General features: G+C 42.9%; 3 protein-coding genes across 9 annotated transcripts; 2 read left to right on the forward strand and 1 right to left on the reverse strand.

The window, feature by feature from the left end:
* Positions 1–24,848: 24,848 nt before the first annotated feature.
* Positions 24,849–93,084, forward strand: LOC107396901 (gastrula zinc finger protein XlCGF57.1). 7 transcript variants are annotated; one of them, XR_011519130.1, is made up of 5 exons: positions 24,856–26,515; positions 26,647–26,749; positions 42,213–42,315; positions 57,839–57,941; positions 67,648–68,418. XR_011519130.1 is itself a non-coding variant. In XM_070548253.1 (5 exons), exons 4-5 carry the CDS (start codon positions 81,891–81,893, stop codon positions 90,163–90,165), a joined length of 1,659 nt encoding a protein of 552 aa, XP_070404354.1. In that variant the 5' UTR covers positions 66,993–67,257; positions 67,354–67,516; positions 67,648–67,750; positions 81,798–81,890; the 3' UTR covers positions 90,166–93,084. The 7 variants fall into 7 exon arrangements, 6 of the variants coding, with proteins under 6 accessions (XP_070404353.1, XP_054604633.2, XP_070404356.1 ...); XM_070548253.1 differs by lacking the exons at positions 24,856–26,515; positions 26,647–26,749; positions 42,213–42,315; positions 57,839–57,941 and adding exons at positions 66,993–67,257; positions 67,354–67,516; positions 81,798–81,900; positions 88,517–93,084 and having other exon boundaries at positions 67,648–67,750; XM_070548252.1 differs by lacking the exons at positions 42,213–42,315; positions 57,839–57,941; positions 67,648–68,418 and adding an exon at positions 28,421–36,977 and having other exon boundaries at positions 24,849–26,256; positions 26,353–26,515.
* Positions 57,688–63,369, forward strand: LOC107396899 (gastrula zinc finger protein XlCGF57.1). The gene is made up of 3 exons (XM_054748662.2): positions 57,688–57,707; positions 57,839–57,941; positions 61,053–63,369. Exons 2-3 carry the CDS (start codon positions 57,932–57,934, stop codon positions 62,729–62,731), a joined length of 1,689 nt encoding a protein of 562 aa, XP_054604637.2. The 5' UTR covers positions 57,688–57,707; positions 57,839–57,931; the 3' UTR covers positions 62,732–63,369.
* LOC129152204 (piggyBac transposable element-derived protein 4-like) lies at positions 84,342–87,055 on the reverse strand. The gene is made up of 2 exons (XM_070548308.1): positions 86,248–87,055; positions 84,342–86,041 (listed from the first exon to the last, which is right to left on the reverse strand). Exon 2 carries the CDS (start codon positions 85,971–85,973, stop codon positions 84,717–84,719), a length of 1,257 nt encoding a protein of 418 aa, XP_070404409.1. The 5' UTR covers positions 85,974–86,041; positions 86,248–87,055; the 3' UTR covers positions 84,342–84,716.
* Positions 93,085–115,601: the final 22,517 nt, after the last annotated feature.

Here is a 115,601-nt window from a genome sequence, read left to right on the forward strand (position 1 = left end):
TACTTGATGTTAGTCATTATTAGTATATTACTTGTCATGATGACAGATGAGGCAGTGCCTCCCCCCATCCTTGTTTTCCAACCTTTATTTTACCAGGTAAAATGTTTAAGAACATGTTCTCATTTACAAACATGACCTGGCCAAGAGGTCTTGGAAGGAAGTGCAAAAAAAAAAAGCATATTATTAATAATAATAATAATAATAAGGTTCACTTTTTATTTAGTGTGAGGAATGCAGCAGCCAGGCTCCTGCATCAGACTTTGGGTGAGAGTGTTTATGTCTGCTTTGAGGAACAATAAGTGAGCAAAGGGTTGTTTTGGGACTCCAGATGGTGTTGCCATGAAAGGTGCATGAAAGGTTATGTTGTGTCAATTAGATGGTGAAAAATAGACCTTTTTGTACGTTACACTGTTCTTTACTGCCTGTTTTATTTTATATACTTCTGTTATTTTCACTGCAGTTCCTATAAAAAGTGAAGATGAAGAGAAGCCTCTGTTCTCACAACTTCATCAGCAGCAAATAGAAGACAGAGATGTTCCATCCAGCCGCTCAGCTGACCAGATTAAAGCAGAAACTGGTGGAGGAGCAGAAACTAGCAGGAACCCAGATCTGAACCCTCAAGAACAAACATCTGATTCTTCAGAGACTGAAGTTAGTGGAGATGATGATGATGATGATGATGATGATGATATGAATCTAGACTCTGAACTGCCAAACTCAGGGTCTGAAATTGGAGACAAAAACAATGACTGGAATGAGAGCAGGTCTTTTCAGTCAGAAGTTAAGACAGTCAACAAATCTTTTAGCTGCCCTGAGTGTGGTAAATTATTTCCCCATAAGCGGTCTCTCCAGAAACATGTGAGAGTTACAAGTCATTCAGCAATATGCTCTTCAGGCTTTTTGATTAATAATAAAAGTGTTGGAGTGAAGCAACATCTAGACTCAGATAGGAAAGTTCAGAAAGATCTAAAATCATTTAGATGTGACGACTGCGGAAAAATATTTAGTATAAAATCCCAATTAAACAAACACATAAGAGTCCACACAGGACAGAAACCTTTTGCCTGTGAGCTTTGTGGACAAAGATTTAGCCGTAAGTCAACTTTAAGTGATCACATGAGAGTCCACACAGGAGAGAAGCCATTTCCATGTGAGCTCTGTGGTCAAAGATTTAGCCTGAAGTCATCTTTAAACAGTCACATGAGAGGCCACACAGGGCAGAAACCTTTTGTCTGTGAGTTTTGTGGAAAAAGATTTAGCCGTAAGTTAACTTTAAATACACACATGGGAGTCCACACAGGACAGAAGCCTTTTCCCTGTGAGCTCTGTGGAAAAAGATTTAGATTGAAGGGAGATTTAAACAAACACATAAGAGTCCACACAGGACAGAAACCGTTTGTCTGCGAGCTCTGTGGAAAAAGATTTAGCCAAAAGTCAGCTTCAAATTATCACATGAGAGTCCACACAGGAGAGAAGCCATTTCCATGTGAGCTCTGTGGTCAAAGATTTAGCATGAAGTCACATTTAAATAGTCACACGAGAGTCCACACAGGACAGAAGCTTTTTGTCTGTGAGCTTTGTGGAAAACGATTCAGCCGTAAGTCAACTTTAAACAGTCACATTACATTCCACACAGGACAGAAGCCTTTTGTCTGTGGGTTCTGTGGCCAAATGTTTTCTAAAACGTCAAGTTTAATCAGACACATGAGAGTCCACACAGGACAGAAGCCTTTTCCCTGTGAGCTCTGTGACCAAATGTTTTCCCAAAAGACAAGTTTAACCAGACACATGGGAGACCACACAAGGACACAAGGAACTAATGTAATAACACAAGTCCAAAAATGATTGTAGTTTGTACATCCTAGTTCCATGTGTTGCAGCCCTGGTTGTTGTCCTGGATCAGAGTTGCTTCCAGCCCATGAGCCACCTCTCCCTGTCCTGCAAGTCACATTTTGTGACCACTAAGCTGTAATTATTTAACTAAATCTCAGTTTCCATTGTGATGCAGCACAATGCATCTCTATTAATGTTTATGTTCATTCATTTAGCAGACGCTTTTTTTCCAAAGCGACTTACAATTTATAACCTATAGGGCATGTTGTGATTTGTGCGGGAAATCGGAGTACACAGAGGAAACCCACGCATGCATGGGGAGAACACGCAACTCCACGCAGAAAGGCCGCAGCCGAGCCCAGTTTTGAACCTGCAACCTTCGTGCTGCGAGGCAACAGTGCTAACCACTGCAGCACCATGCAGCCATTTAAGCCATATTAAGGTAGCGCGACTCGGGTTGCGAATGACCACAGTCACCAATTCTTGACATGTGTAGCGTTATGAACATGCTATTTTCTGCCCTTAACAGCTGCCCTTTAACACCGTGTCAGTGTGCATGAATTGCCACGGTCGTGCGCTTGCTTCTGATGTTTACATTCAAGGAAAGAAGACAGAAGAAGGACGAAGAACGCTTTTCATTAATTAATCAAAGAACTTTATTTCTAATAAAGCTAATCAAAACAAATGTTAGTCAATAATAATCAGGTGACTGATCTGTGAAATCAGTGTAATGATTTATGTGTTTATTGAATAACAGGACTAACTATGCCAGACACTCTGATTCACATAAGGTAAACATCATGACACATTGTTCGCTCATTCCAATCAGAACCTCCGGTCTGTTGCGGGGCAGAGTTCTGTAGTGTTTATTTAATCTGTCCACTCCGATTGGCTAAGAATTATAAACAACGAAGTTAATAAAACAGAGCAACGCCATTTTAACTTCAGTTCCATCCAGTTCCAACGGAGTTTCAACGTAGCTCCAACCAGCTCTCAAAGCCATCATCGCTGAGTGAAGTGCAGGCTGGCCAGCTGCATTTTCTACTTTTAAGCTAAGAACTGTCAAGCTGGAAAATTCTGTCGTTTTAACAACTAGACGACGGTTCCTTCAAAATAAAAACTGAACGCGCTGACATCTGCCTCTGCTACCGGGAGCCGATCCGCAGACGGGTTTTGTCGTGCTGCAGACGCTGTTTCATCAGTTCCAGTACCAAGGAAGGTCCGAGGACCTGACATTCCTGATCTGACCCGGGAGGCTCCGAAACGGTATGTAGACCGACACAGATGGCGTTTCATGTCACTTCCTCCTGAAGTCCTCGTGGTGCGTAGTCAAAACAGCCCTCCTCAGACTCGCCTGCATCAGCTCGAGATTCTGAACTGACACACACACACACACACACCAACACGTCAACATTCAAATCCATATGCATCCATCATATAGAGTTAGTCCTGGTGATTGTTTGAATTTATAATTATAGAAATTAAAGATTCTTAAACGATCCCAACTCTCTCTTTTCTTGTCTCTAAGTCAATACAAAGTGTTTGAATAAAACTCCCTGAAGTAAAAACAACCTCTTCTGATTGTAAGGGCCCAGTTCATAGATTAATCTCTGGACGTTATAAAAGTGTAAAGAATATACAACTATATTCCGCTACACACGTGTCTTTTCCGTGTATGTCTGATCTCTGAAATGTGTGTACTGAAACTCTAATTTCCCTCAGGGAATAATAAAGGATTGATTGGTTGATTGCATCCTTACACAGTGATGAGCAGCTAGATCAGAGTTTTGGAGCGTTGCAGTAGAGAGAGTAGCATGGCGTGTCTACTCTGCTTTTAAATAGTTTGTGTAGTGTACAAATAATTGTCTTTTACCAGTGGTTTGTACTTTGTGAGTTGCATAAATATAACTACAGATCTCTTCAGTTGTTCATCAAGTGGTTCCAGGATTGGGCCCTGCTAGTGTGATCAGATGACAGTCCAACATTTCCATTACTTTTCACACATTCTGCAAATTTAGACAGTTTCCTGTTGTTTACAGACGTGCGTCTTGTGTTTGAACCTAGCATTTAGAAACTATGATTGTGAAGCAAAAGAAGTGAGGGCTGTCAATCAAACAAAAGTGAAGAACACTGTCTGTCTTTCTGATGAAATCAGGATTAATTCCTTCTAAAAAAATGGTGTTAGGAGTAGGCTTGGGCAGGATTACCGCATTACCGTATACGGCCAGAAGTGGGTGTAATTTAACCGAAAGTGGGTGTGGTTTACATCAATACATTGTTTTAAGTCTGAAATTGATATGGATTGATCAGAAGTTGCTATGTGTATTGTTAATTTGACAACTATTTACAGAGCAGCCTCAAGAGTTGAGATTAAATGGTTTTGGTCACAATAGTAAATGAACTATTACAGAACAAGTTTTTAATAAATAAATAAAATCAGAACATTAATATTTAAGTGCATTAATTAATACATAGAGAGAGAGTGAAGAAGACGAACATATCTTTTCTGTAGCGCCTCTCAAGATAAAAATCACAAGGCGCTTCACAAAAACAAAAAATGTAAAAATATAAAAAAAAGTTTAGAAAATGATTAAAATATATTTAAAATGAGCAAAAAATAGACACTTGTGAGTAAAAAATGTAAAGAATGCGGGAGAGTGAATAGGAAAGAGGGAAATTAGTGGACCCTGAGGAAGAGGAGAGAAAGAAGAAATAAATAAACCCGAGCGCAGCGGAGGCAGTGACCAACAGCACGAGCCGTTCTATTTTGTACAGTTCTGCTCTTTAAGCCATCACCTATTGGATTAATCCCATCCCCCTTAACCAATCATTGAAGAGCTTTTATGTACCCGCCTCCAAGGCGGGTCCTGACCCCATAAAAGGGCCCAGCGAGCTTAGCTCGTCTCCTTTTTCATCTTCAAACAACTAAATTGTTTGAATGAGCTTAAACTATCCTGTTCTTCAACCACATGTCCGACAATCCTGTCAGTTTGTGCTCCCCAGGATTTACACGACAAGAACAACCTACTGAAAAGTGTCATGTCCAGCGGAGTCGTTCATCTTCTCCACCGGACAGGTACTGTTTATTTACTTAATTGTGGAAGCAGACCTCCACGCTCCCTGGCGGGACCGAGGCCTGGACTCCCGTGCTCCTCTCCTATGCCATTCCTGCCATGAGAGAGCTACTTCGTTAGCTAGTTGCTAGGCTTTCTGTTCCCGCGCCCATGCTGCATAAGTTGAATGTCTTACTGGCCAACACGGCGCTGACCAGTTTCGCTGCTCCTATCCAGTTATTACTCGGCTCCCAGCAGCTCTGGCTAACCGGACAGTGTTGGGAGTAACGCGGTATATAAGTAATTAATTACTGTAATGCATTGCTTTTCGCTGTAATGTGGTAATGTAAGGCATTACAGGGAAAGAAAATGGTAATATTTACTCGGTACAATTGTCAGTAACGCGGTATTTACAATGCATTTTTAAACCCAGTATCAAGATGTGGGTTTCCTAAAAATTCAGATTGCGGGAAGCCTGAAAAAAGATCCAGTATCCACATATATGTTGTCATTTATGGACTCAGCTTTGCGGGCATTCTATGAGCAGAGAGGACGCAGCGGTAATGGCTCAAATGCTTCGTCCTGCGCGCGGCCGCTGTTATATTCACAAAATCGCTCCACCAAAACAAAGTAATTTGTTTGCGATTGTTTATATCCGCCCATATTCTCTGGTACTTTATGTACTTTTCAGCTGAGTTCATAATCTGTGCGCCGGTGATTTCAACTCATTGCTGCAGGAGCGCAGCGCGAAGCTTTTTTATTTTTTATTTTTTGCATTCGGTAGATCCCTTTGGCTGATTAGTTAGAAAGTAGGAAATATAGGAAACAGTTTTTCTGGAAGACGGAGAAAACATGCAGCATGCAGGAAGGTTAGAGAGCGAAAGGGCAGGAAATTATTCACATAAAACCAAGAAAACAAAACAAAGTGTTGAAAAGAAAAAAGTAGGTAGATTTATCCCCAATAAACATTTTTACCAGTGAAAAGCAATAATATATAAGCATTTAATATTTATACATGTGATAGAATCAGATCACCCCAGAAGTCAGTCCCACATCCAGGGCCGTATCAAGGCATTTGGGGACCAAGGCAAATATAGGCTTGGAGCCCCCACCACCTCAGATGGCCCTATAAGATGGCAGCATGCTGAGAGTACAGATTGTTGTTGCTTTTATTTAATAAACAATCATTTTAAAGCACTGTTATTATATATGACTGCTTTTAACAGCAATCCTAGCTCAGATACCACATCACCTTCCACATATATGTCATGAGCTCACTGAGCGTCACATTACCAGATTCATATTGAAGTTGTTTTGGTGAAACTAACAAAGTAATGCCAAAGTAGTGTAATGCCTTACAGTTTAAAATCAGTAATATTGTAATGTAATTAATTACTTTAAAATGAGGGTAACAAGTAATAAATAATGCATCACAGTTTTGAAGTAACTTGCCCAACACTGATCGTGAGTTGTTGTAAGATTCACATCTCTAAAAAGTGTCTGTGAAAGTGGAAGAGATGGAAGTGTGTTTAGATGGTAAATGACAGAGTCCAGAGCGGTACTGGTTCAGTCCGCTGTTGAATCATCAACACTTGACAGGAGACATGACCGTCTTTCATACAGAATGTCTCGTGTCTTCATCTGTCTAGGGCTGTTATGATGGTTTTATTTTTGAACGATTTGAACATTAAATGTTCTCTGCAGACCTGTTAGTGTCCTCCATCATTCAGGTGCTATGAGTGTGTTCTGTTGTCCTTCTGGGTAAAGCAGCAGTTACAGGATGGTGGAGATTTCTTTTAATCGTTGATTTTACCTATTTTTATTTTCTATCCTTTATTTTAAAGAGCAGGTCAAGTGTGCCTCAGAGTCCTTCTTCACCCACGTATCAATTTTAAAAACTGCAACATTAGTGGGCGTTGCCTGGCGGACCGAGAGGGCGGAGCCACGGCAGTGGCAATGGGTAACGAGACAAGCTAGCTCCCTTCAATCTGAGCAGTCATTAGAAGTGGAGGACGTTTCTCGCCCTCCTTACCCAGACACTCGAGAAGAAAGGAATCAAGTCTATTTGGAGGAGACAAGCGGACCTGAGCCTTATTGTTTTGAGCTTGTGAGTTGCCTGAAACTACCGGAACCGACCCAACAGAACCAGCTCTGAATGGTAAGTAGCCATAGCATTAGATTAGCTGCAGGGTTTGGCTCCACGGCCCTAGAGAGCTAGCATTGAGCATGTTTTAGAGATTTATCTGCTTCAACACACCTGGTTTTAATCAGCAACAAATAGCTGAGCTGCTTAACAGCCAATCTAACCTGTTAAAGCAGGAAAACCACTGAAACGTGCTGGATAGCAGCTCTCCAGGAGCCTTGGGCTTAAGTAACAGTTTGCTGCAGAAAGTTATAAAAATACCCCATGAGAAAATTATTCTGTAATGTGTTCATGTATGTTACACAATCCCAAACAGCCCACTAAAACTGCCCTGATTTTCATTATTTACTGATACCAGCTGCTCTCTTGGTTCTAGGTCCTCTGGTGTCTGCAGCTGGTCTTCTCTGCTGGTGTGGTCAGGATCAGGAGCTTCCAGAAGAATGAACCTTTCAATGACTCTTTCCCCTTTATTTGTTACATTAATTAAATAAATCTCAATTTATATATTTCCTGTTTTTGTTCATGTCCATAAATACTAAAACATGCTTGAAATTAAAATGAGCTTTTAACAGTGAGGTGCTAGTTTAATTCATCACAATAGAGCTAGTTAAATATGCAACAATGTGATAATTCAATTAATGTAATTTATAAATATCCATTAAAATATCAAAACTGGAAACTAAATGAGATATTTGGCAGCACAAAAAACTTGTCACAAACACAATATTTATTATAATAATTGTAGGCAGACAGGAGACAGAGCTGATGGAGGTTCTCAGTCATCGAAGGAAGGCTGAAGGCTTTCCAGGAACAGGAGATGTGGTGTTGTCTCTTCTCTCTCTATTCTGCCAGATGAGCTGATAGGTTACAGGTGTGTGAGAACATCCTCATGCTTTCACAACCAGATGACAGGAGTTATCAGGTGATCAGCCAGGCTAATGATGAGATGCAGAAAGAAAACAAATCCAGGACAGTGTATGTGGTGTTGCTCACCTTATGTGCTCTTATAGAGTATTAACGTGTGCCTGCCTCATGGTGCAGAGTCCATATTTTGCTGAGTGTCCTGCAATAATGCAGGTTATTAGTTAATTTACTTTTGATAGCAAAAACAAAATATTTAATGTAAAAGTTATTTACCAGGTGAATCAGCTCACACGTCACCACCAAGTGTCACAGGGGCAGAATCAGTAGCCTCCTTCATGATGTTGTAACCCAGAAGCTAGAACCTTAATGAGGTATTAACTAATTGGCTTACTAATATGATCCATCCTCAATTTAGATAAAATATAAAATATAAATTAAGGAAATTAACAATACTAATTAATAGATATCTAATTAACTAATAGATAATTTCATAATGAATTATTGGAAGGGTGAATAACTAAAATAACGAGTTTAATATTAAACATCGGTTAAAACAAGAATCTTGAACATCCCTAACAGAAACAGAAGAGGAAAGCTGTATACTATTGGTCCAGGTGGGAATCTGAAATTTCATTGGCTGAGAGAAATAAGTCCCGCCTCCGCGAAATAAAACCGTGCGACGCAGCTGAGCGAGAGGAGAGACAAACGGCTGTGCAGCACGCAGATACAGAAAGCAAAGACTGAGCGGTTAGAGAGAGAGAGAGAGAGAGAAAAAAAAACAACGGTCGAGGCCGTGAAGAACCCTGATTTGGGTGCCGCATAGATAGAGGGAGAGGCGGACTTGACTCCTTCTAATAAGAGCTAGGAACTTGGAACCAACGCGGTGAGTAAAGAAAAAAGAAGAGAAAAAGCTAACGATGCAACTTAAAAAAAAAAAGGAAACTTAAATAGCTTATCAAATTAATTCCATTCTTATAGATTTGTGTGGAGACGACAGAGTGAACCAATCCTCTGTAGGAGGGAACCGTTGGAGCGCGTTGGTGAGTGAATGAGATTAAATTCAGTAAATTATTAAATTCAAAAAGCTAATTACAGCAACCGAGGTGACAGCAGTGGGCTGCTAGACGTTAGATCCCAGGAGTTAACATCTCAAACTACCAGTTAACGGTGGTAGGGCATATAGGAGTTAACGGCTCAAACCGCCAGTTAACGGCGGTAGGGCATATGGGATTCCCAGGAGTTAACGGCTCAAACCGCCAGTTAATGGTGGTACGGCCTAGATGTACAAGGTCCTCAGGGGCGTTATAGCTAACGCCATAGAATTAGCAATGCGTCCCTTAACCAAACATTTAATAATAAAAAAATAGATAAATAAAAATAAATAAAAGCTAACTGATTAGGGAGGAATTATTTTACAAAGGTGGACCAAAGGACCAGAATTTATATTTTGTTGAATTTTGTTATAGAACATTTTATTTATTTATTTATTTATTTATTTATTTATTTATTTATTTATTTATTTATTTATTTATTGTGTTACAGATATACAAGGTGTCACAATGCTGTATAGAAACACAACTAAATGTATCCTTGTTGTCATGAATGTATTTCTTGTTGAATAGTGTAGAGTAATAGAATCTAACTGAGCCTATTGAGCTGAACAATTGTTGTCATATGTAATTATATTTCCAGAGCTACTGAGAATTATTTTAATAGACAATCAAATTGATGTTATGTTAGTTGAACTGTGAACCCAAACATGATTGGCTATGCCAATAGAGTGAAGCATTTGTTTAAGTCTGTAAGACTTTATGCTGTGATGTGACGAGAAGGGTCGATGCCAACTCGCTAACAGTCCTGTTGTTTACAGGCTGGGTTTTTTTTTTCCTTGGGTTTGATCCCGACTCCTATGATCACTCACTTGGAACGAGAACTGGATTTCTTCCTGACGAGGGAGATGGCGAGCCTTAACCACTGAACGAACCAGGACATCTCAAGTAACTGAAGAGCAGACTGCTCTCTTCTGTGAACAATCTCAACGGTGCGGTAGGAAAAAATCGCACCACCGGACTCTGACTTTCACCCCAAGCGTGGGGATTTGACTTGACGCCGGCTGACTTGTGACTCATATGATCAAATCTCATACCGACCATTTTACTATTGTCGATTGTTTTCATCTGTTTTTGTGTGTTATCTTTATGTGTTATATCTCCCATTATTATTAAAATTTAGTATATAAACCGTTTCATGCTATACCCGTGACTCCAGTCATTCTTAAACAACCTCCAATTCTCCCCGAACCTAATTATTGGCCCATTTGTTTATTTTTTCTTTTAATTATCTTATTGTATCCTGTAATCCGGTTACATAAAACTTGGCGAGCCAGCCAGGAGAATTGTAGAGTTGTTACCTTAGCTAACCATTGACTGACATCATAAGAGTGCCTGGAGGTCACAGTGGTTTGCCATTTTGGCATTATTGGTACTTTTGAGTGTTTTAAAATGGAAGTTGTGAAAACAGAAAAGGTCAAAGTTTCAAATGCTGTTTTAATCAGTGGGTTAACTGATACAGACCTTGATAACGAAGTCTTTGGGTTTATGGAAGGATTCGGACCAGTTAACAGGCGCATTAAGTTACCAAACTGTGATCAGATTATTGTGGAGTTTCAACATGAAGCCACTGTTAAGGAATTAAAGAAACAATGTTTACCCTATGACAAACCTTGTACTAGGAACCCAGATGTTTTCTTCCATATTCAAGACCTAGCCAGCGCGTACAGTCTAGAAACTAGCACATCTGCCACTGATGCCTATCTGTCAGAGCTCAGGGACATAGCTGCGCGTAGCAATCAATCATTTAAAGACCTTCTAATGGAGGAACTGGCAAAAATTGGGGAATCTTTAGGAAGGGATACCCATGCATCTGAACCAGTCACTGAACCAGAGCCAATGCTCCATAGTGACCAAGTTACATATTCCCTGCCTTTAACACCAGAAGTTAACTATATGAACAACTCAAAGGACAATTGTCCACCTACAGAGACTGGAAAACAAAACCCTTGCATTCCACCAAATCTTTTAAACACACCTGAGGTTCAGCGAGTTATTGTGGAACACATTGTTAAAAGCAGTGAGGTTATCCCTCCGCCTACTTCACAATACAGACTAAAACCGTTCTCAGGGCGAGTTCCACACCCTTCTTTTGAAACTGACTATGATACTTGGCGTAGTAGTGTAGTGTTATGCATAAATGATCCTTCACTCACCAAGTCCCAAATTGTACGAAGAATCGTGGAGAGTCTGTCAGCCCCAGCAGCGAGCATCGTTAAAGCTCTTAGTCCAAAATCCGACCCGGAAACGTACCTTGAACATCTCGATTCAGCTTACGCAGCTGTCGAAGACGGCGACGAGCTCTTTGCTCGCTTCTTAAACACAAACCAGGACAGTGGTGAAAAACCTTCCGATTACTTTCAGAGGTTATACACCTTGTTAAACCTAGTTATTCAGAGGAATGGAATTTCCTCCAGTGACGCCGACCAGCAGCTGCTCAAGCAGTTTTGCAGAGGCTGTTGGGACAGCTCGCTGATTTCAAACCTGCAACTCGAACAAAAGAAAGACAACCCGCCTCATTTTACAGCACTTCTCCTCAAACTGCGCACTGAAGAAGACAAACAGGCTACTAAAGCAGCACGCATGAAACAACACTTAGGGGCACAACGAACTAGAGTGTATTCAAATGTGCAAACAACATGCTCTCAGAGTAAAAACACTTGTGAACTGGAAATAGATGATAACTGTGATGACTTACGCAAACAAATCGCTGAGCTCAGGAGCCAAATTGCACAGCTTAAGGTTAACAACACAGATAAAAAGGCAAAGAAAACTCAAAAAGAGTCAAAACCCCGTGTGGGGACTAAAATTCCAGATGAGCCCAAACAGATTCAGCAGATAACAGCAGTGGTGCCCAGACCAAAGCCTGGATACTGTTTTAAGTGCGGAGAAGATGGGCACATAGCTTCTAGCTGTAGCAACGAGCCAAATCCAGCACTAGTTGCAACTAAAAGACTTGCTCTTAGACAGAAGCAGCGCGAGTGGGAGATGTCAAAGCCAATTGCTCAGTCTCCTCCTTTAAACCGGTAGAAGCTCCTATCGTGGGACAGATAGGTGCTAAAGTAGAACCAAGTCCCTCTAAGGAAAGGACAGAGAGACTTTTTTGCAAGCCAGTTCATGCTCATTCAGTGCCAAAACTTCCCAAAAGATTAGTGGGTGGGCGATGCACAGCTACAGTCTCAGTTAACAGTGTTGAATGTAATTGTTTACTGGATTCAGGGTCCCAGGTAACCACCATTGCCAATTCTTTTTACCAAGAACACTTACCTGACCTCTCAATTAAACCCATCAGTAATCTGTTAGAAGTCGAGGGCGCAAACGGTCAAGCAGTTCCTTATTTAGGATACATAGAGATAAGTGTCACATTTCCAAAAGAGCTCGATCAGTCTGGACTTGAGTTACCTACCCTCGCGTTAGTGGTTCCGGATATAAGCTCAAACTCTGATACACCACTACTCATTGGCACAAACACACTCGATCCTTTGTATGAGCAATTGTCTGCCAATAACTTACCTGATTCCAAGGCACTCTCTTATGGGTACCAACACGTGCTAAAAGCCTTAGCAGTCAGAAAAAAACAAAGCAAAGATGGACGAGTTGGTGTGGTGAAGCTTCGAGGGAGAACCCAAGAAGTTCTCCCTGCAAATAAAAAACTGTTACTAGAAGGGTTTATGCAACCCAGCCAAAACAAGCATGAGCCTTATGCACTCATTGAACAACCCACCAATGGTTCTCTACCAGGGGGTATAATTGTAGACTGTTGCCTCATTTCCTTACCTTCACATGGTCCATACAAAGTACCTGTTGTACTAAGAAACGAAACTAACCATGACATCACATTACCCACTAACTGTGTGATCGCTGAGTTAGTTAAAGCCGATCGTGTTATGCCATATCCAGAACCTGACAAAAGTGATCAGAAAGTACTTGCGGCGTGTAGTTTGCAGCAACAGACTTCACCTTCAAACCCTCCTCTCAGTTTTGACTTCGGTACTTCGCCCTTGTCCGAAGAATGGAAAGGGAGGATCACCAACAAACTTAACACTTACTCCGATGTGTTTTCGCACCACGATCTTGATTTTGGTCATACACAACAGATAAGACATCACATCAACTTAAAAGACGAGACCCCATTCAAACAGAAATCTCGGCCGATCCATCCACATGATTATGAAGCCGTGAGGAAACATTTGGAAGCCCTCTTGGAAACCGGTATAATAAGAGAGTCGGAGTCTCCATTTGCCTCACCAATAGTGGTAGTTCGGAAAAAGAATGGTGAGGTACGTCTATGTATAGACTATAGAAAGCTTAATCTGCAAACCATTCGCGACGCATATGCCCTGCCTAACTTGGAGGAGTCCTTTTCTGCTCTCGCTGGATCACAGTGGTTTTCTGTGATGGACCTCAAGTCAGGTTACTATCAAATAGAGATGTGTGAAAAGGATAAACCTAAAACTGCTTTTGTTTGCCCGTTTGGGTTTTATGAATTTAACCGTATGCCACAAGGAATAACAAATGCTCCAAGCACTTTCCAACGGGTTATGGAAAAGTGTATGAAGGACATTAATCTGAAGGAAGTGTTAGTTTTCCTAGACGACTTGATCGTCTTTTCCAACTCCTTGGAAGAACACGAAACCAGACTTTCTCACGTTCTTGAACGGCTTAGAGAATACGGACTCAAGCTATCACCAGATAAGTGTCGTTTTTTCCAGACATCTGTGCGTTATCTTGGACATATAGTATCTCGAGATGGCATAAAAACCGATCCAGATAAGGTGGAAGCACTCAAAACATGGCCGAAGCCTCAGACTTTGAAGGAACTCCAATCTTTCTTAGGATTTACCGGTTATTACCGACGCTTCGTTAAAGATTACTCAAATATTGTCAAGCCACTAACATCTCTCACGGCTGGTTATCCACCCAAACGGAAAAACTTTAAAACACCACCATGTAGATCAAAGTACTTGAACCCCAAAGAACCCTTTGGGAATCGTTGGAGCCAAGACTGTGAGAAGTCCTTTCAAACTATTATTGAAAAACTTACCACTTCGCCAGTTCTTGGCTACGCTGACGCAAAACTCCCATATCTAGTACACACAGATGCTAGTACGACCGGACTCGGTGCAGCGCTATACCAAGTGCAAAACGGTGTCACACAGGTAATCGCTTATGCAAGTCGCGGTTTAAGCTCTAGTGAAACTAGGTACCCTGCGCACAAGTTGGAGTTTCTAGCCTTAAAGTGGGCCATAACAGATAAGTTTCATGACTATTTGTATGGGAACACATTCACTGTCATTACTGATAATAATCCGTTAACTTACCTCTTAACAACGGCAAAACTCGATGCAACGAGCTATCGTTGGCTAGCTGCGTTGTCCACCTATAATTTTGACATCAGATACCGTGCAGGTACACAGAACGTTGACGCGGATGGCCTGTCTAGGAGGCTGCATGATAAACCTGAAGACAACTCAAAATTCACTGAGGAATGCCAACGACTAGATGAGTTCCGATCTCATCTTTTTTCCTCTGTCAAAGAAGTCGAGCTTCAACTTCAAGCCGAAGCAGTGAAGGCAACATGCCAAAAGCACATGGTCTTGGATGAGACTGATTCTCCTTGTGGTTTAGTTCAGTCACTTGCCATGTCTGCAGCGGCCATTCCAGACCTATTCCAGTTGGAAGACAATAGTGACAGTTTCTTTGCTGTGCCCAAGTATAACCATGCTGACCTTGTCTCCTTGCAGAGGAAAGATCCAACCATTGGCCGAGTCATTCAGCTGCTTATGACTGACAATAAACCGCCAACTGATACTATTGCAGAACCCCCGGTGGTTCTTAACCTTTTGAGAGAGTGGAAACGGTTTGAGTTTCAAAATGATTTACTGTACCGGAGACGCCAATTAGGACCAGAGACATCATTGCAGTTAGTCTTGCCTGATTCATTACGTTCAACAGTCATGCAAAGCCTACATGATGATATGGGGCATCTTGGGGTTGAACGTACGACAGATCTCATTCGGTCCCGTTTTTACTGGCCAAGAATGGCTAGTGATATCGAAATCAAAGTTAAAACTTGCGAAAGATGTATCCGTCGGAAGGCCCTCCCTGACAAAGCTGCTCCAATGGTGAGTATTACCACCACCAGACCTATGGAGTTAGTTTGCATGGATTTTCTCTCCATAGAACCAGACAGTAAGAACACTAAAGATGTCTTAGTGATTACAGACCATTTTACAAAGTATGCAGTGTCCATCCCAACCAAAGATCAGAAAGCCACCACCGTCGCGAAGAACCTGTGGGAACATTTTTTAGTCCACTACGGGTTTCCTGAGCGTCTTCATAGTGATCAGGGACGGGATTTCGAATCACGTACAATCAAGGAACTTTGTTCTTTACTTGGTATCCGTAAAGTCAGAACGAGCCCTTATCACCCTCGTGGCAACCCCGTTGAACGGTACAATCGTACATTACTCAGCATGTTGGGAACTTTACAAGCCACTGAGAAACATCACTGGCGCGATTTTGTAAAACCACTTACTCACTCGTACAATTGTACAAAAAATGACGTGACGGGATACTCTCCCTACGAGCTAATGTTCGGTAGGCAGCCTCGGTTGCCTATAGATATTGCCTTTGGGTTACCGCATTTGAACAAGCCCTCTATAACTCATTCTCAGTATGTTAAAGAACTGAAGAGTCATCTGGAACAGAGTTATGACATTGTCATAAAAAACTCTCAAAAAACAGCGAGGAAGAACAAAGAACGGTTCGACAGAAACATTCGTGAGTCCACACTAGGTGTGGGAGATCGTGTTTTAGTCCGAAATCTTCGCTTAAGAGAAAAGCATAAATTAGCAGACAAATGGGAGCAAACAGTGTATATAGTTCTCAAACAGATGGAAAACTTGCCAGTATACACTGTAAAACCAGAGAATGGAGAAGGACCCAACAGAACACTCCACAGAGATCTTTTACTGCCTTGTGGTTTTCTCTCTTCATTAGAAAATGAAACAGAACGCGTTACGAAACCTAGCAGACCTCATACAAGACAGAGTTCAGCCTTAGAACCTGACCCAGATGAGCCACTTGACGAAGAGGTAGATGAGTTTTATTACTCTGATCTTCCACAAGTGCTAAACCGACCATCCTATCAAATAGCGGTCACCTTGCCAAATAGGGAACTCATAGCAGATTCAGGACCGGTAAATAATATTCAACAACAAAACACACTATCCTTACACACAGGGGATCGCAAGGAACCAACCTTAGCTGGTAATGAAAATGCTGAATTGTCCTTACTTGACAAGGGCATCAACACCGAAACATTCTTACCTGACAGAATGAGTGAAACTGCGACATTCTTACCTGAAAGAGTGAAAGAAGCAGCAACATACTTACCTGAAAAAACGAAAAAAAACGAAGTATACTTACCTGACGTAGAAACGGGGGATGAAACTAACACAAACCTACCTCAATTGGATGGTGTCCTAAAGTCGCAGCAACGTGATGTAAGTTTTGAACCCATCATACACGATCAGACACATACATCTGAAAAGACCAAAGTCTTAGAGAATAGCTCATCAGCTCTGTCGGAAACAGAGAGCTCACTTCGTCCTGTCTCAGTTGAGAATCAAACCGAAACGGATGAGCATGATACTGTGCAACCAGAGATGTATGTCAGGAGATCTGAACGAAGTAGTCAGCCTCCTCAAAGACTAACTTACTCTCAATTGGGCAATCCACTAGTGACCGTAGTTAGGTCCCTTTTCCAAGGACTTAATAAAGCTTTTATTGACTCTCTTACTCAAGAAGTTGTATACCCCGTAGAAACAATGCACAGGGACGTGCATGATATTTAATGGGGGAGGATGTAACCCAGAAGCTAGAACCTTAATGAGGTATTAACTAATTGGCTTACTAATATGATCCATCCTCAATTTAGATAAAATATAAAATATAAATTAAGGAAATTAACAATACTAATTAATAGATATCTAATTAACTAATAGATAATTTCATAATGAATTATTGGAAGGGTGAATAACTAAAATAACGAGTTTAATATTAAACATCGGTTAAAACAAGAATCTTGAACATCCCTAACAGAAACAGAAGAGGAAAGCTGTATACTATTGGTCCAGGTGGGAATCTGAAATTTCATTGGCTGAGAGAAATAAGTCCCGCCTCCGCGAAATAAAACCGTGCGACGCAGCTGAGCGAGAGGAGAGACAAACGGCTGTGCAGCACGCAGATACAGAAAGCAAAGACTGAGCGGTTAGAGAGAGAGAGAGAGAGAGAAAAAAAAACAACGGTCGAGGCCGTGAAGAACCCTGATTTGGGTGCCGCATAGATAGAGGGAGAGGCGGACTTGACTCCTTCTAATAAGAGCTAGGAACTTGGAACCAACGCGGTGAGTAAAGAAAAAAGAAGAGAAAAAGCTAACGATGCAACTTAAAAAAAAAAGGGAAACTTAAATAGCTTATCAAATTAATTCCATTCTTATAGATTTGTGTGGAGACGACAGAGTGAACCAATCCTCTGTAGGAGGGAACCGTTGGAGCGCGTTGGTGAGTGAATGAGATTAAATTCAGTAAATTATTAAATTCAAAAAGCTAATTACAGCAACCGAGGTGACAGCAGTGGGCTGCTAGACGTTAGATCCCAGGAGTTAACATCTCAAACTACCAGTTAACGGTGGTAGGGCATATAGGAGTTAACGGCTCAAACCGCCAGTTAACGGCGGTAGGGCATATGGGATTCCCAGGAGTTAACGGCTCAAACCGCCAGTTAATGGTGGTACGGCCTAGATGTACAAGGTCCTCAGGGGCGTTATAGCTAACGCCATAGAATTAGCAATGCGTCCCTTAACCAAACATTTAATAATAAAAAAATAGATAAATAAAAATAAATAAAAGCTAACTGATTAGGGAGGAATTATTTTACAAAGGTGGACCAAAGGACCAGAATTTATATTTTGTTGAATTTTGTTATAGAACATTTTATTTATTTATTTATTTATTTATTTATTTATTTATTTATTTATTTATTTATTTATTTATTGTGTTACAGATATACAAGGTGTCACAATGCTGTATAGAAACACAACTAAATGTATCCTTGTTGTCATGAATGTATTTCTTGTTGAATAGTGTAGAGTAATAGAATCTAACTGAGCCTATTGAGCTGAACAATTGTTGTCATATGTAATTATATTTCCAGAGCTACTGAGAATTATTTTAATAGACAATCAAATTGATGTTATGTTAGTTGAACTGTGAACCCAAACATGATTGGCTATGCCAATAGAGTGAAGCATTTGTTTAAGTCTGTAAGACTTTATGCTGTGATGTGACGAGAAGGGTCGATGCCAACTCGCTAACAGTCCTGTTGTTTACAGGCTGGGTTTTTTTTTTCCTTGGGTTTGATCCCGACTCCTATGATCACTCACTTGGAACGAGAACTGGATTTCTTCCTGACGAGGGAGATGGCGAGCCTTAACCACTGAACGAACCAGGACATCTCAAGTAACTGAAGAGCAGACTGCTCTCTTCTGTGAACAATCTCAACGGTGCGGTAGGAAAAAATCGCACCACCGGACTCTGACTTTCACCCCAAGCGTGGGGATTTGACTTGACGCCGGCTGACTTGTGACTCATATGATCAAATCTCATACCGACCATTTTACTATTGTCGATTGTTTTCATCTGTTTTTGTGTGTTATCTTTATGTGTTATATCTCCCATTATTATTAAAATTTAGTATATAAACCGTTTCATGCTATACCCGTGACTCCAGTCATTCTTAAACAACCTCCAATTCTCCCCGAACCTAATTATTGGCCCATTTGTTTATTTTTTCTTTTAATTATCTTATTGTATCCTGTAATCCGGTTACAATGTCATGATGTAATCACATACTTATTTAATTGTTAATATCTTAAAAATTCTGAAATGTTTTAATTTTTTTACCTTGAACAGTTCACTGAGCTTGCACTGTCACTGAGGTGGAAGCTGGAATCAACAGCAGGTACCTCACATCTTGGTCTTTTCAGGGGTGTGGACGCTGCTCTGGGACCTTCTGGAAGATGAATTTCCGTCATGGTCCCCGTGGGTCACCAGACACACTGCGGCTGTGAGCTCTTCTGGGTGGCTATGTAAGAACAAAGAAGCAGCACATTTATAAATGTTTAAAAGAGCATAAAATCACGTGTAACAATAATCTGTAAAACAAATTAAAACTAGAAGGTGATAATAAAATGTTTACAGAAGATTATTAAAAATAATTCACCTTTGCTACGGATAACGCTTCACGTCAGCAAGAACAAGTGCATTCTTGCAGACTACTAAATCAGTCTGACAGCCAGTGTCTTGGGTAGATTTTGCCTGAAAAACAAATAGAAGCACATTGTTGTTGGAGTTTATAAAGTCAGATAATATACAAAAGAAACTATCCTATATAGGCGCATTATAACATTCCTAGTGTGTGATCGTTATTATATAAAAGTCAGACACATATGATGTGGAGAGCCTGAAATGCGACCTCCTGAACAGAATTCCTCACAGATTCGGGTCACGCTGTAATGCTGTCTGTCAACTAGTGCTGCGTTAGAGTCACTGTTGCAGAATTACCGACTGACACAAAAACAACCCGAATTTTCTCCGAGCCTGACAGTAATAGTCATGTGGACCATTTCGTCGGCCAGGGCTTCGAGATATGTTCCGATTCGCCGCAGATTCTAACCTTACATCCCGTTCCACATTTTGTGAACTTGACAAATCAGACCAAAGGCAGTGCAGACTGTTATTAGCTAAATGAAGTGAACCACGTCTCTCGGACTTTGCATTTAGGTAGGGAATTGTCTTTAGAAGATGTTAAAACTTTTATTATTTATTTATTTATTTAACTTATGTTTTTCAGGAGGATAAACTGCTTGAGATGTAACATCATTTAGCTTACTCACCTCAGACTGGAGCCCGCCGTGGTGGGGGAGCAGAGTCGGTGGGCTGCATCTAAATCGCGGAAGAGCCACGGTGGGAACAGCCTCCCTCTTCAAACGGAGACGTGCAGAATAACCCAGTTCAAACTCCATGTTTGTGAAGGAATCGCGGGTAAAATGCTGGTTGCAAACTACAGCACCAGGTGGGAGCTGACTGTTTACCAGACACCAATTGCGCGCTATCACTGGCGCCTAATTTCTAAGTCCAGCGGAAAGGAGTGCAACCCCACAGAGCCACCGAACCCACTACACTACACCTTCTCACCATACTAACACGATAAGGAGCACTAAACCCAAACTACTTTCCTAATAACACTAACAGCTAAACACTAACTAAACTACAATATCCAACAGCCAAGCTAACACTAAATAAGTATGTATAACACTAAAAGCTATGCTAAAGATTAGATATGCTAATGCTATATGCTAATGCTGAACTACCGCTAACCGTCCTACACTCGCTTGCAAATCCAACTCCCAACTCGCCACAAGGCGTGGCCGAAACTCTCGATGCTTTTATAACTTTGACACAGAGCTGCTACGTAGTACTCTACTGGTTTACGTAGTATCTTTCTCTTTAGCCATTGGCTAAAGCGTATTCAAAATTACTCAAACTTTTCTAAAATACTCACGTTAAAGTCATTTGAGCACAAAAAATGCACTTACAAAGATGGCCAGTTGAACACTTTATTAAAGCACATAAACAAAGAAAAAATGTGTGTGTGTGTGTGTGTGTGAGAGTGAGTGAGTGAGTGAGTGAGTGAGTGAGTGAACAGCTGCAGGTTAAGCACACAACTGATGAGTGCTCCTCGCACACTGTCCACATTTTCTGCAAAAGCGTGCATGCAAGCCTGTGCTTTGGTATGTGCTGTAGGTCACCGCGGTGGTGGTGGAGGAGAAGGCGAAGAGGGAGGACAGAACCGCTCTGCTTCTCATCTGCAGCAGCTGTGGGGGCAGCTCTGGCTTGTTGTGCCTAACTGTTCCCACAAGACACATTTTATTTTGGAGCAGCTCTTCTCCAAGGGTTAGTGATGTGAAAAAAAATTGTCCGTGGTGACAGTGCAGCCGCTCAGTCCCTCGGTGAGCTCCAGCACCACCCGCCTCCCTTGCTCCCTTTCTGCCGGGGCATCTTGCGTCATCTTGCCCAGGTAGGGAATAATCCCCTAGGCATAAGAGGCCACATCGCACACCACCCACAGCTTGATGCCATAGTTTGCCGGCTTTGAGGGCATATACTACCTGGAAGTTGCAGCGACCTCTGAATCCAACGAGCTGTTCATCCGCACACACATCTTCACCGGGGTTTTAGGCAAGAGGGAGCCGGTGTTCTGGGAATTTCTCCTACCCCGTAAACTGTCCTACCCGTTGTTCCTGAGCATGTGCGCGCATGCGCACAACACAAAAAGGAAATGCTACTCCGTTGTCATATTTGCAGGAAAATAGATAAGTAGTAAGTAGTAGTACTTTTTATTGACGTTGATACTTGATTTTTTGAGTTAGGGTTAGGGTTATGGTTAGGGTTTGTGTCATGTAAAACACCATAAAATTAGCCTACGGGTAGGACGTTTTCTCAGAACACCGGCCCACCCGGAAGTCCCACACCTCCCGGAGGGGAGCGAGCTTGTACTGCTGCACCAACCAGCGTGCTGCCCTCAAGCGGTCATCAAACTGCACTGTTGCCGTCAGCAAATGGAACCTTCGCAGGCTCATTGTGGCTCTGAAAATGGGCCTCTCCGTTTCCTTCCCCAGAGGCTTGCAGTAGATTCCCCCAGGAACGGAGCACCCCCAGCGGGGACGAGCAGCCCAAGGAATGCGCGGAGTTCCACGTCGTCAACACCCGTCCAGCTGTCATACTTTCTCCTCCCCTCTATATTAGTGTGTTTAATTATTATATCAAGGATTGTTCTTGTTAAAAAAAAGTCGAAGCTGTCTGCGAAGCGGCTGATCCCTTGACGGTGGAAGTGTGAGGCCGACAGAGAATCCTGATGTCAGGCGTTGATCTGCGTTCAAATTTCTTCTCATGCTTTCGGCAGAAAGAAATTAATCTGGATCTGAGTCTCATATGTAATTTTAGTCAATTGGTGCACCTGTGTAAACTGACCCCAACTCCATATAAACAAACTCAGCTCTGCAGGAATTTGTTTTGCAAAACAAGTGTATGTGTAGCGCCAGTGCCCTATACACTGGCACTACCTGGTAGCTGTTGCGGGTGGTCTTTACGTGTGCTTTAAGAAATGCAGCTTGAGTTTATTTCTGATGATGTTTATTACTTGTCTTGTTCCAGAATGTCCAGGATCCATTTACAGCCGTTAAATTGGTTTGCAGTGAATGCGTTACTTGCCCCAATGACAGTCCGCAGAGTCCTTTACATCCAGCCACAGTCCTCGCCACACAGTAAAAAACTGTTTGTCCCATCCAGCCACCCCTGAGTCCAATCTGTGTTGGCTTAAGTAGGCTGGTGCTTCCACAAGCAATTAACCAATAATATGAGGCGAAGCCTCCTCTCAAGTGCATAAAAAGAAATGACCCATATGGCTCCTACACGCCAGCCCCTAATTGCGCATGGCAGAAGACAAAGCTATTACATAACCTAATAAATCACAGGAGCCATTATGAAACACAAAAAACACCAATACATAATAAAAAGATAAACTTCAACCTCTGTCTTCTCCAGCTCTGCCTTCTTTCCTTCACATGCTTCTCTCAGAGGAACAAACTTATGAGTCCGGTGGTCTAAAACAGGGCAGAGTGAGCAGACACGCGTCTGGTCAGTTCTACAGAACAGCTCCAGAGGTTTATCGTGCTTCTGACACATCCTGTCCTCCAGGTTCTCCACAGGATCCACCAGCTGATGTCTTTTCACATATGAAGCTGTCAGGTGAGGCTCCAGGTGAGTCTCACAGTAGGAGAGCAGACACACCAGGCAGGACTTCAGGGCCTTCAGTCTGGTTCCAGTGCAGACGTCACAGGGAACTTCTCCTGGTTTGGCAGCTTGTTGCTCTGAGCTGCTGCTGGTTTTCTGTTCAACTTCGTGTCTGAACTGATCAACCATCTCTCTGATGAAGGTGTTGACTCTGAGCTGAATTCTCATGGTAAAAATCTCTTTGCACAGGGGACACTTGTAGAAACTTTCCCCATCCCAGTGTGTGGTGATGCAGGTCTCACAGAAGTTGTGTCCACATGGTGTGCTGGCTCGATCAGTGAACACATCCAGACAGATGGAGCACAGAAACGGATCCTCAGATCTCAGGCTGCTGCCAGCAGACATTGTCTGAACTCGATATCTGAGTCAGTTGTTAAGACAGTTGAGACAGAAACGCACAAATTGGTCTCGACTGCAGCTCCTTCTGACATGCACTGCCACTCCAGCGATGAGGTTGCCAGACGCCTGCCCCAGTGGCAGGACGCTTGCTGCTCCTACCGCTGCGCGCCGCCGCTCCAGCGATGAGGCCGCTCAGTTGACTCAACGCAGAAGTCTCCTGCCCCAATGACAGGATGCCCGCCGCCCCTCTGACGAGCGGTGCTCTGCTCCAGCGATGAGGTTGCTCAGCGGATCCAACGCTGAAACGTCTGTCCCAGTGGCAGTATGGCTCGCTACTCCTTCCGCTGCGCGCCGCCGCTCCAGCGATGAGGTTGCCAGACGCCTGCCCCAGTGGCAGGACGCTCGCTGCTCCTTCCGCTGCGCAATGCCGCTCCAGCGATGAGGTCGCTCAGCGGTTCCAACGCAGAAGTCTCCTGCCCCAATGACAGGATGCCCGCCGCCCCTCTGACGAGCGGTGCTCCTGCTGCGAGTCGCTCTTTCTGCCGCGCACCGCTGCTCCAGCGATGAGGTCGCTCAGCGGATCCAACGCTGAAACGTGAGCCCCAGTGGCAGAACGCCCGCCGTTCTTCCGCCGCGTGCCACCTTTTGCGCTGAGCTGCTTCCTTGATGTGCGCTGCTCTGCCGCCCGCCGCTCCAGCGACGATCCTTCAGCGCACCGCTCTCTGACGCGCGCTGACCCTTCAGCGACGAGGCCGCACAGCTGATCCAACGGACACCTCTGCCCCAATGACAGAACGCCCGCCGCTGTCAGCTGATGTGCTGCTCGTTCTACGATGAGGGAAGGACAGCCAGATCCCACGCAGAAACGCCTTCTGTCCCAATGACAGCTGAGCTCGACACTCCGTGCTTCTTTCAGACGCGCCGTTGAAGCGCGCTGTTCCTCCAGCGATCAGCTGGTCCAATTACGTCTCTGCTGCCTTGATTGCAGAGGACGCCATCCTTCCTTCGCCGACGGGACAGGTTTTTACCTTGAAATGTAGCGCCAGTGCCCTATACACTGGCACTACCTGGTAGCTGTTGCGGGTGGTCTTTACGTGTGCTTTAAGAAATGCAGCTTGAGTTTATTTCTGATGATGTTTATTACTTGTCTTGTTCCAGAATGTCCAGGATCCATTTACAGCAGTTAAATTGGATTGCAGTGAATGCGTTACTTGCCCCAATGACAGTCCGCAGAGTCCTTTACATCCAGCCACAGTCCTCGCCACACAGTAAAAAACTGTTTGTCCCATCCAGGTACACATATGGCTCCTACAGTACGCCTTTGAAGTTTTTCAGCCTTCATCTTAATGCTTTGTGCTTGTTGAAATAACAATTTGCAAAAGTAAAATTATGAGTATCTGAAATTTTTCAAAAAATCCTTAGTTTTTTTATATATAGCATGCCTTTGATGAATATTCATGATTTCAACAGTGTGCATAAGAACACCCCCCCCCCCCCCCACACACACACACACTCCCCTTGCCCACACCTGCACAACCACTCCAAATAATGTTCACAGATCTGTCTTTTGAAGGTTTGGTAAGTGCTTTGATCCCTGCATGCATGCATGCATGCCTGCACAAGCACACACACAGTGACACATGTCAAAATGCCATTTTGAGAATGAGCAGATTTTCTACTTTCAGTAAAGGCTTATTTTTTTAAGGCACACTGTAAAAACACAATTACCAAACATTCAGAACACACACATGCAAACTATTGTTTGGAATCTCTAAATAACACACAAACCATTTTTTTGCAAAATATGTATTATAATGGACAGTCAGAGGAAAAGAAATACAGCAGAATCATTAAATTCAAATGCAATGTCAGTCATTGCCCTGCTATATATGGAGAAAATATGCCATCTATTGGAAAATGGTAAAAACTAAACACTGAATGTGTGACTGGTCTGGGAACACAGACAGAATAATATATTTTTTAAACTATGCCAATATTTATGCTATTTAGAAAAATATGATTAACATGAAAGTCAATGGCACAAAAAATGCTTAAATATGCTTAACTGTACAAAATGATTTCCACGTTTTGATAAAGTAGGTAGAATATTTTTCAAACTTTTTTGTAATTCCTTACAAAATACACATCCTAGATAAAAATTTGATAAATTGCATTAACATAGCCAAAATTATTCACAAAAATACACGTGTCAGCACAAAAAAAATGCTTTAATGTGAGGTAAGGGATATATATGTCAAATATACGTAGAATATTACCTTTAGCAAACTGTATTTTTGCCCATCAGACCTCAGTGAGTGAAGAAAACAAGAGCGTCTGGTGGCCGCACCAAGCATTACATGAGACAATTTCTAAATCAGCACCTTCACAACACTTTTTGTTTTCTTCTCTGAGCGGCTTCAGAACAAAACAAAACAAACATCAAAGGTTTCTCCCACGTTCTTTACAGAAAATGTTTTTCTGAAAATACTTCTCGGTTTGTTTATAGGTCAAGAAATCAAGAGAAAAATAAAATTGGTCACAATGAGTTGATAGAACATCACAAATACATTTATTTACTCTTACGCTTGTCAGGGCTTTTGAAGAAACGGTTAAAAAATAATAAAAATGTGTGTTTTATTAGTCCCATTCTGAACACACAGGTGTTTTATTCTCCTCCAGCAGGTGGCGCTAGTGCACCTTTACGCTGGTCACCGACCACCGGAAAAAGCAGAAACCGGAAGCTGCTAGCAGAGCTAGCTTGTTGTTGTTCTGGTGTGTGAGGAGAATATTTGAGGCTCTGCAGTAAAAATGTCTTCACTTCAGTCTCTGGGAGAGTTGATCAGCTAAAGCGACTAACTGCTGCTGCTGCAGAAATCTTCTCACCAGGCTGTGGAAACTTTCTTCTCCTCCTCAACAACTTGGTGGAGTTCTTTCCAGAACCGGAGAAGATATTCTGCGGTCTTCGTGACAATCGGAGCTCCAGAATCAGGTTGTGGGTGAGAAAAGCTTTTCTCTAGACTTCCTGCCCTCTGGATCTGCTGCTGTTCCTTTGGCCTCTCTGAGAAACGCGCTCGTTTTGCTGCTTTCATCAGATTGAAGAGGTTCCCTCTATCAGACTCGCTCATCTGAGTTGGTCATGATGCAGGATCGCTGCTCGCTCTCTGATCCATCCTGCTCACACTCTCCGACGGAAAAGCCCCGAATCTGAATGTGACTCTGGAGGAAAAAGCGGTTAGCTCTACTCCGTGAACTCTGGTGAGCAAAGGTCCTCTTTTCCAGACTGGATCTGTCCTCAGCTGATCAGAACCAAAGCGTTGGGTCTTTAATCTCCTGCGTTGTTCTGAAGCAGCATCTTAATCAGCTCTCCTGCTTTGTTTCTATTGCAGCTGTTAGCTAAACACGGCTAAAGAAAACCTGCTACCACTTCAGGATCTGGGACTGATTCATCGTGTGTTCTTCACCACCTGGACCTGGACAGCATGGACACAGGTACTGGTGCACACCAAACCATCAGCACTCCCACATCCATAATCCAGCATCTCTGTACAGATGGTCTCTGCAGACAGACTTCAGTGATGCACAAACACAAGAAAAGCTCATGAAACCAGAAATCAGCTCCATCTCTTCTTTCTGTCAGCGTTCTACCAGTTACCTCATTCCTTCAGTCATGACCACTTAGCTAAGCTAACATGTTTTTATGTTTTATTTCAACCGGACAGTGATAACAGACACTTGTAATGTGTGCAAACTGGGCATTCAGAATGCTGGAAGAGACGGCTGCATGATGAGCAGCCTTCACAACAAACTAGTTTCTCCTCAGTGACGTGCGGTCAGGCTCATGACTGGGGAGGCACCTGCACGTCTCATATGTACAAATGTATTAGCCCAGACGAGAGCTAGCGTTTTTATTTAGACATTAATTAGAACCTTTGATTGTAACGCTTAAAATGGTCGATTCTCTTCTGTTCAACAATATCATGAAAAACAACAAAATATTTAATAAAAGGTCAATTTTGATTATTTATTTCTTTTTCGGAAGAGGGCAGATTAATTTTTCAGGAAACTTAAATTCTGTGATTTTGACCATAAACATGATGACATCATACAGAAAACTAATGGATTGACCAGTCAGTGGACACTTTTACTTGATATGAGGCCCTGTCCACATGTAGCCGGGGATCTGCTAAAACGTAGATATTTTTCTACGTTTTGGCCTGTCATCCACACGAAAACGGAGTTTTTTCACACGAAAACGGATCTTTTTAAAAACTCCGGCCAAAGTGAAGATCTGCGTTTTCTCCGTTTTGGGTGTCTGCGTGTGGACAGACAAAACCGGAGTTTTAAGGTCCGCAACGTCACTTTCCGCGACAAAAAAATGCTGACATCACGTGTGCGACCTGTGTTTACACTAGCCGACATCATGGATGCCCTCAGAGCTGCGCTCGCTTTATCAATTGTCCAAGCGCTTTCTGCTTGTTTTTTTTTTGCAAGCAGAATTACTGCTCCTTGCGGAAGACCACAGACGAAAGACGAGGTTAAGAACGGGGGAAGTACTGCCACCTACAGGTCTGGCATGTCCTTAACAACGTATTTATCCGGGTACGTGTGGACAGAGTTTTGTTCTAAAACGCGGTGGTGTGGATGCAAGTTTTTGGAGGGGCGGATATTCGTTTTCAAAAAACCCCGGCTACGTGTGGACTAGGCCTTAGTCATTATTAGTATTTTACTTGTCATGATGACAGATGAGGTAGTGCCTCCCCCCGTCCTTTTTTCCAACCTTTATTTTTCCAGGTAAAATGTTTAAGAACATGTTCTCATTTACAAACATGACCTGGCCAAGAAGTCTTGGAAGGAAGTGCAAAGAAAAAAGTATATTAATAATACTACTACTACTACTAATAATAAGGTTCACTTTTTATTTAGGGTGAGGAATGCAGCAGCCAGGCTCCTGCATCAGACTTTGGGTGAGAGTGTTTATGTCTGCTGTGAGGAACAATAAGTGAGCAAAGGGTTGTTTTGGGACTCCAGATGGTGTTGCCATGAAAGGTGCATGAAAGGTTATGTTGTGTCAATTAGATGGTGAAAAATAGACATTTTTGTACGTTACACTGTTCTTTACTGCCTGTTTTATTTTATATACTTCTATTATTTTCACTGCAGTTCCTATAAAAAGTGAAGATGAAGAGAAGCCTCTGTTCTCACAACTTCATCAGCAGCAAATAGAAGACAGAGATGTTCCATCCAGCCGCTCAGCTGACCAGATTAAAGCAGAAACTGGTGGAGGAGCAGAAACTAGCAGGAACCCAGATCTGAACCCTCAAGAACAAACATCTGATTCTTCAGAGACTGAAGTTAGTGGAGATGATGATGATGATGATGATGATGTGAATCTAGACTCTGAACTGCCAAACTCAGGGTCTGAAATTGGAGACAAAAACAATGACTGGAATGAGAGCAGGTCTTTTCAGTCAGAAGTTAAGACAGTCAACAAATCTTTTAGCTGCCCTGAGTGTGGTAAATTATTTCCCCATAAGCGGTCTCTCCAGAAACATGTGAGAGTGACAAGTCATTCAGCAATATGCTCTTCAGGCTTTTTGATTAATAATAAAAGTGTTAGAGTGAAGCAACATCTAGACTCAGATAGGAAAGTTCAGAAAGATCTAAAATCATTTAGATGTGACGACTGTGGAAAAATATTTAGTGTAAAATCCCAATTAAACAAACACATGAGAGTCCACACAGGACAGAAAGCTTTTGCCTGTGAGCTTTGTGGAAAAAGATTTAGATGGAAGGGAAATTTAAGCGAACACATGAGAGTTCACACAGGACAGAAACCTTTTCCCTGTGAGTTCTGTGGAAAAAGCTTTAGGTTGAAGGGAGATTTAAACAAACACATAAGAGTTCACACAGGACAGAAACCTTTTGTCTGTGAGCTCTGTGGAAAAAGATTTAGCCGTAAGTCAACTTTAAATGATCACATGAGCGTCCACACAGGAGAGAAGCCTTTTGCTTGTGAGCTCTGTGCACAAAGATTTAGCCTGAAGTCAAGATTGAACCTTCACTTGAAACGCCACACAGGACAGAAGCCTTTTGTCTGTGAGCTCTGTGGAAAAAGCTTTAGATTGAAGGGAGATTTAAAGAAACACATAAGAGTTCACACAGGACTGAAACCTTTTGACTGTGAGCTCTGTGGAAAACGATTTAGCCGTGAATCGTTTTTAAATGATCACATGAGCATTCACACAGGAGAGAAGCCTTTTGTCTGCGAGCTCTGTGGACAAAGCTTTAGAGGGAAGGGAACTTTAAACAGACACATGAGAATCCACACAGGAGAGAAGCCATTTCCATGTGAGCTCTGTGGTCAAAGATTTAGCCTGAAGTCAAATTTAAACAGTCACATGAGAGTCCACACAGGACAGAAGCCTTTTGTCTGTGAGCTCTGTGACCAAATGTTTTCTCAAACGTCAAGTTTAACCAGACACATGAGAGACCACACAGAACAAAAACCTTTTGTCTGTGAGCTTTGTGGGAAAAGATTTAGCCGTAAGTCAACTTTAAACAGACACATGAGAGTCCACACAGGAGAGAAGCCATTTCCATGTGAGCTCTGTGGTCAAAGATTTAGCCTGAAGTCAACTTTAAACAGTCACATGAGAGTCCACACAGGACAGAAGCCTTTTCCCTGTGAGCTCTGCGGAAAAAGATTTAGCCAACAGACAAATTTAAATAATCACATGAGAGTCCACACAGGACAGAAGCCTTTTGTCTGTGAGCTCTGTGACCAAATGTTTTCCCAAAAGACATGTTTAACCAGACACATGGGAGACCACACAAGGACAGAACGAACTAATGTAAAAACACAAGTCCAAAAATGATTGTAGTTTGTACATCCTAGTTCCATGTGTTGCACCCCTGGTTGTTGTCCTAGATCAGAGTTGCTTCCAGCCCATGAGCCACCTCTCCCTGTCCTGCAAGCATGGATGTAATTTTCACTTTAGAGGTGAGGGGGGCACGGGGAGGTGGTATCTTTACAGTATGTTCTAATGGGAAACAGGCTTCAACACAAACGGTTGTTTTCCGCTTGGTCCTAGAACTCAACCAGTGTCAATTTAATATAGCGTAATGTTGTTTTTGGATGGTAAAAAGTGCAGGGGTCAAAACTTGACTTTGGAAAAAGTGGGGGGGACATGTCCCCCCTGTCCCCCCCCAAAATTACGTCCATGCCTGCAAGCCACATTTTGTGGCCACTAAGCTGTAATTATTTCACTAAATCTCTGTTTCCATTGTGATGCAGCACAGTATTGTTACACAATGATGAGCAGCTAGATCAGAGTTTTGGAGCGTTGCAGTAGAGAGAGTAGCATGGCGTGTCTACTCTGCTTTTAAATAGTTTGTGTAGTGTACAAATAATTGTCTTTTACCAGTGGTTTGCACTTTGTGAGTTGCAAAAATATAACTACAGATCTCTTCAGGTGTTCATCAAGTGGTTCCAGGATTGGGCCCTGCTAGTAGGGCTGTCGCGGTTGAGGAATTCCCCCTGCGGTGATTCAGGGTGGCTTAATATTGCGGTGTGCGATATTATTGCAGCCCTTTTTTTTTATTGCAGTACTATCTAAACATAATGTTTACACATTTAAAAAAGGTTAAAAATTGCCGTGCCTTCTTTAATAACACTTTACTGAATGCAGATCAAAGGGCAGTAACAACACAGATCGCAGTAACGTTTGTTTCTCCGACAGTCGGAGTCCGACTGAACTTAAAAACAACAAAATTCAGGAGAAGGTTAAACTTTTAAATGCAAATTGGGCTGCAGCATCTAACAAATAAGAAACAAGTCCCCATTTTGTTTAGTTGTTCAAAATCAAGCATAAAAAATTGCACGTACCGGGCGCGGGGCACTATCATTTCACTTTCACACACACGAATGACGGTGATTTATAGCTCGGTCACGTCCTTGTTACCCACAAGGAAAACCAGCATGTTAACCATATACGGTTTGAGAGAGGATCTGAGAGGGGTGGCAACATTTCCAGCAACACTGAAAACCCTCTCGGATGGTGCGCTCGTTGCACTAACACACACGTACTTGCGTGCGACTCTGGCGAGCAAAGGGAATCTCTCCCGGTTGTTGCTCCACCGTGTCACGGGGGGTTTCTTTAGGGTGGATGCATTCCTCCTGCAGGTAGCGAGTGAGCTCCAGCTCGGCTCAAACTCTCTTTGGGACGGTTGCAGAAGCAGTGCTTGTCCGGGACTTCAGCAGGTCTCCGAGCGTTTATTATTATTTTTTTGCCGCTGGTGGCAGCTCTGTCGCGGCCAAGGACTCTGGCTGCGCAGCAGCTGACGTACTGAAAACCAAAGTGCTCCCAAAGGAGCGAAGTAACGTTTCGTTTTGATACCAGTGCAGCCGTCCTTCTCAACATGCATCATTGAGTTGAACCAAGTTCAGTAATCGCGGTGGCCCATGATGCAGCGCGGTGGGCTTCTTCATATTGCGATATTTCATTTTTGCGGTTACCGCGACAGCCCTACCTGCTAGTGTGATCAGATGACAGTCCAACGTTTTCATAACTTTTCACACATTCTGCAAATTTAGACAGTTTCCTGTTGTTTACAGACGTGCGTCTTGTGTTTGAACCTAGCATTTAGAAACTATGATTGTGAAGCAAAACAAGAGAGGGCTGTCAATCAAACAAAAGTGAAGAACACTGTCTGTCTTTCTGATGAAATCAGGATTAATTCCTTCTAAAAAATGGTGTTTGGAGTATGCTTGCGCAGGATTACCGAATTACCGTATACGGCCAGTGTTAAAAAATAGCAACGGTGTTAGTTTCAATACTGTCATGAAAAAAATAATACACGTAAGAGACGAGGATTAAAATAATTAAAAGTAACCTAATGTATAAAACGGATGCATGGTTCAATTGCAAGTTTTACACAAATAGTTAGAGAGAGAGAGAGAGCGAGAGAGAGCGAGAGAGAGAGAGAGCGAGAGAGAGCGAGCGAGAGAGAGCGAGCGAGAGAGAGTGAGAGAGAGCGAGAGAGAGAGAGAGCGAGAGAGAGAGAGCGAGAGAGAGCGAGAGAGAGAGAGAGAGAGAGAGAGAGAGCGAGAGAGAGAGAGAGCGAGAGAGAGCGAGAGAGAGAGAGAGAGAGAGAGAGAGCGAGCGAGAGAGAGCGAGCGAGAGAGAGCGAGAGAGAGAGAGAGCGAGAGAGAGAGAGAGCGAGAGAGAGAGAGCGAGAGAGAGAGAGAGAGAGAGAGAGAGAGAGAGAGAGAGAGATCTTTCCTATAGCGCCTCTCAAGATAGCAATCACAAGGCGCGTCACAAAAACAACAAATGTAAAAATATAAAAAAGAATGTAGAAAATGATTAAAATATATTTAAAATGAGCAAGAAATAGACACTTGTGAGTAAAAAATTTAAAGAATGAGAGAGTGAATAGGATAGAGGGAAATCAGTGGATCCTGAGGAAGAGGAGAGAAAGAGGGAAAAAAATAAACCCGAGCGGAGGCAGTGACCGACAGCACGAGCCGTTCTATTTCGTATAGCTCCGCTCTTTAAGCCATGCCTATTGGATTAATCCCATCCCCCTTAACCAATCATTGAAGAGCTTTTATGTACCCGCCTCCAAGGCGGGTCCTGATCCCATAAAAGGGCCCAGCGAGCATAGCTCGTCTCCTTTTTCATCTTCAAACAACTAAATAATTTGAATGAGCTTAAACTATCCTATTGTTCAAGCACATGTCCGACAATCCTGTCAGTTTGTGCTCCCCAGGATTTACACGACAAGAACAACCTACTGAAAAGTGTCATGTCCAGCGGTGTCGTTCATCTTCTCCACCGGACAGGTACTGTCTCCTACGCCATTCCTGCCATGAGAGAGCTACTTCGTTAGCTAGTTGCTAGGCTTTCTGTTCCCGCGCCCATGCTGCATAAGTCGAATGTCTTATTGGCCAACACGGCACTGTCCAGTTTCGCTGCTCCTGTCCAGTTATTACTCGGCTCCCAGCAGCTCTGGCTTACTGGAACAACATTAGGAGTTTTACTTAGCTTCGCCTTTTACTGAAGCTGGTTGTTTGGTGTGCTACTTCCACCTCCAAACACGGATTGTGACGCAGCTCTTCGCTGTGCCCAGTGTTCTGCAGCTGTCTCCGCTGACAGCAGAACTGCTGAAGCTCGTGACTCGAATCTGTGCTCTGCTGCTTTGTCTATGCTTCCCGGACCCTGGCTAGCAGATACCGGTTCAGTCAGCTTGGACGTGCTGTGTGAACCGCAATATTGTAGCTCTTTCAAGACCACAGTAACCGGCATGGCTATCCATCATTCAGGTGTCTAGCTGGCCCGAGTTTTGCTCAGAACCAACACTCAACTGCTGTCTCCATTCCTCCAGCTCAAGCCAGGCGACTCGATGCAGGAACTCCCGTGCTCTTCTCTTCCACCGTTTTCGGCCATGAGAGCGCTTCTCCATCATCTAGTTCCTGAGGCTTTCTGTTCCCGCACCTGTGCTGCATAAGTTGAATGGCTTATTGGCAAGCATGGCACCGTCCAGTTTCGCTGCTCCTATCCAGTTATTACTCGGCTCCCAGCAGCTCTGGCTTACTAGAATGACGTTAGGAGTTTTACTTAGCGTGGCCTTTTACTAAAGCTGGTTGTTTGGTGTGCTACTCCCACCTCCAAACACGGATTGTGACGCAGCTCTTCGCTGTGCCCAGTGTTCTGCAGCTGTCTCTGCAGACAGCAGGACTGCTGAAGCGTGTGACTCGAATCTGTGCTCTGCTGCTTTGTCTATGCTTCCCGGACCCCGGCTAGCAGACGCCGGTTCAATCAGCTCGGACGTGCTGTGTGAACTGCAGTATTGCAGCGCTATCAAGACCGCAGCAACTGGCAGTGGTTACCAACATTCAGGTGTCTAGCTGGCCCGCACTCCCTGCCCACCAACATGACTCTTTGGGGAGGTGTGAGTGGTTATCTTCATGTTCAAGTCATAAGTGGAGGATTTTGAAACAGTGTTTTCATCAGATGGTTCTGTTGAGCACTTTGTCGTGGTCTCCCACACGTCTCCCACGCCTAAAGCCCATGGGTTAGCTACAGCTGCTAACTGCTTTAAGGCTGAGGGACGACACGCTAACAAGGAACACACTTCCTTCGTTTAGCTGTCGAACCCTCCACACACAAATCTTATGTGTGAACGTGATATTAAACAAGAGCTCTGTGGCAAGCAATGCGGTCTGCTGATGAGGCAGTGATCATTCGCCAGAGGCGACCTCTCATGCTCCCACACTCACCAAGAAGGCTGCTATGTTCCTTCCTGCATCGTTGGTTCTTGCGCTCGCGCGCTACAGCCGAGCGCGCCAGTCAGCCACCCGAGCTTATGGCCCATCCATCATCTGCAGATGACATGGGCCTCCCGCCCTCCACCGACATCCTTGGGTCGCCCCTCCCTTCTGTGGAGGTGGCAGTCTACAGTAAGGGCTGAGGATGTCTCGTGTGCGTGCGTCAGACCTTACAGCCTTACCATCCTGAAAAAAAAACAGATCTCATCTGATATTTGTAGCAATCCAGGGTAGGGCTTGGTCCACTTGGGAATACCAGGTGCTGTAACCCAGCCTCCGCCCACGCGGCTCCTCTCTCATCATGCCCAGGCATGGGCGCATGGATACTCAATATCTACATGGTCAGGCTCCAGTATCGGTATTGCCCTTCTCCATTTGCTGGGACTGTGGAGACCAAACTGACATCAGCTCAGTCTCACTCTCAGTTCGGAACTACTGGGAAAGCCGGGAGGAATCAAGACTATTCTCGATCTTTCCGCTTCGAGGCAGTAAGACACTTCTGCCTGTTGACCATCTGACAGGTTCTGAGTTATGTGTATCCAGGAGATCAGTTCACCTGCATCAACCTGAGAGAGGCCGATTTTCACATTCCGGTGATCCCAAAACACAGGAGATTCCTGCATTTTTCCTTCATCGGAGCTCAGTTTCAGTGCAACATACTTCCTCTCGGGTACTCCCTTGCACCGTGTGCCTCAAGGTGGCGCTCCAACCAATATGCACCAAGGGCATGAACTCCGGGATCATGGAAGAGCACTTGTCACTTGTCATTGGGGACATCTCCATAGTCCACAGGAGCACCTTGGCTTAGGTTAAGGGAGAAGCTACGTCCATAACACCATTTAAGGACTCCAGGTATTGAGTTTTTCCTTTTCAGTTCCTGGAGAACTCTTATGTGTGAAGACTGTTTTTAATGCTTTTTAGCTTTAATGGAGTTTAGGGGCATTTACTGACTGAAATCTGTTTAGTTTCACCTCAACTAATAAAGAATTTCTAGAGGTGCGTGAAAAAAAACGAATCTCAGTTCTTATTTAGAAAGATTCTGAATCAATTCTGTCTGAGAGCTTTAATGTAAACTGCTGTTTCCGAGCATCCTTGAAGGCATCATCACTGGAGCGCTAGCTGTGCTCCTACGCTGCAACCTGCTGAAATACGTCAGACTAACTTTTATTATTGTCCTGTGTACTTTTATGAGTCAAGCAGGAAGTTCCATTGTGTTTTATATGTTTGAGCGTTGCTTCATGCTGACTGCACCGTGCATAATTCACTCCTGTTAAGACTAATAGTGTCTGATCAGTGATACATGTAACTGGTCTATGTGAACACGTGCTACTGGATGGTATAAAAGCTGTTTATTAGTTTAAGATGTTTCACATAAACTGACACATCTTGTTTCCCCGCTTCCACACACACACACACACACACACACACACACACACACACACACACACACACACACACACACACACACACACACACACACACACACACACACACGTTCTAGTCTACACTGACACTTTAAGAATCGATTCAGGATTGAATCGTGAGTTGTTGTAAGATTCACATCTCCAAAAAGTGTCTGTGAAAGTGGAAGAGATGGAAGTGTGTTTAGATGGTAAATGACAGAGTTCAGAGCGGTTCTGGTTCAGTCCGCTGTTGGATCATCAACACTTGATAGGAGACATGACGGTCTTTCATACAGAATGTCTCATGTCTTCATCTGTCTAGGGCTGTTATGATGGTTTTATTTTTGAACCATTTGAACATTAAATGTTCTCTGCAGACCTGTTGGTGTCCTCCATCATTCAGGTGCTATGAGTGTGTTCTGTTGTCCTTCTGGGTAAAGCAGCAGTTACAGGATGGTGGAGATTTCTTTTAATCGTTGATTTAACCTATTTTTATTTTCTATCCTTTATTTTAATGAGATGTTTGTTTCACATAGATTACAGTTGACTTTGCTACTAAGTGTTGTTCTAGATCTTAGCAATGATGTTTATGCTTCATTATTTGTTTCTTCTTATTGTAATAAAACTTAAACTTTGCTGGCTGAATCCAGAAGTGTTTTCTCTTTAAGTCTCTGATAAAATCCCACAACACCACACATGGCTCCATCCCACAAATTTCCAACTACAAGAAGCTATCCTATCAATATGAGGCAACATTTCTGAAGAATGCTTTCAGCACCTTGTTGAATCAATGCCACGTAGATTTAAGGCAGTTCTGAAGGTAGAAGGGGCTCAAACATGATGCAACATGAATGGCCTCATTTGTGACCCAAAGGTCACACTTCCCCAGCTGGGTCACGCTGTCCTGGCTGAACTTCTATACACAGATTATCCGTTACAGGAGACATAAAGTCTGCTAAACCATCTTTAACCTGTCTGCTGTTCCATCCCAAGATGAAGGACACTTCAAGATTTTAAATAATCATTTTTAATAAACTCTTTTCACTGTTTATTACAAGGTTCATAAATAATCATTATGGTTCATTAAAAATGTATTTAATCACTGAAATGACTTATTATTCTTTGGTTAATAATAATTATTATTTATGTTTATGTTTATTTGGCAGACGCTTTTATCCAAAGTGACTTACAATTTATAACCTATAGGGCATGTTGTGATGTGTGGGGGAAACCGGAGTACCCGGAGGAAACCCACGCATGCATGGGGAGAACACGCAATTCCACTCAGAAAGGCCGCAGCCGAGTTTCGAACCTGCAACCTTCGTGCTGCGAGGCAACAGTGCTAACCACTGCACCACCATGCAGCCTTTATTTATAATAATCAGTAATGTTTGATCAGTAACCAGAAGGTCATGTACACACCATGCAGAGGACTGAATCAGTCCCCTGTTGGTTTTATTCTGTCAGCCTGAAGTATAGAAACCGTCTACAGAGCACCGTCAAGGTGTGCTCTCGGATCATTGGACTACCACTGCGAAACTTAACGTCTCAATGTGACCAGCATACAGGAAGTTTAGCACAGAAAATCATTAAAGACCCATCACACCCTCTTCATACTGTTTTCGAGTGGCTGCCCTCCAAACGCCGACTTCGATGCCCATGCTGTAAAACACAGAGGAGGAGAAGTTCCTTTGTTCCCAGAGCTGTGCTGCTTCTTAATTCTCAGTGCAGATAGGGGGCGTGTGCATTACTTGTATGTGTGTGTGCATGTAGTTACATGTATGCATGTGTATTTGTGTGTGCATGTGTGCGTGTGTGTGTGTGAGAGCCAAAGGTTTACTCATTGTTGGTCATTCACATGTGAGGTTATGACATGAATGCGTATTAGGTTTTTATGGGTTTTATGTTCTTTTATAGGTAACGGAATAATCTAATTAATTACTTTTCCCACTGTCGTTACTGGAGACGGAAGGTTGTGCGTAACTATGTGCTTGTCAAACGTTGAGCAACAGTGTGAGGCTTTCTGACCGCCACACTTCAGCTGCAGCCAGGGAGAGAGAGGTGTCGGTAACGCGCTTACAAACACGATGATGATTGGCCGGGTGGGCGGAGACCCTCACCGTCTCAGTCACTGCCTGCTGTAGACCCAACAGAGCAGTGATGGGAATAACACCGTTTAAAATAACTGCGTTAATAAAAAAAAATTCTGTAATGAGCAAACTAATTAATTACCGTCTTCTTTTATCAAAAGAAAATGCGTGTGTTAAGCAGCGCGGTGTGTTGAAGCTGTCATCAGCTGATCAGGATAAAGAGGTAGATGTTTTCATCCAAGAGCATCACGGCCCGTGAAGAACGAGGAAGACGTGATGAATAGTCTACGGCTGCAGGTGTGGATCTGCAGCAGTGCCCTTCTTAGCGTGACAGCGGGACGTCCTGAAGGTCCGCTCACCTGTTCACCGCTCAGACGTCCTGATCTTCTACCTTCCTAGATCATCCAGCTGTAACCTGTTTCTGATCATGTCTTCAGTCCCGCTGTAACACTGATGCATCAGTCTCACACGTCATGGAGCTCAGGTGTTATTAGAACTACCTGTGTGTGTTTACCACCCAGCTTCAGCTCTTCTGTGGTTGGGTCTGACCCACGTTAGTAAATGTAAGTCCTCCATCAGGCTTGTGCCTCTTCTAGTGTCATTTTAAAGGATTTTATTTATTTATTTAACCGTTACTAGATTAGCAGCAACAGAAATGCTGCTAATAACACACAATTATGTGAAGCAGGAAAATTTTAAATACTGTGCAAAATTACATTTATTTCTGTAATTTAACTAGACTGAGAGACCATTTAAAGGCTCAGGAACCTTTACAGGTGTTTCTATTTGCAATTTTAAATTTTAGCTGATTGGGGTCTTGTTAAATATCACACAGTGACCTTTTAATAGTCTAGATAAGTGTAATGTTCCTGTTAGTAGTTCCTCCTGTTAAGTGCTTGGTTATTTAAATTATTCAGGTTTATAAAAAAAACATTTGGACATTTTATTATGTTCCAGACACTAGTCATTTATATTTCACTATTGTAGTAATTGTTGCATTCCTTAATGAAAAAAGTAACTAAGTAGTTATTTTTCTTGGTAATTAGTTACTTTTATGATCTTGTAACTCAGTTAGTAACTGAGTTACTTTTTTGACAAAGTAATCAGTAACTATAACTAATTACTTTTTTAAAATAACGTTCCCACCTCTGCTCACGTCTTTGCTCCATAACCAAAGCTTTCTATCTCTGAGAGGGCGTTTCCAGAGTTTTAATAAAACCAAACTCCTCAGTTCAAGCTGACAGTTCTGAACCAACCAGAAACTCTCCGTGGCACGAGAGTCCCAGAGGTTAAGGGTCGGCCGCCCGAAGCCTCCACCTAAGCTGTTCTGTCACTAGGGATGGGTACCGAATTCGGTACTTTTTATGGTACCGACCGAATTCCATAGTACCGACCGAGCACCGATTCACGTCATTTCAAACGGTGCCTCGTTAAGGTACCTGTTCTTCATAACGAGAACTTGCCAAGATAGCTGCGCATGCACAAGAGCGTTATGTCGTCGGTCCCTGCGAGTGAGTTGTAAACAGAGCAGCATGGTAGAAAGACTGTCACGCTGATAGAATTGCTCCGAATAAACGCCACCTGCCACCAGCTGACGCAAAACTCCTTAAGAGTTATTGATTTTTTGAGACGCAACCAGTTTCATCAGTCGTTGTGACCCGGAGACATCTCAGGACTGATTTGGTCGCACCAAGGTTCCTCTACCCACCTCGTGCTTGGGGTTCGTCATCCCACCTGACATCTCGGATCCAGAAGAGGGTCTCCTAAATGGGTGAGGTAGACACTTCCGACAGATTGCGTCCGTATGCTGTTATCTCTTTCACCCAGAACGCGTTTTCTCTCTCTGAAAGAAACCTTCTGAGATTCCATCCACGCATCCAAACACACACCAGGGTTTCCCTTACATAGGCGTAGCTGTGGTGGCCCGCCACGGCTGAAATCCCACCGCCACGCCTACAACATCCCAAGTTTTATTGATGTTTTTTTTTGCGCCGTTTCCCGAAGAAGCAGCGGGAACTACTGTGTTGTTGCTTGTGATCACAGCCGGCAGGTAGCAAGGAGGAGGAGGCAGGGCAGGGTGGTTACAGCTATGAGCGTACGGATAAAGCATTTTTGACGAGTACGAGCAAGAAACGAGTGTAAAACTCGTAAATATCTGTAATCGCGTTGAATGAAATCCTCATTGGGTAACTGACTGTCTTCAAGCTCTGTGATTGGCCAGTCAGATAGAGCGCCCGCCCCTCCCTACACACAAAACTGCAGCCGGGAGCTCAGTCAGCTAGGCCCAGGCATCAACGCACACACACAGACAGTAAAGCCGGGCGGACACTGTGTGACTTTTTCACTTTTTTGAGCTGATTTTCCACTCGTGCGAGAATCCACAAGATCGGGGCGAGTTTAGCGTTGAGCGTCGTGCAGTGTACAGGGGGTTACGAGAGGCGATTAACACCACGTGACCAGCTACCGATCAGCAATCGTGAGCTCGCACGGACTTCTGGAGTGTTCGATATTTATCTCGTTCCTCATGAGGGTATCGCACTGTTGAAGCGGCGCAGCGAGCAACTGCGACCCAAAAAGTATCAGTCCCCCCCGCCCCGCCAACACCACGTCCACCACAGCTGGAAAAATTCCTAGGGGAAACACTGCACACATTTCATTTTAGTTTCCATTCAGACGCAGGTTGCTTTTAATACCAAGTTTTAATATCGAAGCTGTTATAAATTGTCATTTAAAATGTCATCTTTAAATTGTTAGTAATAAATTCTTAACTTTTTAAACCTGACTCTTCTTGAAATGAAACACAGAATGGTGTATATTTGGTAATTGAACAAGCAAAGATTCCTTTAAGTCTTCTGATCTAATAAATAAACTTTTGCTATTAATTTAAATATATTAAATTAAATAATAATCTTTGGATTAAATGTAGATCTAGCCCGTTGGTGTATGAACTCCTATCGATTCTAAAAATATCATGGATATTTATACATGATATAAGCTTCATATGCTAATTTGTTGATCTTTCTCAGAATCTAACAGCTGAATAGCGACAGCGTTAAATCCTGGTTATGTAGATTATCCACGCTACACCGCATTAGTATGGTGTTCCTAATAGTCCTGTAGGTGAGTGTATATGTATATGTCTATTATACATAGAATATTACATTTAGCAAACTGTATTTTTGCCCATCAGACCTCATTGAGTGAAGAAAACAAGAGCGTCTGGTGGCCGCACCAAGCATTACATGAGATAATTTCTAAATCAGCACCTTCACAACACTTTTTGTTTTCTTCTCGGAGCTGCTTCAGAAAAAACAAAACAAACATCAAAGGTTTCTCCCACATTCTTTACAGAAAATGTTTTTCTGAAAATACTTCTCGGTTTGTTTATAGGTCAAGAAATCAAGAGAAAAATAAAATAGGTCACAATGAGTTTATAGAACATCACAAACACAACATTTATTTACTCTTACGTTTGTCAGGGCTTTTGAAAAAACTGGTAAAAAAAAAAAATAATAATGTGTGTTTTATTAGTCCCATTCTGAACACACAGGTGTGTTTTATTCTGCTCCAGCAGGTGGCGCTAGTGCACCTTTACGCTGGTCACCGACCACCCGAGAAAGCAGAAACCGGAAGCTGCTAGCAGAGCTAGCTTGTTGTTGTTCTGGTGTGTGAGGAGAATATTTGAGGCTCTGCAGTAAAAATGTGTTCACTTCAGTCTCTGGGAGAGTTGATCAGCTAAAGCGACTAACTGCTGCTGCTGCAGAAATCTTCTCACCAGGCTGTGGAAACTTTCTTCTCCTCCTCAACAACTTGGTGGAGTTCTTTCCAGAACCAGAGAAGATATTCTGCGGTCTTCGTGACAATCGGAGCTCCAGAATCAGGTTGTGGGTGAGAAAAGCTTTTCTCTAGACTTCCTGCCCTCTGGATCTGCTGCTGTTCCTTTGGCCTCTCTGAGAAACGCGCTCGTTTTGCTGCTTTCATCAGATTGAAGAGGTTCCCTCTATCAGACTCGCTCATCTGAGTTGGTCATGATGCAGGATCGCTGCTCGCTCTCTGATCCATCCTGCTCACACTCTCCGACGGAAACGCCCCGAATCCTAATCAGCTCTCCTGCTTTGTTTCTATTGCAGCTGTTAGCTAAACACGGCTAAAGAAAACCTGCTACCACTTCAGGATCTGGGACTGATTCATCGTGTGTTCTTCACCACCTGGACCTGGACAGCATGGACACAGGTACTGGTGCACACCAAACCATCAGCACTCCCACATCCATAATCCAGCATCTCTGTACAGATGGTCTCTGCAGACAGACTTCAGTGATGCACAAACACAAGAAAACATCAACATCGGCTCCTGAAACCAGAAATCAGCTCCATCTCTTCTTTCTGTCAGCGTTCAACCAGTTACCTCATTCCTTCAGTCATGACCACTTAGCTAAGCTAACATGTTTTTATGTTTTATCTTAACCGGACAGTGATAACACACACTTGTAATGTGTGCAAACTGGGCATTCAGAATCATGACTGGGGAGGCACCTGCACGTCTCATATGAAGAAGAAGAAAATATCATTTCTATAGCGCCTCTCAAGATAAAAATCACGAGGCGCTTCACAAAAACAAACAAAAAAATATTAAAATATAAAAAAGCATTTAGAAAATGTTTAAAAATATATTTAAAATGAGCAAAAATATGCAATTGGGATTTAAAAGAAAAAATGTTAATAAGATAAGATAAGATGACCTTTATCAGTCCCACAAGTGGGAAATTTGTTTCGTTTACAGCCAAGTAAAAGCAAAGTAAAAGTAAAAGTTATGCAGCAGAGGGAGAAAAACACTAAAATACAATAAGATCGATTGCAATGAGATAAAATAAAGTCAATACAATAGACAGTTTATACCTTAAGAACGGGTTAAAAAATAATAACCATACTAGATACAGCTAGAAATACAGAGTACACTTCATCCAACAGATTTGTTGTAAAGTCTGACAGGAGTGGGGAGGAAAGACCTATGGAATCTCTCAGTCCCACACCTCGGGTGCCGCAGTCTCCCACTAAAGGAGCTGCTCATAGCTGTCAAAGTCACCTGCATGGGATGGGAGATATTATCCAACATGGATGACAGTTTAGCTGTCATTCTCCTGTCACTCACCACCTCCACAGGGTCCAGGGGGCATCCTAGAACAGAACTGGCCCTGCGGATCAGTCTGTTCAGTCTCTTCCTATCCCCCGCAGAGATGCTTGCGCCCCAGCAGACCACACCATAAAAGATGGCCGAGGCCACCACAGAGTCATAAAAGGTCTTCAGGAGAGGGCCCACAACTCAAAATGACCTCAGTCTCCGTAGTAGGTACAGCCTACTCTGCCCTTTTCTGTACAGGTCATCTGAATTATGAGTCCAGTCCAGTTTATTGTTCAGATGGACCCCAAGGTACCTGTAACTGTCCAGTCTCAATGTCCATGCCCTGTATGCTCAGTGGTTGAAGCGAGGAATGCTTATGCCTACGAAAGTCTACCACCAGCTCCTTAGTTTTGCTGGCATTAATCTGTAGATAGTTCAACTGGCACCAGTCCACAAAATCCTGAGTCAGTCTCCTGTACTCCTTGTCATCCCCATCCTTGATGAGACCTACAATCACAGAATCATCCGAGAACTTCTGCAAGAAGCACTGAGTAGAGTTATAGGAGAAGTCCGCAGTATAGATGGTAAAAAGGAACGGAGTCAGAACCGTTCCCTGGGGGGAGTGAGAGAGAGTGAATAGGAAAGAGGGAGGTGGGGAGAGCAGAATAAAGAGAGAGAGGTGAAGAAGGTCATACAAAAGCCAGCTTGAACAAGTGAGTCTTCAGCTGCTTTTTGAAGGAGACCACTGAGTCCACTGATCTCAGGCTCAGGGGGAGAGAGTTCCAGAGTCTGGGGGCCACAGCAGCAAATGATCTGTCACCTTTGACCTTTAGTCTGGTGCTGCACAACCAGTAGGCTTTGACCACTGGACCTCAGGGACCTGTTGGGGGTGTAGGGACTGAGAAGATCACCAATGTAAGATGGTGCTTGTCCATGTAAGGCCCTATAGACCAGAACCAGGATGTTGAAATGAACCCTGAAGTTGACTGGCAGCCAGTGAAGCTGGAGGAGAAGCGGGGTGATGTGGGTGTGTTTGGAGGACTTGGTCAGAAGCAGAGCACAGGCATTCTGAACCACCTGTAGACGGTTCAGGGAGGTTCTGCTCAGACACGTGAAAAGAGAGTTACAGTAGTCTAACCCCAAAATTCCACTACCTGCGCTGCGCTCCGGCACGAACTCCGCAGCAAATTCGGTCCCGTTGTAGTCAATCAGAGCTGTTCCACTACTGCGGCCGTGCAGCGCAGTGCGCCACCCGCCGTTCAGCCATCCAGCAAAAATAGGATCGATTCTATTTTCGCCGGACGCCGGAGCACCTCCGCAGTCAATGGACAGGAATCACAACCGCCCAACAGGAAAGGGAGCAAGCACAACTTCCGTTATTTCACAATAAATCGATAAACAAAAAGCGTTTTTTGTTTCAGATGCACAGGTTTAACAACTTTTATCAACTATCAATGGCGGCTGAACTTTAAATGCACAAAAATAAGCCATAAATAGTTTCCACTATCAAAGTAGTCACCCTTTGTTGATCCAAACACTGCTGATATCTCAACACAAATGATGGGCAGATTAAACAGTTCATGCCGATGCTTCTCCCACACAACGGGTGTTTGGATCTAACTTCCGCGTTCATTGCTCGGACTGTATCGCAAGATCTCGAAAATCCCACGCATGCCTGTTTACGCACCTCAGGTCTCCGCACCGGAGCGGAGCCGTTGTAGAGCGGGTACCAGTAAAAATTGAGTTTGGAAGCGAGCGGGGGCGGAGCGGAGGTAGTGGAATCTTGGGGTAAAAGTGAGGAGATGAAGGTGTGGAGAACTGTCTCAAGTTCAGAGCGAGACAGAATGGGACTCAGCTTAGCAACGTTCCTGAGATGGAAGAAGGAAGAGCGAACAAGAGAACTGACATGAGAATCCAGGGTGAGAGCTGGGTCAAAGGTCACGCCAAGATTCCTGACAGAAGGTTTGGTGTGGGAAGCAAGCTGACCAAGAGAGTCTCTGACTTTGGGAACCAGCTTGTCTGGGGCACAGATGACGATCTCAGTCTTATCTTCATTCAGCTGAAGAAAGCTCCCACCATCCAGGTTTTGATAGTCTAAGCAGGTGTGTAACAGCTGCAGCTTAGACATCTCATGGGGCTTAAAGGAGATTTACAGTTGGATGTCATCTGCATAAAGATGGTAGGAGATTCCTTTGAAGGAGCTCAGGATGTGCTGAAGAGGAAGCAGATAGAGGAGGAAGAGCAGAGGCCCCAGCACAGAACCTTGTGGGACACCATGGGTAAGAGAGGTGGTGGAGGACCTAAACTTGGAGACGGCCACAGAAAAGGAGCGCTCAGAGAGATAAGACGAGAACCACTCCAGAGCAGTTCCTGAGAGGCCTACCCAGTCTCTCAGCCTCTCCAGCAGCAGGTGATGGCCAACTGTGTCAAAGGCTGCAGTCAGGTCCAACAGGACCAGAACAGAACAGTCCCCTGCATTAGGGCTGGGCGATATGGCAAAAATAGAATATCACGATTTTTCCAATATTTTATCACGATTTCGATTTTATCACGATTTTTTATCCATGAATAGCATAACTTCAATTGCGTATTAAAGAAGAGAAACATTGAATAAATAGACATTTATTCATATTAGGGATAATCAGCACAGTGCTAACACACTTATATTTTAAACTCACACCAGAGATGATAAAAGCCCTGAGAGAAACAATTACAAAAATCAGTTTTTCTCGTTTTTCAAGTAACTTAACATAAATTAAAATCGTAAACATATTTAAAGTGCAAACATGTCAATTGCAAACGTATTGTGCAAACATTAACTTGTTCAAAATACTATGTAGCTCCCAGTTGCTCATGTAGTGGATAGTTAAGCTCAAATACGGCTCTGATGTGCGTCTGGACCAGAGATCGCTTGTGGTAGCAAAAAACTGCGCATTCTGAATATTTTCTGCAACAAGTCTCTAAATAAAGTAAAATTTTCCAGTGCAGATTGGAGACAACCCATAGAAGCACTGATTTGATCTCATTTCAGAGATAAATAGAACAGGTTAGATGCACCTAATAAATAAAATTACTAACAAACTCAGGATTCTTTCTTTACTTCACTGTTCTGGTGCTGAAAACATCACTAATGCGGATCAAAGGAGATACACAGATGAGTGCACCTCTTATTATTTGGACACTACATTTACTGCAGCTGGCAGAGATTGTTTCTATTGATACACGGATTTACAGAATCATTTTAAATGTTAATAGGGGAAGACTGCAGGAGGAGCGGTAAAATACAGGGGGTCCCAGCATAAACAAGAAACTACGAGTCTGATGAAACCCGCTGGTTTTCCATCAGGCAGTCACGGAACAGCTCCAGCGACCCAGTGACCGAGCTCAGTCCGGTACCGACACCGGCTCGGCAGAGGGTGAACGAGCCGAGGCGACGTCGTGCTTTGCTTAAGAAGCGGTGTTATTTTCCTGCTTCAGAAGAAGCGTCCAACGTGTTTTTACGCTTTCTCCGAGACATGTCACCTCGCTAAGTTATTAGCGCCGCGCGCTAAGGAAACCCTGCGTTCCTCTTCGGAACGAAAACCTTGTTGTCGCTCTCAGCCGCGGCCGAAGCCACGTTTGTTCACTGCGGGGCACTAATATATTACTATGACTCACTCTGATTGGTTAAGGGTCAAACAAAGGCGTGTCATTCGCCTGAGGTAAGTTCCCTTTTCATTCAGAGGCAGAAATTCAACAGCAGAGCTGTGAATCGTGATAAAACGGTCTCTCAAAAATGACAGACCGTCAGATGTGTAGATCGTAAAACGGTCTAAAATCGTCATATCGCCCAGCCCTACCCTGCATCACTGTGAGTCAGAAGGTCATTAGAGACCCTAAGAAGAGCTGTTTCAGTAGAATGAGCTCTACGAAAACCTGACTGGAAGCTATCATAGATGTTCTGTTCATCAAGAGCAGCTGTGAGTTGTTTAGCCACAACCTTTTCCAAGATCTTGGAGATGAACGGAAGTTTAGAGATGGGTCTGAAGCTGCTATGGAGAGAGGGGTCAAGACTCGTTTTTGTAAGAAGCGGGTGGATTACAGCATTCTTAAAGTAAGCAGGGTCCTGACCAGAAACCAGAGAAGCATTAATTATAGAAAGCACGCTGGGACCGATGGACTGAAAAGCACTTTTAAACAAAGATGAGGGTAAGATGTGGAGGGGGCATGCAGAGGTCTTCATAGAGTTAACTAGTTTGGTTAACTCAGGCAAAGAAACAGGAGCAAAGCTATCTAGGATGATGGGCCTGGTTGGAGTCGGGAGAGGCAGCAATAAGGCTGAAGGAGAGATGCTAGATCTAACCTTACTGACTTTGTCCACAAAGAAAGACAGAAAGTTCTCACAGTCTGCAACAGAGTGGATGGAGGCTGTAGGAGAGGCAGGAGACACGATGCTGCTGATGGTGTTAAACAGCACCTTGGGGTTCCCTTTGCTCTGGGACACCAGGTTGGAGAAATAGGAAACCCTAGCGTCTCTGACTGCAGAGTTAAAGGATGTCAGAAGATCCTTTAGGTGCAGCAGATGGACGTGGAGATGGGTTTTCTTCCACAAAAGCTCAATTTTTCTGCATTGGCGCTTCAGGCTACGAAGGCTGTCATTAAACCAGGGAGTAGGGTTCACTGCAGGAACTGATCTGGTTCTGACAGGACAGATGTTGTCCAGAATGGAGAGGCAGTGCTCGTTAAACTGAGAAGTTAAGAAATCTGGGTCATTATCAGAAGAACAGGGTGGATCAAAAGCAGCAGAAAAATTGCTAGCTGTGCTCTCATTAAGAAAACGAGAACCAACCATACGGCGAGCAGGAGGTGGGGACGCAGAAACTGACAAGTTAAAGAAAATGCAATGGTGATCTGAAATATAAACGTCCTCAGGACAAACACTGTCAGCATTTAGACTCAGGGTAAAAACAAGGTCCAGAGTGTGCCCCCTGGTGTGCGTGGGGCCAGAAACATGCTGGGTAAAGCTGAAGGAGTCCATGAGGCTGGAGAAATTCATGGCAAAGAGGTCAGAGGGATCATCAACGTGGATGTTAAAGTAGGGCTGGGCGATATGACGATTTTAGACCGTTTTACGATCTACACATCTGACGGTCTGTCATTTTTGAGAGACCGTTTTATCACGATTCACAGCTCTGCTGTTGAATTTCTGCCTTTGAATGAAAAGGGAACTTACCCCAGGCGAATGACACACCTTTGTTTGACCCTTAACCAATCAGAGTGAGTCATAGTAATACATTAGTGCCCCGCTTGTTTTCACCTTCACCTGTGTGTGAACAAACATGGCTTCGCCGCAGCTGAGAGCGACAACGAGGTTTTCGTTCCGAAGAGGAACGCAGGGTTTCCTTAGCGCGCGGCGCTAACAACTTAGCGACGTGACATGTCTCGGAGAAAGCATAAAAACACGTTGGACGCTTCTTCTGAAGCAGGAAAATAACACCGCTTCTTAAGCAAAGCACGACGTCGCCTCGGCTCGTTCACCCTCTGCCGAGCCGGTGTCGGTACCGACTGAGCTCGGTCACTGGGTCGATGGAGCTGCCCCGTGACTGCCTGATGGAAAACCAGCGGGTTTCATCAGACTCGTAAAGTTTCTTAGGGACCTCTGTATTTTACCGCTCCCTCCTGCAGTCTTCCCCTATTAACATTTAAAATGATTCTGTAAACTCCATGTATCAATAGAAACAATCTCTGCCAGCTGCAGTAAATGTAGTCTCCAAATAATAAGAGGTGCATTCATCTGTGTATCTCCTTTGATCCGCATTAGTGATATTCTCAGCACCAGAACAGGGAAGCAAAGAAAGAATCCTGAGTTTGTTAGTAATTTTATTTATTAGGTGCATCTAACCTGTTCTATTTTTCTCTGAAATGAGATCAAATCAGTGCTTCTATGGGTTGTCTCCAATCTGCACTGGAAAATTTTACTTTATTTAGAGACTTGTTGCAGAAAATATTCAGAATGCGTAGTTTTTTGCTACCACAAGCGATCTCTGGTCCAGCCGCACATCAGAGCCGTATTTGAGCTTAACTATCCACTACATGAGCAACTGGGAGCTACATAGTATTTTGAACAAGTTAATGTTTGCACAATACGTTTGCAATTGACATGTTTGCACTTTAAATATGTTTACGATTTTAATTTATGTTAAGTTACTTGAAAAACGAGAAAAACTGATTTTTGTAATTGTTTCTCTCAGGGCTTTTATCATCTCTGGTGTGAGTTTAAAATATAAGTGTGTTAGCACTGTGCTGATTATCCCTAATATGAATAAATGTCTATTTATTCAATGTTTCTCTTCTTTAATACGCAATTGAAGTTATGCTATTCATGGATAAAAAAATCGTGATAAAATCGAAATCGTGATAAAATATTGGAAAAATCGTGATATTCTATTTTTGCCATATCGCCCAGCCCTATGTTAAAGTCACCAACAATCACCAGTCTGGACAGCTTCACAGTGGAGGATAGAAAGTCACTAAACTCCTGAACGAAAGAACTGTTTGGACCAGGTGGACGATAGACCACAGCACAGTAGAACGGGTCCTTACGCCCGACTTTAATCAGCTGCAGTTCAAAGGAAGCAAAGTGACCAGAGGTTGTAGAGCTACATGGAAGATGGTCTCTGAAAACAACAGCTAGGCCTCCACCACAACCAGAACCCTGGGGCTGGCTAAGAAAAGAATAACCACTTGTATATGTACAAATATATTAGCCCAGACGAGAGCTAGCATTTTTATTTAGACATTAATTAGAACCTTTGACTGTATAACTTAAAATGGTCGATTCTCTTCTGTTCAACAGTATCGTGGAAAACAAAAAAATATTTAATAAAAGGTCAATTTGGATTATTTATTTCTTTTTGGGAAGAGGGCAGATTTATTTTTCAGGAAACATATAAATTCTGCGATTTTGACCACAAACAAGATGACATCATACAGAAAACTAATGTATAGACCAGTCAGTGGACACTTTTACTTGATATTAGTCATTATTAGTATTTTACTTGTCATGATGACAAAGGAGGCAGTGCCCCTCCCCCGCCTTTTTTTCCCAACCTTTATTTTTCCAGGTAAAATGTTTAAGAACATGTTCTCATTTACAAACATGACCTGGCCAAGAGGTCTTGGAAGGAAGTGCAAAAAAAAAAAGTATATTAATAACAATAATAATAATAAGGTTCACTTTTTATTTAGTGTGAGGAATGCAGCAGCCAGGCTCCTGCATCAGACTTTGGGTGAGAGTGTTTATGTCTGCTGTGAGGAACAATAAGTGAGCAAAGGGTTGTTTTGGGACTCCAGATGGTGTTGCCATGAAAGGTGCATGAAAGGTTATGTTGTGTCAATTAGATGGTGAAAAATAGACCTTTTTGTATGTTACACTGTTCTTTACTGCCTGTTTTATTTTATATACTTCTATTATTTTCACTGCAGTTCCTATAAAAAGTGAAGATGAAGAGAAGCCTCTGTTCTCACAACTTCATCAGCAGCAAATAGAAGACAGAGATGTTCCATCCAGCCGCTCAGCTGACCAGATTAAAGCAGAAACTGGTGGAGGAGCAGAAACTAGCAGGAACCCAGATCTGAACCCTCAAGAACAAACATCTGATTCTTCAGAGACTGAAGTTAGTGGAGATGATGATGATGATGATGATGATGATGATGATGATGTGAATCTAGACTCTGAACTGCCAAACTCAGGGTCTGAAATTGGAGACAACAACAATGACTGGAATGAGAGCAGGTCTTTTCAGTCAGAAGTTAAGACAGTCAACAAATCCTTTAGCTGCCCTGAGTGTGGTAAATTATTTCCCCATAAGCGGTCTCTCCAGAAACATGTGAGAGTGACAAGTCATTCAGCAATATGCTCTTCAGGCTTTTTGATTAATAATAAAAGTGTTAGAGTGAAGCAACATCTAGACTCAGATAGGAAAGTTCAGAAAGATCTAAAATCATTTAGATGTGACGACTGTGGAAAAATATTTAGTGTAAAATCCCAATTAAACAAACACTTGAGAGTCCACACAGGACAGAAAGCTTTTGCCTGTGAGATCTGTGGACAAAGATTTAGCCGTAAGTTAACTTTAAATGATCACATGAGAGTCCACACAGGAGAGAAGCCATTTCCATGTGAGCTCTGTGGTCAAAGATTTCGCCTGAAGTCAACTTTAAACAGTCACATGAGAGTCCACACAGGACAGAAGCTTTTTGTTTGTGAGCTTTGTGGAAAAAGATTTAGCCGTAAGTTAACTTTAAACACACACATGAGAGTCCACACAGGACAGAATCCTTTTCCCTGTGAGCTCTGTGGAAAAAGATTTAGATTGAAGGGAGATTTAAACAAACACATAAGAGTCCATACAGGACAGAAGCTTTTTGTCTGTGAGCTTTGTGGAAAAAGATTTAGCCGTAAGTCAACTTTAAATGATCACATGAAAGTCCACACAGGAGAGAAGCCATTTCCATGTGAGCTCTGTGGTCAAAGATTTCGCCTGAAGTCAACTTTAAACAGTCACATGAGAGTCCACACAGGACAGAAGGTTTTTGTCTGTGAGCTTTGTGGAAAAAGATTTAGCCGTAAGTCAACTTTAAATGATCACATGAAAGTCCACACAGGAGAGAAGCCATTTCCATGTGAGCTCTGTGGAAAAAGATTTAGCCTGAAGTCAACTTTAAACAGTCACATGAGAGTCCACACAGGACAGAAGCCTTTTCCCTGTGAGCTCTGTGGAAAAAGATTTAGCCAACAGACAAATTTAAATAATCACATGAGAGTCCACACAGGACAGAAGCCTTTTCCCTGTGAGCTCTGTGACCAAATGTTTTCCCAAAAGACAAGTTTAACCAGACACATGGGAGACCACACAAGGACACAAAGAACTAATGTAATAACACAAGTCCAAAAATGATTGTAGTTTGTACATCCTAGTTCCATGTGTTGCACCCCTGGTTGTTGTCCTAGATCAGAGTTTCTTCCAGCCCATGAGCCACCTCTCCCTGTCCTGCAAGCCACATTTTGTGGCCACTAAGCTGTAATTATTTCACTATATCTCTGTTTCCATTGTGATGCAGCGCAATGCATCTCTATTAAGGTAGCACGACTCAGGTTGCGAATGACTACAGTCACCAATTTTTATCATGTGTCTTGCCCATGTATGTCTGATCTCTGAACTGCCTGTACTGAAACTCTAATTTCCCTCTGGGATTAATAAAGGATTGATTGATTGATTGATTAATTGATTGGTTGATTGTATCGTTACACAATGATGAGCAGCTAGATCAGAGTTTTGGAGCGTTGCAGTAGAGAGAGTAGCATGGCGTGTCTACTCTGCTTTTAAATAGTTTGTGTAGTGTACAAATAATTGTCTTTTACCAGTGGTTTGCACTTTGTGAGTTGCATAAATATAACTACAGATCTCTTCAGTTGTTCATCAAGTGGTTCCAGGATTGGGCCCTGCTAGTGTGATCAGATGACAGTCCAACATTTCCATTACTTTTCACACATTCTGCAAATTTAGACAGTTTCCTGTTGTTTACAGACGTGCGTCTTGTGTTTGAACCTAGCATTTAGAAACTATGATTGTGAAGCAAAACAAGTGAGGGCTGTCAATCAAACAAAAGTGAAGAACACTGTCTGTCTTTCCGATGAAATCAGGATTAATTCCTTCTAAAAAATGATGTTATGGAGTAGATTTGGGCAGGATTACCGAATTACCGTCTACGGCCAGTGTTAAAAAATAGCAACGGTGTTAGTTCCAATACTGTCATGAAAAAAATAATACACGTAGGAGACGAGGATTAAAATAATAAAAAATTTATAGTAACCTAATGTATAAAACGGATGCATGGTTCAATTGTCAGTTTTACACAAATAGTTCAAATTAGGGATGAGCAAGTACACCTGTATCTGTTCAACCATCTAAATTATCTGTACCCTAACCCGGAAGTGGGTTTAATTTAATCGGAAGTGGGTGTGGTTTACATCAATACATTACTTTAAGTCTGAAATTGATATGAATTGATCAGAAGTTGCTATGTGTAATGTTTACTTGAAAACTATTTACAGAGCAGCCTCAAGAGTTGAGATTAAATGTTTTTGATCACAATAGTAAATGAACTTACAGAACAAGTTGTTCAATAAAATCAGAACATTAATATTTAAGTGCATGAATTAATACATAGAGAAAGAAGTTTATTTAAGTTTATTTACTTAATTGTGGAAGCAGGCCCCCACGCTCCCTGGCGGGACCGAGGCCTGGACTCCCGTGCTCTTCTACGCCGTTCCGCTATTTCATTAGCTAGTTGCTAGGCTTTTTGTTCCCGCGCCTGTGCTGCATAAGTCGAATGGCTTATTGGCCAACACGGCACTGTCCAGTTTCGCTGCTCCTATCCAGCTATTACTCGGCTTCCAGCAGCTCTGGCTTACTGGAACAACATTAGGAGCCTTACTTAGCTTCACCTTTTACTGAAGCTGGTTGTTTGGTGTGCTACTTCCACCTCCAAACATGGATTGTGACGCAGCTCTTCGCTGTGCCCAGTGTTCTGCAGCTGCTTCTGCTGACAGTAGGACTGCTGAAGCGTGTGACTCGAATCTGTGCTCTGCTGCTTTGTCTATGCTTCCCGGACCCCGGCTAGCAGACGCCGGTTCAGTCAGCTCGGACGTGCTGTGTGAACCGCAATATTGCAGCGCTTTCGAGACCACAGTAACCGGCCGGGCTATCCATCATTCAGGTGTCTAGTTGGCCCGAATTCTGCTCAGAACCAACACTCAACTGCTGTCTCCATTCCTCCAGCTCAAGCCTGGCAACTCGATGCAGGGACTTCCGTGCTCTTCTCCTATGCTGTTTCCGGCCATGAGAGCGCTACTCCATTAGCTAGTTGCTGAGGCTTTCTGTTCCTGCGGCCGTTAAAGAAGTTCAAGTTCAAGAAAATGCAATGGTGATCTGAAATATAAACGTCCTCAGGACAAACACTGTCAGCTTTTAGACTCAGGGTAAAAACAAGGTCCAGAGTGTGCCCCCTGGTGTGTGTGGGGCCAGAAACATGCTGGGTAAAGCTAAAGCTTTAACACTTCCTCTTCCGGTCGGTAACAAGATGGCGCCTGTGCTTGGCTTAGCCGCAGTCACCGGCCACTTTTTCAAACTTTTCTCCACTAACCTCTTCTTTTCCACCTTGCTCCTGTCTGTGATCCTCTTCAGTAGTGTCCCTGCTACCATCTCCTATGATCACCAGACTATTTTATCCTTCCGTTCGTTCACGTACGCCCAAGATGCACCGAGGACGTACCTCCCTCTTTGTTTACCTGAGTGGCGCACTGGCGCGGAGCTAAACAATGATCCCAACCTGCACGCCTCCAGCTATGTTTATCCGGTCCCAGGAAAACGTCGGAGGAAAAAAGGTAAACGAGCAGGAATCCAGGTGAGAATAAGACTTTTCTTAAAGCGTGGTTTATCTAGTAAACATCGGGGTGATCTTCTGGCTTCTCTTCTTTTGTTTGGTGACCTGAGCGCCACTTTCGCATTCCCGCCAGGTCGCGTTGCGGCGCGATTTCTCCGTCCAAGTTTTTTAAGGTCGGCTTATCCTCATTTTTCAGTGGTTTCCCCTCCTGTTCCCTCCATAAGTGGTTTTTATAAACACCGTGGATCTAACCCTGCTAATTTACGTCCACTAACTCCAGCTGTTTGTGTAGCTTCTGATTCCTCCACCTCACTCAGCATGGCTCTATTTAATACCGGCTGTGTGAACAATAAGTCCTTCCTGCTCAATGATCTAATTCTCTCTAAAAACCTGGATTTTCTGTTTCTGACTGAAGTTTGGCAGCAAATATCTGATTATTCTGGTCTGATTGAACTCTGCCCGAGTGGTTATTCTTTTCTTAGCCAGCCCCGGGGTTCTGGTCGTGGTGGAGGCCTAGCTGTTGTTTTCAGAGACCATCTTCCATGTAGCTCTACAACCTCTGGTCACTTTGCTTCCTTTGAACTGCAGCTGATTAAAGTCGGGCGGAAGGACCCGTTCTACTGTGCCGTGGTCTATCGTCCACCTGGTCCAAACAGTTCTTTCCTTCAGGAGTTTAGTGACTTTCTATCCTCCACTGTGAAGCTGTCCAGACTGGCGATTGTTGGTGACTTTAACATCCATGTTGATGATCCCTCTGATCACTTTGCCATGAATTTCTCCAGCCTTATGGACTCCTTCAGCTTTACCCAGCATGTTTCTGGTCCCACACACACCAGGGGGCACACTCTAGACCTTGCTTTTACCCTGAGTCTAAATGATGACAGTATTTGTCCTGAGGATGTTTATATTTCAGAGCATTCTTGAAGGCATCATCACTGGAGCGCTAGCTGTGCTCCTACGCTGCAACCTGCTGAAATACGACAGACTAACTTTTATTATTGTCCTGTGTACTTTTATGAGTCAAGCAGGAAGTTCCATTATGTTTTATATGTTTGAGCGTTGCTTCATGCTGACTGCACCGTGCATAATTCACTCTTGTTAAGACTAATAGTGTCTGATCAGTGATACATGTAACTGGTCTATGTGAACACGTGCTACTGGATGGTATAAAAGCTGTTTATTAATTTAAAATGTTTCACATAAACTGACACATCTCGTTTCCCTGCTTCTTCACACACACACACACACACACACACACACACACACACACACACACACACACACACACACACACACACACACGTTCTAGTCTACACTGACACTTTGAGAATTGATTCAGAATTGAATCGTGAGTTGTTGTAAGATTCACATCTCTAAAAAGTGTCTGTGAAAGTGGAAGAGATGGAAGTGTGTTTAGATGGTAAATGACAGAGTTCAGAGCGGTTCTGGTTCAGTCCGCTGTTGGATCATCAACACTTGACAGGAGACATGATGGTCTTTCATACATAATGTCTCGTGTCTTCATCTGTCTAGGGCTGTTATGATGGTTTTATTTTTGAATCATTTGAACATTAAATGTTCTCTGCAGACCTGTTGGTGTCCTCCATCATTCAGGTGTTATGAGTGTGTTCTGTTGTCCTTCTGGGTAAAGCAGCAGTTACAGGATGGTGGAGATTTCTTTTAATCGTTGTTTTTACCTATTTTTATTTTCTATCCTTTATTTTAATGAGATGAGTTTGTTTCACATAGATTACAGTTTACTCTGCTACTAAGTGTTGTTCTAGATCTTAGCAATGATGTTTATGCTTCATTATTTGTTTCTTCTTATTGTAATAAAACTTAAACTTTGCTGGCTGAATCCAGAAGTGTTTTCTCTTTAAGTCTCTGATAAAATCCCACAACACCACACATGGCTCCATCCCACAAATCTCCAACTACAAGAAGCTATCCTATCAATGTGAGGCAACATTTCTGAAGAATGCTTTCAGCACCTTGTTGAATCAATGCCACGTAGATTTAAGGCAGTTCTGAAGGTAGAAGGGGCTCAAACACTGTATTAGTATGGTGTTCCTAATAGTCCTGTAGGTGAGTGTATATATATGTCTATTATACATAGAATATTACATTTAGTAAACTGTATTTTAGCCCATCAGACCTCAGTGAGTGAAGAAAACAAGAGCGTCTGGTGGCCGCACCAAGCATTACATGAGACAATTTCTAAATCAGCACCTTCACAACACTTTTTGTTTTCTTCTCGGAGCTGCTCCAGAAAAAACAAAACAAACATCAAAGGTTTCTCCCACATTCTTTACAGAAATTATTTTTCAAGAAATTAAGAGAAAAACAAAATTGGTCACAATGAGTTGATAGAACATCACAAACAGAACATTTATTTACTCTTACGTTTGTCAGGGCTTTTGAAGAAACTTAAAAAAAATAATAAAAATGTGTGTTTTATTAGTCCCATTCTGAACACACAGGTGTGTTTTATTCTGCTCCAGCAGGTGGCGCTAGTGCACCTTTAAGCTGGTCACCGACCACCGGAAGAAGCAGAAACTGGAAGCTGCTAGCAGAGCTAGCTTGTTGTTGTTCTGGTGTGTGAGGAGAATATTTGAGGCTCTGCAGTAAAAATGTCTTCACTTCAGTCTCTGGGAGAGTTGATCAGCTAAAGCGACTAACTGCTGCTGCTGCAGAAATCTTCTCACCAGGCTGTGGAAACTTTCTTCTCCTCCTCAACAACTTGGTGGAGTTCTTTCCAGAACCGTAGAAGATATTCTGCGGTCTTCGTGATAATATGAGCTCCAGAATCAGGTTGTGGGTGAGAAAAGCTTTTCTCTAGACTTCCTGCCCTCTGGATCTGCTGCTGTTCCTTTGGCCTCTCTGAGAAACGCGCTCGTTTTGCTGCTTTCATCAGATTGAAGAGGTTCCCTCTATCAGACTCGCTCATCTGAGTTGGTCATGATGCAGGATCGCTGCTCGCTCTCTCATCCATCCTGCTCACCCTCTCCGACGGAAAAGCCCCGAATCTGAATGTGACTCTGGAGGAAAAAGCGGTTAGCTGTACTCCGTGAACTCTGGTGAGCAAAGGTCCTCTTTTCCAGACTGGATCTGTCCTCAGCTGATCAGAACCAAAGCGTTGGATCTTTAATCTCCTGCGTTGTTCTGAAGCAGCATCTTAATCAGCTCTCCTGCTTTGTTTCTATTGCAGCTGTTAGCTAAACACGGCTAAAGAAAACCTGCTACCACTTCAGGATCTGGGACTGATTCATCGTGTGTTCTTCACCACCTGGACCTGGACAGCATGGACACAGGTACTGGTGCACACCAAACCATCAGCACTCCCACATCCATAATCCAGCATCTCTGTACAGATGGTCTCTGCAGACAGACTTCAGTGATGCACAAACACAAGAAAACATCAACATCGGCTCCTGAAACCAGAAATCAGCTCCATCTCTTCTTTCTGTCAGCATTCAACCAGTTACCTCATTCCTTCAGTCATGACCACTTAGCTAAGCTAACATGTTTTTATGTTTTATTTCAACCGGACAGTGATAACAGACACTTGTAATGTGTGCAAACTGGGCATTCAGAATGCTGGAAGAGACGGCTGCATGATGAGCAGCCTTCACAACAAACTAGTTCCTCCTCAGTGACGTGCGGTCAGGCTCATGACTGGGGAGGCTCCTGCACGTCTCATATGTACAAATATATTAGCCCAAAAGAGAGCTAGCATTTTTATTTAGACATTAATTAGAACCTTTGATTGTAAAACTTAAAATGGTCGATTCTCTTCTGTTCAACAATATCATGAAAAACAAAAAAACATATTTAATAACAGGTCAATTTTGATTATTTAATTCTTTTTGGGATTTTTCAGGAAACATAAATTCTGCGATTTTGACCATAAACAGGATGACTTCATACAGAAAACTAATGTATTGACCAGTCTTTTACTTGATATTAGTCATTATTAGTATTTTACTTGTCATGATGACAGATGAGGCAGTGCCTCACCTGCCTTATTTTTTCAACCTTTATTTTACCAGGTAAAATGTTTAAGAACATGTTCTCATTTACAAACATGACCTGGCCAAGAGGTCTTAGAAGGGAGTGCAAAAAAAAGTATATTATTATTAACAATTATAATTATAAACAATTATCATTATTATTTTTATCATTATTATTATTATTCATAATAACAGTAAACAAAAAATACAACAAAAAACAGATAAGCACATTACAGAGCAGGCATAATAGGCAAATTTAAATCTGGGTCTGAAAATTAAAGGAACATATACACATGCATGCAGAAGAACCATTACATCATATACAGGGAACTGAATGTGTGTGTGTGTGAATGTATGTAAATATGCTTGATATGGGTGATCAACAAGAGCAACAGTCAGTTATAATATGGAGATTTTTAGATCTAAAGGTTGAAATAGGTGCAACGTTGCAAGTTTAAGGGTGTTTTGTAAATTGTGTATCAGGATACTGTGGTTTACTGAGTCAACCGCCTCAAGCTTGGTTTGTGCTTGACGCGTTCACTTTCCGCTTGGTGATGCGGCTCGCGGCTGGAACGCGCTTCACAACTTGCAGCGTTTATGGTTCGTGCGGCTCGTCTCTGCGGTGAACCAATATTCTCCCAAACTGTAGGGGGCAGCATGGAGCTCTACGGCATACATCCAACACTACACCATAGTAGAAGTAAAAATTACTGTTGTTTACAACATGGCATTCCAGCATTTTTTAACAGCGTCCTCGTCTTTTCCGACAGTGCGAGCTATTTCTCTCCAAGAATCATTAACAACATGTTGATCACGGTGATCTCTGAGAGCTGAATCATACAAATGTCTGTATTTACGAACCTCTGCCATACTAGTTCTTGCCGGTCCGCCATGTTTTTCTGCGTCCAACCGTCCGCGTGGCTAGAAAATTTCCTAGGTGCGCTTTGCGGAAATTTTGGGCCGTGCGGAGGCGCGGTGGAGGGGCGTGGTTGTTAAAATGACGCAACTTTTCAGTGCGGAGCCGTGCGGACCTCGCGGACGCGTCAAGCATAAACCAACCTTTAGCCAGATCAATGCAGGCAGCTATGTAGACCTGCTTACTGTCTATTCCTTCTCGCTCATTGGCCTGCATTAAATCCCAGTTAACAGCAGCATCTCTACCAAATCCACAGAGCCAGCCAACAGTGAAAGATACGTTAATAAACAGAGAATTTTTATCAACATACTAAGAAGCGACGTTTTTTGGCAGATAAACTAAGGAAATGGCATAACTACAGAAAGAAAGAAGTCCCTAAATAATAAAAATTATGTTGTGTTATGTTTATTTATTTGGCAGACGCTTTATCTAAAGCGACTTACAGTTTATAACCTATAGGGCATGTTGTGATCTGTGGGGGAAACCGGAGTACCCGGAGGAAACCCACGCATGCATGGGGAGAACACACAACTCCACACAGAAAGGCCGCAGCCGAGTTTTGAACCTGCAACCTTCGTGCTGCGAGGCAACAGTGCTAACAACTGCGCCACCATGCAGCCCAAAGTAAAGGATAACTTGGACGTGTTTTCCCCCTTTTCTTCTTATTTTAATGCTTTGCTAAAGTATTGGATTGACTCGATATTGCAATCAAAAAATAAATAAAAACGTGATCGGAGCATCTCTACAAATTAGTGAATTTAAATCCTTGATCAGACTTGTTTCTGTTCTAGTGTCATGTTTAAAGCATTTCTATTTATAGATATGCTGTTACAAGGTAGTGAGTAATTGGAATGCTGACAAAAACACTTATTCACTCAAGTCAAATTTGAAAACATAACATACTGTGCAAAAGTCCATTTATTTCAGTAATTTGACCAGTTTCCGCTTTCCAGATCTGGATAAATTTGACATTGTACTCTTCTGCACTGGTCTGCCACATAAGTGCTCTGAGCTCCTCTTCAGCTTGCTGTCTGCTTGCATGTAGTACTGTCAACAGCAGACATGGTGAACGTACAAGTGTGAGAGAACGTACAGATGCTCTGATGGGAATCTTGATTGAGTGTTACCTCTGCAAAGTTGTCTGCACGTGACGTTTAAAATATCTGTGCACCTGCACGAATCATTAGCAAACTTAATTATGGGCAAATAAATAAACAAATCGCCTTTGTAAAAATGGCCCGTTGAAAGGCTCATTCTATGATCGATAGTCAAATAATTTGTCCAATCGCCCAAATCTAGTGTGTGTGTGTGTGTGTGTTTACATGTTGTCAACTGTTCTCTGTCAAAATCTGATCAATACTAGTATCTGTGTATTCACCTCACAAGAATTTCTTGTTTTTTGACTCAGTTCAGATCTTACCAACCTAAAGCAATACAACTGATATACGCGATAACATAAAGTTACACCAGTCAGTGTGTCTGTGTGTTTCCTACAGATGTTCAACAGGTGGTTCTAGTGAAAGAAGAAGCTCTTGAAGAACAGAGTGCTGGTGTGGACCAGCAGGACCAAGAAAGTCTCCACATAAAGGAGGAACAGGAGGAACTCTGGACCAGTCTGGAAGGAGAGCAGCTTCGTTTGAAGGAGGAGACTGCCAGGTTTCCATTCACTGCAGTTTCTATAAAGAGTGAAGATGATGAAGAGAAACCTCCATTCTCGCAGCTTCATCTGCACCAAATAGAAGACCGAGATGTCCCAACCAGCAGCTCAGCTGACCAGATGACAGCAGAAACTGGTGGAGGAGCAGAAACTAGCAGGAACTCAGATCTGAACTCTGATGAACAGACATCTGATTCTTCCGAGACTGACATTAGTGGAGATGAAGAAAAGGAGGAGGATGACTTAAATCTAGACTCTGTGTCTGAAACTAGAGACAAAGACGATGACTGGAATGAGTCAGGTGTTAATTCTGTCAACAAATCCTTTAGCTGCCCTGAGTGTGGTAAACGATTTCTCCACAAGTGGTCTCTCCAGAAACATGTGAGAGTGAAAGGTCATTCAGCAATAAGGTCTTCAGGCTGTTTTGTTAATAAGACATGTGTTAGAGTGAAGAAACATGTAGACTCGTGCTGGAAAGTCAAGATAGAATCAAAATCATTTAGTTGTGGTGACTGTGGAAAAACGTTTAGTCATAAAACAAATCTAAAAAGACACATTAGACTCCACACAGGACAGAAACCATTTGCCTGTGAACAGTGTGGACAAAGATTTAGCCAAAAAGCAAATTTAAACAGCCACGTAAGCATCCACACAGGACAGAAACCTTTTGCATGTGAACTCTGTGGGCAAAGATTTACTCGAAAGACAAGTCTAAACATTCATTTGAGAGTCCACAAAGGGCAGAAACCATTTGTCTGTGAGCTCTGTGGACAAAGATTTACTCGAAAGACAAGTTTAAACATTCATATGAGAGTCCACACAGGACAGAAACCGTTTACGTGTGAACTCTGTGGACAAAGATTTAAGCAAAAGGCATCTTTAAACTATCACATGAGTGTCCACACAGGACAGAAACCTTTTGTCTGTGAGCTCTGTGGACAAAGATTTACTCAAAAGACAAGTTTAAACATTCACATGAGAGCCCACACAGGACAGAAACCATTTGTCTGTGAGCACTGTGGACAAAGATTTACTCGAAAGACAAGTTTAAACATTCATATGAGCATCCACACAGGACAGAAACCTTTTGTCTGTGAGCTCTGTGGACAAAGATTTACTCAAAAGGCAAGTTTAAACGTTCACATGAGAGTCCACACAGGACAGAACCCTTTTGTCTGTGAGCTCTGTGAACAAGGATTTACCCGAAAGACAAGTTTAAACATTCACATGAGATTCCACACAGGACAGAATTTATTAACGTGTAAACTCTGTGGACAAAGATTTAATCAAAAGACGTCTTTAAACAATCACATGAGTGTCCACACAGGACAGAAAGCTTTCGTCTGTGACCTATGTGGACAAAGATTTACTTATAAGCAAAATTTAAACAGACACATGAGAGTCCACACAGGACAGAATCCTTTTGCCTGTGAGCTCTGTGGACAAATATTTACTCGAAAGACAAATTTGAACTATCACATGAGCATCCACACACGACAGAAACTTTTTGCCTGTTAACTACGTGGACAAAGATTCAATCAAAAGGCAAGGTTAAAGGGGTAGAAGAATGCATTTTCCTTGTTGTTGAATATACACAGCTTGGGTGGTCAAATGTAGCATACCACAACATCAAAGCCGTGCCTGACCTGCTTTCTAAGTAAATTAGAAATGTTAAAAATGTGAGAAGAAAACTCCTGTGCTGTGCTATGTTGTGGCCGTGAGGTGAACCCCGTTTTCGTTTCATCTTCCGACCTCTTTTGGCGTCTTGCTCTTTGCTCCATAAAAATAGTACATTAGTACTGGTTCCAAAGGTGGTTTCTCTTCTGAAGGTTCCACAGTTTTATAAAGATCGTTGTTTTAATTCGGGACTAGTTTGTTTTGAGCGTAATGACTTCGTACTGCTTTTGTCAGCAGTCACATCATCAATAAATACAAGAGAACCAGTTCCACTGGCAGCCATACATGTCCACGCCATGACACTTCCAGCACCATGCTTCACTGATGACGTGGTATGCTTAGGATCATGAGCAGTTCCTTTTCGTCTCCATACTCTTCTCTTCCCCTCACCCTGGTACAAGTTGATCTTGGTCTCATCTGTCCATAGGATGTTGTTCCAGAACTGTGAAGAAGGCTTTTTTAGATGTTGTTTGGCAAACTCTAATCTGGCCTTCCTGTTTTTGGGGCTCACCAGTGGTTTACATCTTGTGGTGAACCCTCTGTATTCACACTGGTGGAGTCTTCTCTTGATTGTTTACTTTGACACAGATACACCTACCTCCTGGAGAGTGTTCTTGATCTGGCCAACTGTTGTGAAGGGTGATTTCTTCACCAGGGAAAGGATTCTTTGGTCATCTACCACAGTTGTTTTCCGTGGTCTTCTGGTGTTGATGAGCTCACCGGTGCGTTCCTTCTTTTTGAGAATGTTCCAAACTGTTGTTTTGGCCACGCCTAATGTTTTTGCTATCTCTCTGATAGGTTTATTTTGTTTTTTCAGCTTAATGATGGTTTGCTTCACTGATAGTGACAGCTCTTTGGATCTCATCTTGACAGTTGACAGCAACAGATTCCAAATGCAAATAGCACACTTGAAATGAACTCTGGACCTTTTATCTGCTCATTGTAATTGGGATAATGAGGGAATAACACACACCTGGCCATGGAACAGTTGAGAAGCCAATTGTCCCATTACTTTTGGTCCTTTAACAAGTAGGAGGCACATATGCAAACTGTTGTAATTCCTACACCGTTCACCTGATTTGGATGTAAATACCCTCAAATAAAAGCTGGCTGTCTGCAGTTAAAGCACATCTTGTTCGTTTCATTTGATATCCATTGTGGTGGTGTATAGAGCCAAAAATGTTAGCATTGTGTCGATGTCCCAAGATTTATGGACCTGACTGTAGCACTGAAACTGCTCATGTGTGAAAAAATAAAGTCATAAAATTTCATAAACAGATGAAAGATTAAAAATTTGAGTTAAAAATAAGAAAAGGTTTAGGTAAAAGCAGCTTTAAATCAAAGGGTCTTTGGCTGTTTTTTTAAAAGTGTCCAGACTGTCAACGCTGCGTAAGGATAAAGGAAGATCATTCCAGAGTCGGGGTGCAGCAGTCTGGAAGGAGAGATCACTTCAACTTTTGTATCTGGTCTTTGGAACTTCTAGAATGTTCTGGTGTGTGGAGCTGAGGGCTCGGGTTGGAGCATAAGTCTTTAACAGTTCAGTAATTTAGGGAGGAGCTTGACCATGTAGAGCATTTAAAGTTATAAATATATATTTCAGTTATCAGCATTCTAAAATGAACTCTAAAGTTAACAGGTAACCGGTGCAGAGACATTAGAATAGGAGTGATGTGTGCTCTTCTGTCAGTTAAGTTTGTCTTGACGGCAGACGATAAATGGCCAAGTTTTAGACTAATCAGGGGAACCATGCTCTCAGGGGCAATGATCAGACATTCAGTCTTTTCAGAGTTTAACTGAAGGAAGTTCTTCTAGCCACCTGGTGATAGCTGATAGACACTCTAGTAATTCAGACCGTTTATAGAACTCGGAATCCTTAAACAGTGCAGCTGAATGTCATCTGCATATAGGTGATAAGAGACCTTATGAAAACAATCAAGTATCTGTCCAAGAGGGTGCATGTACAGCAGAAATAACAGTGGACCCAAAACAGAACCTTGGGATACCCCACAGAACAGGCCAGTAGAATCTCACATGATTTGGTTTATACAGACACTGTAACTTCTGTTAGAAAGGTATGAATCTAAACCAGTCTAGAACAGTTCCAGAGATCCCCACCAAGTCGTTTAATTAAGGTGCTGTGATCAACAGTGTCAAAAGCTGCACAAAGATCTAACAATACTAACCCCTCCTTTCCACGGGAGCCGTCAGCAGCACGTTGCTGCAGCAGCACGTCTTGCTCGCGTAAGCTGCTGCTTGGCCCTTCCCACGAGACGCGAAGCAGCAGGGGAGCAGCTGTCACTGACAGAGCACGAAGTCACGCGACCACTGACCCTGTGGGACCTCAAGCGTTGTCCAGACACAAGGAGCAACAATTATTGATCTTCTTAAACTGTTGCCTGTTATTTGTTCAACTTGCTACTCAGATGAAAACAGAGTCTCCAGAGTTGCTTTTACAGCTCCATGATCAGCAATTGTTATAGCTTAGTCTGGTCCAACATTAACATAAAAACGTATTAAAACTGTTGGACAGAACTTCCATATTATGTGTCATGTTCTGTGGTACTCTTGACCCACGACATGCAGAATCAGAGGCAGAAACAGGGAGGTAAGGAAATAAATAATATATTTTAGAATGGAGAACTCAAAGCGCTGCTCAAACTGATGCAGGAAGTACCAGGATGTTCTGAAGGAGAGACAAAGGTCAGTATCCATGAGAGATGAAATGGATAACTGAAGGTTTAGGCTTGCTGTAAGGAGGCGGTTGGAGGGCGTGCAAAGGAGCACTGGTTGGTCTGTGAAGATGGGTTGCAAAGGGGTCTTGATGAAGACAAGGTCCAGAGTTTCTGCGTGGTGAGCTTAAAAGGGTCAGGCGGTAGGGGCGTGGTGGAGAGCATAAAGCCAGGAGTTGGAGCTGCGTGAAGTGGAGCTGACGAGAGGTTCTTATGGCTGGAGGAGACGGATCCTTGAGGGGATAAGAGGAAGGATTATTTTTGGTCCTAGTCTGTTAGAAATCTGCTTCACAAAAAATTTCTACGACTTAGTCTTAGCTTGACAATAATTTTTAATCTGGCTCAAACTACCCAGATTGAGTAATCATCCGGCAAGGGTGTTCTTCTTCTTCTACTAATTCTTCTTCTTCATGTCTGTTTAAATGGCGGGTGGCAACCAACTCAAGGTGCATTACCGCCACCTACTGTGCAGGAGTGTGAGTCAGAGCGAGGAGAGAAAAATAAATAAATAAATAAATAAACTAAAAAAAACAACTAAATCCTATTAAAGACCTTAATTTTCCTAAGAAACTCTAGCACCAGTTTATAAATGGATTTATTACCATTCAACAATGTTCTCAAATCCCAAACACCATATCCTTTAGTCTTCAACCTATCTACAAATTCACCCCTAATTACAGTATACTTACTACAAAGACACAAAACATGTTCAACCGTTTCCTGTACGTTCCCACAACCACAAAAACCTGTTACATGTTTACCCAACATATGCAAAGTGCTACCGGCAAGGGTGTTCTTCTTCTTCTTTTGGAGGTTTAATGGCGGTTGGCAAACAACCAATGGTGCATTACCGCCACCAACTAGTGTGGAGTGTGGTCTGGAACAGCAGCCTCAAAACAAAACCAAGGCAAGGGTGTTGAAGAAGTCAGCTCCTAAATATCCCCTGGAGGATGATTGGAGATGAGCTGCAGCTGGCCCTCCTGTCTCCAGACATGCCCATCTGCAGACTCCTAAAAACATGGTGAGAGTAAAAACAGCCCGTGACATTATATCCCTCCTGGTATTTATCCATAAAATACTCTGTGTAGCTGTTTTGTGTGGCACCATTTGTAATAACCCTATTGAGTATGCTCCGCATTGTTTTGATATTATTTCTGTTGCTGTTTAAAACTGTCTTGTAGTATTCCCTTTTGCTTTCTCTAAATATGTTTATAAACTAATTTTTAAACAAAATAATATAAATATTATAAAATATAGAAAAATATTGTATGAACATTAAGTAATGGTTTGGACCATTTATTACACGTTTGGCTTATACACATAAGTCAGATTTATTCTGTTCCAGCAGGTGGCGCTACCGGCAGAAGAAGCAGAAACTGGAAGCTGCTAGCAGAGCCAGCTTGTTGTTGTTCTGGTGTGTGAGGAGAATATTTGAGGCTCTGCAGTAAAAATGTCTTCACTTCAGTCTCTGGGAGAGTTGATCAGCTAAAGCGACTAACTGCTGCTGCTGCAGAAATCTTCTCACCAGGCTGTGGAAACTTTCTTCTCCTCCTCAACAACTTGGTGGAGTTCTTTCCAGAACCAGAGAAGATATTCTGCGGTCTTCGTGACAATCGGAGCTCCAGAATCAGGTTGTGGGTGAGAAAAGCTTTTCTCTAGACTTCCTGCCCTCTGGATCTGCTGCTGTTCCTTTGGCCTCTCTGAGAAACGCGCTCGTTTTGCTGCTTTCATCAGATTGAAGAGGTTCCCTCTATCAGACTCGCTCATCTGAGTTGGTCATGATGCAGGATCGCTGCTCGCTCTCTGATCCATCCTGCTCACACTCTCCGACGGAAAAGCCCCGAATCTGAATGTGACTCTGGAGGAAAAAGCGGTTAGCTCTACTCCGTGAACTCTGGTGAGCAAAGGTCCTCTTTTCCAGACTGGATCTGTCCTCAGCTGATCAGAACCAAAGCGTTGGATCTTTAATCTCCTGCGTTGTTCTGAAGCAGCATCTTAATCAGCTCTCCTGCTTTGTTTCTATTGCAGCTGTTAGCTAAACACGGCTAAAGAAAACCTGCTACCACTTCAGGATCTGGGACTGATTCATCGTGTGTTCTTCACCACCTGGACCTGGACAGCATGGACACAGGTACTGGTGCACACCAAACCATCAGCACTCCCACATCCATAATCCAGCATCTCTGTACAGATGGTCTCTGCAGACAGACTTCAGTGATGCACAAACACAAGAAAACATCAACAGTGACTACTGGACTCTATTAAACCACTGAGAGCTTTTCTAATAGACACAGAGGTCTACAGCGGTGATTCACTACGACATTTATCTACAGTTCCAGTGTAAATCACTAGGGTTATGGTGGCGGAGGAGTTAGGCGTCTGTCCCTTAATCAGATGGTTGCAGGTTCACTCTCTGCTCAGTCTGTTGCTATTGTTGTGTCCTTGGGCAAGACACAACCCTCCTTTGCTGCTGGTGGTGGTCAGAGGGACCGGTGGCACCTGTGTTCTGCAGCCTTGCTGTGAGTGACTCCAGGCAGGCTGTGGCTACGTTGTAGCTGATCATCACCAGGGTGTTAATGCGTGTGTGTATGTGAATGACTTAATTTGTTGTAAAGCACCTTGGGGGGTCTAGGACTGGACAAGGTGCTGCTTTAATCACAGGCCATTTGTCATTTTCACTACTTTACACGGCACATAAGAGCTCACCAAATAACAGAACTAGAGTTAAAACATTCTTGTTAACAAAAATAAAAATGAAACCTAAAATGTGAAAAATTATTTCAACTCACTCAAACTGTAACGAGCGTCCACAACAAAAACTACAAGCATTTTAGATGTTTTTGACTTATTTGTAATTTCTGGTTGTTGCTCGTTTCTGATGGCTCATTTACAGTGATGGGAATGATGGTGTTTAAAACAACGGCTGTACTAACAGAAGTTATTTCTTTCAGTAGCGTTTAATCTAATTAATTACTCTCCTATTTCACTATAAAGCCGCTTCTGTTACCGAGGAGGAAAGGCGTGCGTTACTACAAGGTGTTGAAGCTGTCATCAGCTGATCGGGAGCTAAAGGGGCAGATCAGGGCCGGTGAAGAACGAGGACGTTGTGATCAGGCTGCAGACCCAAGAGGCCATTATGGTCTACATTCTTTGAAGCCAAGAAGGAAGTGGCAGGAATTGCAGTTCCATCCTCATCCACTAGGGGCTGGCAGCAGACCTGAGCAATTCCTCATTGACTCTAGGGCTGGGGGTAAACGATTATTTTTAAAACGATTATTCTGACGATTATTTTATCCAATAGTCAACTATTCTAATGACTATTTAGATGATTAATCTAGCGATTATTTTTCGATTGCACAGTTAATAAAAACCAAAAAATCTCTAATAAATTCCTCAAAAAATTGATAAATTGTTACTGTAAGAGAATAAACACTACAAGCCTTCCATTTTGTAAAACACTGCTTTTATTGTGTTGCGGTTGGTTATGTTCTGGTGACGTGTAGAACTTGGGAGTGCAGGCTGCTGCCTGAGAGCTGGATGGAGACGGAGTGTCTCCATGCTGCTTTGTTTTGGTCACTTATGTGTGTGAGGCGAGTGGTGTTACGACTCTTCCTGGGGAGTTTGGCTCATGTGCAAAAAGGAAGGGGCAATAACATGGAATTTAAAAGTTAAAATGATGATCAGGTTTATTTACAACAACAACAAACATAAATCTTTCCGTCCACAGGTTGGGAATAATAAAACTAATTCTGCCTGTGGGGAATTAAAACAAAAGTACAAATAAGTAGGGATGTCCCACTGGGCAAAGATTACTGGGTTCTGGACCAAAATAAGGATCTCCAAAGGTCCAAACTCTAAACTGGGTGGTTAAACCAAACTCAAGGTGACATTTTAAACTAAACCGAAAACCCACAACACTCTAAATGTAATAAAAGGGAGATCTACCCCACAAAAAAGATGAACTCTAAACCAAAACATAAAAGCTTATCCAAACGCAAGAAGCGGTTAGTGAAGATGCTAACAGTAGCTTTACCAACGTTAAGTTCAAGTTACCAAGTTTAAATAAACCAAAAATACCAGCAGCAAACAGACCAGCACGGAGGAGAGACTGCTACCACCAAAACAGCTCTCCTAATGTCTGAAAGAAGCTCCTTTATGAAGGTAGAAACGCTCCCCAGGGGTGGACATTAACTTCAAAACCAACCGGCCAGCCGGGCCGGTAACTCTGAATATCTACCGGCCCCGCCAAGAATCTACCGGCCCCGCTGGTCAGCTGCCAAAACGAGTCAAAATAACAACTGAACCGTTTTAAATGTAATAAACCTTTATTTTGTACACATTCACAAACATAATAACGTATTCAAGTTTGAATTTGTTTGTTCCCTCAACAAAACTCGATTTTGTCGTCGCATACTTCTGGCAAACAACGCAGTACATCACCAACTCCGCTTTGCTGTACTCGAGCCATCGGCTGTGTTCGAGATGAGCCAGTTCTGCGCAGATTAGACCAGCGGTGATCGGCGGGCAGTGCATGCCGGTTAGATTTGTGTCCGACTTGACGCCGACTTGCTCTGACGTCATGCATACGTAGGCAACGATAACCTCGTGAGATCAAGGCGGCCGCAGATTTTGGAGCAAGGTGCTGCAGTTGCTCTCCCTCGGCTGCAAAACCTAGATGATGACGGGAAACACCTGGCTCTCACCTGATCTAAGATCTGATTGGTTCATATTTTGATCCAAACCTCCGGTGGTAGAACATGAAATGTTAGTTGTTCACATGTATTCTGTAAATCATGTAACGTTGATGATGACAACTATATAGGCCATAAAGAGAAATGTGTTTTGTTTTCTTTTGTCACGTTTCCTATGAGCACACTGAAGCTACAGCTGATAACCTTTACTTATTATTACAGTCATGTCTTCATATAGAATATCTGATATCCACAAGCACGTGAGGATGTGTTTCAGCTGCTAACGGGCACCAGAATTACAATTGAAAATTGAACAAGTATGAACGCTAACGCGATATCTTCAGCCATCGTCACCCCCGAGCTACACATACAGGGAAATCCAAGAGATTCAACTGGCAGGAACAACTGGTTCACACTAAAGGATTCTCTCTCTCTCTCTCTCTCTCTCTCTCTCTCTCTCTCTCACTCACTCACTCACTCACTCACTCACTCACACACACACACACACACACACACACACACACACACACACACACACACACACACACACACACACACAGAGAGAGAGAGGAAAAGAGCTGAGAAAAGGCAGAGGAAATGGAGGAAAAACTACAGCTGAGCCCTGATCCGAACTGAGCAGCGGCCGAATTTCGTGAGCGATTCGCTTCTCGGCGCTTCCGCGGCCGGTGTGTCCCCGGCGTAAACGCCGGCTTTCAGCCACTCCCCCTGCTGCTTCCATCTGCTCTCGTCTGTTTTCCAGGCGAGGCGCTGCTCAACTCGAACACGGCCATTCTCTGCGCCTCCCGTCTTCTTTAAACCGCCAAGAATCATTCCACCTACGCACACGCTTCTCTGCTTCATACCGTTTCGAACTGTCTCGCTTTTCCTCACCAGTTTTAAAGCGTTTTGCCGGAGATTTCATCAAGAAATCCCATCCCTGTGGTGGCGCGATCTTCCTGCGTGCTTGTGTGTTTCTAGCGTGGTTCCACTTCGTCTTTAATAGTGAACTTATAGTTCACGTGACTAGAACTAGAATGTGCAGTACGTGGCTAGAGGCGCGCAGGTTCACGCGCGCGAAACGAAAACAGCGGCTTCCTACAGGGCGGGGCCATGATGTAGGTGAAAGCCGGTGTGTAAATGACAAATAAGGCTTGGGCGCCACCCGGGCGGTAAGTCGTCAAGTATTTACCGCCCGACAAGAAAATTTAGCGCCATTGGCGCTCGGGCGCTTTAACGGTCCACCCCTGGCTCCCGGTGATGTTCTACATCTGCGGTAGAGATGGAGCAGCGCATCTGACCCCGGAAGTTGTTGTCCGTTGCCGGGAGACGAAGACGGGCAAAACAGGAAAGGAGTCTCGTAGCGGACGGACATTGTTCCGGGTCTTCGTTATTTGGCGGAGATGTTAGTGAAGGCGGAGAAGAGGGCGAACTAGAGGGAAAACAGGCAGATTCCTCCTCTATTTACAAACTCCTGGGGATGCAACAAGTGGGCGTGGTGCATCGACTACCGGATCTGACGTCGACGAATTTTTAGAATCGAGCCGTCGACGTCATCGAGGCTTCGCCACAGCTCTAATTGACTCCCATGTTTAAAATGCCCGTTTCACAGCAGAAACAAACATGTTTACAGCCTGGATCTAGTTCACACTCATGACAGCTCAGAGGGGGGTGAACTTTCTGTAACTCTTCTGTTTAAGTGTAATTTAATGCTTAAAATCTGCATAATTAATGAGCATCAGAGCCACGTGACTACAGAGCTAGCTCCCGGGAAAGGCCTCAGCCTCACGTTAACAGATGTTCGGCCATGTTGTCTCTCTGAACTTTCGTTTTGTCCTCTGTGTGTTTGTGTTTGGATGTTAATCATGGAATTATTTGGACAACGAGGGTAAGCTGTGGTTATGGACTGCACTAACAGATCATCCAAGCAGCATCTGCTGTTCCCGTTTCCCGCGGCCGCCGACGCACCGGCTCCCATGCGAGGCTGTAGTCATGCTGGTCACTTGTGGATTTCTGAGGGAGAAACACCGCAGCTCTTTTAGTTGACGTCGCTTTACTTTTGAGTCACTCAAATGCATTTTTCTCGCTGTAGTTTGCTGGTTGAATGGAGGAAAGGTCTTTGCGTTGAGCTGGAAGAGACTCAACGCAAAATGACAATTATGTTTAGTGGGAAAAAACGATTTATTTTCGCTGCAGAACAGTTTTTATGAGCGAGCTTCTAGCACACAGGATGCCAATCCCTACAGAAAATATATTTGACTAAAATGACGTTCAGGGTTAAATAGCCTGCTGTCTGTAAACGTGTTTCTTCTACCTTCATTTGTTCTTTTCAAATGTAGTTATTACATTTTATTTATCTTCAATTTTGTCTTTAAACCATATAAATATAATAGATAACATATCATGGATTAATTATTTATTTATCTGATTAAATATGTTTGTGGCAAGGTGGAGAAACGAGGGCCCGGGCGGGATTCGATCCCCAGACTCCCGGGTGAGAGTCATACGCTCTAACCAGTCAGCCAAAGGGACATCCCCTTGGCCAAGTAGCCAGGGCGCATGATCAATCGGGACATGGTGACAGGACGCTCACACTGTCACATGTTGAGCAAATTAAATCACCTGTTGTGATCAAATGTTGACTTTTTTACAAGATGGTTTTTATTTAACTGTATCTGACATGTTTGATTAGAATGTGAGAAGCAACGTTCTCAGAGGTCAGGTTTTCCACGACCAGTCTGAGTTCTGAGTTGCTCTGAGTCAGATCTTTGATCTGCTCTTTAAGATCTGAGTTCTCACAGACTATCATCCTGTTAGAGTCCAGCTGAGCCTCATAGCTAACCCTGAGCTGCTTCTCCAAGTCCAAACTGTTGCTAAGTTCTTCACAGACGGACATTTTTTCATGGAGCAGCTGTTTAAACTTCTGCAGATCCTCACACATCTGGTCTGATTTAGTTTCTACAGCCTGACCACTTCTCAGCGTCTGACTGAGCTCCAAGTTCTTCTGTTTCAGATCGTTGATCTCCTTCTTGAGATTTCCATTCGTTGAACTCATTTGATCTTTAGTTTTTTTGAGTTCTTCATCACAGGTCAGGCGGACCTCGTTTTCTTTGTTCAAACGTTTCTCTAAATCTTCACAGATTAGCTTCTTCTGTTTGAGCTGATGTTTAAAATCATTTCGCTCTTCCAGAAGTTTCCTGTCTCTGTTCTTCAGATCCGTTTTAACGTTGTCCAGCAACTCAGAGAGGTCACCGTTCCTTTTCTTAAGATCTTTGATTTCCTCCTTATAGTTCTCGTTAACAGTGTGCAGCGTTTACAAATCGATGATTTTAATCTGTTATGATCACAAAGATGTAATATTCTGTATAAATATAAAATATAAACCTGCAAGGTCTTTATTGTAATTATTCAGAAGATTCTAGGTTCTTTGCTTTTTCAGTGATCAACCACGATTCGTGTTACTTCAAAAAAGAGTCAAGTTTATAAAAGTTAAGAATTTATTTTACAAACAATTTAAAACATGACTAATTAATAAGCATTTAAGGTGAATGAGTGGAACTAAGGCGCTGAAGTAACCAAGGTGTAAATGTGATGCCGATCAGAGCTTCCTTATCAAATGAAGCTGAGTTCAGGTGAAATGAATTTGGAGTGCGTTAAGCTTATGAAGTTATTATCAACAAAATGCTGTTATGGGCTGCGTCTGTGAAGAGGAGTAATTGTTTTCTCTGTTACCGGGGACTTCACAAAACTTCGGGTCCTTGGAGGAGAAGAGGAGAGCAGAGGAGAGAGTGGGGGCGTGAGCTCCTGCAGCAACGAGGTGCATGGTTGCTGGGACAACGGGGGAGGATCCCCGCAACAAGGACAGACAGCGGCAACATCGAGGGGAGGAATCTCCGGGACGCGGATCAGGGATCACACCTGCAGCAAATGAACTAATTGCTCGCCTCACCTCTTCAAACCGTATTTAAGCAGTTCATGGACGCTCCGACGAGGAGCGACTCCTTAACTTTGAGCTCGTCTCCGCAGCTGCTTCGTTGTGCACATTTACTGGTTGGCAAATTCACTAAGTGTGATTAGTAAATAAAAAGAGATTATAACTCTGTTATTTCGCTTACGTCATTCTATTGGTCCTAGAAGACATTTAGACAGACGTGTGTGCAACTTAAGAAAGACAAAAGAAGCTACTGCTCATCTGCACTCCATTTGGAGACAGACTTCCAGTTTGTAAACAGCAGCATTAGAAGCCCTAGGCTATGACTTCTGTTGAGTGCCGATTTGGTACATTTGTTTTTGTTTTGGTACACTAAAAGCTCAAACCCCCCCCCCCCCCTTTCAGTTATGAAGTTATAACAAATGCATCCAGACGCAATCTCTGTGTTCTACTTGCCCATTTGCTGACCCATGTCAGGATCCAGAGGTCAGGGAGATCAGATGACCTCGGGCACCCAGGTCCAGTATTTTGACCACCCGGTAGCAACTTTCCTCGGTCCAAAAGATTTCAACAGGCAATACAGGATGGAATCAGCTTGCATCTCATGGATTCTCTTAAGGAGTTCAGCTTTGTTCTGTAGGAAGCGTTTCTCATCAGGTGCTGCGAGGCAACAGTGCTAACCACTGCGCCACCATGCAGACCTATATGTATGCATATATATGTTTTACATTGTAAAACAGTGTCGAGTATATATTTATGTATAAACATAAAAACAAACATGTAAATATAACTTCATTCTGAAGCTGTGGCAGCTTTTATTTTTCCGTGATGATCAATTACATGTTTGAACTGTTTTGATTCAGTTGAAAATAAAATCAAAAGTATTAGCTTTATCTAAAAATTCATCTTGTATTTTAGACCCAATCCCAACCAAACGATTTAAAGAAGAATTTTCTTTTGTTACTGACCCCACGTTAGATATAATCAATCTATCTAGACTCAGTGGTCTCCTTTAAAAACAGCTAACAATTCACCAAAGATCACACTGGCTTTTTGCATGACCTTTGGTTGATTCTTCATCACTTTCCTCTCTTCATTCGGCTCTTTTAAACCAATTCTGCCTAACACTGGAGATGAAAACAATTACTGGAATGAGTCGGGTGTTAAGTCTGTCAGCAAATCCTTTAGCTGCCCTGAGTGAACTCCAAAAAAAGTGTTTTATTGAAGTTACACATCTCCACTATCTTCTGATGTAATGTGCTAACTTTATGAGGTATTATGTTTGGATTGTTAAACACAATATTTAGATTTTGGTGCTTAAAGGAGTTAATTTTACCATCCTAATGTTATGGTTCTAATTGTTTTGGTTTTCGGCCTTGGTTTCCTAGTTATTGGTTTTCGGTTTAAGCTAAGAATTTTCATTTCGGTGCATCTCTATCAGTAATTCGCATCATGTTTTTGTGTTTCCTACAGATGTTCAACAGGTGATTCTGGTTAAAGAAGAAGCTCCTGAAGAACAGAGTGGTTGTGTGAACCAGCAGGACCCAGAACACCTCCACGTAAAGGAGGAACATGAGGAACTCTGGACCAGTCTGGTGGGAGAGCTGCTTCATTTGAAGGATGGGACTGATGGCACCAGGTTTCCCTTCATTGCAGATTCTATAAAACGTGAGGATGATGAAGAGAAAACTTCATTCTCACTCCTTAATCAGCAACAAATAGAAGACAGAGATGTCCCAACCAGCAGCTTAGCTGACCAGATGACAGCAGTAACTGGTGGAGGAGCAGAAACTAGGAACCCAGATATGAACCCTCATGAACAGGCACTTGATTCTTCAGAGACTGAAGTTAGTGGAGATGATGAAAAGGAAGAGGCTGATGTGCATCCAGACTCTGAGCTATCAGACTCTGGGTCTGACACTAAAGATGAAGACAATGACATGAATGAGTCAGATGTTAATTTTGTCAACAAATCCTTTAGCTGCCCTGAGTGTGGAAAAACATTTCTGCAGAAGTGGTCTCTCCAGAAACATGTAAGAGTGACAAGTCATTTAGCAATAAGGTATTCTGGCTATTTAGTTGATAAGAAACATGTTGCAGTGAAGCAATATGTAGATTCAAGCAGGAAAGTCCAGAAAGAACCAAAATCATGGAGTTGTGATGACTGTGGAAAAACGTTTAGACATAAAAGTAGTCTAAAAAGACACGTGAGAGTCCACACAGGACAGAAACCATTTGCATGTGAACTCTGTGAACAAAGATTTACTCATAAGCGATATCTAAACAGTCACATGAGCGTCCACACAGGACAGCACCCATTTGCCTGTGAACTCTGTGGACAAAGGTTTACTCAAAAGCAAAGTTTAAACAGTCACATGAGAATTCACACAGGACAGAAACCATTTGCCTGTAAACTCTGTGGACAAAGATTTTCTCATAAGAAAAATTTAAAGAGACACATGGTTATCCACACAGGACAGAAACCATTTGCTTGTGAACTATGTGGAAAAAGATATACTCAAAAGCAAAATTTAAACAGCCACATGGTCATCCACACAGGACAGAAACCATTTGCTTGTGAACTATGTGGAAAAAGATATACTCAAAAGCAAAATTTAAACAGCCACATGATAATTCACACAGGACAGAAACCATTTGCCTGTGAAATCTGTGGACAAAAATTTACTCAAAAACAAAGTTTAAACAGTCACATGAGAATTCACACAGGACAGAAACCATTTGCCTGTGAACTCTGTGGACAAAGATTTACTCAAAAGACAAGTTTAAACTGTCATATGAGAGTCCACACAGGACAGAAGCCGTTTTACTCATGAGCTCTTTGAACCAACGTGGCAAGGTAGAGAAATGAGGGCCCGGGCGGGATTCGATCCCCAGATTCCCAGTTGAGAGTCATACGCTCTAACCAGTCAGCCAAAGGGACATCCCCTTGGCCAAGTAGCCAGGGCGCATGATCAATCGGGACATTGTGACAGGACGCTCACACTGTCACATCTTCCCCCAAGCACGTCCTCGTGCTCCCGCGCAGGGTGCCACAAACCACATCCATGGACCTACTTGACAGTACTACATGGATCCTGCCAACAACGCCAAATGTGGCAAAGTGGAGAAACGAGGGCCCGGGCGGGATTCGATCCCCAGATTCCCGGGTGAGAGTCATACGCTCTAACCAGTCAGCCAAAGGGACATCCCCTTGGCCAAGTAGCCAGGGCGCATGATCAATCGGGACATGGTGACAAGACGCTCACACTGTCACACCAAGATGAAACCATAAAACAAGTATAAACAGTCATTTAAGATTCCACACAGGACAGAAGCCTTTTGCCATGGAACTCCACTGACAAAGACTTAAAAGAGACATATTTAAACAGACAAGTAAGAGTCCACAGATGACACAAATAACTCATTATCTACAAGTTTACCTGAAAGGGGCCCTCTTTATACATTCTAGATGTCAGTCTGGTACTCCTGGTAGATTTCCTTTATCGTAGATCAGGGTCGCATCTGGCCCATGCCCTGTGAGCCACATATTGTGGCCCCCAAGCTGTAAATGTTTAAATCCCTGTTTTCATCGAGAGACAGTGCAAAATTGTTTGTGTCACTAATGACTTCTGTCCTTTTCTACCAGATTTGTAAACATTGTGAAACATTGTATGCAGCAATTTTTTATTAGTAGATGGGTGCGTTTGCACTGACCATGGAGCTTTGCGTTTTAGACAAGTCAAGTCTATTTTTTGCAAGCTATGCTCTGCAGTTTTGATAGACCAGCAGGTTAAGACACACCAAATTCTGGTGTCTGCGTTTAACACCATGATGAAGTGTAAATCTGTACCTGAACTTTAAGTGAGTTAGCGTTGGTCCAGTCCGCTTCTCACAGACGCCGCTGTTGCCGGTTTTCCGCTCAGAGGGGTGACAACTGAGCTGTCGACACGCACGTCACTGCAAGGAAGCAGAACCAGAGCCGGCGGCTGACATCACCAGGCCCGGCGGTCAACATCACGAGACCGGCGGCTGACATCACCAGACCCAGCATGGCCGACACCACGGCACCACCAGGCCCGGCGTGGCTCTCCGGCGCGGCCGACGGCACTAGACCCGGTGTGGTTCCTCCGGGGCGGCTGACAGCGGCGAGCCCTGCCATCGAGCCTGACTTGGCGACGTGGAGCTCGGCCTGTTGCGCTGGGGTCTCGGGACCGGAGGACGGCAAAAGAGGAGAAATCTGAGTAGGAAAAATGCCAGGAGGACGATCAGCTGGACGGGGCAAAGACATGGCTGCAGACGACCTGGAGGTGATCAAACGATCTCTGAACTACATGTCAGGAGAGCTGTCAAAAGTTACATCGCTGCAGGATCGCTTGCTAAGACTGATGGACGAGGTGAGGGAACTCAAAGTACTGTTAACCGAGAAAGAGATATCGGCTTTAGAGCAAAGAGTGGACGAACTTGAACTATATACAAGAAGAGAAGACTTGGTAATAATGGGACTTGAAACCAGACACAGAAGCTATGCTAATGCAGTTACCAATCATAACTCAGCAGAAGGTGCCTCAGAAAAAGAACTTGAGTCACTTGACCAACAAGTTGTAACATTTCTACACAGTAAGAATATTTCCATACAAAAAGAAGCCATTTCCATATGTCACACACTGCCTAAGAAATATGAAAAGGCAAAACCAGCTATTATAATAAGGTTCACCAGCAGAAAACAAAGAAGCAATGTATTGGCACAAGGAAACAAGCTAAGAGGCACTAATGTGTACATGAACAAACATCTAACCAAAAAAAATGGGACGATAGCCAGAGAAGCACGGATGCTAAAAACACAGAAAAAAATTATAGCAACATGGACAAGAAATGGGAATGCATGGATCAAAGAACAGGAAGGGTCACAGGCTAAGATAATAAAGGAGCTGAAGGAACTGGAAAATTTCAATGAACAATGACTGATAGACTGAAGAGAAATGTTGGAAAAATAAATATAGTAAAAATCCACAACAAAATCACAAAAACTAAATACTAGTAAACATCCACAAAAAAAAAACACATGGACACAAGAATACAAGAAGAACTAGAATACAAAATATATGATCCTGGAAAAGATTTAGACAATAATCTGTACATGCATAATAATGAATGCAAATATAATAGTGACCAAGAATTGCGTGACTGTGCCTTGGTGAATGATACACTGTCCATCATCCACTTCAGTAGTAGAAGTTTGCATTGCAATTATGATAAAATATTGGAGTTTTTTTTAACACAAAATAAAGTGAGATTTAAGGTCATTGCAGTTACAGAAACATTGTTACAAGATGGAGATATTGAGGACGTTCAAATAGACGGGTATGATGTATTACCAGAATCGGGAAAATAAAAAAGGTGGTGGTGTAGCACTGTATATATGTAACACCCTAAAAAGCAAAGTGATGTATAACATGTCGACAGCAACTGCTGATGTAATGGAAATGATCACTGTTGAAATAACATCTGAGAAGACAAAAAAAATAATAATTAGCAGTATTTATAGAGCACCAGGTTCCTGTATTGAATCATTTACAAACACAGTTTCGGAAATGTGTAATGGAATCGGTAACAAGAATTTGTTTCTCTGTGGGGATTTCAACATTGATAGTAAATTCCATGCATCTACTTGGTCTGTTTCCACTGATAACCAAACCCACAAGAATTACTGTACAAAGCTCAACAATTATAGATAACATATTTTGTAATGTTTCAGAGGGGTTGGAGAGTGTTGGAATCATAATGACTGATATTAGTGATCATCTGCCAGGCTATGGCGACGTAGCGGCGACACATAAAAGCCAATGCCTGGTGGCAGCGGCGCACCTTAGGAAAGTATGGATAGTGATTTCTGCTACGGATTACCAGCCTAAGGAGAACAACGTCATACGTCAACTTTTGAGAAGAAGCCGGGGAAGCACGTCGTCTCTGTAACATGTGGAAAAGTGCATCGTCATTAAGCTCTAACATATATTCGCCACTGGGGGCAGCAGCAGGCAATTTTCAGTGGGTTTTTGCAATCTCCTGTTTGTTACAACACAAAATAAACTAAGAAATCCCCTCATGAGTTACATAACTGACATGTTTTCACATCAGAAATACTTCTCAAATTGAAGACCATCCAACTACAAATTTACTAGTGAAAACTGCTGAAAAGTATGCGTCACCAATATCATTTGTGGAAATTAAGATTCAGCCAAGCCTCTTGGTGTATTTTCTTATACTCTACTGCTGGTACGATAGGAACAATCAGTGGGCTATTCTGTGGTGACACATTTTTGTTTTCTTTCTTTAAAAGGTTTTTAGGTTTCAAAAAGGAGTAACCAGTCACCCGCTTATAACATTCGAATCGGGTGAACCAGTTTTCTGTAGCTAGTGGTGAACAGAGGAGCTTGCTTTGAGCATGTGCTCTGGCTGAGCAGCTTGTGTGCTCTTATGACCAGATTCACACTCATGTTATAAACATAATCACAAGAGACAGCTCATTTTGGAAATGCATAGCAATACGTGGTCAGCATAGCTTAATGACCGGGAGGGGATGTAGGGCGAGAGCGAAGAGAGTGAAGTCATATTATTACTTCTATTTGTTAATTTAGCAAACACGTGTTATTTTCACATATATTAATGTAGATATAACAAACATATTCTTTATTTTTTAAAGATTTACTGTGATTACAACAGAAAATGTGTTTTTCAGTTTACAGTACTTTTCTGTTGTGTATTTAAATGTATTTACACCGTTTTAGTGTAAATTTCACAGCCATTTTTTTTACTGTGCAGTTTAAATGCCGCCTTACCACTCCAGTATAGCAGGTGGCGCTAGTGCACCTTTATGCTGGTCACCGACCACCGGAAGAAGCAGAAACCGGAAGCTGCTAGCAGAGCTAGCTTGTTGTTGTTGTTCTGGTGTGTGAGGAAACTATTTGAGGCTCTGCAGTAAAAATGTCTTCACTTCAGTATCTGGGAGAGTTGATCATCTAAAGCGACTAACTGCTGCTGCTGCAGAAATCTTCTCACCAGGCTGTGGAAACTTTCTTCTCCTCCTCAACAACTTGGTGGAGTTCTTTCCACAACCGGAGAAGATATTCTGCGGTCTTCGTGACAATCGGAGCTCCAGAATCAGGTTGTGGGTGAGAAAAGCTTTTCTCTAGACTTCCTGCCCTCTGGATCTGCTGCTGTTCCTTTGGCCTCTCTGAGAAACGCGCTCGTTTTGCTGCTTTCATCAGATTGAAGAGGTTCCCTCTATCAGACTCGCTCATCTGAGTTGGTCATGATGCAGGATCGCTGCTCGCTCTCTGATCCATCCTGCTCACACTCTCCGACGGAAAAGCCCCGAATCTGAATGTGACTCTGGAGGAAAAAGCGGTTAGCTCTACTCCGTGAACTCTGGTGAGCAAAGGTCCTCTTTTCCAGACTGGATCTGTCCTCAGCTGATCAGAACCAAAGCGTTGGATCTTTAATCTCCTGCGTTGTTCTGAAGCAGCATCTTAATCAGCTCTCCTGCTTTGTTTCTATTGCAGCTGTTAGCTAAACACGGCTAAAGAAAACCTGCTACCACTTCAGGATCTGGGACTGACTCATCGTGTGTTCTTCACCACCTGGACCTGGACAGCATGGACACAGGTACTGGTGCACACCAAACCATCAGCACTCCCACATCCATAATCCAGCATCTCTGTACAGATGGTCTCTGCAGACAGACTTCAGTGATGCACAAACACAAGAAAACATCAACGGTGACTACTGGACTCTAATAAACCACTGAGAGCATTTCTAATAGACACAGAGGTCTACAGCGGTGATTCACTACGACATTTATCTACAGTTCCAGTATAAATCACTAGGGTTATGGTGGCGGAGGAGTTAGGTGTTTGTCCCAGAGTAAGAAGGTTGCAGGTTCACTCTCCGCTCAGTCTGTTGCTATTGTTGTGTCCTTGGGCAAGACACTTAACCCTCCTTTGCTGTTGGTGGTGGTCAGAGGGACCGGTAGCGCCTGTGTTCTGCAGCCTTGCTGTCTGTGTGCTCCTGGGAGGCTGTGATTATGAAGCCTAGTTTTTGCTTCTGCGTCGGCGCCACAGGACAACACACAAACACTGACAGAGACGTTTTGCTCTTTGACTTCTTCGTTTCCTGGGAAGTGTTGCAAAGCATTTCTCCACCAGGACAACAGAGGGCATTGCGCTTTTCTGTGGTATCCTGTAGTTCAGTCCAAGATAATGCATTTACTATTGTGTTTATATTGTTTTATGGATGTCAGAGACTTTTTATCACAGACAAATTTGTCCCCCATTCTCCTTCACCTATTCATGCACTCGCCACCTCTAAACCTACGCTTTCCGTCCATAAATAAAATGCTTGCTGCATATCTTTAAACTCGTCCAGTCACAGGTGAATAAAATCAGTGTTTCCCTTCCGTAGGCTCAGCCACGAACAAATCAGCTCCAACTCAGATTACATCAGCGATTAAAAGGGTTTGACAGTAATATTAGAACAATCCAACGAACAGGAGTTCATTTAGTAATGTCCTACGATTCTCCTGTAGTTGTCCACAACAAGCAAGTGCGGCAAGCCATTTTAAAATTTAATCAACAACAGCTCTCTGTAAGTCCTGTTCTACATACCAATAATAAAAGGTCTCCTTGTCCAAGTACCAGTAATACTTTTTCTGATGAAATTTGAAAAGAAAGAAGTAGAAATCGGGTTTAAAGTGGCGGTGTATGTTTTCCCTGGCGATAGGGGGCAGTTCATACCCAAGTCGCTCGGCTTTACTTGTGACAACAATAGCAAGAGGTAAACAGTGTGAAGTGATCTGATAACGCATCCAGACTGCTGTGTCTGTCCTACCACTGCTGAAGCTCAGAGAGAAACAGATGCTGTGTGTGTGTGCGTGCGTGCGTGCGTGCGCCATAACATTCCTCTCTCCCTCCCGTGCTGGAAATGTCTCATGAGGAAGTCGAGACTTTTCTCTTTTAATAAAATGATTCTTATTTGGTTATAAAATGGTTTCTTTTAATCCACAGGTTGTTTACAATCATATAATATTTATCTACAATGAATGTTCTATCAAAGTGGTTTAATAATGAATTAATCAATCAACATTAATGTTCATTATTTCATGACTTAATTCAGATCTTAAATACACTACTTGATGATAATGATTAATTATCAACTACATTCACATATTAATATCAGTTTATTAACTAATGAGTGTTTAACAGATGTTCTTCACATTAAGTGGAACCAGCCTCTTCGGAGTGTCTGAGGATCTTGGTAACACCCAGATCTGGTGGGTCAAAGTTCATAAACAAACACTGATGTGTGAAAATACAAGAAATAATAATAATATTGTTTCTTTACCATTAACCATAAAATCCATTCATCCAGCTATTACTAAACACTAACTACATTTACAGTAACCTGTTAGGACACATTCAGTGGGTCTGTTCTAAAACGTTAATATGAAACAACCATAACTAATCTATAGTTAAACCTCTTTTACTGACAAACATTCAACCTGGTTTTAGAATCAATATGCATTTTTAACCATTTATGCACTAAATCACATTTAACTCATTCACTGCCAGCCGTTTTCTGATCACTAAAGCCCCTCACTGCCAGCGATTTTGAGTATTTTTACTGTTTTTTGAAGGGTCACAGAATATTGTGCTCTATGACTCTGCAAACACCAAAACTACCAAATGAAAGAGTTAACTCTCTTCTTTCATCAGGAGAAAACGGCTCGTTTTAACCCTTTTCCGTTCTTTCACAATTTGCTGTAGAACACAGGTGGGTTTCACCAGAAATGCCTGTTTCTGAACCAAAAACGGAGAAAACAGGCTTTTTGTGTCAAGAGAGATGTAACGCAGTAAACTGTCTTTGACACTAATATACTTTGCTTTTTACACCTCAGACACCCCAAAAGCAGTTACCTTGTGTAAAAATAGTAAAACCAAACTATAAAATGGTTTTTGACAAGAAATTAGATGTTTATTCACAAATGTATAACAATAAATAATCATTTTTGTCAAAGGTAACAATTTCATTTGCAGGCATGCAATCACAGAAAGTGCTGTTGTACTTATACCCGTGTGTGTGTGTGTGTGTGTGTGTGTGTGTGTGTGCGCGCGCGCGCTTCTACCCCTGCACAGAGACAGAGTATCTCACTGTGGTGTGGTAATCTATATAACACTGTCCTGCGTGCAAGGGGACACAACAGACTTTGCACATCATTTTCGTCTCTCTGCGAGTTCCTCTGCGTATGCAGACCCTACACCTTTTTGTTGGTCTCAACTTCTTACTGGTGGGTTTCAGGTAACAGAGTTTGTGTCTGCCAAGGTCTCCATCTAGCCTGCTCTCTGGGTCAGTGTTATAGGGTGCCCTCAGAGTATGTTTGACATCCTCCAAGTCCCCATCCTCAACACCTGCTCCTTCCTCTTCCTCTACCTGTTCCCCCACCTCACTCCCTTTCCGCTCGTGTACTTCAAGGTCCAGGACTTCACTACACTACGAATGAACTTCAAAAGTGTGTTACATCCCCCTGGGTTTCTGGCTCGGTACAGGATATAGGCGTTAAACATGCACATTTGGAACAGATAGGCAACAAACTTCTTGGACCAGTTCAGCGACCTGCGGATGAAGGGGTAGTAGGAAATGTTTTGGTCCAACTTATCCACTCCATTCATGTGAGAGTTGTATGCAACAACACACTCTGGCTTGAACTGAGCAACCTTGTTTTTGTGCCCCTTCTGCCACACATCAACTTTCTGCATCCCATCTTGGTGGCAGGTTGTCACCATCTTCACTAATCGTTTGTCCTGCCATGCTACTACCATGACTTTGTCATTGTGCCGCACAACTTTGTCCCCAATCCCTAGATCGGTTTTTACCAAATCCCTGATGACCTGAGGCTCCCCCCTATTCTTCCTCAGTGTTCCACAGACATTGGTCTGTGCTTCCAGTAAGCGCTCACACAATGCTACAGAATTGTAGAAGTTATCCATATACAGTGTATAGCCATGACCTGAAAGGCGATCAAGAAGAGAAAATACGGTGTCTGGCAAACTACTACCTTCCCCAAAATAAGGCCTCATGTTGAAACAATAACCTGTGGCAGAGTCACACAATATGTAGGACTTGATTCCATATTTCACAGGCTTTTGTGGGTTGTACACCCTGAAAGATAAGCACCCTCGCCACAGCATCATACCCTCATCAATGCAAATGTTTTTGTCTGGCTGATACATCTGCTTGAATTTTTCCACAATGTAATCTAACACTGGGCGGACTTTGTACATTTTGTCATTCACATCCAGATTTGCATTGTCATTGTAATGCAGAAACTTCCATATAATCTGAAACCTGTTCCTTGACATGGTTTTGCTGAAATAAGGTGTGGCATCCACCTCATCCACACTCCAGTACATTTCAGTGCTTGGTTTTTTGACATAGCCGGTCAGGAAAGTTAGTCCAAAGAAAGTTTTCAGTTCTGAGACTGACACTGGCTTCCAAACATTACCTCTGCTATGTTGTGGTAGGTCAGGGTGTGCTTGAAAATACTGACTTGCATACAGATTTGTTTGATGCACAACATGATCAAGCAGCTCATCAGTCAGGAAGAGCTCCAGGAACTTAGCTGGCACATCACAGTCTAGGTCTGCAGCAGCATCTTTGGGTCCAGAGGTTGCAGTGAAAGGCATCTTGTTGGGTTGCCAGCCGGCCTCATCCCAGTCCAAATCCTGCCCTCGACCCCTGCTTGATGCACGACCTGTAATCATAATCACACACACACACACACACACACACACACACACACACACACACACACACACACACACACACACACACACACACACACACACACACACACACACACACACACACACACACACACACACACACACACACACACACTATTTATTTATTTATTTGTTTGTTTTTATATTTATTTATTTGTTTGTTTGCCTCTCTAACCTCTTTTCTTTGCAGTACTAGTTGTGGCAGGGGGAGCTTTTCTGGGTGCACGATCTGTAAATTGAAAATATCTTCAAATAATAATCAAAAATCAAACCATTTCCATTATAAATCTGTAAAGAAAGAAGCTGGAAACAAGTGTTGGGGAGACTGTGACATTCATGAAAGTAGGGGAGACGGGAAAGCGGGGAGAAAAGAATGACGCGATCACAACAAACAAATAACACAGCCGTTAGCTGTTAGCTAGCTGTTACGTTACCTTCTTCATTTTTTCTTTTATCGTCTGGTGAAGAATCTCTGCTGCTCCCGGTTGGTCCAGACGGCAACCATTCATCTGAAGAATCTGGGTCAGGTTCGCTAAAATGATCCGAGTCGGAACTGTCTGCTGAAATCGCTGTCTCTGGCTCAGATGAAACAGGTTGCGGCGTATGCCTTTCGTCTCCGCTTGGCCCGGGTTGGTTGTCATCTTTTCTTTTGATAGGAACACGATGCAAAGTTTTGCTACCGCGAAACAGACTTTGTTGAAGTGTGAGCTGCATAAGATTATCCGCTTTGCGTCTCGCCTTAGGCATAGTGGCTTCCTAAAACCAGCTCCTATTTCATGGATCGGCTTCTTCCTGATCACGTGACACGTCACTGACGCACACACAGATGAAGATCATTTTTAGATGATTGGTGTTTACTGTCAGGGTGCGCGAGCTTGTTCCCTACCACCTCCCGTTAAAAAACGTAATTGACGACTAAAATCGTCATTGGCAGTGAACGGTTGTATTTAAAATGACGACTTTAGTCGTCAATGGCAGTGAATGAGTTAAACTGAAACAATGATGTTTATAAAAACAAGTGTAACATCATACAGATTACTTACTTTTCAATCTACACTCAAAGTATCGCACACGTTCCCCACATTCACACACTGAAGTTCATTTAACGGTTCAGCTGACAGCTTGTGCTGAACCTGGTTCTAGTTAAAACGTTAAACCATAACGCTCACTTCTTTACAAATCATCACTAATGGTGATTTGTTTCCCGCAGTAACTTTAAATCATTTTAAAAAGTGTTTCTAACCTGGAAAGCAGGAAGTAAAATGAACACGCAGTGATGGAGATACAGTCTGGTTTCCTTGGCGATGTCTCAGCTCACGAGACACTGATAGACCCCACGTGACCGATGTTTGCTGATACCACCGTAATGGGAAAAAAACAGTGCATGTAGGAGAAAAGGATTAAAAAAAGTAAAAATATATTTTAAAAAAGTATAAAACAGATGCATGGCTGAATTTTTAGCTTTACATAAATGGTTTAAAAAGTTTTGTTCAAATTTTAGAGATGTTCCACAAAGTTTATGAACATAAAGTCATCACATGACTGTGCCAGGACCGCGCACCAAGAGAAAAGTGGCAGCACGCCAGCTGAATTGGTGTCTAAAAAGAACACAACTTCTGCAGTTTGTGTGTGTTTTTGATTCGGAGCAAACTTAAAACGAGAGCCGGTAAACACTGATGAGGTCATTTGTGCAAACAAAAAATGCCAGCGAAAGACACACGCCCCGCCGGCACAGCAGAGGAGTGAGCCATAGCTGAAATGGCAGCCTTCTGTCATTAAAGGAGACAACAACAAGCTTTTCTGGTGGAAAATTTGCAGCCAGCCTTCCCCAGATTTCACAACTAGCCCCCAAAGTACCCGTATGTATGGTTATCAATCCACAACGTCCTCGGTTGAATCCGGTAAAGATAAACATGTTGATTTTTCAGGCGAAAAATCTTTTTATGAGTTGTGTTTCTTTTGAAGTTGTTGATATTATGTGTTATGTTGTTGTTTTAATAGTGTTTGTTATTCAGTTACTGAACAGTGAAGGGCCAAACCAACAGTTTGGTAATTCCACTTTAGGCTTACGCCATAATTGTTTTAATTGGTCCCGGTAATATCGTACACCATGGTAAAATGTGGAGGAAGCGAGATGGTATCAACATTTGGATACCGCCCAAGCCTAATCTGGAAGCTTTGTGCTAAACACTGTTAGATTTGAGATGTTTCTTTTTTTAATCTTGTGTGTGTGTGTGTGTGTGTGTGTTGTCAGTATGTTAGAAAATGTGTTTTTTTTCTTGTAAGCCTAAATAATTTAAATATCTGTGTATTCATATTCTCTCAATAATTCCTTGTTTTCTGGGTCAGTTCTAATCTCACCAGCCTAAAGCAATAATACATCTGTCATACATGCAAATATAAAGTTACACCAGTCGATAATTCACATCATGTGTTTCCTTCAGACTTTCATCAGCTGGTTCTGGTTAAAGAAGAAGCTACTGAAGGACAAAATGCTGGTGTGGACCAGCAGGACCCAGAAACTCTTCAGCTAAAGGAGGAACAGGAGGAACTCTGGACCAGTCTGGAGGGAGCACAGCTTCATTTGAAGGAGGAGACTGATGGTGCCAGGTTTCCAATAACTGCAGTTTCTATAAAGAGTGAAGATGATGAAGAGAAACCTCTGTTCTCACAGCTTCATCAGCAGCAAATAGAAAACAGAGATGTCCCAACCAGCAGCTCAGCTGACCAGATGACAGCAGAAACTAGCAGTAACTCAGACCTGAACCCATGTGAACAGACAGCTACTTCAGAGACCGAAGTTAGTGGTGATTATGAAAAGAAGGAATCTGAGATATCAGACTCTGGGTCTGAAACTGGAGACGAAGATGATGACTGGAATGAGTCAGGTGTTAACAAATCATTTAGCTGCCCTGACTGTGGTAAACATTTTCTCCACAAATGGTCACTCCAGAAACATATGAGAGTTAAAAATCATTCAGCAATAAGGTCTTCAGGCTGTTTGGTTAACAAGAAATGTGTTCGAGTGAAAAAACATGTTGACTCATATCGTAAAGTCCAAAAAGAACAAACAGCATTTAGTTGTGACAACTGTGGAAAAAGATTTAGTTATAAAACAAATCTAAACAGACACATGGGAGTCCACACAGGAGAGAAACATTTTACCTGTGAACTCTGTGGACAAAGATTTAGCCAAAAAGCACATTTAAACAGACACGATAAACTCCACACAGGACAGAAAACTTTTACCTGCGAACTTTGTGGACAAAGATTTAGCCAAAAAGCACATTTGAACAGACACATTAAACTCCACACAGGACAGAAACCTTTTGTCTGTGAGCTCTGTGGACAAAGGTTCACTCAAAAGACAAGTTTAAATAGACACATGAGCATCCACACAGGACAGAAACATTTTCTTTGTGAGCTCTGTGGACAAAGATTTACTCATGAGAAAATCTTAAACAAACACATGAGCATCCATACAGGACAGAAACCATTTACCTGTGAGCTCTGTGGACAAGGATTTATTCATAAGACAAGTTTAAACAGACACATGAGCATCCACACAGGACAGAAACCTTTTGCCTGTGAACTATGTGGACAAAGATTTAATCTTAAGACAAGTTTAAATAGACACGTGAGAGTTCACACAGGACAGAAACCATTTGCCTGTGAGCTCTGTGGACAAAGATTTACTGAAAAGACAAGTTTAAACAGACACGTGAGCGTTCATACAGGACAGAAACCTTTTGCCTGTGAGCTCTGTGGACAAAGATTTGCTCATAAGAAAAATCTAAATGAACATATTATAATCCACACAGGACAGAAACCATTTGTCTGTGAGCTCTGTGGACAAAGATTTACTCATAAGAAAAATTTAAATGAACACATTAGAATCCACACAGGACAGAAACTATTTTCCTGTGAGCTCTGTGGGCAAAGATTTGCTCATAAAAAAAATGTAAATGAACACATGAGTGTCCATACAGGACAGAAACCTTTTACCTGTGAACTATGTGGACAAAGATTTACTCGAAAGACAAGTCTAAACAGACATGAGAGAATTCACATAGGACAGAAACATTTGCCCTGAACTCTGTGGAAAAATATTTAAGTGAAAGACAAGTTTAAAGGGGTGGAAAAATGCAAAGCAATATTTCCTTGTTGTTGTTGTTGAATAAGCACAGCTTTTTTGCTCAAATGTAGCATACCAAAAAGTCAAAGCCATGTGAGACCTGCTTTCTATGTAAAATAGAAATGTAAAAAAGGTGAGAGAAAAACTCCTGCTTTGAGCGAGGCTAAGATATTATGTCATAAAGCCTGCCGCACATGTGAGCAAAAACTGCTTAGCAAACAGCCTCGAAAGACTGTTTGCTAAGCAGATACCTTGCTGTGTGCGCCAAATTTTCACTGAGTTTTCAGCCTCACGAGACGCTGAGGTGAATATCTGACCGGTTTGATATTTTCCACCTCATGGGGGTAAAAACTTGCCTTGTGCACGCTATGTGAGCTGCTGGCTGAGCTGACATATTCTAGTGGAATATTCTTGACAAATCATTATTTAGCATATCAGAAACATTATATTTACATTTTTAAACCATATGGGGAGAATTGTCCATCCAGCTGTATTTCAGGGCTGCCAGTTTTCATGCATCGAGCATGACACACTCATTTGACTGTTTTCACATGCTCTCATTTCACCCCCGCCCACTGTCATGGCTGACGGAGGGACAACAAGCGGGGAAATTGCTACAAAAATGGCAAGAAAAAGGCAGTTAACAATGGAAGAGAGACAGACCATCATAACCCCTTAAAATGTAGGTCTTTCCTACAGAGAAATTGCAAAGAAAGTCAAGGTGTCAGTGAGTACAGTTTCCTTCACCATCAAAAGGCACTCAGAAACTGGGGCAACCTCTGATAGCAAGAGGTCTAGCCACAACTGCATCAGAGGATAGGTTTCTGAGAGTTAACAGTTTGCGTGATAGGCGGCTCACAGGACAACAGCTACAAGCAAAGCTTAATAGTGGTCGTAGTAAGCAAGTCTCAGTTTCAACTATGAAGAGAAGAATTCAAGCTGCAGGTTTGACAGGACGAGTTGTAGCAAGAAAGCCACTGCTAAGACTTCAGAATAAGAGAAAGAGGCTTGCCTGGGCCATGAAACACCGTCATAGGACTACTGAAGACTGGAAGAAGGTATTATGGACTGATGAATCCAAATTTGAAATCTTCAGTTCATCATGCAGGATCTTTGTACGCCGTCGAGTAGGTGAAAGGATGGTTCCACAGTGTGTGGCATCAGCTGTCAAACATGGAGGAGGAAGTGTAAGTATAAGCACTTACATTTAGATTCAATTAAAGGTTTGAGATTCTAGTCAGAGTACATTTCTCCCCATGTGCTTTAATATGTGATCACCATAATTCTAATGCTTTCAACTTTACTTTTTTTATTTTTTGTTTGCAATGTGTAGCCTACATTTTTATTAAATGTGTGTGTGTGTGTGTGTGTGTGTGTGTGTGTGTGTGTGTGTGTGTGTGTGTGTGTGTGCGCACGCGTGCGTTCAGGTGTAACTGTGGAAACTGCTCTATGTCCACATAGGTTGAAATCAGTGCTGCAGAGAAATTTCCAAGCTCAGCCTGCTTTGCTAATGTAACATTTTGTAAGTGGTTACTTTTAATAAATTGTCAATAGAATATAAAGGCATTCAATAAAATGTAATGTTCCATAAAATATAGATTATCAATATTATTGAACCTTTATTATTTGATTGATGATGAAAATAGGTATTGTGGGTATGCCAGGGAACCAACACTCACCATCATAAAAATGTATTATTATATTTCTACCACTAATGGTCATACAGGGTGAATGATTATGAATGATGATTTAAGGTAATATCAACTGAGACAACGAATAAACCGATGAAACATGATCTTAGATGTTACTAAGAGCCTGCTTAAGTGTCTTTAGAAATGAACGTGATGTCTGGGTTTATAAAATTAGTCTGGCTGAATTTAGGGGTGTTTAATTAGTTATCAAATTAATCTTACCCTTCCAACTTCAGTGGAGAGCCTACGTTACCAGTGTAATGGGAGTTCTCTGTAGATCCTGCCGGCATTGAAGTCGGCTTGACACGTATGGCAAGTTGTTATATGTTTTGGAGTTCAAAGGTCGTAGGCCCCTCGAATCCGCACGGCTGGTCAGTAAGCGGGCCCGAGCCCCCTCATTTCAGCTACTTGTATCAGCGATCTCGTTCTTTCTGTCACTACCCAAAGCTTTTGTCCGTAGGTGAGGGTAGGAACGTAGATCGACTGGTAAATTGTGAGCTTTGCTTTCTGGCTCAGCTCTCTTCACCACAACAGATCGGTACAATGCCTGCATCACTGTAGACGCAGCATCAATCCGCCAATCAATTTCACGCTCTGGGTTGATATGGTGATTGAGGTTTTAGGGAAGAGTAAAGCTGGGTATCATCAATAAAGCAATGATTGCAAATGTAACATTTCTGAAAGATGCAACCAAGTGGAAAGAGATAGATTATGAAGAGAACAGGTCCCAGAACAGAGCCCTAACTGGGGAGGGGTCCAACGTTTCCCTGCTGCCACACACCTGACTTAAAGTCAATTCAATTCAAGTTTATTTATATAGCGCCAAATCACGACAAGAGTCGTCTCAAGGCACTTCCCATAATAAACATTCCAATTCACCGTTCATTAAGCCAATGAGAAATAATGTTTCCTATATAAGGAACCCAGCAAATTGCATCAAGTCACTGACTAGTGTCAGTGACTATACAGCATTCCTCATACTAAGCAAGCATGCAACGACAGTGGAGAGGAAAACTCCCTTTTAACAGGAAGAAACCTCCAGAGAATCCTGGCTCAGTATAAGCAGCCATCCTCCACGACTCACTGGGGATAGAGAAGACAGAGCAGACACACACACACACACACACACACACACACACACACACACACACACACACACACACACACACACACACACACACACACACACACACACACACACACACACACACACACACACACACACACACACACACACACACGTCTATAGTTCTATTGTGTTTTCCTAGTAAATATTCTGTTTGGTGAGATCAACTTTATTGTATTTATCCTAGTGGATCTCAAATTAAATGGGTAAACTAGCAGTAACACGTCCAACGTCAAGGAAAGCAAACAGTTATTATCAGGAGAAGGAGAATGTTTAAGTGGTTAGCAGCAGTGTGCTAGACGATGGCCCCCTCCATGAGGCCACCACAGCTCAGCAGAACATCGTTGTAGCTTCTTCTGGGGAGAAAAACACTTAGAGAAAAAATAAAGTTAACAGCTGAAATTGCAGAAAGTAATACAGTTAAAGAGCAGATAGTAGAAGAAAGCAGTAGAGTGTGAAAAGTGGTCAGTGTATCCTCCAGCAGTCTAAGTCTATAGCAGCATAACTACAGAGATAACTCTGGATAATCTATCCTATTTAGATGGAGGCATGTTGGAGGCAGGGCAAGGGAGAGTCGTCTTTACCGACTGTACACTCCACCTCCCTCTACTCCCCCACTTGTCCTGATTTAGGCTAACATCAGATTTTAACCCTAGACCCTATCAAATAAAAATGTTTTAAGCCTATTCTTAAATGTAGACAAAGTGTCATCCTCACGGACTAAAGCTGGGAGCTGGTTCCACAGGAGAGAAGCCTGAAAACTAAAAGATCTGCCTCCCATCCTAATTTTAGATTAGTAAACCTGCAGTCTGAGAGCGAAGTGCTCGGTTAGGAACGTATGGAACAATCAGATCACTGATGTATGATGGAGCTTGATTATTATGAGCTTTGTATGTGAGAAGGAGGATCTTAAAATCTATTCTGATTTTAACAGGTAGCCAATGTAGGGAAGCCAAGACAGGAGAGATATTATCGCTCTTTTTAATTCTCATCAGAACTCTAGCTGCAGCATTTTGGACAAGCTGAAGACTTTTAACTACATTCTGTGGACTTCCTGAGAGTAATGAATTACAGTAATCCAGTCTTGATGTAATAAATGCATGAACTAGTTTTTCAGCATCACTCCTGGAAAGTATGCTTCTAATCTTAGCTATATTCCGAAGGTGGAAAAAGGAAATCCTACAAACTTGTGAAACCTGGGATTTGAATGACATGTCCTGGTCAAAGATAACACCAAGGTTCCTTACTTTGTTCTCGGAGATTAATGTAATGCCATTCAAGTCAGGTGATTGGCTAAGCAATTTCCTTTTCTGGATTTCTGGTCCAAAGATGAGAACTTCCGTCTTGTCTTGATTTAAAAGCAAAAAGTTTAGAGTCATCCAACTTTTTATGTCCTCAAGACAAGCCTGTAATCTACCCAACCGATTAGGCTCATCAGGGTTAATGGATAAATATAGCTGAGTATCGTCAGCAAAACAGTGGAAGTTTATCCCATGCTGTCTAATGATTTTACCAATTGGGAGCATATATATAGTAAAAAGAATTGGTCCAAACACTGAACCCTGTGGTACTCCGCAAGTAACCCTGGAGTATGAAGAAGATTTGTCATGTACATTTACAAAATGAAATCTGTCAGACAGGTAGGATTTAAACCAGCATAACGCTGCTCCTTTGATCCCTACAATATGTTCAAGTCTTTCTAAAAGGACATTGTGATCAACTGTGTCAAAAGCAGCACTGAGATCTAACAAGACTAGAACAGACACAAGATTCTTATCTGAGGCCATAAGAATATCATTTGTAACTCTCACTAATGCAGTTTCAGTGCTGTGATACTCTCTAAAACCAGACTGAAATTCCTCAAACAGAGCATTAGTGTTTAAATGCTCACATACTTGGATGGCCACTATTTTCTCCAGGACTTTGGATAAAAATGGAAGGTTAGATATTGGTCTATAATTCATTGGGTCATCTGGATCCAGAGAAGGCTTCTTAAGTGAAGGTTTGATTACAGCAACCCGAAAATCCTGTGGTACATATCCATTTACTAAGGATAGATTGATTATATTTAGAATGGGGGCAGTAACCAAAGGAAATGCTTCTTTAAATAATTTGGTTGGGATTGGATCCAAAATGCAAGTTGAAGGTTTAGATGAAGCTAATATTTTTGATAACTCTGAAAGCTCAACTGGATCAAAACGGTTCAAGCACAGATGAGGTTCTACAGTCACCTCTGATGCTGCCTCACTTACTGAGGAAGAAGAAATCGCATTAGGGAGGATGCTAAAGATTTTGTTTCTAATAGAATTAATTTTACTTGTAAAAAATCCCATGAAGTCATTACTGCTGAGGGCTAAGGGAATAGATGGTTCAGAGCTATGATTCTGTGTAAGTTTAGCAACTGTACTGAAAAGAAATTTAGGATTATGCTTATTCTCCTCAATTAATGCTGAAAAATAAGCAGTTCTAGTTTATTGAAGCTTATTTTTATAAAGCACAAGACTATTTTTCCAGGATAGGTAGGCCTCCTCATGGTGCGTAGAGCGCCATGTTCTCTCCAATTTCCTAGAGTTTTGTTTTAAGGCTCGTAGATGAGAGTTAAACCAGGGAGCCAACTTCCTGTCCCTAATTACCTTCTTTTTTAAAGGGGCAACATCATCTAATGCCACACGTAAAGAGGAATTAACATGATGAACTAAGGCATCAATTTGTGAGGGGTTAGAACTGAGAATATTGCCCTCTGCTACGTTCCTCTGAGATGCTGAGGACAGTAAAGATGGAACAGTTGATTTAAAAGATGCAACTGAGTGAATGAGTGATCAACAGGCATCTGCAGCACTTGATGGGCATGAGGTGCCCATTACCTCCCATGCACAGACTGAAAGGGGTGGGGGAGCTTGGGCCTTCTCCATTCGCTCACAGTGTGTTATCTTTCTCTGTCGCTCGCTCCTCAGGCTAGTGGTGTGCCACTGAAGCCTCATGAAGTGCTTTGAAGCATTCTCTACTGATAACAGGCCTTGAACACGTTAGCTGTGGTGCCATCTAGAGGTGCTAGGTAATATTACAATGCATTAAAATGCTTTATACACACGTAGACATACTGAGTCTGAGGATGGATGCTTTTCACACGTGTACATGTTTTTTCCCAACCAGGAGGTGTATAATCAAATAAAGTGCTGTTCCTGTGTATTCCTTGTTTTATGGTGAATACCTGCTTTCTGTTGACAGTGTGTGTGCATGTCCTTTTGTGAATTGGGGAATTGTGCTGTGCAATCGTGCTTTAATGCATTACCATCAACTGATACGCCCCAACAGCTTTGAATTGTTTCAGCTGCGCTGAAAACGTCACGCAGCTCGGAAAACGTTTGTCATGTGACTTAAGAGGAACAAATCCAACATCCCGCTTCACTATCTATCTATCTATCTATCTATCTATCTATCTATCTATCTATCTATCTATCTATCTATCTATCTATCTATCTATCTATCTATCTATCTATCTATCTATCTATCTATCTATCTATCTATCTATCTATCTATCTATCTATCTATCTATCTATCCATCCATCCATCCATCCATCCATCCATCCATCCATCCATCCATCCATCCATCCATCCATCCATCCATCCATCCATCCATCCATCCATCCATCCATCCATCCATCCATCCATCCATCCATACTAACTAATGACATATCTATTCTAACATTTTATCGAGACCCCTATGGTCGGCGGAACAGGGACTGTTGGTCGTGCCCAACCACAGACTCAAATCACGAGGGGGCTGTGTCTTCTCAATACTAGGACCGAAGCTCTGGAATGAGTTGCCTGCAGCCGTGAAGCAGCCGTCTGACAACACTTTTCTACTCAAAGACTTTTACTCACAAGGAGCCTCGCTAGTGGGTGGTTGTTGCATTTTTGTTCAGTCCCACCTGGATTTTATCTTTTAATTGTTTTTACTCTTTTATGTCAAATTGTGTCATTCTTTGTTCAACAGCTCTTTGTTTCTCCCTCGGGTCATGTGACGGTGCTATATATATATATATATATATATATATATATATATATATATATATATATATTTATATAAAGTTGATGATGATGATGATGATGATGATGAAGGGAATGCTTCTTTTAACTTCATTCCGTAGAGGCACCAGTGCAGCTCAATTACCGTAATACACCATGTGTGCACGAAGCTAATTTGTCGGAGAGAGCTGAGGCCCATCATTAGCAGTTCAGGCAGAAACAGAAAGTGTTTTAGTCTGACTGAGTAGTCAGGAGATGCTGGGAATTTGATGATGTCATCATGCAAAATTAAAACGTGTACTATCTCAGAAACTGTTGCAGCACAAAACAATTTTACCTGCACAAATCAGCACAAATGAAGCACTAAAAAGGTAGACTATTATGGCCCATTTTGGAGCAGTTTGGAGCAGTCCGGGGGGACGGTGACCTCTGAATGACCTGTAAAATAAAGTTTAATATCTCAGAAACTAGGAATGCACCGATCAGGTTTTTTGATGCTGATCACCGATACCGATAGCAAAGAATGCTGATCACCGATACCGATCACCGATACCGATCACGTGGATTGGCCAGAAATTTTCTACAACATTATAATGAGTGCTACAAACTACATAATCTGGGAATAAAGGAAATGTAACCTAATCTAAAATGGTCTGTATTAGGGTTGTCACGGTGTGAAAATTTAAGCTCACGGTTATTGTGACCAAAATGGGGCTGCATGGTGGCACAGTGGTTAGCACTGTTGCCTCGCAGCACGAAGGTCGCAGGTTCAAAACTCGCCTTTCTGTGTGGAGTTGCGTGTTCTCCCCATGCATGCGTGGGTTTTCTCCGGGTACTCCGGTTTCCCTCACAGATCACAACATGCCCTATAGGTAAAAAAAAAATTTTTTAAGTCGCTTTGGGTAAAAGCGTCTGCTAAGAACATAAACAACATAAACAAAATTACCACGGTTTTTGGTATTATCGCGGTACTTTTTTTTAACGTGCTACATTTTCACACTATTAAATAAACCCTGTATGTCAGGAAATATTGTCCTCAGTTTGTGTCTAAATTTTGCCTAAAATGTGTTATTTTGTAATTATGTTGTTTATTTGTTTACATTTTTCCCCTTTAGTCTTTAAAATACCAATATTTGCCCATAACTTCTTATTTTTTGTCTGTTTGATGTCATCATTTTAAAAATATTAGATCAGATGATACTCAGTACTCAAGTAGCCTTCTAATCAGATACTTTTTTACCCTTACTTGAGTAATAAACCCTATATCAGGAAAATATTGTCCTCGGTTTGTGTCCTTCCAGTGAGCTTTGCAGATTTGGGAAAATGTCATCAAGCAGTAATCATTGTTAAATTCATAATTATTCTCAGAGAGAGACCAACTCTTATCTGCCCCTGGGAGCCCCGTAATGCATAGCGTCATTTCAACATGGGGGTGTCCGCGACACGGTTTATATGCAGGTAGCGGCGCTTTATATAGCGACTCGTAGCATTCTCCCTCAACTCAAATCCTCGGATCATGCATTTGAGCTAAAACGCTAATGTTAGCTTGCCTTGCGTTGACTGTAGAGTTGTGGGTGATGGTCACGCAGATGTGTCATGAGATTTGAAGCGTCTCTGTCTCCTCCTTTGGCCATTATTTCAGCTTTAGCTTCAAGAAAGTTTTGGTTGTAAACATCAAAGCGCGCATGTGCCGCCGGCAACTTCTGCAGATGATCCGGTGGCTGGTAAGGGTCACCGCGCCTACACCGCAGCCACGGTAAATCCACCGAGATAATATAATTTTTTTTTAAAACAAGACGGTTGTTATTATTGTCAACTTTTTTTTTACCGGGGTTTACCGTGACAACCCTACCTGACCGGTCTGCTTTGATCTATTTTGAAAACTCCGATCAAAACCGATAGGGGCGCTATCGGCCAATTACGATCAAATGCCGATCCATCGGTGCATCCCTATCAGAATCCATAGCAGCACAAACGTCAGTTTCACCTGCACAAATCAGCACAAACGAAGCACTAACCGAGCAGCCTATTTGCGTGCACTTTTGAAGCTGACGGGGGTCAGCTTCACAGAGCTCTTAAAGCTTTGGCTTTTTTCAGTACACATGCACTTAATTGCTACTGATGAAAGACATATGTCATGGTCTGCGTCTCCCCTCATGTGTCTCCTTGTGTTCTCCATCCCTCTCTAGGTTCTCCTTTTGTGTCTCCTAGTGCCCTCATGTGTCCTTGTCTGCGTCTCCCCTTGTGTTTCTCATTTGTCCTCTGATCTGCAGTCCTCTAGGTTTCCCTCCCCAGGTATCCCCCTCCCAGGTCCAGTGCTCCCGTGGTCCCCCTTAGTCACGCCCCTGTAGTTTTTCTTTCTGTAGTGTTTTCCTTTAGTTTCAGCTGTTCATTTTATTAGTCTCTTTAGTGTGTTTTCCCACCGGTGTTTGTGGTTTTCCTTCCCCTTAGAATATTAGTTATGTTTGTTGCTCTTCTTGCCTTTAGGTTTTACTCTTAGGTCATGTTAGTTTCCTCCCTGATTAGTTAATTGCTTTCACTTGGTTTCTCTCCCCACACACCTGCAGCTCATCTCCCTTTCATCCTCCCCTGTGTATAGAACCCTGTCCTGTGTCTCAGTGTTTTGCCGGTCCATTGTTTGCTGTCAGTGTTGTTTTGTTCCCCTCCACTTGGTCTCTAGGTTTGTGCTCTCCAGGATTTTTGGACATTTGTTTTTTTTGGCTTCCTGCCCTTTTGGATTTTGAGCTTTTGTCTTCAGGATTTTAGGACATTGGTTTTTCTCATCCAAATAAAAAGGATTATACTTTACAAATCGCTCTGCCTCGTGTCGTCTGGTGTTTCTGCATCTTGGGTCCAAACCTCCTCCTGGCTCACATCGTGACAACATAAAGTCTTTTCTTTCTGGAATCATTCAGTGGTGCCTCAACACACCGGTGTTTACGTCCAACACAAGGTGCTGGAGCTCCAGGAAAAATATCTCCAAAGCTTAAATCTCCTCTCATAAGCTGCAAGTTACTTAACCCTTCTATGGAATCTGGCCTAAAGAGTTGGTGATTATTTGTTCCGTCTTTGCTTTTGTTTTACCTACGTTTTCAGGATGCTTCCAAGTCATCACCAAAAGCTCCAATCAACATACATTTCTCATCCACTCCTGATCCGTCTGTTCCTGAGTCGAGATTTGGTTCTCCTGAACATGCCCGGCTGCAGCTGCGATTGGCTCTTTCTCAAACAGGAGGCTGAGGACAAACAGCGTGACAGAGAATACGAGTTTCGGAAACTGGAACTTGAAGCTGAAACGTCAATAAAACTTAAGCGACTGGAGCTGGAGATGCAGGCCCAGGCGCCGCGCCGATCGTGGAGCCCGTCAGCTGGCTTGACGGGTGAGACTGAGAAGCTGGACGTGGGGAAGTGCATGATGCTGATGCCACAGTTCCGTGAGGCCGAAGTGGACAGCTACTTCGCCGCTTTTGAGCGCATCGCTGCGGCACTCAGTTGGCCGCGGGAAGTCTGGCCTCTCCTGCTGCAGTGCAAGTTAAGTGGAAAAGCACAAGAGGTTATGGCCTCATTATCGGTTCATGATTGTGCAAACTATGATTGCGTAAAAGACGCTGTGTTGCATGCCTATGAATTGGTTCCCGAAGCATATCGCCAAAAGTTCAGATCTTTAAGAAAAAGGGATGGGGAGCAGACGTTTGTGGAGTTTTCTAGGGACAAAAGTCTATTATTTGATAAATGGGTGATGCCGTTAAAGGTAACAAACTTTGCTGAATTAAGAGAACTCATTTTGCTTGAGGAGTTCAAGCGGTGTCTTCCTGAGAAAACTGTTTTGTACCTAAATGAACAGAAAGTGTCTGCCTTGTCAGCTGCTGCTGTTTTAGCAGACGAGTTTATGCTTACACATCGGGTAAAATCGGAACACAAGGCAAAACCCGAAAGGCACTATGAGGGTAGACCGCGATTATCTGACGTGAAAGACGTGAAAAATCCAGTGAAGTGTTTCTTCTGTCACAAACCAGGTCACATTGTGAAGGATTGTCTGGTTTTGAAGCGACGGAGAGAGAAATCTGAAAATGAAGTGGCGTTTGTTTCGGAGACCACGACGGAACAGAAGGTCAGAAAACTGTACGACAGTTTTGAACCATTTATTTTTGAGGGCTCTGTAACCCTGGGGGGGAGTAAGTTGGACGCTGTCCCAGTTAAAATTCTGAGGGACACTGGAGCGTCACAGACACTCATTTTGGATAATTTGCTTCCTTTTGATGATACCAGTTTTACTGATGTCTCAGCGCTATTAAGAGGTCTGACTTCGGAAGTGATCTCATGTCCGTTACATTCAGTAGATTTGAGAAGTGACCTTGTGTCGGGAAGATTCAAAATGGCAGTGTGCAAAACTCTGCCAATTTCAGGAGTCCATATTCTGTTGGGGAACGACATTGCAGGTGGCGCTGTTGTCCCTACACCGCAAGTGGTTGAAAAGCCTAAGAATTTACCTTGTGTGGTATCCCCCCCAGGCATTTCTCCTTTCTGTGTAGTTACAAGGTCCTGTACAAAAGGGGATGTTGAAGACTTGTTAGATATTTCCATGCTGTTTGGGGAACCAGAACCCAAACCAGTGTCACATGACGCGCCAACAGGTTTGGAACCTGAGACAGGAGTATCATTTGGTTCAGTAAATTTGTTGGATCAAAGAAGAATTCCTCGCTCTACTTTAGTGACTGAGCAGAAGGATGACAAAACTTTAGAAAAGTGTTTTGCTGCTGTGAAAAATGGGGCTGAGAAATCTTCTGGGTTTTATTTGGAGGATGATCTCTTAATGAGGCGTTGGAAAAATCCTTTAGAAAATAAAGCTCCATGGGGTATTGTGCAACATATTGTGGTACCTCAGTGTTTTAGGCACGAGATAATAGCCTTAGCACATGAGAGCAGATGGTCGGGTCATCTAGGCATCAGGAAAACTTACCTGGCGGTCCTAGATCATTTCTTTTGGCCTGGAATGAAGAAACAGATCGCGTGTTTCTGTAAAGGGTGTCATGTTTGTCAGATGGTAGGGAAACCTAACCAGCCCATTAAACCTATCCCCTTGTTTCCGATTCCTGTGATAGGAAATCCGTTTGACCATATCATTGTAGATTGTGTTGGTCCTTTGCCCCGCACAAGGCTTTAGCAGTGCAGCTGGATCTGCTGAGCACCGCTGACCGCCTTCATGCCAGCCTTCATCATCTGCATCTTCCTCAGGCCCCCAGACTCTGGAACTCTCTCCTCCTGAGTCTGAGATCAGTGGAATTAGTGGTCTCATTTGAAAAGCACCTTCTGTTCTCCCTCACTACCTTCTGTTTTTGCTGCTGTTCCTACCAATTCAGCCCTTCTTAGAATTTCGGTATTACACTCCTCCTCACTCACAAGTAAACATCCAGGGAGCAGACACTGAGGTGGTGGATACCTTTGAGTACCTGGGTGTTTACAACATCAATCATTATTTTATGACGGTGGGGTGCACGGCGCAGTCAAAGAAGCCACCGGCGGCTGAAAAAAACAACAGTCCCATCCATATTTGGTGAAGAACCAAAATGAAGTGCATCATTACTCTCTGTAAGTGGTCTTTTATTTTATCTAAACTGTTGAGTGTTGCTGGGCTATTATAAATTACTATAATGATGAAGTGTGGCTAATGCGTATGTTTGTTTACGGAAGCTGAAGGCTGTTTTGACCTCTGTGTTATATCCATGTGCCACGGAGCGGCGGATTACAGCGGCACATTGTCTTAACGCAGTCCCAAGTCTACATCCTTTGTGTTATTTCTTATTTTTCATTTGCAGTCGTTATTGATTAATTTTAATCCCTTTTGCACAAAACAAATGCTACGTTCTGCTATTCACTTCCATTGTTCATGCTGAGCTAAAGCAGATGGACTTCTGCCAGACCAGGAGAATTACTGCACTGGTTACAAAAGCGTCTTTCGCACTTACCTAACTCTGGGGAAGACTGCAATAGACAAAAATTCACTTAGGGGTGGAATATCCCTTTAAATTACCTCCTTACTAACAGTATAAATAGTGTGACATTCTGTCGTGTTAATGTCACTTACTCATCTAAAAAGAAGAGGAAATTAGTTCAATTGAGGTTAGAAAGCCACTGAAAATGATCTTACCCAGTGTTTTGCTAAAGCTAGCTGCTGAGCATAAACAAAACAACATTAGCTCTCAATAATACACACACACACACACACACACGCACGCGCGCACACACACACACACACACACACACACACACACACTAGGGGTTGCATGACAATTTTTTTTAAAGTCGACAGTCAAGTAATGAAAATCGAGTCGACTTCGACTAGTCGTTGATGACGTCATACACCTGAAGCGTGCGGGGGGGGGGGGGGGGGGGGGTGTCGGTAGGTTCGCTGGAGTTTTTGACAATTAAAATTGCACCCACATTTTCTAAGTTAAACAGATTTCTTTTAACAACGGTAGTTTCTGCTTCAGCCCTCCCCCCTCCCCCTGCGCAGCAGCCGCAAACTCACTGATGCGCCTGCAGCCTCTCAGAGTTCCTGCTGCTCTAAACATTAAAATAATTATTTCATTTTCTGTTCCTCACTTCTGATTACCTTCAATGGTGTCTGTTTGTTGCAACCACCAGGTACAAAAACTAACTTGTTTTTATTTGACTATTTTTCTGTCCTGTCTGTTTATTATCTTCCTGCATCTCCTCTCAATCCTAAAGAGAAACTGCTACCTGGGTTCATATATATATTCACCTTATGAGTTACCTTTGAGCTGCAGTTCTAAAAGATCTACCGACCGCAAAAACAGCGGAGTGCCGCTGCTCGCCGGCCGACTACAACGGGACCGTTTTTGCTGCGGAGTTCGTGCCGGAGCGCAGCGGAGATAGTGGAATCTTGGGGGTGCGTCACCGGAGAACAGAACAGGTGATGCGCCTCGCTCCGCAGCAGCGAAAAGCATCAGGCACAAATAAAAGACAGAAAACATGAAAGGAAATGAGCCGACATGAACGATCACGTGTTTAATTTGTTTTTGAGGTGGTGACACCTGATTTGGCGGTGCTCAGGATGCAGATGTCTGGAGCGTGTCAACGATCAGAGCTGGTTAAGGTTAGGATGGGGGTGAGGGGGGGGGGTTAAATTGCAAGAGGGAAAAGGTCACAGTTTGGTTAAATGTCCGTTTTACCGCCGGTGTCAGTACCGACGCTCTGGCACAGCGCGTCGCCTCCGCCTCCCGACGCAGGGGCTCATCACCTGCTGGAGGACTGCATCTTGTCAGTCATTATCACGTGACAGCGACTAGTCGATGACAGGCATAAAAAGTCACTACAGAGCCGTGAAGTCGACTAGTCGGCTAGTTCATAAAACCCCTAAACACACACACACACACACACACACGGAGCAAACAGTGTTATAATCTGACACTGCAGCCATATCTGTGTTAGAACATTTTTGTCTTGATTTAATCCTGATAATCTGTCTGGTGGAACTCAGAGTTAATCTAAACATTCTCCTGGGGTGAAGAGAGGATCGCATTAACGACGTTGTGAAGCTGAAATGTAAGTTATCAGTCTGAACTCATTAAAGCTCTAAAAGGGTCTGAGAAGGAAAAACATAAACCAAGTGCAATTACTAAAAGTCATTTCCTGTTCTTTACTCATAAAACTGAAGCTGCTCAGAAATAAAAGTGAAACCATCAGCCGACGCAACATAAACAAGGAGTCAGGACTCTGTTTTTCTGCCTCAGCTGATTAACCCTCTCAGGCTCAAAATAAGTTTTGATAACAGGACGAACAACTAAGTCCTTCAGGGTATGTCTGAGTTAAAAAATGCTCATGAAATACATATGTGGAGTAACCAGGTAGGTAGGTTTTAACGTTGCACATCTGCAACACCTGTCTCCAGAGGGTTAAACTGCAGTGAATGAAAAGGCTGAATGACCTTCAGTCATTGTAGGAGGAAAATTCACCAGTGATCATGAACCTCTCTGATTTATTACAACTGCTCATGTTGCAGCAGATCTTATCAAATATGAATTTATTATCAAAAACCATCAAATCTGAGATGAATAACTGAGAGCAGAGAATCTGTAAAGGACTCACCATAGAGCAGAGACACAGGTGCACTCTTCATGATGTCCGAAGAGTAAAATGATGCCGTCAGCTCTATCACTTCCTCTTAAACACGCTCTACCCTCCAGCCACAGAGATCTGGAGAAGAGATAACATTTAGCGTTTTTATGTTTGTGAATCAAGATGAAAGAACGGATTCATTCTGATCTGTTGCTAGGTTGTGAAGTAGCTGAAATAAAGCTGTTTACATAATCTGCATTCAATACATTTTGTGTACGGCATGATGGTGGTCTTGTAAAGTGCAGAAGTAAAGTTAGTCCATCAGAAGGTAAGGTCGTAGGAAAGGATGGAATAAACAATAATGAACAAGAGTCTGCTTCTAGACCTGCAGGAAGAGAAAAACTATATATATATGGGACACAACAACAATACTACAAGAGCAAGCTAGCACTGCGTCAACTTGATGAAGAAATATACAATCAACGTTGTTTAACTGAACAATCACACGTAAATAAATCATAGTGCATTTAGTGCCAACCATAGCCTTGAGACATGTGTTGAACGTGCCCAAGTTCATACTTATGAGAGCACCATGTGAGCACCTGTGTTTGTACACGCGCTTGTTTATGTTTCTCTATAGGAGCGTCCAGTAGAGAGTGTGAGGGGCCACAGATCTGCCCCCTAAAGATGTGCAGGAGACGGAGGGAGCTCCAAGTCCCAGAGATCCGGGAGCTGCCCCAGAGCACAGGAACTCCAGGGAGACTGCGACCAGAAAAGCCCCTGCCCCCCTCGAGAGGTGCAGAGGATTGCCCCGGGGGGCCACAACAAGCAGCCGGCAGAGTCCCGGGAGATATCGGCGGCAAGCCCACAGGCCTGCCCGAGCCCGGGACCCAGCGACCCGGGACCCAGGGGCGACCACCACCGCCGGGGACCCAGCAGAGCCCAGGGACCCAGACCCCACCAGGCAGCCACCGGGATTGGTCAGGCAGACGCCAAACATCTTAAACTCCCTGACCCGGGAGCCACGACCCAGCCAGACCAAGGCACTGTACTCCACACCAGGTGTGGCAGGGAGAGGGGAGTCGAAGATGTATATCATCAAAAGAAGTCCCAGGAGAAGGGAGGAGTCAAAGGCCCCACCTGACATATAAAGTCATACACAAACATAGTCACACACTCCCTCCCTCATGCTCACACATACACATACAACCAAAGACTTACAAAAATGCACGCCGGACACCCACTCATGCTCCCCATACACACCATATTCACTCTGGTCCCGGTACTGCTGCACATGGGGTACAACCATCACCGGTTACCAGAGTTTGACCCTTTCTGCTGGGGTACTGATGAGCAGGCTCCCCCGCCCAACGCTGAGCACAGCAACCCACCACCCCAGACCCCAACCAGACGGCCAGATCTCCCTCCTAGCCTCCAGCCCCAGGAAGCCAAGCGACAACAGAGGTGTGCTCAGACCCCTAGTGTCCCTCCGCCTGCTCCAATACAGTGTTAGTGAGCGCTGATGAGTTGTATTCCATGGCTGTGGTGAGCGGGCAGGTCAGGCATCGTCTGGCCTACGCCAGCTGATGCCACCACACTACCCCACTTACACCCACAGCGCTCAGTGTCTAAGTGCAGTTTAAAATTGGAAGTGGGCACCGGCACTTGGGATGAGGCTGAGAAATCCCCCTACCAACTGCCGCTGAATGTGCTCACTCCCAAGACCCTAAGTGTGTGTTTGCGTGGAATGTCGTTGGTGGAAGTGGTGCAAATAAAATTGGGGGGCAGGTTGCCACAGGAATGTGGAAATGGGGTCCATACCCGCACTCCCTGACTTGTCCACCCCCCGAGGTCCAATGTGCATGTTTGTGTGATGATGTGAGGCAGCAGTGAGGAGGAGAGAAATATGCGGGGATGGGGAGGAATGGCTGGTTGGGCTTAGCCCTCCAGGGAGCCAGCTCCCCTACTGGCCCCAATAGGCACCTCTGTTGTCAAAATGCCACCCAGGGCATGGAGACCCCAGCCCATCCTGCCACGGCCCAAAGCAGCAGCATCACAGAGCCTCACGGAGTCCGAGGGCAGTTTTCCACATCAGCAAACTGAAGCCTGAGAAACTCAATCCCCTGCAGACGCCCCCCCATGGTCCCTCCGGCTCCCTGCCTCGCGGATGGCGGCCCTGTCTACAGCGTCAAAAAGCACTTGGCCTCGAGGAGAGTGGGCAGGGGCATCCAGTACCTCGTGGACTGGGTTGTTTACGGCCCGGCTGACAGGCAATGGGTCCTAGAACGCCACATCCTCAGCCGTGAGCTGATCAATCGGTTTTACGGGGACAACCCCACTGAGCCGAGATGTCCATCTAAGAGCCGGACTTTGTGAGGGGGTTATGTTATGATTCGCCCCTTTTTGTGTGGTTTTCTGTTTTTGTGTTTGTTTACCCCTGTCCCCTGTTGTTTTGTTCAGGTCAGCTTTAGCTCCTCTCAGGAGCCCTCCCCTTCCCTGTGAAACTCCTGGAGTGCTGCAGCTGAACCAAATCACCAAGATTGTCCTCACCCTATGTCAGGCCACTGCTGCCAGTCCTCAGCGTGGCGTTGTTTTGACTATTTGTCAAGTTTATGGAACAAGTGTACCTTCGAGCTATGTTGTCTTCTGTTTTTGGTTCCCACAGTCAGTGGAGGAATTTTTGTCATTAAAACACTTTGAACTCAGGTACACGACTGTTATTCCTGCAACCCCACCGTGACAGTGAATGGATGAATAATACCGTAGAGTAAAGCTCCTTGGAGTCCTCTGACTCTGAAAGACTACACAAGTACGTGTCACTTCTCATCATTAGTCACTGACTTCCTGCCTCATGGTGCTTTGATTTAAGCCACACCCCCTTGTTGTTGTGTTTGCAGCGGAGAGTTTCCGGTGGGCGAGCTGGCTGGTCCGTGTGGTGAAGTGTCCTTCCTGAGGGGGGCTTCTCTTGTGACGGGTCTGGGTTGTGACACACGCCTGAGGTGTGAAGCCTTGATAACATCAAAGATGAAAAACATTTAGATTGTTTATCTCCAGTCCTCGACTGCACCCTGTTTATTTATGAACCCTTGTTGTTCTTTAATATGAAGTGTGTATCGTATTCATGGATGCAACCCTTTCCCAGAGCGTCTACAGGTATTTATTTTTGTGTACCGGTGACTTGATCTTCCCTCATGACTCCACAGTCCCATAGAGATGATGCCAGATCCTTCCTATCCACACATGGTTCTCCTTCTGGTTCTGCTACAGGTCCTTCCTGTTAAAGGGGAGGTGTTCCTCTCTACTGCTGTCTGGGGTTGGATCAGGATGGAGGACCACATCTGTCTGCTACATTCTATAAAAGGCTTTTAACTTCACGCTGATGAAGGTTTCTGATCTTCTCCTTCTGGGTTGAACTCTTCTGGTTTACTGCGTACCAACCCAGCATGCTAATTAGATCTAATCCCATGTAAAGGGCTTCATCAGTGGAAATGCGTGAGTTCAGAGATGTTTTTTACACAACTGGAGTGTTTAAACTAAGTAAACACACCTTCTAATGTGTAGATGGGAAGATGTCATGCACATGCAGAATAAACCAGGATGTGTGCTCATTCTATGATGTGCGTGCACACATGAATTGTCATCTGATCTACTTCTAACCACATTTGTACGACCACCGTGGTGTTGTCGAGAATGTGTTTATGAGGAAATGACAGAGCTGCCAAGGTCTTTGAGTCTGTACAGCGCCTCTACTCCTGTTCATTCTCATGTCTATTTAGGGTTCATATCTGCTGTTTTAGCTCATTTATGGCTCTTTATAAATAAAGTTGGATTGATTTGATTCATGTCAGACTTGCACCAACCTGAGCAGCAGCAGCTGTGACTCAGAAGATTGATACACCAAGACATAACCCATCTGACTGGATACTAGTTAGCTTTCTGTCCAGCTTAACTAATCTGTAAGCTGATTTCTACCTCCCAGCCTGAATCAGAGAGCTGCTTCTTCTACGGTTTGTGTAACCGCTCCTCCTTTATGACAGGAAGTCATCTTGTTAGAGATGTTTCATGGTTTACAACAATTCAGCCACTGTAGTGAACAGAGATATAAGATCATGTCACTGTAGATGATGGATGGACTCCTACATACCTGCCCGTAGACAGTAGCACAAACCTGTCCTTCTGCTTTTGGATACCCCTGCGCCTCCTGAAGCTCCAATGTTCCACTGAAGGAAAAAAGCATCCCAGACCATTATGACCCCTCCACTGTCACAGACAATGGGATCCTCCAGATCAGTTTTGGATCTTTCATTTGACTTGTTTTTATTTCATACCTTTAAGGATCATTTCAGACGTACTGTGTCCCAACTCAGTAGCGATGGCCAGTAGCGGTTTTAGGCACGGGCAGACAGGGCAATTGCCCGGGGCGGCATTTTTTCATGACACAAAAGGGGCGCACAAGCGCTGAGTAAAAAAAAAAAAAAAAAAGGAAATCTGCGCCGCACCGAGGTTTTCTATTATCTTTCATATGACAGTGTCTGGATTGGAAACAGCAAGTTGGCGCCCCCTGCAGCTGCAGGCGCTCCTGCTGACTGAGAACGTTCACGTGCACCGTGTGTGTATGAAGAACAGGAAGGGGAGGGGTGCGGCGGGGGAATTCACCTCTGCGACTTTCCCAAATGAAATGAGCGTGCAGGGGCTGAATCAACTGTATCAACATGGCTAAAGTCAATCACATCTTAACGTTCTTCCATATTTCATTCATAATATCATAAACACAGGCCTATCATTCTTTCAGGTTTCTCTGAATTGTGTGAAATGGCCGAATAAAAAAAGGAAAAACAAAACGATTTTGTGGTCACCCCCCCATCAAGGTCAAATAGTTTAGTCCTGACTAAAGGAAACTTACTGAGTCAGGAGCCAAACAGAAGAGATGAACATAAAAAGGCTAAAGCCACCAGTTGCCCCATTCAGGAAAAAAAAAAGAAAAAAGAAGAGAAAGATAAAGGTATGCTCTCATGATGCATGTTTAACGGTTAAATGCGGTCAACTAATTGCTAACAGAGCTAATAGGGCTGAAATATTGAAACGAATATTCAAATGGTTCGAAAAAAGTCCTTGAATCGTTTTTTACTGATTCAAACTAGGATTTGTTAAATGCTCGCTGCAGCCTGTGGCCTGCCTGAACAACAACAAACACATGTTGATCATGTTCACATAATAATAAATAAAACAACTCTACAAGCAGAAGAAAACTCCCCAGTCACCACTAACTATCCTGTTTATTTATTGCAGATGGCTGCACTCATTATTTTTACATGATTTGTTCTGTAAAAGTTGGCATTTTTGGTAGTCTACAGTTTTTTATAACAGTTTAAATTACAATTTCAGAGGCAATTCTAAAATATTATGGATCATGAGATCTATTGGAGATCTACCCCAACTTTTGGACTGCTCTGCCAGTCACTGTGGCTCAAGCTGAGAGGAGCTTTTCAAAACTTGATCAAGTCATACCTGAGGCCACCTATGTTTCAGGGGCGGCTCACTAACCTGGCTCTGATTAGTATCAATCACTCAGTAGGGGAGCAGATTTCATGTGATGACATTATTGATGACTTTGCATCAAGGTTAGGTTTTAATTTTAGTTTGTGTTTTCTGTTCTAAGTGCAATGCTGTAGTGATTATCTTTAGTTTGTTATGTGTGAAATATTTTTGCTATTTAGAATATTTATTATCTATTATGTTCATATATTCTTAATATTTAGTTATTGTTTGTTTTTGTATATTTGATTCTATATATTTTGATACAGTATATAATGTATAGTGCTTTTCATTCTGACAACTTCATAGTAATTAATGTAAATATGTGCAACTTAGGAAAAATGAATGTTCAACAGTCGTTCTAATAAACATGCCTGTTTGTAGAAAAAATGCGTGTGTTCGTGCAGGTGGGGTGGTGTGGTGGTGGGGGGGGGGGGCGGGAGGGGGGTCGCTCAAAGGGGGCCTCGCCCGGGGAGTAATTCGATGTAGAACCGCCACTGTCCACTTCTAATTATTCCTCTACCTGAACTCTGCTCTCACTGCAGGTCATCTGCAAACATCATGGTCCATGGAGACTCTTGTCTGACACCTGTCCATCACCAAAGCAAACTGATCTTTGATGAAATTCCACTTCCACCCTGATCTCTGTCACTCCTCACTGCTGTCTCTCTGCTCAGCTTAATCATTTTGCTGCTCAGTGCTCACACTTCTGGCCTGAGCCTAGCTTCTAGCTTCTTTGACTTATTCCTTCCATGTTTTCTTCTCAGTAGTCTAGCTGTAGAGTGTCCACCCTGGGACTGGAAGATTGGGGTAAAAATCCCACTCAGATCATACCTAAGACTTTAAAAACAGGACCCGATACCTCCCTGTTTGACACTCAGGGTTGGGTTGAAGGGTTACATTAAAACCAAGCACACCCTTGTCTTTCTAGTGAAATTTTCAATAAGTTTAATGGGTCACATGACCCTCTTCCTGTTGGAAAAAACAAAAGTTGGATCAAAGATGGCCGACTTCAAAATGGCCACCCATCTTGAAAAGTTTTCCCCCTCACATAAACTAACGTGCCACAAACACGACGTTAATACCACCAACCGTTCCCAGTTTATTAAGGTGTATCCATATAAATGGCCCACCTGTACATTTTTTCTGTATGACTCCATCGTGTTTATTGCCAAAATTGCTGATTTGACCCGTTTCCTGATCAAATATACATGCAGAAGCGAGAGGGGAGGCGGAAACGAGCCTGCTTCCGCTCTCTCTGTGCTGCCCCACACACACTCACTGAAACAGGAAGTTGGTGCATGCTCACTGCTGTCTGTCAAATCATCAAAATACATGTTTTATTTCACCATGTGCTGCATATGATGATGTCCTACAGTCTGTCTAATATACGTTTAATGACTGTGGCACATTTAGTCTTCTAAGCGGCCATTAACACGCAGTGAAAATGCACGAGGGCGGGGCAGTGCTGAGCACCATAGACACCGGTGCAAACATGCTGCAGGTAGGCACAAAGGGCCGGGGTGTGGAGCCGACAGATCTGTAGGGGTGAAATAGCTTGAATTTGCTCTCACTAAATGTCAGATTTATGGCTCAAAACTGAAGGATTTTCTCAAACTAGATTTTCAGTCAGAACAAGAGATTATAGAGGATTTTTACTGCAAGAGTGATCATGAAGATGTCAGGTGTATGGACTTTAAAACCACATAAAATATCATACATGATTTTCAGGTATAATAAATGAGCTATGCCAGGAACAATGAATGCATTTTTGGTGAAATTTGCTCTAATATGAAATACTATTTTTACCTGAATAGTATGAAATTGATTAAATCATAACTAAGAAACGTTCAAACAAAAAGAATGTTTTATTCAAGTTCAAAAATAAAATACAAGCTTCCATTTCGGGATGATGTGTTTGTAAGTCCGACTCCAGAGCAGTCAGTGCCTCCCCAGGCATGAACCTCACCGCACGTCGCTGCATGGTTCTGACTGTTACTCATGATCATCATAATAGGAAAACTTCAAAAGATCAACAGAAAAGGTAATCAGACAAAAATAAGATAGAAAACAAAGTTCATTTAAAATTCTACATAAATTAAATAAAAAGCAACTATAAAAGGTTTAGGGTTGTTTTTTAATTGTTAACAAGTTTTTTTTTAGAAGAGAATAACCAGATATATCAGCAGTAAATTAGCATTAGGTGGTCCTAATGATCTGGCTGAAACATCATGGGTCCATGACTTCCTGCAGAAGAGATGAAGACAAATGAAAGTAAGTGAAGTCTCTAGTGAGGAGCGTGTTGGAGACTTTCATTTAGACCGTCTGATTAGTCCCAGCTTTAGAGAAGCACCAGTTATAGACGAGCTGCTGGGAGACGTGAATGTTAACCATCACTGGTTCCAGAGGTCTGGTCACTCCTGTTGGTCTGACTCTCACCAGCATCTTTCTGTCCTCCTGAAACATGATCATCCAGGTTTATTCTGAAGCAGAAGAATCAGACAGCTGAGGGAGGAAATTCCTCTCATGGTGCAGCTGCTAGTTGTGGAGCTAGCAGCTGCACCATGAGAGGACCTGACTGTCCTTTCTCCACCGGCTCATTCCTCTCTTTAATGACCAGTTGACCATTAAACCTCACTATCTGGTGTTTATATCATAATTCACATTCCAACAGTCAAAGGAAGCATCAAATGAAAAGTCAGCCATCTTGAAATATCAAACATATCCATCAGCTCTTTCTGATCGTACTCGGATGCACCATGAGTTATCGGTTATGTGTGAGAATGCAGACAGTTGCTGTCGTGTTTACCAGTTTTCCTGTTAGCCTCCGTCTGCTCGTCGACGCTGACGTGAACGTAGGCGTAATCAGGAGGATCTGAAGACACAGAGTAACATTCAGAGTGACTATCTGTAGTTTTTACCTTTAATCTCTGGAAATATCCAGTTGATGCTTTCAAAGTTTAAAAAAAAACAGCAATCAATGTGAATTTATTTCAAATATTTGATTAGTTGTTTGTTTGAAAGTTGTTAATAAAGTTTTTTTTATAAGTAGCCCAGTGACCAGCATCAGTTTCAGTCAGTGCTCCCTGTCCCAATTCAGCAACTACTTGCACACCTGTGTACTACACACTCAAAGCCTTACCGCACACTTCCTCCAAGTGCACTTTGCTGAAGCAGCAGGGTGCAGTGCGAGGATTGGGATTGGGCCTTAGACGCCATGTTTCCTCCTGGCCGGCTCGAGGTCATGCACCTATCGATGATGTCACACTAGATGTGTCACGCTGCCTCCTTCTCAGCCCTCGACATCCTCCCCTGGAGGAACCCACATTCCAGTGGCGGTTCTACATGGAATTACTCCCCGGGCGAGGCCCCCTTTGAGCGCCCCCCCAACCGCCCCCACCACCACCACCACACCACCCCACCTGCACGAACACACACGTTTTCTATAAACAGGCATGTTTTATTAGAACGACTATTGAACATTCATTTTTCTAAGTTGCACATATTTACATTAATTACTATGAAGTTGTCAGAATGTAAAGCAATATACATTATACACTGTATCAAAATATATAGAATCAAATATACAAAAACAACTAAACTAACTAAATATTAAGAATATATGCACATAATATATAATAAATATTCTAAATAGCAAAAATATTTCACACATAACAAACTAAAGATAATCACTACAGCACTGCACTTAGAACAGAAAACACAAACTAAAATTAAAACCTAACCTTGATGCAAAGTCATCAATAATGTCATCACATGAAATCTGCTCCCCTACTGAGTGATTGATACTAATCAGAGCCAGGTTAGTGAGCCGCCCCTGAAACATAGGTGACCTCAGGTATGACTTGATCAAGTTTTGAAAAGCTCCTCTCAGCTTGAGCCACAGTGACTGGCAGAGCAGTCCAAAAGTTGGGGTAGATCTCCAATAGATCTCATGATCCATAATATTTTACAATTGCCTCTGAAATTGTAATTTAAACTGACATAAAAAAACTGTAGACTAACAAAAATGCCAACTTTTACAGAGCAAATCATGTAAAAAATAATCAGTGCAGCCATCTGCAATAAATAAACAGGATAGTTAGTGGTGACTGGGGTGTTTTCTTCTGCTTGTAGAGTTGTTTTATTTATTATTATGTGAACTTGATCAACATGTGTTTGTTGTTGTTCAGGCAGGCCACAGGCTGCAGCGAGCATTTAACAAATCCTAGTTTGAATCAATAAAAAACGATTCAAGGAATTTATTCGAACCATTTGAATATTCGTTTCAATATTTCAGCCCTATTAGCTCTGTAAGCAACTAGTTGACCGGATTTAACCGTTAAAATCCCAGTTAACTGGTTCAAAAAATTGAAAACATTCATCATGAGAGCGAACATACCTTTATTTTTCTCCTCTTTTTTTCTTTTTTTATTCCTGAATCGGGCACCTGTTGGGTTTTAGCCTTTTTATGTTCATCTCTTCTGTTTGGCTCTTGACTCAATAAGTTTCCTTTAGTCAGGACTAAACAATTTGACCTTGATGGGGGGGTGACCACAAAATCGTTTTGTTTTTCCTTTTTTTATTCGGCCATTTCACACAATTCAGAAACACCTGAAAGAATGATAGGCCTGTGTTTATGATATTATGAATGAAATGTGGAAGAACATCAAGATGTGATCGACTTTAGCCATGTTGATAGTTGATTCAGCCCCTACCAGCTCATTTCATTTGGACCCACCCAGAGGTGAATTCCCCCGCCGCACCCCTCCCCTTCCTCTTCTTCATATACACACGGTGCACGTGAACGTTCTCAGTCAGCAGGAGCGCCTGCAGCTGCAGGGGGGCGCCAACTTGCTGTTTCCAATCCAGACACTGTCATATGACAGATAATAGAAAACCTCGGTGCGGCGCAGATTTCCTTTTTTTTTTTTTTT

The sequence above is a fragment of the Nothobranchius furzeri genome, chromosome 2, assembly GCF_043380555.1.
Source record: "Nothobranchius furzeri strain GRZ-AD chromosome 2, NfurGRZ-RIMD1, whole genome shotgun sequence".
Taxonomy (NCBI): Eukaryota; Metazoa; Chordata; class Actinopteri; order Cyprinodontiformes; family Nothobranchiidae; genus Nothobranchius; species Nothobranchius furzeri.

What these genes read in the sequence shown, in the direction of transcription:
- LOC129152204 (XM_070548308.1), bottom strand. Translation starts at nt 85,973, where the DNA reads ATGCCTTTCACTGCAACCTCTGGACCCAAAGATGCTGCTGCAGACCTA.